At 41.8% G+C, this 144,179-nt stretch overlaps 2 protein-coding genes across 6 annotated transcripts; both read right to left on the reverse strand.

The window, feature by feature from the left end:
• Window positions 1–9,700: 9,700 nt before the first annotated feature.
• LOC135546050 (D(2)-like dopamine receptor) lies at window positions 9,701–56,469 on the reverse strand. Its single transcript, XM_064974150.1, has 8 exons — window positions 56,386–56,469; window positions 40,310–40,620; window positions 27,187–27,296; window positions 24,237–24,373; window positions 14,370–14,531; window positions 13,216–13,238; window positions 11,204–11,588; window positions 9,701–10,793 (listed from the first exon to the last, which is right to left on the reverse strand). Exons 2-8 carry the CDS (start codon window positions 40,586–40,588, stop codon window positions 10,597–10,599), a joined length of 1,293 nt encoding a protein of 430 aa, XP_064830222.1. The 5' UTR covers window positions 40,589–40,620; window positions 56,386–56,469; the 3' UTR covers window positions 9,701–10,596.
• Window positions 56,470–104,203: 47,734 nt separating this feature from the next.
• Window positions 104,204–124,620, reverse strand: LOC135546051 (sodium channel regulatory subunit beta-3-like). 5 transcript variants are annotated; one of them, XM_064974155.1, is made up of 7 exons: window positions 124,313–124,620; window positions 123,817–123,911; window positions 117,627–117,790; window positions 117,158–117,383; window positions 107,157–107,295; window positions 105,231–105,314; window positions 104,204–104,616 (listed from the first exon to the last, which is right to left on the reverse strand). In XM_064974155.1, exons 2-6 carry the CDS (start codon window positions 123,869–123,871, stop codon window positions 105,251–105,253), a joined length of 648 nt encoding a protein of 215 aa, XP_064830227.1. In that variant the 5' UTR covers window positions 123,872–123,911; window positions 124,313–124,620; the 3' UTR covers window positions 104,204–104,616; window positions 105,231–105,250. The 5 variants fall into 5 exon arrangements, with proteins under 5 accessions (XP_064830227.1, XP_064830225.1, XP_064830223.1 ...); XM_064974153.1 differs by lacking the exons at window positions 123,817–123,911; window positions 124,313–124,620 and adding an exon at window positions 118,403–118,930 and having other exon boundaries at window positions 105,249–105,314; XM_064974151.1 differs by lacking the exons at window positions 123,817–123,911; window positions 124,313–124,620 and adding an exon at window positions 118,403–118,930.
• Between the last annotated feature and the right edge of the window lie 19,559 nt (window positions 124,621–144,179).

Consider the following 144,179-nt stretch of genomic DNA (forward strand, 5'->3'; position numbering starts at 1 on the left):
CCAAGCACCCTGCGCACCAGGGACACATGCTCGGCGCGTGTAGCAGAGTATATCAGAATATCATCGATATACACCACTACACCCTGCCCGTGCAGGTCCCTGAAGATCTCATCTAAAAATGATTGGAAAACTGATGGAGCATTCATCAACCCATATGGCATGACCAGGTACTCATAATGACCTGAGGTAGTGCTAAATGCCGTCTTCCACTCATCACCCTTCTTAATACGCACCAGATTGTACGCACTCCTGAGATCCAATTTTGTGAAAAAACGTGCCCCGTGCATTAACTCAATAACCGTATTGATCAGAGGTAGCAGGTAACTATATTTCACTGTGATTTTATTAAGACCTCGATAATCAATGCACGGGCGTAAACCGCCATCCTTTTTTTTCACAAAAAAGAAACTCGAAAAGACGGGTGAAATGGATGGCTGAATGAACCCCTGATGCAGGGATTCAGAGACATATGTCTCCATAGCCTCCGTCTCCGCTTGCGACAGGGGATACACGTGACTCTTGGGATATGCAGCGTCTACCAGGAGATCTATTGCATAATCCCCCCGTCGATGGGGTGGTAATTGAGTCACCTTCTTTTTACAGAAGGCGAGAGCCAAATCGGCATATTCGGGGGGAATGCGCGCGGTGGAGACCTGGTCTGGACTTTCCACCGTAGTAGCACCAACGGAAACCCCTAAACACCTACCTGAGCATTCTCGCGACCACCCCGTGAGAGCCCTCTGTGGCCAAGAAACAGTGGGGTTATGACAAACTAACCAGGGTAGGCCTAGCACCACAGAATACGCTGGAGAATCAATAAGGAAAAGACTAATCTTCTCCTTGTGACCCTCCTGCGTTATCATACACAAAGGTGCGGTTACCTCCCTGATAAACCCTGACCCTAATGGTCGACTATCTAAGGCATGAATAGGGAAAGGCATATCCACAGGAACAATAGGGATCCCTAAACTATGAGCTAGACTTTTATTAATGAAATTCCCTGCCGCACCTGAATCTACTAGTGCCTTATACTGGGAATGCAGTGAAAAATCAGGAAAAGAGACAGAGACAAACATTAGTGCAGCAGAGGGCTCTGGATGAGAATGGTGCCTACTCACCTGGGGTGATGCCAGAATGCCCTGCCTGCCCTCTCTATTCCCAGAGGAACCATCCCGGCACCGATCAGCAGTGTGCCCTCTGCGACCATAAATGGTGCTCGAGCAGGAACCCCCTCCGGTCTCCCTGCACACCATCCCTCCCAATTCCATAGGTTCGGGAGAGAGGGTGCGGGGGGATGGAACAACCAGACCCGATCTAGACGTCCACGAGTAGCCAGCATGTTGTTCAGCTTGATGGACATGTCCACCAGCTGGTCGAAGGTGAGGGTGGTGTCTCTACAGGCCAGCTCCCGACGGACGTCCTCGCGTAGACTACAACGGTAATGGTCGATCAGGGCCCTGTCGCTCCATCCAGCGCCAGCAGCCAAGGTCCTAAACTCCAAAGCAAAATCCTGGGCACTCCTCGTCTCCTGCCTCAGATGATAGAAAAGCTCACCTGCTGCTTTGCCTTCAGGTGGGTGATCGAATACTATCCGGAATTGGCGGGTGAACTCCTCAAAATGGTCCAACGCCGCATCCTCCCTACTACACACAGCGCTGGCCCATTCCAGGGTTTTCCCGGTGAGGCATGAGACGAGGGCGTAACTCTTCTCATGGTCAGATGGTACTGGGGAGGCCGTGGCTAGATATAAGTTCAGCTTAAGGAGGAAACCCTGGCAGCCGGCAGTATCTCCGTTGTATCCCGTGGGTAGGGATAAATGGATCTTCGATTCCGGAGAGGAAAAAACGTTCACGAGAGATTCCGGGTGTGGTGGTGGTGGCGCTGGAGAAACTTCCTGTCAAGCTCCCTCGCTTGTTCCTGAACGTGTTCCTCCAGCTCCATGGGCATAGTGTCCTCTCCTGCTGACTTCATATATTTGGTCAGAGATTCTGTCATGCATAGGTGTAATAGGTGGCAGGGAAGTCAGGCACAGGAGAGTCAAATAGAGTGTAAAATGGAGTCTTTTAATAAAGTTCACGGAGTATGCTCCATAACACTAAATGTACATAAACAAACATGGGTACGAGGACCCGACGCGCACCTATACACCATCACACTACACTGACAATAAAACAATCTCTGACAAAGACATGAGGGGAAACAGAGGGTTAAATACACAACAGGTAATGATTGGGATTGAAAACAGGTGTGTGGGAAGGCAAGACATAACCAATGGAAAATGAAAAAAGGATCAATGATGGCTAGAAGACCGGTGACGTCGAACGCCGAGCACCGCCCGAACAAGGAGAGGCAACGACTTCGGCAGAAGTCGTGACATAGCTACAATACATGACGGTATGAATACCATGAATACCATGGTTAATACTGTGGTTAAAGATGCACAATAGAAAGTAAGAATGAAGGTAACAATAAAACCACAGAGCACACGACAATACAACATTAATCTTAGTTAAGTTGTAATTTAGGCCCCTAAACATGCCTACATACTTACATTAACCCAAAAAGACCTTCCATTCTACTTCTCCAACAATAGCTTGTCATTCCCAGAAGCCATTCAGCAAGTTACAAAAGAGTCTATTGCAGGAGGAATTGAAAAAACGTTATGATAAGATCCAACGAACTTGCCGGATTGCTTTGCCCAGCTATGTTCCCGTAGGCCTGTAGGCCTATAAAATGAATCAATACATCAATAACTAGATAGCGATAGGCCTAGAAGTGCATATTATGGGTTATGGAAGGTTTTGGATGCTGGAGCAGCCTGAACGTTTCAGACATACTCAGACATCCCCATAGATAGCATAGATCATCCTCAATATGGTTTCGATTGAAGTGGAATATGGGATAGTGGTTTTCAGGCCTTTCAAGGAACGAAACGTGACTTCAAAATATTTCCTCCTGTGAAAGTGAAACCATACATTCTGTCTCAGAAACACATTTGTGATTGTGACTGAGCAAGACATGTTAATGAACTGCATGTTAATTAATTAACTACATTCATCGGTTGTAATCAGGCCAAAAGACAATTCCCATTGCAGTGAATAATTGAGTCTGAAGTGGGTTAACGTTTCAAGTATTTATCAGATACTTGGATAGTATCCACTATTTTATTTATCTCACAATCACTGATGATGTAGAATTGTATTAAGATTCCTCAAACATGATCATATCTCTAGGGAAAGGATTGGAATATGAGCAAAAATTTGGGATGGAAATGACACACATCGCAGCTGGTACCACTTAAATATATATATTCCCAGGGGATGGCAGACTGTGGCAGAGCTTTTATCCCTAGCCTCAGTAAACAACAGTGGCTGCACCTCGTACACAGCCCAGCCCAGGTACTTGACAGTATTGATTTATATTTCTGAAAAATGAATGCATAAAGGAAATCAACCAGCTTGCTCTAGTTGGGGTCCGGCTAGAAGTCTTATTAACACATTAGAAAAACAAACACAACATCTGCCAGTGGCTCAGCTGTGGCAGTCTTATTCTCCCCATCACCCTGACTCCGGAGGAGGGAGGAGGCGGCTTTCGGCGTGTCTCAAGCATGTGATTATGGCCGCGACGCCGTGGGAGCTCTCCAATCTTCCACCACACTCCCAACACAATTAACAACAGGCTCCTCTTGCAATCTCCAGCCTCAAATGCGATAGATTGTACCAAGATTTAGATTGATACTGTGCCTGGGAGGGATAAATTATTACAAACGACTCCGTCCTGACTCCACAGCCATTAGTGAAATGGAAAAAGTGCCAGGTGAAAATAATTGCATTGATTAAAGAAAATGTTCCCTTTTAAGTAAGGGTCGAGCTTCGAAGGCTTAGGGACAAGTTGCCAATATTGTCTATCAGCCACAAAATCTGTTCTCCATGCTTATCTACAAAGGACTTACATATGCATACTTTTAGGACAATAGTATGCTTATTTAATAACCTCTTAGAGTCGATTGACGCACCGGTGCACCGTCAGTTTAAGCTAGAGATACGTTTTTTTTGTCGTTGGATGAGTCTCAATCCACCTCACCCACCAGTGTCGCACTTACGCATCTGTGGTGAAAGTAGCAGAGCTAGAGTGGTGTTCGACAGACCATGAGACATCCCGAAAAATCGGTCTATAGCATCCAAACGGTTTGCTCTATCACCCACACGTTGATGTGCCAACTACTGTTTGTAGCGTAAAAAACGTTTGGCTACAAAGTAATGTGACCCCACTGTGGAAAGGGGAGATTCTCACAAACACAATGTTGATTACACCTCTCCCAGGATTTCTGTATCCAGCAAAATTATTTCTGGATGAATTTCTACAGTATTCCTACTGATGGCATTTCAACCACCTTGGTCCAACCCTCAGACTCTGAAAGCTCTCAAAGAGCCAAAATGTGCAGGGCTAAATCATTACAGTTCTGTTGCATCAACAACTTTATAAAATCACCACTTGTTTTCTTTTTGTCTCCACCATGCAATTTGTGGTAAAATATTGACTTTCAAATAAATATTCAATGTGGTTCATGCCATGTGAACGCATACAGCAGCAGATGGAAGGGTTTTGGAAAAAGAAAAAGAAAGTCTCTGAACTTCTGTATTTATATAGTGCCTTTATTTTCTGTCATTAATACCATTTTTAAAAATGAATATAAAAAATAAGGAAATATTACATTTACATAAGTATTCAGTAACAACACATCTGCCACGCTGATCCTCAACACAAGGGCCCTTCAGGGGTGCTTGCTCAGTCCCCTCCTGTACCCCCTGCTCACCCATGACTGCATGGCCAGGCACGACTCCAACACCATCATTAAGTTTGCAGACGACACAACAGTGGTAGGCCTGATCACTGAGGAGGAGGTCAGACGCCAGGCCGTGTGGTGCCAGGAAAACAATCAATCAATCAATAATTAATAAATGTATTTATTTATTTTCTTACATCAGTTGATGTCACAAAGTGCTGTACAGAAACCCAGCCTAAAACTCCAAACAGCAAGCAATGCAGTTGTAGAAGCATGGTGGCTAGGAAAAACTCCCTAGAAAAGGGCAGAACCTGGGAAGAAACCTAGAGAGGAACCAGGCTATGAGGGGTGGCCAGTCCTCTTCTGGCTGTGCCAGGTGGAGATTATAACAGAGGTCAAATAATGATAATCACAGTTGTTGTCGAGGGTGCAACAGGTCAGCACCTCAGGAGTAAATGTCAGGACAGTTGTGAACAGGGCAAGACAAAGCCTATTCCGCCTCAGGAGACTGAAAAGATTTGGCATGGATCCTCAGATACTCAAAAAGTTCTACAGCTGCACCATAGCAACTGCTCGGCATCCAACCGCAGGGCACTACAGAGGGTAGTGCGTACGTCCCAGTACATCACTGGGGATAAGCTTCCTGCCTTCCAGGACCTCTATACCAGCCCCTGTCAGAGGAAGGCCCTAAAAATGATCAATGACTCCAGCCATCCTAGGCATAGACCGTTCTCTCTGCTGTCGCACGGCAAGCAGTACTGGAACGCCAAGTCTAGGTTCAAAAGGCTTCTTAACAGCTTCTACCCCCAAGTCATAAGACTCCTGAACAGCTAATCAAATGGCTACCCAGAGTATTTGCATTGGCCCCCCCTGTTACTTTCTGGTTATTATCTATACATAGTCACTTTACCTCTACCTACATGTACATATTACCTCAATTACCTCGACTAACCCGTGCCCCACATTGACTCTGTACCGATAGCCAACATATATAGCCTTGATACTGTTTACTGCTGCTGTTGAATTATTTGTATTTTTTTTACTTAACACTCATTTCTCAAAAAATGGCATTGTTGGTTAAATGCTTGTAAGTAAGCATTTCACTGGAAGGTCTACACCTGTTGTATTTGGCGCATGTGACAAATAACATTTTTATTTTTTATGGGGAGTTTCTCCCATTCTTCTCAGCAGATCCTCTCAAGCTCTGTCAGGCTGCTCAGCTATTTTGAGGTCTCTCCAAAGAAGTTCGATCAGGTTTAAGTCCGGGTTCTGGCTCCGCCACTCAAAGACATTTGCAGACTTGTCTCGAAGCCACTCCTGCGTTGTCTTTGCTGTGTGCTTAGTCTTGTTGTCCTGTTGGAAAGTTAACCTTTGGCCGAGTCTGAGGTCCTGAGCGCTCTGGAGCAGGTTTTCATCAAAGATCTCTCTGTACTTTGCACCGTTCATCTTTCCCTCGATCCTGCCTAGTCTCCCATTCCCTGCCGCCGAAAAACATCCCCACTGTTAACGTTTTCCTCCGTCGAAGGAGAGGAGGACCAAAATGCAGCGTGGTTGAAATTCATGTTTGTTTTTAATAAGAAAACTATACATGAAACACTGACACAGGAGACAATCACCCACAAAACCCAACACCAAACAGGCTACCTAAATATGGTTCCCAATCAGAGACAATGACTAACACCTGCCTCTGATTGAGAACCATATCAGGCCAAACACAGAAACAGACAAACTAGACACACAACATAGAATGCCCACTCAGATCACACCCTGACAAAACAAAACATAGAAACATACAAAGCAAACTATGGTCAGGGTGTGACACCCACAGCATGATGCTGCCACCACTATGATTCACCATAGGGATGGTTCCAAGTTTCCTCCAGACATGACGCTTGGCATTCAAGCCAAATAGTTCAATCTTGGTTTCAACAGAACAGAGAATCCTGAACTCCAAGCAGGGTGTCATGTGCCTTTTACTGAGGACGAGGAGGCTTCAGTCTGGCCACTCTACCATAAAGGCCTGATTGGTGGAGTGCTGCAGAGATGGTTGTCCTTCTGGAAGGTTCTCGCATCTCCACAGAGGATCTCTGGAGCTCTTTCAGAGTGACTGTCAGAGTGACCATCGGGTTCTTGGTCACCTCTCTGACCAAGGCTCTTCTCCCCCGATTGCTCAGTTTGGCCGGGCGGCCAGCTCTTGGAAGAGTCTTGGTGGTTACAAACTTCTTCCATTTAAGAATGATGGAGGTCACTGTGTTCATGGGAACCTTCAAAGCTGCCAACATTTTTTGGTACACTTCCCTAGATCTGTGCCTCGACACAATCCTGTCTCAGAGCTCTACGGACAATTCCTTTGACCTCATGCCTTGGTTTTTGCTCTGACATGCACTGTCAAATGTGGGACCTTATATAGGCAGGTGTGTGCCTTTCCAAATCATGTCCAATCAATTGAATTTACAACAGGAGGACTCCAATTAAAAATCATCTCAAGGATGATCAATGGAAACAGGATGCACCTGAGCTCAATTTCAAAGGGTCTGAATACTTGTGTAAATAAGGTATTTCTGTTTTTAATTTTTAGTACATTTGCAAACTTTTCTAAAAACCTGTTTTCGCTTTGTCATTATGCGGTATTGTGTGTAGATTGATGAGGAACATTTTTATTTAATCCATTTTAGAACAAGGCTGTAACGTAACAAAGGGAAGGGATCTGAATACTTTCCGAATGCACTGCATCTCTATATTTACTGTAATATTTCCGTTAACCCTGCCGTTGCAAAGTCATGTCTAGTCCATCATTAGCGATGAATAGGTCTAAACTGGATCTAACTGCATAGATGTAGATATGTGCTCTTCAGTTAATGAGACGAGACAGAGGTGAAATCAGTTGCAGTTCAAAACATCCTGTTAGATTTTCATAACGCAGTACCCAGGATGCTCCATCTCTGAGAGGCAATCATCCATCCAGCATTCTCCCTGCAGCACAGCAATCACTAGTCAGAGCAGCACGACTTCACAGCTCACGCTCGAGGTAAATGGCAATGGCTGATCTAGCAATCACATGGAAAGCTCTGACACAAAGTCCATTAAGAGCCTTTCAGGTTGCCTGATCACAGCTCGGGTGTGGAAACTTTTCAATAATGCAGTGTCTGGCAAGCCTTCTTCACTCAGTTCATTAAAGGGCCCCGGTGTTGGAACACACACCACAACTACTACTTTATTTGAACATGCCAATCACTGGGGCTCAGGCATGCCTTAGGGTGATAGCAGACGAGGAAAAGGGCAAAAGTCGTTTCAGAGATCAGAGGAAGAGGGATATACACTGGAAGGAGGCAGGCACTTGCGAGGCCAAGGGAGGCCTATCCCTGTCCTCCCCTGATGGTTTGTATTAGGGCTGTGCAGAGATTATACAGTGTTTCCAGTTGTCCCTCGAGGTAAGTGCTTGTCAAAAGTTGCCGTTGATATGAATTAAATTTGAGGAGAATCAATGTCACAGAGCATTCAATGTTGCGTAAATCTTAGACAACACAGTGGAGGCCTGACTGTGTCATCATCACGGATGGAGGGGAGGACATTCAGATTGACAGTGACAGGGGATAGTACATGTATGGTTGGTATTGGGGTCATTGAAGGTGAAATAGCATCTGAATAACAGGATTTTGAAGACTCAGGGTGCTGTTTGAATTGGGGTAATGGGGACCTCCTTAAAATGTGACACAGGGCCAGGGGCTGGATGCTGGTTGTAGGAAACGTCTAGTATTTACAACAAAAAAATTAAGGGACAGCCTGTTACAGCGTAAGGATGATGAAAGAGAAAGGTAAATATTCAATCGGCTCTGGCACAGATGAACCATGGCTAAAGTGTAAATCAAAGTACCCAGAATAACACAGTAGCCTGTGATGAGACGTATAGTGTGACGACAGAATGTGTCTGAATGCCAAACAAATTCAGACAAGGTATACAAAGGCACATTACTTGGTCAGAATAAAACAACGACAAGGTGGTGGGTTTAAGTCCCACAGGGATGAGACAGACATTCTAAAAGTGTATGCACTCATTGTACTGCAAGTCAATTTGGATTTTAAGGAAACGTCTGGTAAGTGTCATCACTATCCTACCAGTACAACAATGGGGTTCTGTGTGTGACCACTGGTACAGCTCTATTCTTTACTATTGTTGGTGGTACCAGGCCAGACAGCCAGGGTATACTTTCAGTGCAGTGAGGAGCCATCTTATGTTGTAGTGATGAGGGACTTGATATGTCAAGACAGGTAGCTCGTGGGGCAGAAAATCTTCAAGATTACACATTAATTATGGGATGAGGCAACCCTTTTACACTGAAGACATAACTATTTATGCGCTGTCATCAGAAACTGTGGCTTTGATCTTATGTAGAGAGACTAACCACAGTCTCTGATAATGGTTACCATGGGACTAATGACATTATAACATCCTACGAGATGGGGCCTGTAGATCAAGCTGTGTCATGGCACATAAACCATAGACTAGGCCTAGGGGGCTTTGACACTAAAGACTTGCTCTTGATTTGTCTTTTTGAAATGGATAGATATATTGTATTTGATTTTTCACTATAATGGAAATAAAGTAATATTCAAACATGTTTTGTGTGTCCCACTATGGTTTCCTGCACAGAGAACATTAGAATCATCTGCAGAAAACATTGATATGGAATAGCGAGTCCCTATTTTTAGTTGGAACTACATAATTGCCATATTATTTTTTGCAGTGTATTTTCAGGAAAATAATGAATGCCCTCTCGACCAATTATAATAGAGTATTCAGCCTAGTAGTGGCATAACGATTTTGCATTGTACTATTATATCAGTTATTTATACAGGATTACATTATATAAACAGTATATAGAGTACCAAAGAACAACACATTTACATAGCACATCACGTCTCATTACTTCATTTATTGGCCATAGTTTTTTTTTTTGTCAAACTTACATTTCATGAGAATCCATATAAAGGAGCATTGCAACATGCATCAAATTTTCATTGCAGGCATTTAATCACATAGAACAGGTTTATAAAAAGCATTTACAGCAAATGTAAATAATAATTGCTTAAAAACCTTATTCATGGTCCTTCCGAGCCAGATAGGAACAATTGTCACGTGGTGGCTGTAAGTTGTTTTGGTATAATATTAATAATAATAATCATATTATTAATAATAATAATAATTAAATGTATCACAAATATGTGCCTCTCTTGCCAAGTGGACCAGTGAGAAAACCATGAGTCAAAATGTTTCATCTCTATGTAACACACATTTTATTCTGTGGGTGGTTTAAAGCTGCAGAGCTCATAGATGACCAGTTTAATATGATCAGGTTTAATACTGAGATGAACACTGATTTTTTGATATCTAGTTGTTCTTTGAAGGATTCAGCCATGATCAAAATACATCATATACACAGATTAAATAGGAGGTTTGCTTTAGTGTTTTTAAGCACATCTTCTTGTGTTTTCTTTACATTTCCTGGAGTGGACAGTTCTTAAGTGACAAGCACGATGGTTAAGACCAACATGACATTTCCAAGAGACAGTTCATTGATAAAATACATTATTCCTCGATATACATTCATGTGGGAGATCATAAGTCCACAAAATAATCAAACAAAAGTCCCCAGGTCTTCATGTGTGGCATTTACTCAGTCTCTCCATTTCTCAAAAGATCATCACTGAGACTTATGGTCACGTGCAGAGTCCTCATGTGGATGAGGTATATTTTAGTAGGCTATAAGTTTGCTTTTCTTCATTTCAGCTCCCTGCTGAAAATGCCAACCTTAGCAATGCAGGATCTTGATGAAAGCTTTTCTGAACTCTATATTGAAAGTGGTGTATATGATGGGGTTCACGGCACTGTTCACATACCCCAGCCACGTGAAAGCATTATACATCTCCGCAGGAACCTTGCATGTGGTGCAGTGGGTGTTCAATATATGAGTGATGAAAAAAGGTAGCCAGCATATGATAAATACACCTAAAGAGAGAGAGAGAGAAGACAAAATGTGAAGAGATTGGAGAAACCAGCTATTACCGTGGTACTGGATTGATGTTGACATTGAATCATGTCCTGAAGTTAAACTTGATTAAAAAAAGTCCTTCTGATGTATGAAAATGTAAATCTGTCTCCTTTTGTTGCAACATCGTCTGCCTCGCTGCCTGTAAGCTCTTTTCAAGTTAAGGATTACTAAGGGACTATAATATACCTATACAGGCCATCAGAAAGCTACAGCTAGTAAAATAAATATATCAGCTACATTTTATTGAGTTCTCTTACTGCTTATGACGTGTGAAAGTAAAATAGACTTTACCCCAATGTTTATATCCCTCCTCTCTCCTGAAAAGTTCAACAGTACCTTCAAAGTGGTATTCATGTTAACAACTTACCAAGGACTATGGCTAACATTTGAGTGGCTTTCTTTTCCTTCTGTTGGGAGATCTTCCTCTTACTCATGAGAGTGGGTTGCTGCTTGATAGACGTCTGGGTTTTGCCGTTAGGTAAGGCCTCGGTCTGAAACACTTTAGCCACTTTGGGCACTTCCGCCAGTATGTCCTTCGAGTCACTGTTCTTCTCCACTTTGAGAGAGCCCTCAGGCGGGGAGGGGGACACGGAGGTGGGGCTGGTGTTACCCTTGGTTGGCGGGAGGAGCTGGTGGCTGACAGGTGTGGCGGTAGCAGTGTCCACATGCCTCTGTCTCTGAGGGTTGCAATTGGTCCTCTCGTCCAACTCCATGTCGTCCCCTTCGTGGGCCACCTCTTTGATGAAGATCTGCTGACAGAGATCAACAACAATGTAGTAGTAGTAGTAGTAGTAATACTATTAATAGAGCAGAAACTTCTTTATCTTGCATATGGGGAGAAATGGGAACGATAGAGGAGACTGCATTAACTGCCTTTGAAAGTAAATACATTTCCTTCTGAGAGTTACTCTGTAAAAAATAGCATAACAAATACTTGACGCACCACTTTTTTCTTGTTGACAGGAAAGCTCCCATTAGGTTTCACAATCACAGTGCACAGACTCACATCTCCTGGGTGACTGCACTTCTCCTGAAACAACAACAGGGGAAAGAAGCCGGCACACAGTCACTGCACAGGCACCAAATGGTCTCCGAGTCGCTCTTTGAGAGGGCACAATTCTAAAGAACAATTAACCAAACAAACTGTAATTCTATTGAGCGTACACCGTTATTTGATTCCCATTCAAATTATTACATCCATAACACTCAATAGGGCAGAAATAAAAAGTTGGAGTTAAACTGACAATATTGTTTCAGAAATGGTTTATTGACTCTCAGTATAAAAGTGATGAGGACTATATTTCTTGCAATTGCCCAGTACCTTGTGAATTTATTTTCTCTTCGCTCGCACTTCCCCACACCAAGACAAAAGCATGCATGTACATGAGTAATGTACAGGGGTGAGAGAAACACGTCTTCTTTTCCTGTATTGATCCGCTTTAATGTCACTAAAATCAATACCCAGAAAAGGTCACTTAAAAGGCACATCATAATTACTGTTGCATTTCAGGTCTCCTCCTAATCTAGTAGACCAATGTAACATGGCCAAGTGGGATTTGTCGCGTGAAATGACCAATTACAGCACAATATGTTGCTAACAATCTCATTGCACAAAAGATAACCACCTTAAAAACACCTTAGGATAATTGAGTGTGCCCTTTTCATCCCAGCTAGAAAGCTATCTCGTGTGTATTTCTTGCCCCCTCCAACAAGATCATTATCTACAGTTGAAGTCGGAGGTTTACATACACCTTAGCCAAATACATTTAAACTCAGTTTTTCACAATTCCTGACATCTAATCCTAGTACAAATTCCCTGTTTTAGCTCAGTTAGGATCACCACTTTATTTTAATAATGTGAAAGGTCAAAATAAAAATAGATAGAATGATTTATTTCAGCTTTTATTTCTATTATCACATTCCCAGTGGATCAGAAGTTTACGTATGCTCTATTAGTACTTAGCATTGCCTTTAAAATTGTTTAACTTGGGTCAAACGTTTTGGGTAGCCTTCCACAAGCTTCCCACAATAAGTTGGGTGAATTATGGCCCATTCCTCCTGAGAGAGCAGGTGTAACTGAACCAGGTTTGTAGGCCTCCTTGCTCACACATGCTTTATCAGTTCTGCCCACAATTTTTCTATGGGATAGAGGTCAGGACTTTGTGATGGCCACTCCAATACCTTAACTTTGTTGTCCTTAAGCCATTTTGCCACAACGTTGGGTCATTGTCCATTTGGAAGACCCATTTGCGACCAAGCTTTAACTTCCCGACTGATGTCTTGAGATGCTGCTTCAATATATCCACATAATTTTCCCCCTTCATGATGCCATCTATGTTGTGAAGTGCACCAGTCCCTCCTGCAGCAAAGCACCCCCACAACATGATGCTGCCACCCCCGTGCTTCACGGATCGGATGGTGTTCTTTGGCTCCCCCTTTTCCTCCAAACATTATGATGGTCATTATGGCCAAACAGTTCTATTTTTGTTTCATTAGACCAGGGGACATTTCTCCAAAAAGTACGATCTTTGACCCCATCTGCAGTTGCAAACCGTAGTCTAGCTTTTTTATGCTTGTTTTGTAGCAGTGGCTTTTTCCTTGGTGAGCAGGACTCATTTTACTGTGGATATCGATACTTTTGTACCTGTTTCATCCAGCATCTTCACAAGGTCCTTTGCTGTTGTTCCGGTATTGATTTGCACTTTTCGCACCAAAGTACGTTAATCTCTAGGAGATAGTCTCCTTCCTGAGCAGTATGACGGCTGTGTGGTCCCATGGTGTTTATACTTGCGTACTATTGTTTGTACAGATTAGCGTGGTACCTTCAGGCATTTGGAAATTGTTCCCAAGGATGAACAAGATTTGTGGAAGTCCACAATTTCATTCTGAGGTCTTGGCTGATTTCTTTTGCTTTTCCCATGATGTTAAGCAAAGAGGCACTGAGATTGAAGGTAGGCCTTGAAATACACCCACAGGTACACCTCCAATTGACTCAAATGATGTCAATTAGCCTATCAGAAGCTTCTAAAGCCAGGATATAATTTTCTGGAATTTTCCAAAATGTTTAAGGGCACAGTCAACTTAGTGTATGTAAACTTCTGACCCACCTGAATTGTTATACAGTGAATTATAAGTGAAATAATCTGTCCATAAACAATTATCGGAAAAATTACTTGTGTTATGCACAAAGTAGATGACCTAACCGACTTGCCAAAACTATAGTTTGTTAACAAGAAATTTGTGGAGTGGTTGAAAAACGAGTTTTAATGACTCCAACCTAAGTGTATGTAAACTTCCGACTTCAACTGTATGTGTTTGGCCTCTCATGTCTGGGAAGAGCAAACACTTTATGGACAATATTTTGCTTCCTCCTGTTAGATTACATTCTCCAAAAACACATGATGTGTTGTTGACAAAGTATTTCATTGAATTGGCTCTCCTAAGTATGTCGAGCTCTTCATTTTTGAAAAACATGATTTGCAGCCTAGTCACCTTTAATGTGACGCCTGTGTCGTGGTCGCCTGTCCCTTGACACAAGCGCTTTGTGTTCACCCGTTTTCGCCGCTTGCGAAGCACCACATAAATTTGCACGTAGACCAGCAGAGTGATGATGAAGGGAATGTAGAAGGACACAATGGAGGAGTACACCACAAAGGCCGGGTTGGCGATGATGCACAGGGACTCGTCGCGAGTCGCTGCGGAGGAAAACAAAATGACAGAAAACAACAGTACTAGTCAAACGTACAGTGGCAAGAAAAAGTATGTGAACTTTGAAATTACCTGGATTTCTGCATAAATTGGTCATCAAAATGGATCTGATCTTCATCTAAGTCACAACAATAGACAGACATAGTGTGCTTAAACTAATGACACACAAATTATTGTATTTTTCTTGTCTACACTGAATACATATTTTAAACATTCACAGTGTAGGTTGGAAAATGTATGTGAACCCCGAGGCTAATGACTTCTCCAAAAGCTAATTGGAGCCAGGAGTCAGCTAACCTGGAGTCCAATCAATGAGACGAGATTGGATATGTTGGAGATGCCTTGCCATATATAAAAAATAAATAGAATTTAAAAAATAAAAAAGTATTATTTACCTCAAATCTGAAATTCACAATAGAAGCTAGCCAGTGTACTGTCTAACGTTAGTATTTAGCTAACCACAGTTTGTGGTCATCAGCTATCCTTTAGGTCGAAAAGCTATTGCCCGTTTTGTACAACGCGACTCAGACCAGAACATGCCGGACCTATTTTTCTCTCCATATCCCCGGATTTTAACCGCAAGCTCTGGACATTTACACCTGTATCTCGCAGCTAGCTAGCTGCTATCCGTGTGACTATTGGCTTACGTCGATCCCGGAGCAAACATCAATTATTCCGGAGCTAGCCAGCTGAAGAGTTCAAATCAGCCACTCCTGGGCTACAATCACCTATCCGGATCCATTTTACTGCTGATGCGGAGCCCCACCAGGCCTTCACGATTGGACTACCGACATTATCTGCCCGAGGGAGTTATCCAACTGGCCCCTCCGTCACAACGTTACATGAACACCCATCTGCAGCCCGCTAATCGTTAGCTGTCTTATCGGCTGCTATCTGAATAGGTCTATCGGACAATTTTTTCTTGGGTCACTATAACTATTTTGGCCATTTGGATTGATCCCCTCTACCACACGGAACCCCCCTAATCAACTGACAGAAACGCACGAGGTGGCTAAAAACAGACCTTCATCCTATGCTAGCTTGCTACCGATGGACCGGCTAGCTGTCTGAATCGCCGTTACCCCAACCAACCTTACTACTCACTGGACCCTTATGATCACTCGACAAAGCATGCCTCTCCTTAATGTCAATATGCCTTGTCCATTGCTGTTCTGGTTAGTGTTTATTGGCTTATTTCACTATAGAGCATCTAGGCCTGCTCATTATACCTTATCCAACCTTTCAGTTCCACCACCCACACATGCGATGATATCACCTGGTTTCAAGGATGCTTCTAGAGATAATATCTCTCTCATTATCACTCAATACCTAGGTTTACCTGCACTGTATTCACATCCTACCATAACTTGGGCTGTACATTACACCTTGAATCTATTTTATCACCCCTAGGAACCTCCTTTTACTCGGTTCCGGACGTTCTAGATGACCAATTCTCATAGTTTTTAGCCGTACCCTTATCCTACTCCTCCTCTGTTCCTCTGGTGATGTAGAGGTGAATCCAGGCCCTGCAGTGCCTAGCTCCACTCCGATTCCCCATGCACTCTCTTTTGATGACTTCTGTAACCGTAATAGCCTTGGTTTCATGCATGTTAACATTAGAAGCCTCCTCCCTAAGTTTGTATTATTCACTGCTTTAGCACACTCTGCCAACCCGGATGGTCGAGCTGTGTCTGAATCCTGGCTTAGGAAGACCACCAAAAACTCTGAAATCTCCATTACTAACTACAACATTTTCAGACAAGATAGAACGGCCAAAGGGGGCGGTGTTGCAATCTACTGCAAAGATAGCCTGCAGAGTTCTGTCCTACTATCCAGGTCTGTACCCAAACAATTTGTACTTCCACTCTTAAAAATCCACCTCTCTAAAAACAAGTCTCTCACCGTTGCCGCCTGCTATAGACCCCCCTCTGCCGCCAGCTGTGCTCTGGACACCATATGTGAAATGATTGCCCCCCATTTATCTTCAGAGCTCGTGCTGCTAGGCGACCTAAAATGGAACATGCTTAACACCCCAGCCATCCTACAATCTAAACTAGATGCCCTAATCTCACACAAATTATCAATGAACCTACCAGGGACAACCCCAAAGCCATAAACACGGGCACCCTCATAGATATCATCCTAACCAACTTGCCCTCTAAATACACCTCTGCTGTTTTCAATCAAGCGATCACTGCCTCATTGCCTGCATCCGTAATGGGTCATCGGTCAAATGACCTCCACTCATCACTGTCAAACGCTCCCTGAAACACTTCAGCGAGCAGGCCTTTCTAATCGACCTGGCCGGGGTATCCTGGAAGATAATGATCTCATCCCGTCAGGAGAGGATGCCTGGTTATTTAAAAAAAAAATGCCTTCCCCACCATCTTAAATAAGCATGCCCCATTCAAGAAACTTTGAACCAGGAACAGATATAGCCCTTGGTTCTCTCCAGACCTGACTGCCCTTAACCAACACAAAAACCGCCTATGGCGTTCTGCATTAGCATCGAACAGATCCCGTGATATGCAACTTTTCAGTGAAGCTAGAAACCAATGTACACAGGCAGATAGAAAAGCAAAGGCTAGCTTTTTCAAGCCGAAATTTGCTTCCTGCAACACAAACTCAAAGAAGTTCTGGGACACTGTAAAGTCCATGGAGAATAAGAACACCTCCTCTCAGCTGCCCACTGCACTGAGGATAGGAAACACTGTCACCACCGATAAATCCACTATAATGGAGAATTTCAACAATAATTTTTCTACGGCTGGCCATGCTTTTCACCTGGCTACCCCTACCCCGGTCAACAGAACTGCACCCCCCCACCGCAACTCGCCCAAGCCTTCCCCATTTCTCCTCCTCCCAAATTCAGTCAGCTGATGTTCTGAAAGAGCTGCAAAATCTGAACCCCTACAAATCAGCCAGGCTAGACAATCTGGACCCTTTCTTTCTAAAAAATGATCTGCCAAAATTGTTGCAACCCCTATTACTAGCCTGTTCAACCTCTCTTTCGTGTCGTCTGAGATTCCCAAAGATTGGAAAGCAGCTGCGGTCATCCCCCTCTTCAAAGGGGGGGACAATCTTGACCCAAACTGCTACAAACCTATTTCTATCCTACTCTGCCTTTCTAAGGTCTTCGAAAGCCAAGTCAACAAACAGATTACCGACCATTTCGAATCCCACCATACCTTCTCCGCTATGCAACCTGGTTTCAGAGCTGGTCATGGGTGCACCTCAGCCATGCTCAAGGTCCTAAACGATAGCTTAACCGCCATCGATAAGAAACAATACTGTGCAGCCGTATTCATTGACCTGGCCAAGGCTTTTAACTCTGTCAATCACCACATCCTCATTGGCAGACTCGATAGCCTTGGTTTCTCAAATGATTGCCTCGCCTGGTTCACCAACTACTCTGATAGAGTTCAGTGTGTCAAATCGGAGGGCCTGTTGTCCGGGCCTCTGACAGTCTCTATGGGGGTGCCACAGGGTTAATTCTTGGACCGACTCTCTTCTCTGTATACATCATTGATGTCGCTCTTGCTGCTGGTGAGTCTCTGATCCACCTCTACGCAGACGACACCATTCTGTATACTTCTGGCCCTTCTTTGGACACTGTGTTAACAACCCTCCAGACAAGCTTCAATGCCATACAACTCTCCTTCCGTGGCCTCCAATTTCTCTTAAATACAAGTAAAACTAAATGCATGCTCTTCAACCGATCGCTGCCCGCACCTGCCCGCCCGTCCAACATCACTACTCTGGACGGTTTTGACTTAGAATATGTGGACTAGGTGTCTGGTTAGACTGTAAACTCTCCTTCCAGACTCACATCAAACATCTCCAATCCAAAGATAAATATAGAATTGGCTTCCTGTTTCGCAACAAAGCCTCCTTCACTCATGCTGCCAAACATACCCTTGTAAAACTGACCATCCTACCGATCCTCGACTTCGGCGATGTCATTTACAAAATAGCCTACAATACCCTATTCAATAAATTGGATGTAGTAGTCTATAACAGTGCCATCCGTTTTGTCACCAAAGCCCCATATACTACCCACCACTGCGACCTGTACGCTCTTGTTGGCTGGCCCTCGCTTCATACTCGTTGCCAAACCCACTGGCTCCAGGTCATCTACAAGACCCTGCTAGGTAAATTCCCCCCTTATCTCAGCTCGCTGGTCATCATAGCAGCACCCACGTGTAGCACGCGGTCCAGCAGGTATATCTCTCTGGTCACCCCCAAAACCAATTCTTCCTTTGGCCGCCAATCCTTCCAGTTCTCTGCTGCCAATGACTGGAACGAACTACAAAAATCTCTGAAACTGGAAACACTTAACTCCCTCACTAGCTTTAAGCACCAGATGTCAGAGCAGCTCACAGATTACTGCACCTGTACATAGCCCATCTATAATTTAGCCCAAAAACCTACCTCCCCCCTACTGTATTTATTTATTTATTTTGCTCCATTGCACCCCATTATTTCTATCTCTACTTTGCACATTCTTCCACTGCAAATCTACCATTCCAGTGTTTTACTTGCTATATTGTATTAACTTCGCCACCATGGCCTTTTTTTGCCTTTACCTCCCTTATCTCACCTCATTTGCTCACATTGTATATAGACTTATTTTTCTACTGTATGTTTGTTTTACTCCATGTGTAACCCCGTCCAGAGCAAAGGTTGAGGGAACAGACTCCTAAGCCAAAAGGACACTGACATCGGGAGGACGATCAGTGAGATGCGCCGGAGTAGTGCGTCATCGAGCAGTCTGGACGGTCCACGCAGAGAATCTTCGGAGACCATCCCCACGTAATTACATCATTATATTCTGACCCATAAGAGCGGCAGTTTGAGGCAAGGCTAGGGTTAAAATAGCATAGCTGACAAATTCACCCAAATGTATATTTCTCTCGTGCACTTTCTTTTTTCTCTCTCTCTTTGAAATCCCCATTTTGGGTAACACGCACCATAGTGTGTTGGCCCGTTATACCAAGTTCTAATCAATAGCCTATAATGTGTTTTGTCTATGTGTATCTTTCATCATCATTTTAGCTTTTTAGTAAATAAATATTCAACTAAGATTGGTGTGGTATGAACTCATTGGTGAGACCCGGGTCCGTGCAGATTCACGGGCTATACGACGTTCAGAACGAGATTGGTAGAGGCAACTGGTTAATTAGCGGCCGTGGTAAAATCGATATTCTAATATTCTTTGAGTTCATTTGGGAAATAGAAACTCAATAAAAACTAGTTTTCCTATGGTGTCCCAGGTTAATGAGTTAATAATTGCTTGATTCAGTTAATTAAAACAACTTCAGGAGTTTGTTCCTGTACAGGAACCAAATCAGCGGAAATTCCAGAGCGCCAACTAATTGTACTCGTTAAAACTCAAACTTTCATTAAAAATTCACATGTAGGGTACTCAATTCAAACCACACTCGTTGTGAATATAGCCAACATGTGTCACGACTTCCGCCGAAGTTGGCTCTCCTGCCCATTTGGGCGGTGCTCGGCGGTCGTTGTCACCATCCTATTAGCCACTACCGATCCCTTTTTCGTGTATCTGTTGGTTTTGTCTAATTGGTTTCACCTGTGTGTTGTTTAGTTTATTAGTGTTTGTATTTAATGTAGGTTGTCCCGCCCTTGTTTTGTGCGGGATTGTTTATTTTGTCATTTGTTTTGTCTGTTGGTGTTTGCTGTTTATTATTCTCCGGTTAGTCTTTATCCTGTGTTGGATATATTCACCCTGTCTGTATTTGGGTTGACCGTTGTTTATTTTGTTCACCGGAGAATAAAACTTTATTATCGCTATCTGCTCTCTGCGCCTGATTCCACCCACCTTGATTAGACGTGACAACATGTCAGATTTGTAAAATGCTTTTCGGCAAAAGCATGAGAAGCTATTATCCGATAGCATGCAGCCCCCAGAAACACACAGGGGACGTAAACAAAGAAATTAGCGTAGCCGGCGCTACCCAAAACGCAGAAATAAAATATAAACATTCATTACCTTTGACGAGATTCTTTGTTGGCACTCCTATATGTCCCATAAACATCACAATTGGGTCTTTTGTTTCGATTAAATCGGTCTATATATACCCAAAATGTCCATTTATGAACACTGTGAAATCCATGTAAAAAGGCACCTTTCCCAACGCAACATAATTTTAAAAAATTCATAAAGTTGCCTATAAACTTTGACAAAACACTTCAACCTACTTCTGTAATCCAAGTTTAGGTATTAGTAAATGTTAATAAACGATCAAATTGATCACGGAGCGATCTGTATTCAATAACTAGACGTTTACAAAACGAAGTCCAGTTCCCCACGGACATTTTTTTCAGTTGCGTACCTGAAGACCGGATGTGCTATTGACCAATCTAACCAAGGAAAAAGGGCCCTGGTAATCACAACACTGGCGACATCGTGTGGAATCTGTAGGAATTGCAAACACAGTTCCATCATTTATGACAAGCCTTAGACAATAATAAAAACTGGCGGATCAATTTTTTCTTTGTAGATTTTGTGATGAGGTTTTCTTGCGATTTTGACAACGGAACTTGTTCTGTTATAGTCACAGACACCATTGAACCAGTTCTAGAAACTTCAGAGTGTTTTCTATGCACACATACTAATCATATGCATATACTATATTCCTGGCATGAGTAGCAGGACGTTTAAAAGTTGTGCGATTTTTAACAGAATTTTGAAAAAAGTATCACGATCTCTAACAGGTTTTAATCACGCAATTAGAAACTTTAATCATTCGATGAACAACAGTCGTCACATTAACTAATACAACGTCACGACACTATTCACAAGAAGCATTGCCTGATGTGAACCATGCCTCGAACAAAAGAGAGCTCAGAATACCTAAAATTAAGAATTGTTGATTTGCATAAAGCTGGAAAGTTACAAAGGTATCTCTAAAAGCCTTGATGTTCATCAGTCCATGGTAAGACAAATTCTCTATAAATGGAGAAAGTTCAGTACTGTTGCTACTCTCCCTAGGAGTGACCGTCCTGCAAAGATAACTGCAAGAGCACAGTGTAGAATGCTCAATGAGGTTAAGAAGAATCCTAAAGTGTCAGCTAAAGACTTAAAGAAATCTCTGGAACATGCTATCATCTCCGTTGACGAGTCTACAATATGGAAAACACCAAAGAAGAATGGTGTGGAAGAATGGAAGGACATCACAGTAGAAGCCACTGCTGTTAAAAAAAACAAAAAAAATTAAGTTTGCAAAAGTGCACCTGGATGTTCCACAGCGCTACTGGCAAAATATTCTGTGGACTAAAGTTGAGTTGTTTGGAAAGAACACACAACACTGTGTGTGGAGAAAAAAAGGCACAGCACACCAACATAAAAACCTCATCAAAACTCTAAAGTATGGTGGAGGGAGCATCATGGTTAGGGGCTGCTTTGCTGCCTCAGGGCCTGAACAGCTTGCTATCATCGAAGGGTAAATGAATTCCCAAGTTTATCAAGACATTTTGCAGGAGAATGTTAGGCTATCTGTCCGCCAAATTAATCTCAACCGAAGTTGGGTGATGCATCATGACAACGACCCAAAACACAGATGTAAATCAACAACAGAATGGCTTCAACTGAAGCCCAGTCAGAGTTGGTTGAGGTCATTGCTGCCCAAAGCGGGTCAACCAGTTATTAAATCCAAGGGTTCACATAAGTTTTCCACCCTAAACTGTGAATGTGTACACGGTGTGTTCAATAAAGACATGAAAACGTATAATTGTTTGTGTGTTATTAGTTTAAGCAGAATGTTTGTCTATTGTTGTGACCTGCATGAAGCTCAGATTATTTGTTGGACCAATTTATGCAGAAAGTCAGGTATTTCCAAAGGGTTTACATACTTTTTCTTGCCACTGTATGTAAGGAGCCTTGCACGAGCGAACAGGAACAGCTCAATTGAGCAAGAGTCATTCTCTGTAGCATGAAGCAGGTTGATGTATAAGTACAACCCCTGGACAGGATACTATTCCATTGCAGTCTTATCCCCAATGTACCTCCTTAATTCTGAGTGCCAAGCTGAGACGCATCGGGTACCATATAAACAGGGTTTGGTATGGCTCAGCCGACGAGCGGTCTCCCAACCTTTCAATCTCAGGGTGGGTACTCTAACCACAAGGCAACGGAGTTGGTCAAAACAGTGCAAAATACATCAAATTGACATTTTGGATGAATATACAGTCGTGGGCAAAAGTTTGGAGAATAACACAAATATTAATTTCCACAAAGTTTGCTGCTTCAGGAGCTTTAGATATTTTTGTCAGTTTTGGTTTGTACACCCGCCTCTTGAGGATTGTTCTCAATGGGATCAAGGTCTGGGGAGTTTCCTGGCCATGGACCCAAAATATCGATGTTTTGTTCCCCGAGCAAGGTGCTCCATCATGCTGGAAAAGGTATTGTTCGTCACCAAACTGTTCCTGGATGGTTGGGAGAAGTTGCTCTCGGAGGATGTGTTGGTACCTTTCTTTATTCATGGCTGTGTTCTTAGGCAAAATTGTGACTGAGCCCACTCCCTTGGCTGAGAAGCAACCCCACACATGAATGGTCTCAAGATGCATTACTGTTGGCATGATACAGGACTGATGGTAGCACTCACCTTGTCTTCTCCGGACAAGCTTTTTTCCGGATACCCCAAACAATCGGAAAGGGGATTCATCAGAGAAATTGACTGTACCCCAGTCCTCAGCAGTCCAATCCCTTATCTTTTGCAGAATATCAGTCTGTCCCTGATGTTTTTTTCCTGGAGACAAGTGGCTTCTTTGCTGCCCTTCTTGACACCAGGCCATCCTCCAAAAGTGTTTGCCTCACTGTGCATGCAGATGCACTCACACCTGCCTGCTGACATTCTTGAGCAAGCTCTGTACTGGTGGTGCCCCAGCTGAATCCACTTTAGGAGACGGTCCTGGTGCTCGCTGGGCTTTTTTGGGCGCCCTGAAGCCTTCTTCACAACAATTGAATCGCTTTCCTTGAAGTTCTTGATGATCCAATACATTTTTGATTTAAGTGCAATCTTACCTGCAGCAATATCCTTGCCTTTGAAGCCCTTTTTGTGCAAAGCAATGATGACGGGATGTGTTTCCTTGCAGGTAACCATGGTTGACAGAGGAAGTACAATGATTCCAAGCACCACCATCTTTCTGAAGCTTCCAGTCTGTTATTCAAACTCAATTAGCATGACAGAGTGATTTCCAGCCTTGTCCTAGTCTACACTCGTGTTAACGAGAGAATCACTGACATGATGTCAGCTGGTCCTTTTGTGGCAGGGCTGAAATGCAGTGGAAATGTTTTTTGGGGGATTCAGTTAATTTGCATGGCAAATAGGGACTTTGCATCTAATTGCAATTCATGTAATCACTCTTCATATCATTCTGGAAAATATGCAAATTGGCATCATACAAACTGAGGCAGCAGAAAATGTATATTTGCGTCATTCTCAAAACTTTTGGCCACAACTGTACTCTGTGTTTGAAAGAGGAGCATTCCAACTAACCACCACACTGTTAACCCCCATTCACAGCAGTCATACAGTTTAGTATCACCTATCATTGTCAAATTGAGTCTCCTCCTTAGTGCCATGAAAGCCAAAACACAGTGGAAGCACTGTGCAATAGCACAGATTACAGTGCAGCAGAACAAGGTAGCTCACAGTTCCTGCTATTACCTGTGTTATTTAGGCCGAACAACAGGGGGCATGATATTGCAAAGGACAGAACCCACACCACTGAGATCATAACAGTGACTCGTCTTCTGGAGCTGTAGCGCGTGTTGTACAGCATGGGCATGGCGACTGCTGTGTATCTGTTGTGGAAGGAAGCAGATGGGAGAAAAGACAAGGGAAAAACACTGGCTTTTCTACTGTGCAGACTACACGTGGAGTAACAGACAACATCTTTCTCCATCTTCTCTTAGTAGGGACATCAGAGATGAATGGGTAGAAAAAAGGTGGGTAAACTCTGATATGATGGGAGACGACTAACATACAGTAAACGCAAAAAAACTCTAATTTAGCATAACAGGTAAATGCTATTCAGGAAATAAAACGGTGCTTAATGTGCATTAACCCGTGTGTATTAAATTTGTTTATATGAATTAACCCTCCACTACATCCCTGGTAGGGAACCTTATCAATTAACCTCTAGCCTGCTGTGTGACCTTATTAGTGAGTTAGAGAATTTCTACTTCCTAAGGATGTCAACTAACAGACTTACTTTATTGATATCATTGTAATTTGGTTTGGAACCTTAAGGTACGAAGGCGACTTAAGCACTTAAAGCTATAATCATTAGTTGCTAAATACACTGGACTTAGAAATGAATGATATCAAGCACCAGTCAAAAGTTTGGACACACCTACTCATTTAAGGAATTTTCTTTATTTTGACTATTTTTTACATTGTAGAATAATAGTGAAGATATCAAAACTATGAAATAACATATGGAATCATGTAGTAACCCAAAGTGTTAAACAAATGAACAAATATTTTATATTATTCAAAGTAGCCACCCTTTGCCTTGATGACAGCTTTGCACACTCTTGGGATTCTCTCAACAAGTTTCATAAGGAATCCAACAGTCTTGAAGGAGTTCCCACATATGCTGAGCACTTGTTGGCGGCTTTTCCTTCACTCTGCGGTCCAACTCATCCCAAACCATCTCAATTGGGATGAGGTCGGGTGATTTTGGAGGCCAGGTCATTTAATGCAGCACTCCATCACTCTCCTTATTGGTGAAATAGCCCTTCCACAGCTTGGAGGTGTGTTTTGGGTCATTGTCCTGTTGAAAAAAAAATGATAGTCCCACTAAGCGCAAACCAGAAGGGATGCCATATCGCTGCAGAATGCTGTGGTAGCCATGCTGGTTAAGTCTGCCTTAAATTCTAAATACATCACAGATAGTGTCACCAGCAAAGCACTCCCACACCATCACACCTCCTCCTCCATGCTTCACGGTGGGAACCACACATGTGAAGATCATCCGTTCACCTACTCTGCGTCTCACAAAGACAGCTGTTGGAACCAAAAATCTCAAATTTGGACTCATCAGACCAAAGGACAGATTTCCACCAGTCTAATGTCCATTGCTCGTGTTTCTTGGCCCAAGCAAGTCTCTTCTTCTTATTGGTGTCCTTTAGTAGTGGTTTCATTGCAGCAAGGCCTGATTCATGCAGTCTCCTCTGAACAGTTGATGTTGAGATGCGTCTGTTACTTGAACTCTGTGAAGCATTTATTTGGCTGTAATGAAGCATTTATTATAACTCTAATGAACGTATCCTCTGCAGCAGAGGTAACTCGGTCTTCCTTTCCTGTTGCTGTCCTCATAAGAGCCAGTTTCATCCTGATGGTTTTTGCGACTGCACTTGAAGAAACTTTAGAAGTTCTTGAAATATTCTGGATTGACTGACCTTCATGTCTTAAAGTAATGATGGACTGTAATTTTTCTTTACTTATTTGAGCTGTTCTTTACATAATATGGACTTGGTCTTTTACCAAATAGGGCTATCTTCTGTATATCACCCCTACCTTGTCACAACACAACTGATTGGCTCAAACGTATTAAGAAGATAAGAAATTCCACAAATGAACTTAACAAGGCACACCTGTTAGTTGAAATGCATTCCAGATGACTACCTCATGAAGCTGGTTGAGAGAATGCCAAGAGTATGCAAAACTGTCATCAAGGCAAAGGGTGGCTACTTTGAAGAATCTCACAAATATATTTTCATTTGTTTAACACTTTTTTGGTTACTACATGATTCCATGTGTTGTATTTCACAGTTCTGATATCTTCGATATTATTCTACAATGTAGAAAATATAAATAGTAAAGAAAAACCTTGGAATAAGTAGGTCTGTCCAAACCTTTGACTGGTACAGTCCATAATAACCATTGATTCTTGAAAAATATAATAATAATAATATTGTGAGCTTAGTTCCATTGTTGTACCCCATCAGAACCCAAAATTAGCTTGTTTTACTGCAATGTTTGTAAACAATGTAACTATAAACACCATATATAGCTTCAAATCACGGTAAAACTCTACATTTGATATCATGGAACGACAGTCCTTTCATCCATAGCTCTGTCTATGAATATGAGAGTGGTAGTTGTTTCAATTAAGGACTCTAGCTTTATGGGTACTCTTTATTCAATATTACAGATCATATGACACAGGACTAATTGTTAATCACAGGACTATATAGGACTATTCTATATAGGACTATTCTCTTACTCTAAAATAAGTATCTGCAGTATAAACAACTCCAAGATTTTCTGCACACATACTGAATGTGCAGACATTTTGTATTCAAATACAAATTACTTCAATAAATATTTAAATCACCTCTGAGTTATGTATTCACATAACCAAGGTGGTGTTCTGAACATGCATTTGAGTGACATGAAAATCAGTGAAGTGGAAAATCATTCAAAATGAAAAGTGGCATACTGCATAGTCCATAAATAATGGCATTGGTATTCAATAGAAAGTACCAGCTGGGTTATGCAAGTAGGCCTTTTAGGCCCAGACTCCAATGAATTTGCTTAAAGATTTTCACTGCAAATCCACAACGGCACCTGCCTCCAGCCACGATTCAACAATTTCAAGAACACTTACCGATCAATGCTGATAGCACAGAGATTGAGGATGCTTGCAGTGCACATCATGACATCTAGGGTGACAAAGATGTCACAGTGGATTTTACTAAACCTCCACTCTCCCACCACCTGAAAGAAAGATGTTCCAACATTTAGAGACAACAGAAATATTTGTTTTATCCCCCTTAAGCTCCGGCTCAAACACTGACTGTTTTTCAGTTGCAGTTCAGTCAGATACTAAAAAGCACACCTTACATGTTCCTGAATAAATGTGCTTATCTTTTCAGCTGTTCTCATGAATCTTCCAATGCCTGCTCCATTCACCATCAAACAATTCTAAAAACCTGTTTTTGCTGTGTCATTACTGGGTATTGTGTGTAGATTGATGAGGGGAAAAACAATTTCCATTTTAGAATAAGGCTGTAACGTAACAAAACGTGGAAAAAGTCAAGGGGTCTGAATACCTTCCGAAATCAATGTATATACAGTATATACACATAGTGTATTCTGATATTTTCATGACAGACTGACCTGGTGAATACAGGTGAAAATGATGATCTGCTATTGATGTCCCTTGTTAAATCCACTTCAAATCAGTGTAGATGAGGGAAGGAGACAGGTTAAAGAAGGATTTCTAAGCCTCGAGACAATTGAGACATGGATTGTGTACATGTGCCATTCAGATGGTGAATGGTTAAGATACAAGATTTAAGTGCCTTTGAACAGGGTATGGTAGTAGGTGCCAGGCACACTGGTTTGAGTATGTCAAGAACTGCAACGTTACTGGGTTGACGACGCTTAACAGTTTCCTGTGTGTATCAAGAATGGCCCACCACCCAATGGACATTCAGCCAACGGCAGGCCAGTTGTCGAAAATTTGTCATTGATTAACAAGGACAAAGGAGGCAGACACAAATTGTGCAGAGCAGCAGAGGGGCTGTTAGTCAACTAACAGTCAAGAACAACATTGGTGCCCAAAGACCCATAAAAGAAAGCACAACTCATTGTACATTGACACAAATGGGTTATGGCAGCGGATGACCTGACAGAGTTCCACTTCTTTCAGCAAAAAACAAGACTCTGCGGTTGCAGTGGGCTCAGGAACGAAAACATTGGAGAATTGGAAAAACATTGCCTGGTCTGATGAATCTCGGTTCCTGCCGTTTCACGCAGATGGGAGGACCCTAACCCTAACCCTAGAAAAACCAAAAGGAGTACATGTATCCATCACGAAGGGTGTCAACATTGCAGGCTTACGGTGGTGGTGTGAGGTGTGTTTTTAATGGCACACGTTGGGCCCCTTCATAAAGGTGGGGCAATGTTTGAATGCTACAGGATATTTGAACAACATTGCCATCAGGTGCATCCCAGCATGGCAGCAAGGATTGTCCAGAAATGGCTCCACAAACATTACAGTGAATTGAGCTTATTGCAGTGGCCTGCCCAGTCACCAGATCTCAATTCAATTGCATCTGTGGAATGAGATGGAACAAGCTATTCACTACTAGCCAATTTGACACAACTGTGGGATGCATTAGAGTCAATGTGGTCCAGCATCCCTGTGGAACGCTTGACACCTTGTAGAGCCCATGCCCCGACAAATGGAGTCTGTTCTGGAGGGAAAAGGGAGGAATTGCAACTCAATATGAGGAAGGTGTTCCTAATGTTTGGTATAGTCAGTGTATATTAACTCAGTGCCAAGTTTATTAGGTACAGCCAACTAGTACTGGGTCAGATCCTCTTTTGCCTCCAGAAGTTATCACTTTTCTATTTATTCCTTATGTTATTTTTATTTATATATTTTTTCTACTATTTCTCTTTTTTCATTATTATTGTTGGGAAGGGCCCATAAGTAAGCATTTCACTGTTTACGTAGCACATGACAAATACAATTTGATTTGAACAGCCTTAATTCTTCAGAGCATGGGTTGATTCTATTTTCAAACATTTCTCAATTGGTATCAAAGGGACCTAACGTTTGCCAGGAAAACATTCCCCACACCATTACACAACCAGCATGTACCATTGGCATCAGGCAGTATGGGGCCATGGACTCATGCTGCTCACGCCAAATCCTGACTCTACAATCAGCATGACGCACAGGAACTGGGATTTGTCAGACCAGGCAATGTTTTTCCACTCCTCAATTGTCCAGTATTGGTGATCTCGTGCCCACTGGAGCCGCTGATAGGAGTGGAACCCGGTGTTGTTGTCTGCTGTGATAGCCCACAAGGACCGACGAGTTGTGCATTCCGAGATGCTGTTCTGCACACCACAGTTGTATTGAGCCGTTATTTGCCTGTCTGTGGCCAGCCTGTTGGCCTGCACGATTCTTGCCATTCTCCTTCAACTTCAACGAGCTGTTTTCGGCCCATAGGACTGCCGCTGACTGGATGTTTTCTGTTTGTTGCACCATTGTTGATAAACCCTAGACATTGTTGTGGGTGAAAAGCCAAGGAGTCTGGTCGTTTCTGAGATACTGGAACTGGCGCAGCAGGCACAGACGATCAATACAGTACCACGCTCAATGTCTCTTAGGTCACTCAATTTGCCCATTCTAAAGTTCAATCGAACAGTAACAGAATGCCTTGATGCGTGTCCGCCTGCTTTTTATAGCAAGCAAATCGTTTTGTTTTTTTTTGCAAACGGGGTGGTGTACCTAATAAACTGGCCACTGAGTGAATGTATGTACACACACAACTGGTAAAAAGTTTTAGAACACGTTTTAGAACTGAACTCATTCAAGGGTTTTTCTTTATTTTTACTATTGTCTACATTGTAGTAAAGACATCAAAACATATGGAGTCATGTAGTTAAATCAAAATATATTTATATTTGAGATTATTCAAATAGCCACCCTTTGTCTTGATGACAGCTTTGTAGACTCTTGGAATTCTCTCAACCAGCTTCACCTGGAAGGCTTTTCCAACAGTCTTGAAGGAGTTCCCACATATGCTGAGAACTTGTTGGGTGCTTTCCCTTCACACTTTTTTGGTCACTACATGATTCCCTATGTGTTATTTCATAGTTTGATGTCTTCACTATCATTCTACAACAGAGAAAATGTGAAAAATAAAGAAAAACCCTTGAATAAGTAGGTGTCCTAAAACTTTGACTGGTAGAGTGTGTGATATATATATATATATATATATTGTAGCAGGCTCAATAATGCACCAGTACCACAACTAGAACGCAAATGGGGAGTTTATTAGGGATTTTTGTACACTGGGGAAAAGGGTGGGATTTAAATTATTTCACAGTCCACAAACCGGTCTCGTTGTCCGTTCCGTTCTCCAGGGGTAATCCTAAAACTCGGGTCCTCAGCCAATCCTGTTTGGTACACAAGGGGGGTAATCAGACAGTCCAGGTCACAACGGGTTAACACACAGATATTGTTCTCTCTTCTCCCACTCTTCATCACGCACACTTTGCTATCCATTCTCTGCCCCTTTGTGCCGGCTGCTTCCTATTTTATCCCCAAGCACTCCCTGGCTTAATGATCCACAGTCTCTCCTCATTGGGGCAGGAAGTCCATATAAGACGTATATTGGGCGTGGAGCCAGCGGGCTGCAAGATATCTCCCTTCAATGACCACTCCCCTCACCTCTCCCTGCTGTCTTCCCCACACACACCCCAGCTCCGACCGGGAGGGAGGGGCGGTCCAGCTCCCTAGAGCATCCCTTCTGGAGAGGGCATCGGCATTTCCATGGGCTGCACCTGATCTGTGGATGACAGGAAAAGCAAAGGGCTGTAAGGATAGGAACCAGCGGATGACCTGGGCGTTACTGTCCTTATTCGGTGACATACAAACCAGTGGTGCATGGTCCGTTATGAGGGTGAAGTGCCGTCACAATAAGTAATACTTCAGCGTATCCAGCGCCCACTTGATCACTAGATATTCTTTTGCCACAGTGGAATATCTTTGTTCCCGCAGCAACAGCTTCCAGCTAATGTACATGACTGGGTGTTCCTCACCTTCTTGTAGCTGTGACAGGACTGCACCCACCCCTGTTTCGGACACATCGGGCTGTACCACCAGTGGTTTGGAGAAGTCGAGGGTCACCAGCACGGGTCCAGAACAGAATGCTCCCTTTAGGTCCTGGAAGACTTTCTCCATCTCCTCGGTCCACGTCACTTGAGCGGGCAGATGGCTCCTGGACAGATCTGTAAGGGGGCTGGCTAGGGAGGCAAAGTGGGGAATACATCTCCGGTAATAACTTGTCAACCCCACAAACGTGCGTAGCTGCTTCTTGGTGAGGGGGCGAGGCCAGTCCCGAATCGCCTCCGCTTTCCTTACCTGGGGTTTGACACGTCCCCTCGGGATCGTGTACCCAGGATATTTAGCCTCCCGTAGGCCGAGCATACAATTCTTTGGGTTTGCTGTTAGCCCCACATCCCGTAAGGCCTGCAGTACCACGCTCACCTATTTTAGATGTGTCTCCCACTCGCTCCCATGGATCACACTATTGTCGATGTATGCCACCGCGTACCGATGGGGGCGGAGAACCCGGTCCATCATCCTCTGGAAGGTGGCCAGGGCCCCGTGCAGCCCAAAGGACAGCTTCTTGTAATGGAACAGCACGCCAGGGGTGGCAAAAACAGCTTTCTCCCGTGTCTCGGGAGTTGAGGGCACCTGCCAATAACCCTTCGTCAGGTTGAGCGTGCTGATAAATCAGGCGGTCCCTAGCCATTCCATTAATTCATCAACTCAAGGCATGGTGTAGGTCTGACCCGATCTGACCCTATAGTTAACTTCACCCACCTTCTCAATGACTTCGTATGGGAACAACACTTTGTCTTCTGGCTGGAAGTCCCTTCGTTGTGCCCCTCTGTTGTACACCCGCGCTTGGGCCTCCTGTATGTGTTCCCATACCAGGGGCCACAGGGTTGCCATGCGGTCTATCAAGTCTTCCACGTGCTCCACCAAAAGCGTGCCTTGAGCCTGTCTAAGGTCTTCGACACCCATAGGTGAGCCCCAAGAAGGTGGGAGTGCGCCAACTGTAGAACAGATGGTACAAAGGGACGGGGCACCAACAACAACTCCATATATTCGTCATTCTTCTTCACGACCTGACATAGCAACTTTTTCTTTATAGAAAAATGGGGCATCGCCTCGTTGCGGCAGGAAGTCCATATAAGGCTCGGGGGTATGTGTGTGTGTGTGTGTGTGTGTGTGTGTGTGTGTGTGTGTGTGTGTGTGTGTGTATGTATATATATATATATATATATATATATATACATACACACACACGGCAGTGTATTAAATACTTGTTCTCCCCACTGTATGTATGTATATATATAAACCCCGAGCCTTATATGGACTTCCTGCCCCAAAGAGGCGATGACCCATTTTTCTATAAAGAAAAAGTTGCTATATCAGGTCTTATATGTTTATATACACGCACACACACACACACACACACACACACACACACACACACACACACACACACACACACACACACACACACACACACACACACACACATATATAAAACAAACAAACAAACAAACAAACAAACAAACTTGACAAAAAAAAGAAGCGTCCACTCACTGTAAACAGCATTTATTTTCAGCAAATTTAACATGTAAATATTTGTAGGAACATAACAAGGTTCAACAACCGACATAAACTGAACAAGTTCCACAGACATGGGACTAACAGAAATTGAATAATGTGTCCCTGAACAAAGGGGGGGGGGGTCAAAATCAAAAGTAAGTCAGTATCTGGTGTGGCCACCAGCTGCATTAAGTACTGCAGTGCATCTCCTCCTCGTGGACTCCACCAGATTTGACAGTCCTTGCTGTGAGATGTTACCAAACTCTTCCACCAAGGCGCCTGCAAGTTCCCGGACATTTCTGAGGGGAATGGCCCTAGCCCTCACCCTCCGATCCAACAGGTCCCAGGCGTGCTCAATGGGATTGAGATCTGGGCTCTTCGCTGGCCATGGCAGAACACTGACATTCCTGTCTTGCAGGAAATCACGCATGAACGAGCAGTATGGCTGGTGGCATTGTCATGCTGGAGGGTCATGTCAGGATGAGCCTGCAGGAAGGGTACCAGATGAGGGAGGAGGATGTCTTCCCTGTAATGCACAGCGTTGAGATTGCCTGCAATGACGACAAGGTCAGTTTGATGATGCTGTGACACACCACCCCAGACCATGATGGACCCTCCATCTCCAAATTGATCCCACTCCAGAGTACAGGCCTCGGTGTAACGCTCATTCCTTTGATGATATATGCATATCTGACCATCACCCCTGGTGAGACACAACTGTGACCCGTCAGTGAAGAGCACTTTTTGCCAGTCCTGTCTGGTCCAGCGACGGTGGGTTTGTGCCCACAAGCAACGTTGTTGCCGGTGATGTCTGGTGAGGACTTGCCTTACAACAGGCCGACAAGCCTTCAATCCAGCCTATTGCGGACAGTGTGAGCACTAATGGAGGGATTGTGTGTTCCTGGTGTAACTCTGACAGTTTGTTGCCATCCTGGTCCTGTCCCGCAGGTGTGATGTTCGAATGTACCGATCCTGTGCAGGTGTTACACGTGGTCTGCCACTGTGAGGATGATCAGCTGTCCGACCGTCTCACTGTAGCTCTGTCTTGGGTTTCTCACAGTACGGACATTGCAATTTATTGCCCTGGCCACATCTGCAGTCCTCATGCCTCCTTGCAGCATGCCTAAGGCACATTCACGCAGATGAGCAGGGACCCTGGGCATCTTTCTTTTGGAGTCAGTAGAAAGGCCTCTTTAGTGTCCTACGTTTTCATACTGTGACCTTAATTGCCTGCCGTCTGTAAGCTGTTAGTGTCTTAACGGCCGTTCCACAAGTGCATGTTCATTAATTGTTTATGGTTCACTGAACAAACATGGGAAACAGTGTTTAACCCCTTGACAATGAAGATCTGTGAAGTTATTTGGCTTTTTATGAATTATCTTCGAAAGACAGTGCCCTGAAAAAGGGAAGTTAATTTTTTGCTGAATTTATACATACATAACATTACACACACACACATTCAAAAGTTTGAGGTCACAGACATTTTTTGTCAAATAAATAACGTCAAATTGATCAGAAATACAGTGTAGACATTGTTAATGTTGTAAATGACTATTGTAGCTGGAAACAGCAGATTTTTTAAATGGAATATCTACATAGGCATAGAGGCCCATTATCAGCAAACATCACTCCTGTGCTCCAATGGCACGTTGTGTTAGATAATCCAAGTTTATTATTTTAAAAGGCTAATTGATCATTAGAAAACCCTTTTGCAATTATGTTAGCACAGCTGAAAACTTGAATATCTGGAGCATCAGCATTTGTGGGTTCGATTACAGGTTCAAAATAGCCAGAAACAAAGTACTTCCTTCTGAAACTCGTCAGTCTATTCTTGTTCTGAGAAATGAAGGTTGTTCCATGCGAGAAATTACCAAGAAACTGAAGATCTCGTACAACACTGTGCACTACTCACTTCACATAACAGTGCCAACTGGCTCTAACCAGAATAGAAAGCGGAGTGGGAGTCTCAGGTGCACAAAAGAGCAAGAGGAAAAGTACATTAGTGTGTCTAGTTTGAGAAACAGAAGCCTCAACTGACAGCTTCATTAAATAGCACCTGCAAAATACCAGTCTCAACGTCAACAGTGAAGAGGCGATTCCGGGATGCTGGCCTTCTAGGCAGAGTTCCAAAGAAAAAGACATATCTTAGACTGGCCAATAAAAATAAAATATTAAGATGGGCAAAAGAACACAGACACTGGACAGAGGAACAATGCCAGCATCCCAGAGTCGCCTCTTCACTGTTGATGTTGAGACTGGTGTTTGAATGTAAGCTTACGGACAATGTCAAACGTGATATAGCGAAGCACCCGAGTGAGTTGGGTGCGCAATTACGCAGGTACTTTCCCTAAACGGATGACATGCCCTGCCTCCAGTCCACTTACCGATATCTGAACAAGAGAGCCTCTTACAAATTGCAACAAGCAGTTCTGTGAAAATTTAATTTAAATTAGAAGCCACTACCAGATTTCTGGATTGGGCTGCGCTCAGAGTATCCTGCCTTGGCAAATCTCGCTGTTAAGACACTGATGCCCTTTGCAACCACATACCTACAGTGGGGCAAAAAAGTATTTAGTCAGCCACCAATTGTGCAAGTTCTCCCACTTAAAAAGATAAGAGGCCTGTAATTTCCATCATAGGTACACTTCAACTATGACAGACAAAATGAGGGGAAAAAATCCAGAAAATCACATTGTAGGATTTTTAATGAATTTATTTGCAAATTATGGTGGAAAATAAGTATTTGGTCAATAACAAAAGTTTATCTCAATACTTCGTTATATACCCTTTGTTGGCAATGTGCATCCTTTCAAGCACACCCTTCTCATTAACCTGTGGTGAGTTATTGACAATTTCCGATGAACAAATAAGGTTTTATATGTAAAATGGTTAATAAAAGAGCAAAAATGTTGATTATTTGTACATTATTATTTGTGCCCTTCCCACCAGCCGGGTTGTGAAAAAAACTCTTTATGTTTAATAAATGTATCGTATAGTGCGTGTGTGGCAGGCTTACATTGATGGCAAAAAACAACCCTTGCACTAGAGGGGGTAGGCAGCTGGAGGTTGAATGTTTGAAGAGGTACGGGACAATAACAAATATGGGAACCACTGTTCTAGACGATTCGGTGCTTTGAACTTTGTGGCAACAGTTTGGGGAAGGCCCATTCCTGTTTCAGCATGATAATGCTCCAGTGCACAAAGCGAGGTCCATACAGAAATGGTTGGTGTGAAAGAACTTGACTGGCCTGCACAGAGCCCTGACATCAACCACATCGAAAACCTTTAGAATGAATTGGAACGCCAAGTTCCAGGCCTAATCACAAAACCTCACTAATGCTTGTGGCTGAATGGAAGCAAGTCCCCACCGCAATGTTCCAACATCTAGTGGAAAGCCTTCCCCTAAAAGTGGAGGCTGTTATAGCAGCAAAGGCAGGGACCAACTCCATATTATTGCACATGATTTTGGAATGAGATGTCAGACGAGCAGGTGTCCACATACTTTTGGTCATGACAGAGAGAGAGAGATTTTAATAACGAGTAGCCGATGCTTCTACTTCATTCCCAAGAGCCTGATGAACCCATTCGTATTCACAAACCACCTCCACTCTCTACATGAACAGGGCTGCCATGGTCTAGCTACTAGCTAATATCCCCGCATGACTGACAGTGCGCTTCGAAGCCTGCCCATCGTGGCAGATCCTAAGCCTTTCCCCTGCACCACTACTGAGAGTGGTGCTTTGCTTCTCACTCAATCATATTGGAGTCGTCAAGCTCAGAGATATCTGCATCTCACCTTTTTCTTTTTTTAAACAGCCAGAACTGCGAAGCCGCTCTCACGGAGACCTGTCTGATTAATCTCTGTCCTGAGGCAGTGTGTTATTAATTATGCCAAACTCAGGCTTGAAGAGGGTTATGTCTTTGCTCCTGGTTGTCAGTCTGCAGCCCTGCCAGTGATTAAAGAATGATCTGACAAACATAATGAGAGACTCTTTATACCAGGCTCCACAAATCAGCCTCCTAACACACCTCCCAAACTGGTGGAAATGGAGATCATTATGAACACCCATAGACATCATGGTAAGGGCTTATTGGAAACATATATCTACCTTCACCATGAGATAAGTGATGCTGGAAAATGTTGGATCGATTTGGTCGGTGACTGCCCTGACATCGTAAAAATAAAACGTAGCGAGAAATCCAATTGCTATGTTAACGTCAACTGCGGCCCGATACATATTTTCTGATTTAGTCCTGACGTTTTGTTTCTCTCATTTTGCGCGGGGATTGTACATTAGATCTCGCACTTTCTCAGAAATGTCAACATTTCGTTTGCCATCTGCACAGACACTTTGTTTAACATACTGTGAGACTGGCTGGGAGGAGAGAAGCTAAGCATCTTTCCCAGCTGCTCATCAAAGCCAATAAACATCTGAAGACCTAAGGTCATCTAGCATATGTCAAGAAGAGGCTCTTAATATACCACATTTGGCGTGGTCGAACTAAGGCGTAACATATTCATAATTAATGCAAATGTAGCATTTAGCGAGAAAGGGCAACAGTGCTCCTGCAGCAGACTGTGACCAACACATTACCACAGCTTGTTGTTAGACTAGGAAGATAAATGAACCTGAACAAGATCTCAGCAAGATGAAAACAAATAGACAATGGTCACGCAGCAAATTACAATGTTCTCCCGGGAGAGGGACGATAATCCAAAACACGGCATTGTAATAAAAGATCAACGTGTTTATTTTCGTTGTGTCGAAGCATAATCCTACATGACATCTCTGTTCTCTGCTAGAAATCGAACGTTTCATGAGTGTGAATCATCCCAAAAAATCCACCAGTTTCACTTAAGGGCAGTGCTTATTCTCATGCTAACACTAAGCCCTTGTTATGTTGCCAAGCTGCAGCCTACTGCATAAAACGCACAGATTTTAATTTGTGCCATTTCCATAGCATTGTAAAGGCTGGTTATGCTACTATTAGTCGGTAAGACAAATAAAGGGATTAGTGCACAACAAACCATCAAATCTCCTTAACTTCTTGTTAAACCTGTACTAATCCACACGACCTTAAACTTGGTATCCTTTGGAATACAATTGAGAGGCCCGTTTGAAGGGAGCTGAGGGTCACTGTGGAAAGGTTGTGTAACGAGTTAGACTACTGTATGTGGCATTTCTCAACTTTTAGTCAGATGTAGTCTAGCGGTTTAGAGCGTTGGACCAGTAACCAAAAGGTTGCTGGTTTGAATCCCCGAGCCAACTACGTGAAAAATATGTCAATGTGCCCTTGAGCAAGGCACTTAACACCGATTGTTCCTGTAAATTGCTCTGGATAAGAGCATCTGCAAAATGACAAGATTTTTAAATGTAAGTAGACCAGAGGAGAATTATTGCCGTTTTCTTGGATGCTAGAGCAAGAGATCAAGTCACAGTTTTTCTCCCGAGCACACGACAGACTATAATTTTAGAGTGTAACTTAATAGCCCTGGTAAATCAGGAGGCAGGCTCATTGATACACACATAGGAGGATTATTTCGCTGTAGTCTTGGATAGCCTCTCACGTCACTTGCCAAAGACCACGGTAAAAAAATAACATCCTAACACAGCGAGGTAAAACAAGGAGTTTTTCCTCCGAAACCTGTACTACTTCCTGCTCTCAATTGATTTACTGGAATGAGGTTATTGTATTGCTGCCCAAGGCTACCGTTCTGCTGTTTTACGTCGCAAATGTCACTGGGCATTGATTCAACCTTACGTGGTTTACACAGCACACACCTAGATCACACAAGACAGTTTTAAAAGTCACATCACAAGATAATACATAATAATTCACCAATGTTGTCTAACCTAGCTATAGCTGGGAAATGAGTACATACACTACCATTTAAAAGTGTGGGGTCACTTAGAAATGTCCTCGTTTTTGAAAGAAAAGCACATTTTCTGTCCATTAAAATAACTTCAAATTGATCAGAAACACAGCGTAAACATTGTTAATGTTGTAAATTAATATTGTAGCTGGAAACAGTAGATTTTTTAAAATGGAATATCTACATAGGCCAATTATCAGCAGCCATCACTCCTGTGTTCCAATGGCAGGTTGTGTTAGCCTTTTAAAATGATAAAATTGGATTAGCTAATTGATCATTAGAAAACCCTTTTGCAATTATATTAGCACAGCTGAAAACTGTTGTCCTGATTAAAGAAGCAATAAAACTGGGCTTCTTTAGACTCGGTGAGTATCTGGAGCATCAGCATTTGTGGGATCGATTACAGGCTCAAAATGGACAGAAACAAAGACCTTTCTTCTGAAAATCATCAGTCTATTATTTTTTTGAGAAATGAAGGCTATACCATGCAAGAAATTGACAAGAAACTGAAGATCTAGTACAACGCTGTGTAATACTCCCTTCACAGAACAGCGCAAACGGGCTCTAACCAGAATAGATAGAGGAGTTTGAGGCCCCGGTGCACAACAGAGCAAGAGGACAAGTACACATTTATAAATTATCTTTGAAAGACAGGGTCCTGAAAAAGTTTCTTTTTTTTGATGAGTTTAGATAGCTTTGTAGGTACAGTGCCATTTATTTTCATGATGTGAATTTATTAATTTCCTCACTTTGCTCAAACTTAAATTGTCTGACCTCCTGTATACAGTAGACATTTGATCAACATTACATCCTATTTGCTACAGTGATAACTTTTTATTGAGTGACTGATTAAACTGTCAGTTATAATATGCAATGCTATTTTCCACAATTTAATGCTGATGCCATCTTAATTATTATCTTAAATTCCATAATTACATTGTATGGAACCATAATTACTTACATATTTTCTTGTTGACAGGGAAACATTTTTGATGGATTTAAACTTTAATATTTTATTGCGTGGTAAATTGGCATCATAAAATGCAATAACATTTATGTACTTTTTTTAAATGGCAGAGCTATTATTTCTCATGCACTTTTAAGCCACGCAGAACATTTTATTTGTAATATCTCAATTGTATTTATTACTCATTTAGTTAAAGATGTTAATTTTAAACAGTTATGTGGAGAAGATACACAATGAAAACAGACACACATTGCATTCACATTGTTCCAGCAATGGTAGTTGTTGCCTTTATCCTTTCTGTTTGTGTAATGCTCACAGACCGACATCTTGGGAAAGCTGTTGCATTACCAGACCTTTAATAAAGGAGCACTGTGAATATATTCTTTTCAGATCAATAATGTGGCCCTAAAGGTTTGTTTTCATTTTGGAGGACTGAGGAGGGTCAATGCAAGGGCAAAATCCAAGAGGAAGGGTAAAAGGAACCCTGATTGGCATAAGCGTAATCAAACAACCTCTTGTTTATGTGCATTTGTTTTGCTTCAGCTATGTATGCAATTTGCTGTGCAACCTCATCTGAAAGAATACTACACTGCACCTTTAAGCCTTTAGCCAATGACAAATGTGAATGAGTGTACAGGAAGCCTACCTCCAGCAACCACAGGGTAAAAAACGAAACTGTATCTTTAGCTTCAAGCCTTTCTGCCAATGAAAAAGCATGCGTGGGTGTGTATTTAACCTACCTCCAGATAGACCACCCAGGGCATAACCAAGGTGGCCACCAGCAGGTCAGCCACGGCCAGGCTGACGATCAGGTAATTGGTGGTGGACTGGAGGGCCTTCTCCCTGGACACGGCCATGCACACCAACACATTGCCAAAGACGATGACGAGGATGAGCAGCGTCAGGAGCATGGCATAGTAATTGTACGGGTGCTTCTGCCCACTCTCCGTGTCATTGAAGCTCCCATTCCCATTGTCCCTGAAACTCTCATTGTAGGCATACTGTGTGAGGACATCCATTAGCTGTGAGTGACGAAGGCCGAGAACGGGCCCTGAAATGGACACAAAGAAAAAGAGAGATAATTTGCATATTTAGCTTTAATTACAAGAGCTGTGTGTGTGTGTGTAAAATACATAAATTGGGGATTGCGCATTTACTTGATTGTCTTCATCTCTCTCTACGTGTGTGCATTTTTTTGTGTGTACGTGTGCGTGCATTCGTGTCTGTGTGAATGCACGCATCTGTGTGTACGACGGTGTGCGCCGTACATGAGGAACTTTTTCGACTCAGCAGCCGAGAGGTTGGCTCTGGGATTCTATCCCCCTCTCTCTCGCTCCCCCTTCCTCACGTGCTCCTGCCTACCTGAAAGCATTGCACCGGGGACCCAGGCCTGTGCCTTTACCCTGCAGATGCCCTGTGCTGTCTGATCTCATTTATTTGCCCGCTCCAATTCTTTATTTATGAGAGATTGTTCTCACTGCTGTCCTGAAAGCTTGTGTTTGAACTGGTTGTCCTTGCAGTGCTCACTGGGGCAGTAACAGCATCCAGCCGTATCCCTGCAGCGCATCATGTGCGCTTATTCCAAGATGAGAGATAGCTAGCCGTTGCTACTATCTCCCAAACGCATACACAGAGCTCAGGGTGTGCTAGGAGGTTGAAGTCAGGGGGCTAATCCTGAAGGTCGTACAGATAAAACTAGTGGATTGTGTCAAGGTATAACCAGACATTCAGACCCTATGGTCCACTAGGAGCTAAAATGAATAAGCCAAGCCAGATATGACCATTGATTGACAATCCATGGATTTACAGATTTTTGTTGTCGTTTTGAAAACCATAGAGATGCAATATCATACGTTCTATTGAATTCTATTGCTGATAACCTTTATAAGAAACACAGTGTGTTTCTAGTAGTGTCTCCTCTCCGGCATCGTTTGACATCAAATGACTCCATATCCAATCATAAGCTGACCGCATAACCTTGACCTACATCATTCATGAGCAGGTGACCTGCCATGAAGTGCTGACCTGGATGAACACTCAATGACCCCTGTCTAACCACAAGCATCCATACACCCTGCATAGCCTGCTATATGTCTTACTCCCATAGCAGCACAGATGACTGGGGCCTAGATAGAAGATGATGATTGGTATATACAGTGCCTTGCGAAAGTATTTGGCCCCCTTGAACTTTGCAACCTTTTGCCACAATTCAGGCTTCAAACATAAAGATATAAAACTGTATTTTTTTGTAAAGAATCAACAACAAGTGGGACACAATCATGAAGTGGAACGACATTTATTGGATATTTCAAACTTTTTTAACAAATCAAAAACTGAAAAATTGGGCGTGCAAAATTATTCAGCCCCTTTACTTTCAGTGCAGCAAACTCTCTCCAGAAGTTCAGTGAGGATCTCTGAATGATCCAATGTTGACCTAAATGACTAATGATGATAAATACAATCCACCTGTGTGTAATCAAGTCTCCGTATAAATGCACCTGCACTGTGATAGTCTCAGAGGTCCGTTAAAAGCGCAGAGAGCATCATGAAGAACAAGGAACACACCAGGCAGGTCCGAGATACTGTTGTGAAGAAGTTTAAAGCCGGATTTGGATACAAAAAGATTTCCCAAGCTTTAAACATCCCAAGGAGCACTGTGCAAGCGATAATATTGAAATGGAAGGAGTATCAGACCACTGCAAATCTACCAAGACCTGGCCGTCCCTCTAAACTTTCAGCTCATACAAGGAGAAGACTGATCAGAGATGCAGCCAAGAGGCCCATGATCACTCTGAATGAACTGCAGAGATCTACAGCTGAGGTGGGAGACTCTGTCCATAGGACAACAATCAGTCGTATATTGCACAAATCTGGCCTTTATGGAAGAGTGGCAAGAAGAAAGCCATTTCTTAAAGATATCCATAAAAAGTGTTGTTTAAAGTTTGCCACAAGCCACCTGGGAGACACACCAAACATGTGGAAGAAGGTGCTCTGGTCGGATGAAACCAAAATTGAACTTTTTGGCAACAATGCAAAACGTTATGTTTGGCGTAAAAGCAACACAGCTCATCACCCTGAACACACCATACCCACTGTCAAACATGGTGGTGGCAGCATCATGGTTTGGGCCTGCTTTTCTTCAGCAGGGACAGGGAAGATGGTTAAAATTGATGGGAAGATGGATGGAGCCAAATACAGGACCATTCTGGAAGAAAACCTGATGGAGTCTGCAAAAGACCTGAGACTGGGACGGAGATTTGTCTTCCAACAAGACAATGATCCAAAACATAAAGCAAAATCTACAATGGAATGCTTCAAAAATAAACATATCCAGGTGTTAGAATGGCCAAGTCAAAGTCCAGACCTGAATCCAATTGAGAATCTGTGGAAAGAACTGAAAACTGCTGTTCACAAATGCTCTCCATCCAACCTCACTGAGCTCGAGCTGTTTTGCAAGGAGGAATGGGAGAAAAAAAATCTCGATGTGCAAAACTGATAGAGACATACCCCAAGCGACTTACAGCTGTAATCGCAGCAAAAGGTGGCGCTACAAAGTATTAACTTAAGGGGGCTGAATAATTTTGCACGCCCAATTTTTCAGTTTTTGATTTGTTAAAAAAGTTTGAAATATCCAATAAATGCCGTTCCACTTCACGATTGTGTCCCACTTGTTGTTGATTCTTCACAAACAAATAGTTTTATATCTTTATGTTTGAAGCCTGAAATGTGGAAAAAGGTCGCAAAATTCAAGGGGGCCGAATACTTTCGCAAGGCACTGTACCAGCTGTTCGGGGAAAATGCCAGATGGGCTGATCTTTAGCCCAGTGGGCTTGCAAAATGTTTATTTTATTGCTGAATTATCATTATTTGGCCAATAATGGGGCCTTGAGGAAAAAAATTGGACAGTGTGGGGGCCTCAAGTCATAAAATGGTCCGGTGTGTTAAATGCTTGGGCTGATTTCTGGTCACATTCTGCCCTTGTCCGAGATAGTCATTATACTGCATACCCATTTTACCTCTGTCTGGCTACCTAGTGACATGCTTTCGGTAGGTAGTCATCATTTAGCCATTTACTAAGCAGAGTCATTGTACCTCTACTGTGCAGAGAAGAAAAAAGCCCTCCCTGGCCTGCATACAGTAGCAATTACAGTCTCTTCCCTTTATCTTATCTTCTTTGTGCAATTATTTCCTTCAAAATGGTTACATCACTAAGAATAATTACCACCCTTGCCCTCTAAAATGTGCATCTATTCCGGTTTGGAACCTTTCCCAGATAAAAAAACAAGAGAAAATTGGAAAAAGTGAGAATTGATTGCATTAATAAAATAGTAGAAGCTGTTCCAGATACAAAATGAATTCACTGTATCATCTTAGAAAATATTGGGTCCTCGATTTGAACAAAGACTGGGGAGTGTTTCCAGAGTAATAATGATCTAACATTTCTCAGGCTCCAACTCAAAGTACAACCTGCAACGAGGCTCTTTCAAGGTCCAAAAGAATATGGCTCACAAATTGTTTTTCGAATCCAAGAGGTGTTGGGTTTAGTGAATCAAATAACAGCTGGTCAGAAATGGCTGAGTAACTCTTTAAGCCTCCGAGGGGATGTTTGAACATGAGCAGCACTCCATCACTCTATAAATGTTTACGGAGGAGATTTGCAGGTCACATATTTTACAACTCGGGAAATTGTTAGTTTACACTTTGATGTATGCTGCAAACATTGACGAAGAAAAATGCTCAGATGTTTACGATTTACACTTCTTACGATTGATACTAAATGTGTTCGGTGAAGGCTTATTAATTCCAATACACAGAGCTAAGATTTAAATTGTGGCCATATCGTGATAGGACAACATAGGAATAAAAGGCGTTCACTTTTGATAGTATCCGACTAATGAAATATTTATGAATGTCCTGATGGATTCAAGAAGACACACAAAGTTCACACCAGCTGAACTGACTCATAGATTCCATAAACTGCAATGTAAGCATTGGAAACCAATAGCAACACTTAACTTTAGACATGCTATCAGAATATAACAGAAGCCAGGTACTAATTCTGCTGATTTTAGCTAGTAGCTACTCAAATAATGTAGTCTGGGAAGCTGTGGAGCATCTGCCTTCTGGAGGCATCAGAGAAGGGGGACGTTAAGCGAGCCTCTAATGACCTCATTAGGTTGTGGGGAAGCTCTTTCCTAACACCTAGCCACGCCTCTGCTGAGATTCTCTGCCTACTTTCCTACTCAGCTGTCTGCATAGGAGGCCAGGTGAAGCTCATGCTTGTAGGTAAAGCCCTACCTGAAGCAGCTAGCAACAGAGAATGACAGAAAACAATCCATTGAATTCTGCCTTGAACTTGTTTGAGATGTTTGCCATGGGTTTGCGAATAACATAGGTCGTTTTTTGTTACTAAAGAATTCAATTTTTGTATGTAGTCACGCTGCTACAATAAAATGTCCCTTTTTGCTTTTCTGAGATGGTTTTCCCTTTGATCAGTTGTGTCACTTTGCCATGTGTTTTTTTCTATTGTCTATGCAAGTTCAATAAATACCCAACATTCTATGGTAAATTCATTGCATCTTGTGACTTTGACATCAAAACTCACTCAACGGTCTTGCAATATTTGATGAAAAGCACACTACCAATTGTGCTTGATGCAACAGTGTTCTCCAGTCCCACCAAAGACAAAAAAAACAGAACACAGCAAGTGTTTATTGCGCGGTCTGTACTGAAGCAGCAACATCATTTCAGCCATTTAGTTTCTTACTTGTTTCTAATTGAAAAGTTCTGTTATCGAAATCCCTAATTTGTGTAGGAAAAACATTCCCTATTCTCTCAACCGTTGCTCTCTTTATGTGAAACATGTAAACATCCATGCATGTAACCAATATGGCCTGACCTATAGCCTATCATAATCACATCAATAAAACACGTGACAGAAAAAATGGATGCAGAGGACATGAAAAATAAACTCTAAAACGGGAAAATGTTGACTAGTTGCTCAGGAGGGAAAGGGGAAATCCGATCTGTGGAAGACATTTGACTTAGTTGTGGAAATTATTGGAGATCAAGAGAAAGGAGGGTTTAGGAGCAAGAGTTGAGTGAGTATTATGTGTGCCGAACAGTTGCTTTTAGGTTACAATATTATTACTTTTTCTGACCATTTGGAACAGTGTAATCACCAAATAAGTGTACCAGAGAGTGTTCTAACAGGGGGAAAAATGATATATAAAAGCCTGTATTACATCACACAATCATGAATTGCTGTTTATTTCCTGTTCAGGCTAATTATACAAAGCTCCCCTTGTTATTGAATTGTAAAACTAAAACGCTTGATTGCATTTCAAAGCATGAATGTCTCGTATGTTGTGTGATGACATGAATAAATGAATGAATGATACAGTAGCCTATATATTGAAATATAGGCCTAAGTTACGGCATTAAGACTAAACAGGACACGCACTTAGGCCTACAGCTCGATGGTGGTTATACAAAGCTACTACACAAGCTTACGAATGATTAGGACATTATTATTATTATAATAATGATGATCATAATAATAACAACAATAAGGAGATCAAGAAAAAGGAGGGTATAGGGGCGAGAGCTGCGTGCATATTATGTGTGACAAACAGGTGCTGTTAGATTACAATATAGTTTTTCTGCGTGTTTGGAACAGTGTAAACACTAAAATCAATAAGTACTAACAGTTTATATATTTTTTTTAAATGTAAAGCCTTCATTGCAGTATAGCAAAGATTTTTTTTTTAAACTGACGAATTGGTGAAATTTCTTGATCCAACATTTTGCAATTGCATAAGGCTTGGTGCTCACGGAATTAGTAGGCTATTAAACAAACAAACACTCAAAGAGGCAACAGAAGCAAGATCTGTCTTATTTATGTAGATATATACAGTGGGGCAAAAAAGTATTTGAGAGAGGCCTGTAATTTCCATCATAGGTACACTTCAAATATGACAGACAAAATGAGAAAAAAAATCCAGAAAATCACATTGTAGCATTTTTAATGAATTTATTTGCAAATTATGGTGGAAAATAAGTATTTGGTCACCTACAAACAAGATGTCTGGCTCTCACAGACCTGAAACTTCTTCTTTAATAAGAGGCTCCTCTGTCCTCCACTCGTTACCTGTATTAATGGCACCTGTTTGAACTTGTTATCAGTATAAAAGACACCTGTCCACAACCTCAAACAGTCACACTCCAAACTCCACTATGGCCAAGACCAAAGAGCTGTCAAAGAACACCAGAAACAAAATTGTAGACCTGCACCAGGCTGGGAAGACTGAATCTACAATAGGTAAGCAGCTTGGTTTGAAGAAATCAACTGTGGGAGCAATTATTAGGAAATGGAAGACATACAAGACCACTGATAACCTCCCTCGATCTGGGGCTCCACGCTAGATCTCACCCATGTGGGGTCAAAATGATCACAAGAACGGTGAGCAAAAATCCCAGAACCACACGGGGGGACCTAGTGAATGACCTGCAGAGAGGTGGGACCAAAGTAACAAAGCCTACCATCAGTAACACACTACGCCGCCAGGGACTCAAATCCTGCAGTGCCAGATGTGTCCCCCTGCTTAAGCGAGTACATGTCCAGGCCCATCTGAAGTTTGCTAGAGAGCATTTGGATGATCCAGAAGAAGATTGGGAGAATGTCATATGGTCAGATGAAACCAAAATATAACTTTTTTGGTAAAAACTCAACACGTCGTGTTTGGAGGACAAAGAATGCTGAGTTGCATCCAAAGAACACCATACCTACTGTGAAGCATGGGGGTGGGAATATCATGCTTTGGGGCTGTTTTTCTGCAAAGGGACCAGGACGACTGATCCGTGTAAAGGAAAGAATAAATGGGGTCATGTATCGTGAGATTTTGAGTGAAAACCTCCTTCCATCAGCAAGGGCATTGAAGATGAAACGTGGCTGAGTCTTTCAGCATGACAATGATCCCAAACACACTGCCCGGGCAACGAAGGAGTGGCTTCGTAAGAAACATTTCAAGGTCCTGGAGTGGCCTAGCGAGTCTCCAGATTTTAACCCCATAGAAAATCTTTGGAGGGAGTTGAAAGTCTGTGTTACCCAGCAACAGCCCCAAAACATCACTGCTCTAGAGGAGATCTGCATGGAGGAATGGGCCAAAATACCAGCAAGTGTGTGAAAACCTTGTCAAACCTTTTCTGTAAGTCTTCACCTCTGTTATATAACCTTTGTTGGCAAAGACAAAGTATTGAGAAACTTTTGTTATTGACCAAATACTTATTTTCCACCATAATTTGCAAATAAATTCATTAAAAATCCTACAAAGTGATTTTCTGGATTTTTTTTCTCATTTTGTCAGTCATAGTTGAAGTGTACCTATGATGAACATTACAGGTCTCTCTCATCTTTTTAAGTGGGAGAACTTGCACAATTGGTGGCTGACTAAATACTTTTTTGCCCCACTATAGACCTCCTCAATTTGGAGACAGGCTAAAGCAAGGGCCGTTTCCTTGTCTCTGCTGCTGCTGCTTCCGCCACATTGTTTTCATCCCAATATGTTGGTTAACTTTGCTGTTATGCACATAGCAACATAGGGAAATAAGCTAATTCTACTGCACACTGAAGATGGTCGCTGTTTCAGAACCGCGGACAATATCCAACGTGGGAGAAACCGCATTTGTCCTTAAATAACATTAGATTTATTGCACCATTATTTTTTACATAATATAAGCATACAGTTTCAGTATCACGTCTTAGAGTGATGGACTGTCCCATCCCCGTTGCCTCCACAATGGATTAGTCCACTGAGACAGGCGCGAGTCAGACGCGTGTCTTGTGCACCATGAAAAAATTGTGACTGCTCGACTAAAAATAAAAAAATCTCGGTTGACCAACAGCCTATCGACCAAACAATTTACCAGTCTACTAAATGGAGTCAGCCCTACCCTTTATATAGTATGCTTACTTACTTATTGTGTTTTTCATATTTCTTATTATTGCACATGTGTTTTTTTCTAGTATTACATTGATATTGATTATTGCATTGTTGGGTTTTGAGTGTGCAAGAAAGACATTTCACTGTACTTGTACATGTGACATAACTTGAAAATCTGTGTGTAAGACAGTTCAATCAGAGAGATCAAGGACTAAATTATGAAAAGGGGAGCCTATGGAGAGTATGAATCCCACACAGGAACAATTACAGAGATATTATTCATTTAACAACACTAAACCCTTTAATGAATGCCTGTGATGTTGAGGTTATGGTTGGACCATTACTTGTATGTATCAAAGCCCACAGTAATGGTCACACAGTAAGGTTTTGTACCAGTTGGGGGAACATTTCTAAACTGCAGTTAAAAACTATTTAAACTATACACACTCTAACCCACACTGTGTAGTCGAACATTTAGATCTTATTGAAACGTTTCTAGACTAACATCACAAAAGAGAGGTTCTGCACTTCAAAGCTGGGTAAATGTTGTTCCCTACACACCTCGGGGTCTGTCAATGTCACCAACCATCTGTTTGCACCGAGGCTTAATCTAAAGCTAGTCATTCTGACTACATGTCTAAGGGGACCAGCCCACATCTAGTGCCACATTCACAGTTAATGGTCCTTTGACTGAACAGCTGTACACAAGCCTAAGATCACCATGCGCAATGCCAAGCGCCGGCTGGAGTGGTGTAAAGCTTGCCGCCAATAGGCTCTGGAGCATTGGAAATGCATTCTCAGGGGGGAGAAATCATGCTTCACCTATTGGCAGTTGGACACGCAAAAACTGGTTTGACGGATGCAAGGAGAACACTACCTGGCCCAATGCATAGTGCCAATTGTAAAGTTTGGAGGAGGAGGAATAATGGTATGGGGCTATTTTTCATGGTTTGGGCTAGGCCCCTTAGTTACAGTGAAATCTAAATACTACAGCATACAATGACATTGTAGATGATTCTGTGCTTCCAACTTTGTGGTAACAGTTTTGTTAAGGCCCTTTCCTGTTTCAGCATGACAATGCCCCTGTACACAAAGCGAGATCCATACAGAAATGGTTTGTCGAGATCAGTGTGGAAGAACTTGACTGGCCTGCAAAGAGCCCTGGCCTCAACCCCATCGAACACCTTTAAGATTAATTGGAACACTGACTACGAACCAGGGATAATCACCCAACATCAGTGCCCGACCTCACTAATGCTGGTGGCTGAATGGAAGTCCCCACAGCAATGTGGAAGGCTATTATAGCAGCAAAGGGGGGACCAACTCCATATTAATGCCCATTATTTTGGAATGAGATGTTTGACTAGCAGGTGTCCACGTACTTCTTTGTTATGAGTGAGAGAGAGAGAGATTTTTTACATATAGCCTATGCTTCTACTTCATTCCCAAGAGCCTGATTAACCCATTCTTATTTCACAAACCACCTTCACGCTCCACATGAACAGGGCTCCCATGGTGTACCTACTGGCTAACATCCCGGAATGACTGACAGCCCGCCCATCATGGCAGATCCTAAGCCATAACAACACTGAACCCTTTAATGAATGCCTGCGATGTTGAGGTTATGGGCCAAGGTCTAAATGGACACATGCTATTTCCAGATGTAAATCTTTCATCTTTAATAAGAACATATTTGATTGGACCATTACTTGTATGTATCAAAGCCCAGAGTAACGGTCACACAGTAAGGTTTTGTACCAGTTGGGGGAACATTTCTAAACTGCAGTTAAAAAGCTATTTAAACTATACACACTCTAACCCACACTGTGTAGTCTAACATTTAGATCTTATTGAAACATTTCCAGACTAACATCACAAAAGAGAGGTACTGCACTTCAAACCTGTTGTTCCCTACACACCTCAGAGTCTGTCAATGTCACCAACCATCTGTTTGTAACAAGGCTTAATCTAAAGCTAGTCATTCTGACTAAATGTCTAAGGGGACCAGCCCAGATCTAGTGCCACATTCACAGTTAATGGTCCTTTGACTGAACATGTTGCCACATTGAGATGTTGTTGAGAGATTTCATGTCACTCAAGCACTTTTCTTCTCTCTCTTTTTTGCGCAATAGTCAGTTATTTGGACAATCTTTGTCTCGAACTTGTAGGGAGCTTAACATGCATCTTTTTGAATTTTTTTTACCTGTGCAGTGGTGTGTATTCATAGCTGTCAAAGAGAAGCCAGGCTTCCCCAAAACATTTAGAAATCGTTTCTGTGTTTCATGAATTTCCTTCAATTTGCAAGAAGCGGAATGTATCTCACCGGAGAAAGCGTCCGAGCAAACAAAACAGTACCCCTCTGTCTCAGTATGTGTAGCCCATCCATCTGATGCTGTCTGGTCAAAAAGGGTATGATATTGTTGCCATTCATAGCATTGAATGCACAGCAAGCCAGCGAGCATTTGGCCTCCTTAGATAAAACATTCATAAAATAATTTTTCTGAGTGAGCTCATCTTTCGGCGTTACTCTGGACCCTGATTTCTCTTTTGACGAACATATCAAGACTGTTTCAAGGCCAGATTTTTTTTTATCTACGTAACATTGCAAAAATCAGATACTTTCTCCAAAAATGATACAGCAAAATGAATCCATGCTCGTCACTTCTAAGTTAGACTACTGCGATGCTCTACTTTCCGGGTATACCCAGAAAAAGCACTAAATAAACTTCAGTTTGTGCTAAAAACACGGCTGCTAGAATCTTGACTATAACCAAAAAAATGTGCTCATATTACTCCAGTGCTAGCCTCTCTTCACTGGCTTCCTGTTAATGCTAGGTCTGATTTCAACGTTGTACTGCTAATCTATAAAGCATTACATGGTCTTGCTCCTACCTATCTTTCCGATTTGGTCCTGCCGTACATACCTACATGTATGCTACGGTCACAAGACGCAGGTCTCCTTACTGTCCCGAGTAATTCCTAAGCAAACAGCTGGAGGCAGGGCTTTCTCCTTTAGAGCTCAATTTTTATGGAATGGTCTGCCTATCCATAGGAGAGAGACTCAGGCTTGACCTTTAAGCCTTTATTGAAGACTCATGTCTTCAGTAGGTCCTATTATTGAGTGTAGTCTGGCCCAGGAGTGTGAAGGTGAACGGAAAGGCACTGGAGCAACGAACCGCCCTTGCTGTCTGCCTGGCCGGTTCCCCTCGATCCACTGGGATTCTCTGCCTCAAACCCTATTACAGGGGCTGAGTCACTGGCGTACTGGTGCTCTTCCATGCCATCCCTAGGAGGGGTGCGCCACTTGAGTGGGTTGAGTCACTGACGTTATCTTCCTGTCTGGTTTGCCCCCCCCCCCCTGGGTTTGTGCCGTGGGGGAGATCTTTGTGGGCTATACTAGGCCTCGTCTCAGGGTAGTAAGTTGGTGGTTGAAGATATCCCTCTAGTGGTGTGGGGGCTGTGCTTTGGCAGAGCGGGTGGGGTTATATTCTGCCTGGTTGGCCCTATTCGGGGGTATCGTCGGACGGGGACACAGTGTCTCCCGACCCCTCCTGTCTCAGCCTCCAGTATTTATGCTGCAAATGTTTGTGTCAGGGGGGCTAGGGTCAGTCTGTTATAGGGTCAGTCTGTTATATCTGAGTATTTCTCCTGTCTTATCCAGTGTCCTGTGTGAATGTAAGTATATTTTCTCTCTCTCTCAGCCCTAGTACCATGCCTCAGAACTACCTGGCCTGATGACTCCTTGCTGTCCCCAGTCCACCTGGTCGTGCTGCTGCTCCTTTTTCAACTGATCTGCCTGCGGCTATGGAACCCTGACCTGTTCACCGGACGTGCTACCTTGTCCAAGACCCGCTTTTCTCAACTCTCTAGAGACAGCAGGAGCAGTAGAGATACTCTGAATGATTGGCTATGAAAAGCCAACTGACAGTTACTCCTGAGGTGCTGACCAGTTGCACCCCCTACAACCACTTTGATTTATTATTTGACCCTGCTCATCATCTATGAACATTTGAACATCTTGGCCATGTTCGGTTATAATCTCCACCCGGCACAGCCAGAAGAGGACTGGCCACCCCTCATAGCCTGGTTCATCTCTAGGTTTCTTCCTAGGTTCCAGCCTTTCCTAGTTTTTCATAGCCACCGTGCTTCTACACCTGCACAATTTGTAACATCAGCTGATTTAAAAAGCGCTTTCTATCTAAATGTTTAAGTTGAAATTATGCTGCAATTAGTGTATTCTTTGTGATTTGCGTCAACTCTGTGGTTTTAAATCAATAGTTGTTTATTAGTCCAAAAATGTCAGAAACATGACCATACTGTAGGTAATGTAACTGTTTGTTGCATGCAATATATTTTCTGGACTTGAATTTATTCTGCCACTGTGTCTTCTTACTGTCTCGGCCTTAGGCCTAGATATAGATATATATATATAACAGTGCCAAGGCATACGAACTAACAGGCGAACGACGCAAATATCACAACACATAGGTTGTAAAACAGATTTTTTTCCTGGCTTGGCTTCACTGGTGATTTTACCCACACACACTGCTCCTGTACCTGTGATACTTTATCATGCCATGCAGAAGTAACCATAGAGGACACCCATATGAATGTGTGTGTGTATTGTTGTGTGCACGTGTTCGTATGTCTGTGGAGAGAGCTTTGACAATTTAGCCTGACTGTGACTAAAAGGAGTTAAACGTCTCCCAGGGGAGCATTGTCTCTTTATAATCCTGCAGTGGATGAGAGAGAGATAGAGGGGGAGAAAGGATCTCTGCTTCTAAGAACCCAAAATAACCAAGACTGCTTAGTTATGATAAGGCAAGGATTTCACCGTGGACCATTTGTTTAGATAAGGTTTGTCAGGAAACATTTAAAATCAAGTATGATGTATGACGTTTTGATCAGCTTAGGATAACAGTTCAAAGGGACTAAGGGCCAACTAAAGGTTTATACGGTCCCTCCCTTCTGACCTTCTCCTCCAATGAGTTTTGAGGAGAAATGAGAGAGGACGTGAGGAGTATGCAATTGAAATCTTCCCTATGTTATTATGTAAAAATGTACTCCTCTGTGTTTCAATAAGAAGAGCTGTTATCCAGACAGTATACAGTAGACAGTATTTTGGATGCAACAAATACTAGGGATACTGTACATCAGACCTAGGTTCAAGTAGTATTCATTTTCTATAAAATAATTGAGCTGTGCTTGATTGAGCTTGCATGGCACATTGCAACCAATGGAATAAGTCTTAAAAGTGTATACCCACCCAACTGGCAGACAATCAAACACTCAGTATTTTAATTTGGAAGAACACAAATGCTATTTGAACCCAGGTTTGTCTGAACATATGACACATGCCATAAAAACCATTTAAAATGCATACCATTCTCATTCCTGGTCAGACACTTTACACCCCCTTCATTGTGTTGGCCCCTATAGCCCCTTAATGCCCAGACAGATGCACTGTGTCAGTGTATGACTGTAACCTGCACCATCATAAGCAGACCATACATTTTATTCGTTTTTGGACTGAATTGCCTCCTCCATCTCCAGTCCTTTCTGTGAGCATTGCTTGCAAGAGACGTCCGGCAGTTGACACACTCAGGAAAAGGTACACGAAGTGGGAATATCAGTTCAGTTGTTTACCAATACAATTAAATGATTGACATGTGAAAAACCCAATGTCACATAACGTCTACCCACACCAGAAAATTATGTCTTAATGTGTTATTATTTTAAGGTTGTGGTTATTGAAACTGAAGGTATGGAAACATGAGCCATGATGTATTGGCAGACTACAGTACGAGTGTGGTGGTGTCTCAACTATTCAAATGGAGGTCTTCATAAATCATGGGAGACAGCTAGCTATCGGCAAGGGGGAAATCTGCTGAAGCCTACAGTCTACCTCCAAACAAACCAAACATGACTCAAGCATGTAAACAAAGCGAGATTGTTCGAATCCTTCTCGTTTAGAAAATAGGGTAGGCAACGTGCACCCTCCTAGGTTTTGCCCTAGTACATCACAGTGGATTCAAATAACCAACTCATAGTCAAGCATTGATGACTTGAATCAGCGGTTTAGGGCAAAAACCAAAATGTGCACCCAGGAGGGGGGGGGGCTGAGTTTGGGAAACCCCAGATCTGTAGGGTACTTGCAGCAGCTTGGATTGCCATCAGCAGCACAAGAGTGAGATACAGTACAGGGTAACCAGAGAGCTGAGAGGATCGTATTGAGATGGTATGGAGCTATAGGCTTCCGACCTGCCAGTAAGCAAGACAATGGACAGCACAAACATAAATATTCATAAAAGTAGCATAACATAGCTTGATCAGACCCAAAATCACTGCAATTCAGTTGTAATAACAGTTGCTATTTTCTGTGGCTTAAATAATTATTGCACACAGTGTGTCCATTTATTCCTGTCTCTCCGCAGTTTGCATTTAAAGATGTTTCTCTGCAGTTGGAGAGTATTGAGTCATTTTAATTTGTCACCATTCAGGCTAATTAGGTATTTCTCAGTAATTGTGTAATTGTTTTAAATATGTTCCAAAAGCCTGCTGGCATTTTATGCTAAAACAGTGTTTTGTCCCTCACAAGTAAATTATTATATGAGCAATGATGAAAATAGCAATTATCATCATCTTTTGTCATGAGTACGACTGTCGGCTGTGGATTCCCACCTTGTTATTTTTATCATTGCTCATATAATAATTTACTTGTGAGGGACAAAACACTGTTTTAGCTAAATTAGATATTTATTTTTAAAAACTGATTAAAAAAATACACTTTATGGAACAGCAGAGATTGTGAAGAGACACACACACACACACACACAGGCACAGACATGCACACACATACACACGATAAAATACACACATGCAGATGGATTTTGTGTTGTAGATATGTGGTGGTAGTAGAGTAGTGGCCTGAGGGCATACACTTAATGCGTTGTGAAATCTGTTGTTGTTGTATAATTGCATTAATTTTAGATGGACCCCATAAAGAGTAATAAATACAAGTGGAGTAGAGTCAAAACAAAACCCCTCACATGTACAACCCTCATTGATTTAGGTGTAGCCTACTGTATGTAACAGTAGTTTATATTCTAAGGCAACACATTTAAGACATATTAAAGATGGTGTTGCTGCTCTCGGGAGGCTGTTGATAGGAACAAGAAGCTGCATGAGATAAACAGGCAGTTCCCTCACAGGATCACAAAAACACACCGTCACTGGGGCACAGCAGACCATAAACATTCAATAAGTCTTTAAATGACTTACTAGTGGTGAGTGTGTACATGATCACACGTTTGCTTTGCTCTATCATCAAGGCCTTTGAAGAAAACCAATATGCAACCTTTTCATGTTCCATCACTGACATATTACACAGAAATCATCCTTAAATCCACAAAAATTCACTTTGATGCCGAGAGCATGCTTGCAAACAAACTTAAGCAAGCAGATAAATACATATTTATGCATGCACACAGACACCCACGCAAAAACACACATAACGCACGCAGGCACTCACGCACTCAAATGTCATAGCCTAGAGCACATCGTTTAGTTGATCATGAAATTATCACTGCCCTACAGCATATGCTCCAATTCAATAAAATTACTCAATACCTCATCGATTTCTCAAATTCAGCCGTGCGCAAATTGTTACCAATTGAAAACTTAAAAGGAAGAAGCATTAATTACATGAAAAAAAACTTATGATCTTGAAATATCACTTTAAGCAACTGGATCTAGTCTACACTTTCCTTTATAGTGCAGGTATCGGGTAGCCTATCTTAATAAATGTGGACAATTTCACCTCTAGAGCGTTAGACCTGTGTTAATTAAGATGTCAGAGCAAGATATGCTCTTACCTTCACGCCATAAGTTTGATTGAATCACTGCTCTAACAGGGATCCGTCTTTTACATCCAACGATATCCAAATTCACCGCGTTTGAAGTCCTCTGTTTGGCTTGAACAGTTTGCTCAAAGTTCTCAAATTGTTCATCGAGTCTGGTTGTTCAGAAGCAAATGATAAGTTGCTCCACCAAAGGCACTGCCATATGGTCTGACGAACGCTCTTCACAAAAACATTTTTTTACAATATCCTACTCAAGTTCATATTATTTTGGTTTGTTGAAAACCTTAGGTAAGATTCAGACTAGCATCATTACCGCGCGGTTGATAGAGTGTGTGTGAGAGCAGCGGAATATCAGTCTCCCCCCTGCACAGTTTACGCACTATGCACGAGGTAACCTTCAACGCTGACGGTGGAACAGTCGCTCCAACTATAACGAGCAGAACAGACTGTAAAATTAAGGCGGGGCTAGTTCCTTTTTTGGGGGGGAAAGCATAAGCGCATTTTTCTCTTTAGAAGACACAGTTATCTTGAGTTTATGTAGTCTGCCGGACATATCTGTATTATTTTAATACGAATGACAGTGGAATTGTTGGCCCGCCTACTGGTGGGGAAAATTCGATATAGAATATTTTAAGGAGATGCCTCTTTAAATATATGTTAAGGAGTCCCAAAAGGCATTATGTTAGACAATGATGGAGATGCCTGCAAGTTGTTCATCGTTATTCTTAAGTTAAGCAATTGAAGATGTTCATGTAAAGGTGTGAATCAAGTCTGTTCACACCTGAATTGAGAGACAATGACAAACATTTATAGGTAGTGGGTGTCTTGGATCACAAGGTCAACATTCATATTTCATGTGAAAATAAAAGTGCTCGTTTACCAAACTATGCCAGGCATTTATACATTTACATTCCTAAAAGGGAGCAGGTGAGTGTTTCCACAAAGTTGAAAAGTTCAGTGCATTCCTAAAACCCCTGTAGAGAACCATGCTCCAGTCACATACTGTACTTACACACACACACACACACACACACACACACACACACACACACACACACACACACACACACACACACACACACACACACACACACACACACACACACACACACACACACACACACACACACACACACACACACACACACACACACACACACTAGTAAGGCAACTGGAAGTATTCTCTAAAGAATAGGATCAAAACTTTTCCTAAAGATTTCAATTGATTTCTAATATGCCACTCTTACAGTAAAATACGTTTTACCAACCCATAGGATTACAGAGATGCTAACATGTAGATGATATGGATGTGCTGTATTTTGAATACCTATGTATATTTCCCTACATACATTCAACTACAGTCTCTCTATCCAGATACCCCCAAGCATCTATTTTTGTAGCCTTTACTGTGCAGTAGGAAGTAACTAAATCCACTAAAAATGTCTAAAATTTCCAATACGTCATCATGATACCTAAATGCTATTTATCAAGTTTATTCTGCTGATCTGTGTTTGTATATGTATTTATATGTATATTGTAATAATTGTTGGTTCACTAATGTTTTTATTACCACTATGTACTGCCCTTCCACAGGTGTGGGCAATTGTAATTATCACCTATTCACCTGCTTATAAAAAAAACAATGGCTTCCGCACATCTCTGATGAAGGCATAACTGCCGAAACGCGTTAGCCTGCCCGGACAAACAATAGAAAGGTGAATTGAAGTGATGTCTTTTTGTCCATTTTTTTAAAGAAACGTTTTGGAGTGCCGCAGTTTCCAATGTTTCTTGAACTTGGGATTTTATGTGAAGTTAACACATACAGTGTAGCCTTTGCTTACAAATACAATGACTGACATATAATATTATAACATGTAGACTTGAGTGAGGTGTGGCTGCAAACGTTCTACTTTTAAACTCGGACAAAACAGAGATGCTTGTTCTAGGTCCCAAGAAACAAAGAGATCTTCTGTTGAATCTGATAATTAATCCTAATGGTTGTACAGCCGTCTCAAATAAAACTGTGAAGGACCTCTGCATTACTCTGGAGCCTGATCTCTTTTGAAGAACATATCAAGACCATTTCAAGGACAGCTTTTTTCCATCTACGTAACATTGCAAAAATCAGAAACGTTCTGTCCAAAAATGATGCAGAAAAATTAATCCATGCTTTTGTCACTTCTAGGTTAGACTACTGCAATGCTCTACTTTCCGACTACCCGGATAAAGCACTTCAGTTAATAAACTTCAGTTAGTGCTAAATACGGCTGCTAGAATCCTGACTAGAACCAAAACATTTGATCATATTACTCCAGTGCTAGCCTCCCTACACTGACTTCCTTTCCTAGCCACTGTGCTTCTACACCTGCATTGCTTGCTGTTTGGGGTTTTAGGCTGGGTTTCTGTACAGCACTTTGAGATATCAGCTGATGTACGAAGGGCTATATAAATAAATTTGATTTGATTTGATTTTGATTTGAGTCTTCACTTCATTAAACAGTATAGTAAGTTTGACGAATTTGCAATGTTTTACTCCCAGTGGCAGAAATGTGCTCCTCCACAGTTGCAACAACTGTGCTTTGCAGACATCACATCAGATACTATACTGATGACAGTAAATCAAAAGGCCCAAATACTTACAGCCACTGAACTGAAATCGAACTGGCAAACAAACCAAGGAGGCAGTTGAGATCATTTGTGCCATTTTTTTATGTAGATGACATAATGGGACCATTATGTATGTAGCACTGTAAACCCCCTATAGAACAATGACATCTTAAAATGGTCACGACAGAAGAAGCACATGATCAAACAGATTGTGTCAAATCAATCACAATCACCCAATAGAATATAAAGTAGAAAAGAGAGGAAGAAACCTTTGCCTCTATACGACATCCATCCATCTCCCATGGGGTGTAAAGGACAGAGAGAACAGAGGTGGGCTGCGCCCCTAATTGCACCCTGTTTGTTATGTAATGTTCTACTTTTGACCAGGACCCATAGGGCTCTGGTCAGAACTTAAGTAGTGTACAATATAGAGAATAGGGTGCCATTTGGGATGCACACATGATCAGAAACACCTCATGGGTTTGAATGTCCTTGTCATGACAAGAACAGTGTTCCTATCAATCTGCCTGTCTTCTCCAGCCACATCCCTGGCCATGGGCACTAACAGCTCACACCCGCCATAGTGCCATGGGGCTACCATTAAAGCTAGGCACTGCCACCAACAACCTCTATTAACTTGGGCTGATGAGATGACAACTGTAGATTGCAAAAAAATAAATCACGGTAACTTCTAATTTCAAGCATCAGCTCCTTATTTATATAATTTTTGTTTATATATATATATATTTAGGAATGTTGTATGCTTATTATATAGAGCGATACAAGAGCTGAAAGGTAGGAGAAACAGTGCTGAGAGAGTAGTGGGTTGGATTTTAGGCCATGCTGGAAGCTGTACTTTGTACATGTGTTCCAGAGGCAGAGGCTTAGACCACTACACCACTCCAAGCCTCTACTTGGGTATATTCTTTAGTACGAACCAGCAAAATTCTGCCTGATATAGAATGTAGGGATCATCATTATTTATCATTCTATCTTTCTATTGAACAGTTCAATCTGCCAGTCCGACTGACATGCATCTCCTTATTTAATAACGGACACAGCTACAAAGTCTAACTCGAGGCAATTGTGATGCACTGATTCTCATTATATCCCTTGGCTCAAAGCCTGCCTGTCTAGTCACAAGGGACCGTAGGGACTGTAGTGTGTCTTATGTACAGAAGGCAGGTGCTACGATGTGACTTAAAAATAATGCTGCCAGGTATGCGTAAATGGCTGTAAGGGAGTCAGGTGCAGGAGAGCAGACATTGGGTAGCGAACAGAGCCGTTTATTTAGGCGAACCAGAAGCACATGTCAAAATAAACACTAAATAACAATTTGGGTTAACATAACCCAGCGCAACAGATTAACGTGCGCATAACATGAAACAGAATAAGCAATACCACACAAAGACATGGGGGAAACAGAGGTTTAAATACACAACACATAATGAGGGAAATGAGAACCAGATGTGTGGAAAAACAAGACAAGACAAATGGAAAATGAAAAATGGATCGGCGGTGGCTAGAAGACCGTCGACGTCGACCACCGAGCACTGCCCGAACAAGGAGAGGCATCAACTTCGGCAGAAGTCGTGACAAATACATCTTCAAATACATCATCTCTACATCTTTAGTCCAGTACTCTATCTATCTGCTGCAAATAGCTACACTGTCAAGACAATGTTATTGGCCTGGTCATATTTTATCGATGTAGACTTTGCTTGAACTCTCTCATAAAGCAAGTATAATAGATTAATCAGTGATAAATAAACATGTCACAACTGGTAGATACCACAATATTTAATCATATATTGTTTGGCATGTATTCATGTATTGTTTGGCATATGTTTTTTTGCAAGCAGCCATTTGTGTTGTGCTACACATAGGTGGAGAAAAAGAGAGACAGAGAGAGATATAGAAAAATACAGAGAGATACAGTGAGAGAGAGAGAGAGAGAGAGAGAGAGAGAGAGAGAGAGAGAGAGAGAGGGAGGGAACAGACTACAGAGAAAGAGAAAGAGAGAAAGAAAGAGAGTGAGAGAAAGAGAGGGAGAGAGGTGGAGAGAAACAGACTACAGAGAAAGAGAAAGAGAGAGAGAAATAGAAAGAGCGAGAGAGATCTGGGCCCCGAAGACAACAAGGGAAATGTTTGAGTGGCTGCTTCCTCTTGGGACAAGAACATGATCAATAATAACACGAGCTGCTATGTACTGTAAGTGTGGGGTAACCAACCACTGTGGTTTACAGCCACATGAAGTCCCCTTCTGCATAGTCATTAGATGCGTCGTTGTAGGCTGATACACTGCCTCTATCTGTCTTCATATAGAGAAGTTTAGTCCACATTAATAAAGAGGCAGAGATAAGGACTTTCTTAATAAGGCAGAAGAAGGCATTAAAACTGGTGCTGGCTAAGGGAAGTCAGATTAGAAAATACTCCATTTAGTTAGAGGGGAAATGAACCACGTAAAGGAAAGAGGCGTACTACAAACATGTTAGCCCTCGAGCCCTTTGCAATTTCAAAGTACTTGCTCACTCCGACAAAACAATTTATTTGTCTGCCATATATCAAAAGAGAAACAGGCAGCAGGTGAAAGCAATTGCCAAGCGCCGTAATTTAACTATGGTTGTTCTATTTAGTCGGTCTGTCACCTCTGCAGATTTTGTTTATGACACCATTGTCTGCGCCATTGCTCTATGTTAAAAGTCATATGGAAGTATGGGTGGTTTTGAAGGGGAGGGCTAAATGAAATATAAAGCTGCAAACTGTAAAAGGAGGGGAAAAACACTAAATAATTGATAGAGCATATCTTAAAATCGTATATTTTCAGCTGTATCTCTCAATGTGTGGTGAAAGAACGCAGAAATACAGTCCATTAATAGGGAAGGAGTTGTGATATATTGATGTCAACATACAGGACAGATCGAGGAAGTAATGGTTACTAAACATAATGCTAAAAGTCTTTGCTATTGAATTGGCTAATGGTGAACAGCAGGTTAAGCCTTCAAGGTCCTATAATTCCTAGCATAATTTGAGCGGTTTGTGGGTGGGTGATCGAAAGGAGGCTATAATACTCTTCTGTAAATTATTGTTCTGTAATAGAGGTGAAGCCTGAAACTGATGGAGACATTTTTATTCAACTGTAGGTGCACAAGTGTAACAGCTTCATTTGAATTTAAACCTATTTAGGGAGACACAGGCCATGTTATCTTTGAAGACTTCTAGTTATGCTTCCTTTGGTACAGCCGAGTTGAGCTACATGCAGCTTTGATTCAATCATAGTGAAAGTTCTCCTGTTTTCTGCTGTCTTACCCTTTTCTCACAAGGCCTTTAGAGATCCTTGAAAATCCTTTAACCTCACTAGGGTAAGGGGCAGCATTTGGAATTTTGGATGAAAAGCGTGCCCAAAGTAAACTGCCTGCTACTCAGGTCCAGAAGCTAGGATATGCACATAATTGGTAGATGTGGATAGAAACACTCCAAAGTTTCCAAACCTGTTAAAATAATGTCTTTTAGTATAACAGAACTGAAATGGCAGGCGAAAACCTGAGGAAAATCCATTCATGAAGTGCTTTTATTTTGAAATGCCTGTTTTTCCATTGAAAGCCTATCCACCATACAAAGACGTATGACCCAGTTCACGATCTCTGTGGCTTCTTCTACATGTGGCCAGTCTTTAGGCATTGTTTCAGGCTTTACTCTGAAAAATGAGGGAGAAACATCACTTTCAACGAGTGGACAGTGGAAATTTCCAGACATGAGCCCAGCGTGTGACCGGGAGCGTGCCTTTCTTGTTTCTCCTTTTCAATTGACAAAGCTTTTGTCTGGTTGAAATATGATCGATTATTTATGACAAAAACAACCTGCGGATTGATTATAAATGCTGTTTGACTTTTATGGTACTTTTTTGATTTTTCGTCTGTCTGTTGTATTACTGAACAAAACTCACCAACAAAACTGAGGTTTTTGAATATAAAGAGGGACTTTATCGAACAAAACAAACGTTTATTGTGTAACATAAACCATATGAACCATATGAAGATCATCAAAGGTAAGTGATACATTTTAACGCTATTTCTGACTTTTGTTACTCCTCTTCTTGTCTGCTAATTGTTTGTAATGATTTGTCTGCTGGGTGCTGTTCTCAGATAATCGCATGGTTTGCTTTCGCCATAAAGGCTTTTTGAAGTCTGACACAGCGGTTGGATTAACAAGAAGTTTATCTTTAAGCTGGTGTATAACATTTGTATCTTTTATGTATGTTTATTATGAGAATTTCTGTTTTGTTGAGTTTCACGCTCTGCAATTTCACCGGATGCGGTTTGAGACCGTGTTTTACTGAACAAAATGCGCTAACAAAATGGAGGTTTTTGGATATAAAGAGGGACTTGATTGAACAAAACGAACATTTATTGGGTAACTGGGAGTTTTGTGACTGTAATCATATGAAGATCATCAAAGGTAAGTGATTACTTTTATCGCTATTTTTGTTACTCGTCTACTTGGTTGGTTACTGTTTGTAATGATTTGTCTGCTGGGCTCTGTTCTCAGATAATCGCATGGTTTGCTTTCGCCGTAAAGTATTTTTGAAATCTGACACTGTGTTTGGATTAACAAGAAGTTAATCTTTAAACCAATGTATAACACTTGTATGTTTCATGAATTTTTATGAGTATTTCTGTTTTTGAATTTGGAGCTCTGCAATTTCACTGGATGTTGGCCAGGTGGCACGGTAGCGTCCCAAACCCCCTAGAGAGGTTAACTGCTACATTCACATGAAACACATCAACAGGATGGAATGTCTAGGGTTAACTTTGCTATTCTTCATGTGTACATCTACCAGCACTAGTTTCCCCAGGTACTGAGTGTCATGCAGACACGCATTGCTCTTTAACCTAGAATCTCTGTAAGCTGGCAACATTCAAGTTTTCTTTGTTCAAGACCATTGCACTGTGTTCCAGAGTATGGCAACTGCACTCAGTTAAAAATGTCAAGTGAAGGCTAGTTTAGTATTCCAGAGAGACATACAAAAGGCTGCAACACATCATTTTTTAAAGCTTTAACGTGCTTGCTCCGACTAGGCCACTAACTCACAAGGGCATCTCACTCATGACTACAAAGGTCGAAGGTTAGTGTTTATGTAAATTGTGGCTTGTGTAACATCATCACTAACCTACTTTTCAGTTTTAATAAGTTTCAACATTTTGAAAATGCAAGAATTGTGCTAATCTAAAATATATTTCTCTTTAATATTTACATTTAGCAGACACACTTATCCAGAGTGACAGTGACACTCCATTTCCATGCTGATGTCAAAGTTGGAGTCATTTTTTAAAGTCTCAGGCAGATCTAATTTTTCCTCTCATATTCTCTTTGGCAAATTAAACATTCCATGTGTCTACAGCATCTTCTTATATAATGCCCAGAAAGAGTAAAAGAAGGCAGAATGGACTTGGGTGATATAACTTTATGTGTGCTCAGCATTTTCAGACCATTATGCTCATTATTGTTTTAAATTTCCTTGGGTTATGAATAGTCTCACCATTTCACCTCAAAAATGATGTCTCACACAAGTTAGAAAATGTAGGCCATTTTGGTAAAATAGGACCACCTTTTTATGATTTCTGAACAAAAGACTCATGCTTTTTTTTTGTTAAAATATTATTTGGGTAGATCAGCTTTAATATTGCAAATAGATTGTAGCTTCCATCAATGTAATTGTCTGCATATTTTCCAATCCCCCATATATTTTGGAGGTAAATATGCAGTTGAAGTAGGAAGTTTACATACACTTAGGTTGGAGTCATTAAAACTCGTTTTTCAACCACTTAAAACATTTCTTGTTAACAAACTATAGTTTTGGCAAGTCGGTTAGGACACAAGTCATTTTTCCAACAATTGTTAACAAACAGATTATTCATTTATAATTCACTGTATAACAATGGAGGCCAGAGGGTCAGAAGTTTAAATACTGTAACGGTTTTCTTTATGTGAAGGAGAGTCGGACCAAAATGCAGCGTGGCTATTGAGATTCATGTTTAATGAAACAAAGGAAACACGAATCAATACAAAAAACGTAACGTGAAAACCGAAACAGCCTAAACTGGTGCAAACTAACACAAGACAGGAACAGGAACAATCACCCACCAAACCCAACACCAAACAGGCTACCTAAATATGGTTCCCAATCAGAGACAATGACTAACACCTGCCTCTGATTGAGAACCATATCAGGCCAAGCATAGAACTAGACAAACTAGACATGTAACATAGAATGCCCACTCATATCACACCCTGATCAAACAAAACATAGAAACATACAAAGCAAACTATGGTCAGGGTGTGACAAATACACTATGTTGATTGTGCCTTTAAACAGCTTGGAAAATTCCAGAAAATAATGTCATGGCTTTAGAAGCTTCTGATAGGCTAATTGACATCATCTGAGTCAATTAGAGGTGTACTTGTGGATGTATTTCAAGGCCTACCTTCAAACTCAGTGCCTCTTTACTTGACATCATGGGAAAATCAAAAGAAATCAGCAAAGACCTCAGATGGTAGACCTCCACAAGTCTGGATCATCCTTGGGAGCAATTTCCAAATGGCTGAAAGTACCACACTCATCTGTACGAACAATAGTACGCAAGTATAAACACCATGGGACCACGCAGCCGTCATACCGCTCAGGAAGGAGAGGCGTTCTGTCTCCTAGAGCTGAACGTACTTTGGTGCGAAAAGTGCAAAACAATCCCAGAGCAACAGCAAAGGACCTTGTGAAGATGCTGGAGGAAACAGGTACAAAAGTACCTATATCCACACTAAAACGAGTCCTATATTGACATAACCTGAAAGGCTGATCAGCAAGGAAGAAGCCACTGCTTCAAAACTGCCATTAAAAAGTCAGAATACGGTTTGCAACTGCACACGGGGACAAAGATTGTACTTTTTGGAGAAATGTCCTCTGGTCTGATGAAACAAAAATAGAACTGTTTAGCCATAATGACCAACGTTATGTTTGGAGGAAAAAGGGGGAGGCTTGCAAGCCGAAGAACACCATCCCAATTGTGAAGCACGGGGTGGCGGCATCATGTTGTGGGGGTGCTTTGCTGCAGGAGGGACTGGTGCACTTTACAAAATAGATGGCATCATGAGGAGGGAAAATCATGTGGATATATTGAAGCAACATCTCAAGACATCAGTCAGGAAGTTAGAGCCTGGTCGCAAATGGGTCTTCCAAATGGACAATTACCCCAAGCATACTTCCAAAGCATACTTCCCAAGCATACTTCCAACTTTGGAAGTATGCTTGGGGTCATTGTCTATTTGGAAGACCCATTTTCTACCAGGTTCTAACTTCACAAAGCCCTGACCTCAAACGTGTAGAAAATCTGTGGGAATTACTGAAAAAGCGTGTGCGAGCAAGGAGGCCTACAAACATGATTCACTTACACCAGCTCTGTCAGGAGGAATGGGCCAAAATTCACCCAACTTATTGTGGGAAGCTTGTGGAAGGGTACCCAAAACGTTTGACCCAAGTTAAACAATTTAAAGGCAATGCTACCAGATACTAATTGAGTCTATGTAAACCTCTGACTCACTGGGAATGTGATGAAAGAAATAAAGCTGAAATAAATCATTCTCTACAATTATTCTGACATTTCACATTCTAAAAATAAAGTGGTGATCCTAACTGACCTAAGACAGGACATTTTACTAGGATTAAATGTCAGGAATTGTTTAAATGTATTTGGCTAAGGTGTATGTAAACTTCAGACTTCAACTGTATATAACATTCTATTGGTTGCATATTATTTGAATGGAAACATTTTAAGTTTTGAATCTGGCATCGTGTTGCGTGTCAATTCATGTGCCATGGAATCAGTACATCGAAAATCTCTTCCCAACTATTTAGCAATCAATATGGCACAGCTGGTCATTTTTGTTCCTTAAATGAAACTGGTATGTATTTTTTTTAATCACAATTTTATTTAACCAATTTTGATCTTTCATGCTGGACTGACAGACAAGTTCCGTACTTTTCCCGCCTTCCACATGCCTCTTAAATTTTTGTGGTAATGCTGCAATTACTTTGTTGTAATTTTGGGTAGAGCAGACATTTCCATATTTGTATTAGCTGCATCAGTCCCATTTATTATATCATTTACAAAGATTATACATTTTTTAAACATTTTATTTTATTTTATTTATTTTTGAGAATGAGAATCAATGAGAATATTTGAGATTAACCACAATATTTGTTGTATTATTTGTTCTGTATTTTCTGCTGTATTAAACTGAAATCGCAACCAACTTTCTATGGCTTGTTTAAAAAATAATTATATTTTGGAGATTATTTTGTTTTCTAATCACCAAAAGTGAGAGTTTGTAATCTGAATAAAGGGGAAAGGGCCATTCTTGAACATGGGGTGAGACATTCTTACTAATTTGCTGGAGAACCAGTTCGGATTTAAGTGTAACTTTTGTATGACTGATGCCTTTAATGAGAGGTCTAATGCTTTTGTATTTAATCATTTCTGCCCTCCGAATTCATGTTCATTATATAAATAGGCCCTTTTACTTTTGTCTGGCTTGCCATTCCAAATAAAATAGAATATTCTTTGCTCATATGATTTTCAAAAACTGCTCACTAGGTGTAGGCAAACCCATAAGCAAATAGGTAAACTGTGATATGACTAAAGAGTTAATCAGCTGTTTTCCTTTCCATGGTAGCAAGATCTTATCTATTTTTTCTAACTTTCTATTAACATGTATTGGATTGAGATCATATCTGTTTCACCTGTCCTTGTAATTGTCTCCACCCCCTCCAAGTGTTGCTTGCTTTCCCCAGTGTATTTATCCCTGGACCATAGTCCAAACCTGAATTACTGGAGAGAAATTACTATAAAACACCAATAGAACTAAATACAAATATTATTCAAGTAATAGTTTTAAACAATTTTTATACAGTGAATCAAATCCAATTTATTTTGAACGAGTCTTTTAATTAATGCATTTAAAGTACTCAAAAAAAAATTACACAATACATTTTTTGAAATTCTTTAGTAAAATTTTTCAAAGTGAACAACAATGTTTGATACTGTATAAAACACAGTGAACATTAAAATCAGACAGTAGTTTTTTGTACTTTTTAATCATTGTGTGTTCTGTCTCTCTGTGCCAGTTCATCGTGTATGTTTCAAGTCTACCAGCGGTTTTTCCCTTACTGCTGCCTTTGCTATACTCCTTTTTCTAGTCCTCCCAGTTTTGTTCCTTGCCTGTTCTGGACTCTGTACATGCCTGCCTGACCATTCTGCCTCCCTTGGCCTCCCTTGAGCCTGTCTGCCATTCTGTAACTCCTGGACTCTGAACTGGTTTTGACCTTTTGCCTGTCCACGACCATTCTCTTCCCTACTCTTTTTTGGATTATTAAACATCTTAAATTCCAACCATCTGCCTCCTTTGTCTGCATCTAGGTCTCGCCTTGTGTCATGATCATTTCTTTCTTTCGGGATATGTATACCAAGTATGTCCACATCCCGGTCAGACCATTTTATTGGTGAACTACGCGATAACATAAAAGTTGTATTTTTTTGTGATCCAGTACGTAATATACACTTATCATAATTTGGTTTTAACCCAGAGAGGTTAGAAAAAGTATCTAGATCCTCTATGAGGCTGTGGAGGGATTCTGATTGTGGATTTAAAAGAGCATGAATCATCAGCGTGCAATGACACCTTTGTTTTTAAACCTGGGATTTCTAATCTCTTAATATTATTGTTGGATCTGATTTTAACAGCTAACCTTTCAAAGGCAAAAATAAATAGATATGTCGATAGTGGACAACCTTGTTTAACTCATCTTGACAGTTTAAAACCATAACTTTAACCCCTTTTAAAAGAGATTCTCAAAACTTTTTTCAGCTTCTACCCCAAAGCCGTAATACTTCTGAACATCTAATCGGTTGGCTACCCACACTATTTGCATTGCCCACCCCCACCTTTTACGCTGCTGCTTCTCTCTGTTATTATCTATACATAGTCCCTTTAATAACTCTACCTACATGTACATATTACTTTGACTAACCGGTGCCCCCGCACATTGACTCTGTACCGGTACCCCCTGTATATAGCCTCGCTATTGTTATCTTACTGCAGCTCTGTAATTATTTCTCTGACTTTCTTTAGGTATTTTCTTAAAACTGGATTGCTGGTTAAGAGCTTGTAAGTAAGCATTTCATTGTAAGGTTGTATTCGGCGCATGTGACAAATACGATTTGATTTGTGGGCACTATGGTGTTGAGCACTGAGCTGTAGTCAATGAACAACATTATCACATAGGTGTTCCTTTTGTCCAGGTGTGAAAGGGCAGTGTGGAGTGTGATTGAGATTGGGTCATCTGTGGAGATGTTGGGGCAGTATGCAAATTGGAGTGGGTCAAGGGTATCTGGGATGATGGTGATGATGTGAGCCATGCCCAGCCTTTCAATTTACAAGCCTTGCCACACCTGATGAGCGTCAGAGCCGGTGTCGGAGGATTCAATCTTTGTCATGTATTTGCCTGTTTGATGGTCATAGCAGGATTTCTTATAAGCGTCTGGATTAGAGTCCCTCTCCTTGGAAGCAGTAGCTCTAGCCTCGGTGAGGATGTTGCCGGTAATCTATGGCATCTGGTTGGGATATGTACGTACGGTCAACGTGGGGATGACGTCGTCGATGCACTTATTGATGAAGCCGGTGACTGAGGTGATATACTCCTCAATGCCATTGGATTACTTCCAGAAGATATTCCAGTCTGTGCTATCAAAACAGTCCTATAGCGTAGCATCCACGTCATCTGACCACTTCCGTATTAATTTTGGATGTAAGCAGGAATCAGGAGGATAGAATTATGGTCAGATTTGCCAAATGGAGGGCGAGGGAGAGCTCTGTATGCATTTCTGTGTGTGGAGTAAAGGTGGTATAGAGTTCTTTCCCCCTCTGTTTGCACATGTGACAAGCTGGTAAAAATTAGGTAAAACTGATTTAAGTTTGCCTGCATTAAAGTCCCTGGCCATTAGATCACCGCTTCTGGATGAGCATTTTCTTGTTTGCTTATGGCCTTATACAGCTCATTGAGTGCGGTCTTAGTGCCAGCGTCGGTTTGTGGTGTTAAATAGACAGCTACGAAAAATATGTAAATATAAAATATATAGAAAACTCTCTTGGTAGATAGTGTGGTCTACAGCTTATCATGAGGTACTCTACCTCAGGCGAGCAATACCTTGAGACTACCTTAATATTAGATCGCACACCAGCTCATCCATTTTATTCTCCAGTGATTGCACGTTGGTTAATAGAACGGATGGTATAGGCGGTTACCCAATTGCTGACGAATTCTCACAAGGTACCCTGATCTCCCCTGTATTTCCTTCTTTCCTTCATGCGAATGACGGGATTCGGTCCTTGTATGGGAGCAAGTTTATATCCTTTGCGTCCCACTCATTAAAGAAATAATCTTGGTCGAGTTCGAGACCTGTTTTGATATCCAAAAGCTCTTTACGGTCATAAGAGACGGTAGCATAAACATTATGTACAAAATAAGTAAGAAATAATGTGAAAAAAACATGCAAAATAGCCCAATTGGTTAGGAGCCCATAAAACGGGAGCCATCCCCTCTGGCGCCATTCTTCATAGCCCCTTGCTTTAACTACTGTCATAGAATTTGCTAAATATTTTTATATAGAAACCGATAACACACAGGTGTTAAATGAAGGTGACATACGAAGATGAGGACCAAGAGCAAGAGAGGGAGTGCAGTGATGTAGTGTCCACTTCTAAAGAATCATTGTGGAATCTGAAAAGACACTTAAGTGGCATTGTTTAAAGTGGCATTGTTTAAAGTGGCTAGTGATACATTACATCAAGATGCAGTAGATGGTATAGAGTACAGTGTATACATATGAGATGAGTAATGTGGGGTATGTAAACATTATATGAAGTGGCATTGTTTAAAGTGGCTAGTGATACATTTATTACATCAATCTTTCCATTATTAAAGTGACTGGAGTTGAGTCAGTATGTTGGCAGCAGCTACTCAATGTTAGTGATGACTGTTTAACAGTCTGATGGCATTGAGATAGAAGCTGTTTTTCAGTGTCTCCGTCCCTGCTTTGATGCCCCTGTACTGACCTCACCTTCTGGATGATAGCGGGGTGAACAGGCAGTGGCTCGGGTGGTTGTTGTCCTTGATGGTTGTTGTACTTAAAGTGCGCAATGAAATGTTGCGCAGTTAATGTCCCTACCCGCCTATCGTGTCCTACTCACAAATGCTTCACAATGTATTTATTTGTAGGCTATAGCCTTGAAATAATGTAAATAATATAGCCTAAATAAGGTTCCCTTTCTGAATGTTTATATGCTGTTCAATATGTCATGTAGTCTATTTGAAATTATGTTCACCTTTTCATGTTTATTCAAATACTTTTCATTCAAATCCATATGGTTTGGTTTCAATACTTAAAAACCAACTGGTAGGTCAATGTGAGAAAAAATACTGATGGGTGTTGGTTAAATTGTGATTTTAGTCAATGGAGCTAATTTGGACCTGGAGTTTTTTTTCTTCCTGTGAGCGTGGATTGGTTTCTAGTGGTGGTAGGAAAAGACATGAAGCGGCACAGCTCCATGAGCAATGAGTGGGATTTCCAACCACTCAACTCTGCTCACTTACTCTGTTCTCAATCCACTGCATCTGCATACAGTATGTCTCACTTCCGCATCTGTGGTGACATGTGACAGAGCTAGAGCGATGTTTGTTAGACAATGGGACATCCCAAAAATCATTCTTCTCACAAAATCGTCCGTAGCATCTGTATGGCCTACAAACTATTATGAGCCCTCTACGGATCGATGAGACTCTCACGAACATGATGGATTTCTCCGTTTTGCTTTAGACCCCCACGAGCGTCTTGGGACTCGTCTGAATTCGGTACAGCCAATCTGCCAACTTCTTTCTGTAGCGTCCAAACAGTTTGAGCTACATACTAAAATGACCCATCTGGAAAGGTGATACGCTCACAATGATGTACATGTCAGTTTTTTTGCTATAGGACATCCACAGGCCTCACAAGACTCGCCTGAAGGTACCCCAGTGCCAGTTGAAAAAATGAATGGAAGTATATATGGTGCCAATAAGGGGTTAAAAAAATGTACAAATTAAGAATAATCCTGAATATCTCTCAATATAGGACAGACCCCCCTACACCCGGTTTAGACAGGGCTTAGACTCTTATGGGTTATAGTCTCTTCCCACTCTTGAGGCATTTATGCCTATTGAGTTGTGTTACAGCATTGTATGTGTGGGCCAAAAAGCCCAAACCAACACATAAGCTCCCATTTCACGGTTTCAATCCACTTTGTAAGCCCACGCTACAGTAATCAACTCCCCACTGTTTCTCAAAAGACTCCACTGTACAGTACACAGTAAGAGATGGAATTTCTAGGAGAAAGCCATATTTACAGTTTTAGTGACAGTTCTGCTGCCAGAATTCTAACTACTGTGGCCCCTGGGCGTTCCAGTTGGGACACATAGTTGGTACCACACTGACAAACACAAAAAAACATATATATCAGGGTTGAGGTCCCCATTAAACAAACAACTCCAATAAAGCATTCACAGCAGTGACAACTTAACGGTAACTTTTGAGATGATTGTTCTTTCTATGATGAAAGAACCTGGCGTTGAGATTGAAAATAGTGACAACCCTGTCTGCCTGAGTCTTGGTACTTGGACAGTTTCAGACAGCAGTGTGGATTTGCCAGCTTGTGCATATGCAAGTTGCTGATATGAACTGGCACTGTTCTGACACAAAAACATGAATCGCGATTTTCTCTCTCAAGTTGGCATAAGACTTCATGCTGTACTCTCTTCGGTTATCCCCATTTGATAACTCTTTTGAGTTCCATGTAGAACCTTCTGTGGAAAGGGTTCTACATGGAACCCAAAAGGGTTCTACCTGGAATCAAAAAGGGTTCTCCTAAGGGAACAACCGAATAGCCCTTTCAGGTTTTAGGTAGCACCATGTTTTCTAAAGGTTTAGCCTCATGTCAGCACCGGAAGATGTGCATACTTGGAGTGCGGAGAGTGCAGGGAATAAGGAGAGGACCTGACTGAGCACCTCTAAATAAATGAAGGGGATGAGGTTGGTATGTACCCTGAGAATTAGCAGGGCCAGGATTCTTTATTCTCAACAAGCCAACTCTTGGCCTAATTGGGAGCTAGTGAGGACCAGTACAGTGAGCGGAGGATGTGTTCATTAAGCTGGCTAGGAGTTGGAATTTACTTCACAGAGGGGAAAAGTGTGATTTATTCACGACTCCTGCTGACACTCCAGTCAGCGGAGAGCGATGGGGTACAGTCCTGTAATAATTCATTGGTGTCAGAGATCCAAAGAGGGTACAGAGGGTATCCGTTCTCTGTAGGTTTGTGAGGGTTAAACTTAAAGATGGATATTAGTACCCAACGGATTGGTTCCCTGAGATCCAGACAAAGCGCGGCATTCAGAGAATCTAGTAATGGCCAGGTGAAGGGATTGGGTGAAAAGCTTATAATCTGGCACGGTGTGGAGATGATGATTGGCTACTACTGTCTTGCCAACATGTGCTTTTCCTGGTTACATTTTAGTTGCTTTATTACTGATAGTGTTTTTATCTGTTCTGTATCATATCTCTTCAGTTTTCCTTAGAAAACAGGACATTGCATGAAACACTTTAAGACTTATTCAAGAAATAACTTACTGTAATTGTAGCCTTAAAATGCTCTTATTTGACTTCTATCTCTTGGTTCCGGGAGAAAGTGGAGTGCTACTTTAATGAGCAAGTTATCATGACTATCATAACAGATGAGCGGGGCCACAGACCCTGACAGACCTGCACCCCATATGAGGATAAGTTTGCATGCATTGCGCTAACTAGTTACATATGAACTCTGCCTACCTCTAAATATTTCATTGGGAAGTGAAAGTCATAGTTTCTCTCAGGATGGTGATGCATAATGCTTTGCTACTGCAAGTACTGAACTCTGGGACTGTGACAAAAACAGACTTTTCCACAGAAGGAGTAGCCGGACAACATTTGATGTCCTAAACGAGCCACGGAACCAAGCTCATGTGAAGAATGGACCCTGTGACACATTCATCATTGCATGAATCAGAACTACTGTAGGCAATAAGGCTCTGAGAATTCAGAAGTGCCTTTCAGGGGCAATGGACGCTGTCTAACAGGGCGTGAATATCACCGATAATAGACTGCACTCCATATTCCATGACTGCAAATAACCAGGTTATTGTGATAGGTATTTTCTGAGAAATTAGATTGTTTGTTGTTGTTGTCTCCATTCCTTGCAATGGGATCTGGATCCCATCAGAAATTTCAATGTGCAAGGGGAACAAAAACACACTGGTGAAAACAGCAGAGTGGAAAGCAGCCACTGGGAAGATCTCAATTGTATACCCCTCGTGTCCTCTCTCTTTGTCTCCTTCTGAAAACCCATTAGTTGAGAAAGCCAGAGGTCCCTCCCTTCTGACCTTCTCCTCCAATGGGTTTTGAGAAGGAGGCGAGGACAGAGGACATGAGGAGTATGCAATTGAGACTCTCCTAATGTAATGGATTCCTTAGCTGACATATGAGGACAGAGGACATGAGGAGTATGCAATTGAGACTCTCCCAATGTAACGGATTCCTTTGCTGACATAGCAGGAGCTAGCCTCGACATTAAACGTAGAAAACACAGTGACTCCAAAAATATTCATGTCTAAACAGCCTGATCCCACAGAGACCCTTTCACATACATACACCACATACACTATCTCTGTCCCTGGGAGTGAAAAGATACTGAAACATCCACCTTTCAAGTCAAGGGGCATGCATAGATTTTTCCTGGCAGAATAGCAGCAGCACTCTCCTGTATTGACTCTCAGTTTCTCACGCTTAGAGCACAACTTTCCGTTTTATTTCTCTTGTATTCTATTCCTCAATGACTCATGGATGGTGTTTTTTCAGACTTCAGACCAAAAATATATTTTTGAGGTCGTTCGCTTGACCCCAAAACGCAGGGAGTGAGTTGTGATGAACATTTGCATAATAAGTCTGGTTCAGGCACGGGCTCTCCTTGCCCAAGGCCTGGCGGTTGGTATCTTCACACAATTTTTCCTTGTAACTCCACAGATCTCTAGAATACATGCTGGCAGGCAGCTAATGCAGTGCACAGTGCTTGTGTAACCTGTCACCTTATGGTTTAGATCAAAGCATGGCATGACGAACCACCACTTTCTCCTTGACTCAGTACTGTTCCTATGTCACTCTTTGTGTTGAGTATTGTGTCCAATGTCTCTTCACACAACGGTAGCTCAGTGTCAGGAGTCATTGAAATCAGAGTGAGGGATGTCACTGGCACTGAGAGCAGAGGGGAACTTTCGCTATCACCTCCCATTAGGGCAAAGTTGGCAGGTTCTTGCCAAGCTGTCATCTTCAAGAGCCAATAGATGAAAAGCCAGAAAGCCACTGTAGGATCTAGGGTGACCCTACTGTACTGTAGCTCTGAGGGCTATCTCAGACCCTATACCTCTCTCAAGCCTTAAAGGGCCCAGCCTTTTCTCAGGCTGGCCTACCACACAGCTGCCTACAGAGCTGGGGGGGGGGGGCAAACTCAGTCGGAGGGCGTGGGGAGAGACCATGAATAATGTGAATCGACACCACTGACAAAAGATCTGAAGTACCCTGCTACCACCCCTCACCATGGGCCAGGAGGGAAAAAACACTATCTAACATCATTCATTTATTCATAGCGTTTACTCACCATTAATCAAATAGTGGGGCTCTTTGGGATTTCAAATCAACCAAGTAAACAAGAATGAAGTCAGTGGTTGGAAATTGGAAATGAATTAGCTTTGCTTACATGAAACTCTGTATATTAGAGTGCATGTGCAGCGAGGCAGGATCAATACATACCGTATATTCTGTGCTCTTTTGAACTTCTCAGTGATGTGTTCTTTAAAGTGAAATCTTTAAATTAAAGGGGAATTTCACCTTGGCTCTGCCACGGCATATAGTCATTACTATATTAACAACATTACATTTGTATCATAAACATCACAATTTTCAAGCCACAAACTACAACTAGCACATTTTAATTTCACTGGTAGAATCGGGAAGTTTTGACTTTCTGTGTATTAATCTGCTCATAGTGAACCACAAATACTGATACCACCTGATAGGTAGATGGGGGGCCCACAAACTTGAATAATGGCATTGTTAACTTCGAACGACCAACGCACAGTAATCTCAGAATTTCTCTAAAGCCAATTTTGGGGGTGTTCTGTGCCGGCCTGTGCTAATTACAAAGAAGTGAGAAAATTAGTAGACTTTTGCCAACACCTCTCTGTATTTTGATACTTTGTGCAAGGCAATTGATCAGCATTAAAAACTTTGCAGATGGGTCCTCCCGAGCGACACAGTGGTCTAACACACTGCATCGCAGTGCAAACTGCGTTGCTACAGATGCTGTTTCGATACCCATGCTGGAGACGACCGGGAGACCCATGAAGCGACAGTGGGCTTTTGGCTTCTTTCCTCTAAAAACAGAAATAAATCATTCTAAATAATAAACTGGCTAAATTTACGAGTTAGTAAGAGTGTCTCATCCCATGTGGCCTTTTTCTAGCATACTTTATGTCATTTGAAAATGAAATCATGTACAAAATATTGTTATTTTTTAAACAAGCCATACATAGAAAGTTGTTTGCAATTTCAGTTTAATCCACCAGAAAAGACCGAACAAATAATACAACAAATATTGTGGTTAAACTCAAATATACTAATTGATCAAAAAATCTTTATTGGCTGTACTAGATTTTCCGTTCCTCCTGAAAGCCCTAATCTGCTCACTTAAATTAATAGAGATCCTGGTCATGATGCTACAGTATGTTGTTACAGCATAATCAAAGTGAGGACAATCGGTGATCTGCTGTATACTCATGGCCTATTGTAAACTGAAAGTCACACCTTTTCAGTTCTCCTCAACCTGCCCCAAACGCCACCCGGAAAAAAAGCATGGTTGCCAAGGTTAGTTTTACTAGATTCTTAAGGCCAGGCACCACAGGCAAAAATTGAGATTTTGCTTCCATCTGTCAATTTTCATATTTTGGCATATTTTGCAACTATACTTTCATACTTTCATACTTTCCATACTTTCATAAAATGTACAAATATATTGGCAATAATGTATATAAATACTTAATTTGCATCATTTTATCCCAAATCTGTCAACTACACCTACCATAAATGTCATTCTTGATAGCATGTTTCATGTAGAACTTCAACCTCTATTTTTAAAACTTTCCATGTTGAATCATATATCATTCAAAAGCTTGTTTTCCAGAGCATATCCTTAGCTTGTCCATACATGGCTATATCCTTTGTAGACGGATTGTATCATGCTGAAAGATTAGTAATTTCCTGACATCTGATTGGTTACTGGCATTTAAAGGCCCTTTCCGGAAACCTGATTGGTTAAAATGCCTCACGTGCCGAGCATCACTTCCTTCATTGAAAACATCTCCCACGAAAAATCAACGTAAAGAGAGACAAAATTAGAAAATCTCGAAGAATATACCTACAGTATGTGAATGAAAATAGACGATCTCAGTTAGCCAATGAGAGATAAGCAGTTAAAGGAAGAACATATTTGCCTGATCCGCCGATCGAAGCAGTGGCAGTACAGGTAGAGGAGGAAAAGGTCGTTGAGACGCAAATTAGTTAAGATGAAGATGACAACTTCTGTAGCAGCGATCAACCAGACATCAGCCAGCCAACAATGGCTTTTATTCCACATGTCTCAAATAAACCAGACATGATTCGATTTGCCCTGAGTGTCTGAACTGAAAATCACCATTCTGTCATGATAGAATGTGCAGACTGTGAAGGTGATCGTGATGCATTTAGGAGGAGTGTTTACACTTCCTCCAGTCTGCAGGAGTGCTCCAAAGAGATGTGGCATTTGATATAATTGTGAGGATGGTTCTTCTTGCCCACAATCTTGGACTTGGTTATGCAGCTCTAAAGAAAATAAGCAAAGTCCTAGGGATTCCTTTGTTGCGTCTCAGCTCATATCAGAGACATAACAGGAGAATGAAAGGTAAATTAAAAGGGAGAGTAGCCCATTATTGTCAGGTGACTTGCTGTGTATAAATAACATGTATTTCCTTGCTCCAGCAAATGTATTCAAAGTTAACAAAACAGAGTGATAGGAAAACCTAACTATACAATGAGACTGCCACATAGGCTTACAGTGTCCTAGGGCTGTAGCCTAATGTGATTAGTGAGAAATTAGCTTTACATAAAGTAAATACAAGCTGGTATGCTAATATTTACATAGGGTTACATGCTGATATTTAGTCCTGCAGTTATGTCTAATGTCGACAGACATAATAAGTACCCCCCCCACCCCCCACCCATACACACACACTTTAATTGCAGATATTCAGAGAGGGCTACAGTCAATGGAGAGTGCTGCAAAGATAATTAGAAGAGTATACACAGATATAGACCCAGGCATAGCAGAGTTGCTGAAGGAGGATGAGGATGCCATCATAGACATTAATGTATCTTTGCATGGCACTTGGCACTACGGGATAGGTATGTGCATTGGTGCTGGTACCAGCGAGCCATAGAAAATGGTAAATATCCACCCTGTCACAAAAACCTAAAAAAAAATTATAGAGAGGTTGCACAGAAAATGGTACCTGTATATCATAGGATGTCAAATAATAACGTCCTCAAAAGCATGAAACCCAGAATACAAATTAATGTCTGAACTCTGTAATATGGTTGCGATGACCCAAAACTGTCTTTGTGGGCAAAAGCCGCATTGCAGCCAGTATGGCAGTAGCCACGTTCAATGAGGGAGCCACTTCTATATCAAATGTGATGAACAAATTGTGGCTTGACAGCACTTTGGTGACACTGGAGCAATCAGAGAGGAGTTGTGAGAGCTGATGCTGCTTCAATGGAGTGTGCCAAGCGTAGGTACTGTACAGTCAAGAAAGTAGAGCATCACCAGCAACAACTCAAAGAGGGCCTTACATGTGGGTCAGGCAGAGCTGATTAAGGTTCTGCACATTTCAACAGCCATACAAAATCCTTGTATGTTACAAATTGTGCAAAGTGATATGAGAATTTACCCAAAACTGCATATTTGCCCAACACTTCCAGTATTCAAAGCATATGCTCTCTTGCTTGAAACAAATGTATTAAATGTGCTAATGTATTTGTAAATTGTTTATTTTATGTTTATTTGTCAGTTTAGAAGGGATATATGAGTAAGAGTTTAATTAATGTGACATAAACGGTCATATTTATGGAAAGTACATTTTAATTGCATTAGCCTATCTTTATCGGCCATTCCCATGGACGTACATTCCCATTATTCCACACACAGGTTCTTAAGTCTTATAGTCAGACTTTTACAGATGCTTTTTTTTATTTTTATATCTTGTGTCGTTTTGATTTTAAGTGTTGTTTTATGTGTAAATATATGCAAAATATGCATCTGTCATATATGTGAGTAGTGTTTTTTAAATAATTCCATGAAATGACAATATTTTGATGACCTGATCTGCAAAAGCCTGACCATTGAATGTCTTATCACATTAAAACAACAACAACAACAAAAATATTCTGCCTTGAAGCAATGTGTTGAAAAACAGATTCTCGTAATATGCAAATTATGGTCGGTTTGCCTCATTTGCATATTTAATTATTTAAATAAATTAAACATGTAATACAATAATAGATTTTATTTATGTATACTTCCAACTGTTAAAGTTTCAGTCTAATCAGAGTAAAGAAAAAAATCCCTATTAGCCTGTGGTGCCTGGCCTTAAAATGTGTAGGCAGCATTTGTGCGTTAGAGTCACTTTTCATTCTTAATTGATCTACTGTTTCTATCATAGGCCACTGTAATCGATGGGGGCTCAGGGCGGTACCATTCTGCTCATTTGATGAAGGTGCACATGGATCACATTCAAACTTTGAAGACCGAGATCAAGTCATTGAAGGCAGACCAGCAGAAAGAGAAACATTATCTGAGGGCAGAGATACAGGCGATAGCTGATGCATTGGTCTAGAGCCAGGCAGTATTGGCGGAGAGTCACTTGTCATTGGCAGAGAGTCTGGTGGCATTGGCGGAGAGTCAAGCGGAGAATGACGCGTTTAAGAGGACGAGGAACGAGATGGAGTCACAATCCATGCCAGGCAAACATGTGAGCTCTGGAACTACACCTCCGACAGGAAGAGTCAACATACGTGGCGGATTCGTCAGGTCGTCGGTTCACCCTGACATTTACATTCCTCTTCTGACAACAGTACTTGACCAACTGCTCACCAGGCACAGCAAGGGCCGTCCGGACCGTTATGCTGTTCTGCTATTCCAAGGATGTGTAACCGAAGAGAGATACCACGATTGGGCACAGAATACCAACTGGGATGGATATACTGAGGCAAATGTGGCTTACCAGTGAACCTCTGGGTGTTCATCATTAATACTGTGTCTCAGAATTTTCTGTCCATGACTAATGCAAGCTGAAAAAGCATTAAAGACAGAGTATTAATGATGAGAAAGTCAGGACATGGCGTGCTCTCCCTTATGCAAGGAATTGGGCACTTTACCATGTTTACTACAGTATATGCTGTAGGCTATGTTTACTTGTCAGACTGCACAGTAGCCTAATAAACAAATGCAGGTGGCTTCTATCTTCAAAATTCTTTAAATGCTTTATTATCCAAATGTTTAAAGTGAGTGTTGGCGACCTCATGCAACTGCAAAATGTTGATAAAGCAAATACTGTAGAGTACTGTATTTCTTAATCGGCAACTTTATTGCTTTCGTTAATAAAATATTGATGAAAATACTCTTTCAAAATGCAGATGTGTATTTCGTTATGGATACATAACGAATTACTATGGCAATAAATATCACTGAATTACAGAAATATTGGAACAAAGTATGCTAATGAAGGTAAACAAATTCATCAAATGTACTTCTTAGTTAGGTTGGCTGTATTACAACCGGCCGTGATTGGGAGTTCCATAGGGCGGTGCACAATTGGTCCAGTGTCATCCGGGTTAGGGCAGGTTTTGGCCGTCCGAGATATCCTTGTCCAAAAAATAGGGATGGTGGGCTTATGGTTTCCCTCCCTCTAAAAACAGATGTTACGGCTTTCTAGGTGGGAAGGAGAGTCGGACCAAAATGCGTCATGTAGATTGCGATCCATGTTTAATAAACAAATGTAAAACACGAATCAATTACAAACACTACAAAACAAAGAATGTAACGAAAACCGAAACAGCTTATACTGGTGTAAATAAACACAGAACAAGGACATCAGGACACTAAGGACAATCACCAACGAAACACTCAAAGAATATGGCTGCCTAAATATGGTTCCCAATCAGAGACAACGATAAACACCTGCCTCTGATTGAGAACCACTTCAGACAGCCATAGACTTAACTAGAACACCCCACTAAGCTACAATCCCGATACAAACACACCACATACAAAAACCCATGCCACACCCTGGCCTGACCAAATAAATGAAGACAAACACAAAATACTTCGACCAGGGCGTGACAGAACCCCCCCCCCCCCCCCAAGGTGCGGACTCCCGGAAGCACACCAAAAACTATAGAGGAGGGTCCTGGTGGGCGTCTGTCCATGGTGGCGGCTCCGGCGCGGGACGTGGACCCCACTCTATCAAAGTCTTAGTCTCTCCTCCTCGCGTCCTTGGATAGTCCACCCTCGCCGCCGACCATGGCCTAGTAGTCCTCATCCAGAACCCCACTGGACTGAGGGGCAGCTCGGTACTGAGGGGCAGCTCGGTACTGAGGGGCAGCTCGGGACTGAGGGACAGCTCGGGACTGAGGCAGCTCGGGACTGAGGGATAGCTCGGGACTGAGGGGTAGCTCGGGACTGAGGGGTAGCTCGGCACTGAGAGGAAGCTCAGCACTGAGAGGAAGCTCAGCACTGAGAAGAAGCTCAGCACTGAGAGGAAGCTCAGGCAGGTAGTTGGATCTGGCAGATCCTGGCTGGCTGGCTGGCGGTTCTGGCAGATCCTGGCTAACTGGCGGATCTGGAAGAGTCTTGCTGACTGGCAGATCTGGAAGAGTCTGGCTGACTGGCAGATCTGAAAGAGTCTGGCTGACTGGCAGATCTGGAAGAGTCTGGCTGACTGGCAGATCTGGAAGAGTCTGGCTGACTGGCGGATCCTGGCTGACTGGCGGATCTGGAAGAGTCTGGCTGACTAGCAGATCTGGAAGAGTCTGGCTGACTGGCAGATCTGGAAGAGTCTGGCTGACTGGCAGATCTGGAAGAGTCTGGCTGACTGGCAGACCTGGAAGAGTCTGGCTGACTGGCGGATCCTGGCAGACTGACGGATCTGGCTGCTCAATGCTGACTGGCGGCTCTGGCTGCTCCATACTGACTGACGGCTCTGGCTGCTCCATGCAGACTGGCAGCTCTGGCGGCTTCTTGCAGATTGGCAGCTCCTTGCAGACTGACAGCTCTAGCTGCTCCATGCATACTGGCAGCTCTGGCTGCTCCATGCAGACCGGCAGCTCTGGCTGTTCCATGCAGACTGACAGCTCCTTGCAGACTGACAGCTCTAGCTGCTCCATGCATACTGGCAGCTCTGGCTGCTCCATGCAGACCGACAGCTCTGACTGCTCCATGCAGACTGGCAGTTCTGGCTGCTTCATGCTGGCTGGCATCTCTGGCTGCGCTGAACAGGCAGGAGACTCAGGCAGCGCTGTAGAGGCGGAAGGCTCTGGCAGCGCTGGACAGGCGGGAGACTCCGGCAGCGCTGTAGAGGAGAAAGGCTCTGGCAGCGCTAGACAGGCGGGAGACTCCGGCAGCGCAGGAGAGGAGGAAGGCTCTGGCTGCGCTGGACAGGCGGGAGACTCCGGCAGCGCTGTAGAGGAGGAAGGCTCTGGCAGCGCTGGGGAGGCGAGGCCCACTGTAGGCCTGATGCGTGGTGCTAGCACTGGTGGTATTGGGCCGAGGACACGCACAGGAAGCCTGGTGCGGGGAGCTGCCACCGGAAGACTGGTGGGTGTAGGTGGCACAGGATGGGCTAGACCGTGAAGGCGTACTAGAGATCTTGAGAGCAAGGCTGGCACAGGACGTGCAAGGCTAGGGAGGTGCACAGGAGGCCTGGTGCGTGAGGCTGGCACAATCTTCACCAGCCGACTAACGCGCACCTCAGGACGAGTATGAAGCGCTGACCCAGGTGCCATCAAATCCCCGACATGCTCCGTCGGGCGAATTCCATGCTTAAAGCACCAACACAGCAACTCCCTCATTTCTCTCTCCTCCAATTTCCCCATTAACTCCTTCACAGTCTCTGCTTCGCTCACCTCCAAAACCGGCTCTGGTTCTGGTCTCCTCCTTGGCTCCTCACGATAAACAGGGGAGTTGGCTCAGGTCTGACTCCTGACTCTGCCACACTCTCCCTGAGACCCCCCTAAGACATTTTTGGGGCTGACTCTAGCGCTTCCATCCGCATCGCCCTGCTGCCTCTTCATACCGGCGCCTCTCCGCTTTCTTCGCCTCCAGTTCTTCCTTGGGGCGGCGATATTCTACAGGCTTTGCCCAGGGTCCTTCTCTAAGTAATGCAGCCTCTCCCACTGCTGCTGCTGCTTCTGTTGCTTCTCCTGCTGTTGCTGCTGCTGCTGCCTCTGTTGATTCTCCTGATTCCAGCGCCTCTCCGCTTTCCCCGCCTCCAGTTCTTCCTTGGAGCGGCGATATTCTCCAGGCTTTGCCCAGGGTCCTTCTCCGTTTAGGATTTCCTCCCAAGTCCAGAAATCCTTATTTCGTATCTCCTGCTGCCACTGTTGCTTCTCCTGCTGCTCCTGCCTGTTGACACGCCGTTTGGTCCTGTTGTGGTGGGTGATTCTGTTACGGCTTTCTAGGTGGGAAGGAGAGTCGGACCAAAATGCGGCGTGTAGATTGCGATCCATGTTTAATAAACAAACGTAAAACACGGATCAATTAAAAACACTACAAAACAAAGAACTTAACGAAAACCGAAACAGCCTATACTGGTGTAAATAAACACAGAACAAGGACATCAGGACACTAAGGACAATCACCCACGAAACACTCAAAGAATATGGCTGCCTAAATATGGTTCCCAATCAGAGACAACGATAAACACCTGCCTCTGATTGAGAACCACTTCAGACAGCCATAGACTTAACTAGAACACCCCACTAAGCTACAGTCCCAATACAAACACACCACATACAAAAACCCATGCCACACCCTGGCCTGACCAAATAAATGAAGACAAACACAAAATACTTCGACCAGGGTGTGACAACAGAAATAATTATTTTGGCCTTTATAAATATTATTTTGACCTTTATTCAGATTACAAACGCTCGCTTTAGGTTATTTCAAAACAAAATAATCTCCAAAATATAATTATTTTTAAACAAAGAGATTATTATTATTATTAATTAATTTAGAATTATATAAAAGCCCCTTAGATATATATTCTCACAGATCAGATTTGCCCTAACGAAAAATTCCCCTTAGATATTCATTTAAAATCCCCAATCCTCTAAATCTAATTATTGACAGAGAGTCACATTATTGAAAAAAATATTTTTAGATATACTGTAGGCCTACCTTAGGCGACACGAGTCTCACTAGTGTTGAGGATTGTGCTGTTAAAAGTGGTGTAGGTCTTATTTATTTAAAAAGCATATTGAAGTTAGAAGCAATAGGATTTGAAGCAATAGCCTACTCGCATGTGGTCAACTATTTCAGCGCCACTCTGAGACAAGCATGGGGACTGGTCTTGATAGATCAATGATATTTTATTTTCCCTGAATCTCCATTTGGGTATTGTTTAGACTAAAATTAGGGTGTGGAAATGTTAGGATTATTTTGCTCTTACTGTCGTAATGTAGCCTACTCCCGCCCGGTCACGTTATATAGCGCCATTATGGGCTATTAGCAGGACAATAGATACTTTGTGCAATGCAATTGATCAGCATTAAAAACTTTGTAGATGGGGCCTCCCGAATGGTGCAGCAGTCTAAGACAATGCAGTGCAAACTGCTTTGCTAAATATACTGGTTCAATACCTGTCCTGGCCACGACCAGGAGACGCATGAGGCCGGGCGACCCAGTGGGAAATCAATCATTCCAAATAACAAATTGGCTTTATTTACAAATTAGTAAGAATAACTCACCCCGTGGTCAAGAATGGCCTTTTTCTCACTCACTTTAGGTTATTTGAAAATGAAATCATCTCCAAAATATTGTTATTTTTTAAACAAAGCAATTATTATTATGATTAATTCATTTAGAATTATATAAAAGCCCCTTAGATATACAATTAGGGTGTGGAAATGTTATGCTCTTCGTACTGTAGTCTCCTCCCGACCGTCACACTGTACAGCGCCATATTTTCCAAACGGAAACCCTGAGGGTTTCATTTTTCTTGGAATAGAAACACTGAATTTCTTAAAATCAATCCCATATAGTATGTTCTTACCAAAAAAGGTTTTAAATTCTCCAGTACAGCCAATATTGAAGGCTATCAAATGCTTCTCAAAGATGCCCTCTGGTGGTCAAACTATCACTAACGAGCATTAATGGTAACAACGGCTGACAATTAAACAATGTGCCATAGAGGTCTGTGTGCTCCAGTATTACGCAACTTTTACAGGAAGAACCACTGTCGCTCATCTGGTAGGCTCGCATGACTGGGCACCTCGCGTCTGGGTTTCCCTTTGTAGTCAGTAATAGTTGTCAAGCCCTGTCACATCCGACAAGCATCAGAGCCGGTGTAGTATGATTCAATCTTAACCCTGTATTGACGCTTTGCTTGTTTGATGATTCATCTGAGGGCATAGCTGGATTTCTTATAAGCGTATGGATTAGTGTCCTGCTCCTTGAAATGGGCAGCTGTAGCCTTTAGCTCGATGCAGATGTTGCCTGTAATCCATGGCTTCTGGTTGGGATATGTACATACGGTCACTGTGGGGACGATGTTGTCGATGCACTTATTGATGAGGCCAATGACTGAAGTGGTATACTCCTCAATGCCATTGGATGAATCCCGGAACATATTCCAGTCTGTGCTAGCTATACAGTCCTGTAGCATAGCATTTGCATCATCTGACGACTTCCGTATTGAGCAAATCACTGGGACTTTCTGCTTTGAATCAGGAGGATAGAATTATGGTGAGTTTTGCCAAATGGATGACGGGGGAGAGCTTTGTATGCGTCTCTGTGTGTGGAGTAAAGGTGGTATAGAGTTTATTTCCCTCTGGTTGCACATGTGACATGCTGGTAGAAATGAGGTAAAAGAGATTAAAGTTTGCCTGCATTAAAGTCCCCTGCCGCTAGGAGCATCCCTTCTGGATGAGCATTTTTTTGTTTGCTTATGGCCTTATAGAGTTGGTTGAGTGCGGTCTTAGTGCCAGCATCGGTCTGTGGTGGTAAATAGACAGCTACAAATAATATAGACGAGAACTCTCTTGGTAGATAATGTGGTCTACAGCTTATCATAAGGTACTCTACTTCAGGCGAGCAATACCTCGAAACTTCTTTAATATTAGATATTGCTGTTATTGACAAATAGACACACACCCCCACCCTTTGTCATACCAGACATAGCTTTTCTGTTCTGCCGGTGCATGGTAAATCCCGCCAGCTTTATATTGTCTGTGTCGCCGTTCAGCCACGACTTGGTGAAACATAAAATATTACAGTTTTTAATGTCCCACTGGTAGGATAATCTTGATCGTAGGTCATCCATTTTATTTTCTAATGATTGCACGTTGGCCAATAGAACGGATGGCAGTGGGAGTTTACTCGCATGCCTACGAATTTTATGAAGGCAGCCCGTCCTCCGCCCCCCTTTTTCTCCATCTTTTCTCCATGCAAATGATGGGGATTTAGGCCTGTTCCTGGGAAAGCAGTATATCCTTCCCTTCGAACTCATTAAACAAAAATTATTCTTCCAGTCAAGGTGAGTAATCGCTGTTCTGATGGCCAGAAGTTATTTTCAGTCAGAAAAGACGGTAGCAGCAACATTATGTACAAAATTAGTTTAAAAAAAAAGTTACAAACAACGCAAAAAAAACCTAACAAAACAGCGCAGTTGGTTAGGTGCACGTAAAGCGTCAGCCATCCCCTCCGGTACCATTATACATTATTAAAGTGTAGAGAACAGTAGTTACAAGATAAAGTGATTTATCCAAAGATTTTTACCCACATCTTGTCTATTTCAAGTCTTTTCTCATTGATCGAGACAGGTGGGTGTCCACCCTAAAGTGCTGCATGTCATGATGAGAGACCTGTCTCAATCAATGAGTGAGAAGACTTGAAATAGACATGATGGCGGCACACATATTGTTGTTAAGGAGCAAAAAATGATAACGGTGCATTTTCTAAATTCAAACTGACACTGCAACTGGACTCGGACATTTTATGAAATTCCTGTTTCTCCAAATCGAGGACGAAGACAGCATCGCTAAGGTTTGTCGGAAGTTCTTTGTGCAACAACAAACAGTACCTATCCTGTAACTCCCGGTAATGGATACCAAACATCTTTGGTTCGATCACATTATATGGTGTAATAATCGGTAGCTAAGAGAACTGATGATCAGCAGTTGAGAGGTGATCATGATGAAATTTCCATTCTAAAGAAACATACAGTAAGTTCAGGGAATACTTGTAAAGCTGTGGGAGGAGTGTCATGATCAAACTGCCATTCATGTCCTCATGAGTTTGTTGCTTGAAATCCAGCACAATGTTTAATTCCTTTGAAAGCAATACAGTTCAAGGGATACACTTCTGCTGCAATGACACGCGCAGGCAAAGGATATATTTCTATATCTAGAATCCACTCCAAGAAGAAGCATAGTCACCACACGGTATTATCTGTAAGACAAAATACAAAAATATATACTTTATTTTACAGTTTGAGCAACCATTGAACCATGCCAGCATAGCATCAACATTAGGGTAGACTAGTTGAACATGCATACAGGCACAGAGATTACATTTACAACAATGTCTAGCCTAATAGAAAGAAATATGGCACAACCCTCAACCTTTCCATTTTAGATTTCCAACATTTAATTGTATTATTGTTTCTATGCTAGTAATCTTAGCTTGCTGGACATGCAATACTCATTATTTACATCTGTTTGGAATCCTATCTTGCGTCGTGTTTATAATTTTGTTAGATTGAAATTAATCCAAGGTCATACTCATAACCAATGTCAAATCTCATCAATTATTTTACATAGCTAGTTATTACAATTATTTACAGTTGCTGATGTTACACATACTTTTTCACAAGTTACAAATGCGAGGCATGGAGCATACAAGTTAGCAGGCGCCAGGCTAACTAGCTGGCCAACTCCAGTCATGAGCTAACATTTGCTGGTAAACCTAGCTTTTGGTGGCTGGTTGTAATGTTGCAGCTTGCTGTTTAGTAGCTAGCCATATTTATGACTAAAAAGAGAAGAGGTTTTACAATTGAGATACAAAAGAGCTCTGATTGTAAAATCTCTTCTATTTTTAATCATAGATATGGCTACTGGTACTGTCTGGGTTGACGCCCCCCCTTTGGTTGTGCCGTGGCGGAGATCTTTGTGGGCTATACTCGGCCTTGTCTCAGGATGGTAAGTTGGTGGTTGAAGCTATCCCTCTAGTGATGTGGGGGCTGTGCTTTGGAAAAGTGAGTGGGGTTATATCCTTCCTGTTTGGCTCTGTCCGGGGGTGTCATCGGATGGGGCCACAGTGTCTCCTGACCCCTCCTGTCTCAGCCTCCAGTATTTATGCTGCAGTAGTTTATGTGTCGGGGGGCTGGGGTCAGTTTGTTATATCTGGAGTACTTCTCCTGTCCAATTCGGTGTCCTGTGTGAATCTAAGTGTGCGTTCTCTAATTCTCTCCTTCTCTCTCTCGGAGGACCTGAGCCCTAGGACCATGCCCCAGGACTACCTGACATGATGACTCCTTGCTGTCCCCAGTCCACCTGGCCGTGCTGCTGCTCCAGTTTCAACTGTTCTGCCTTATTATTATTCGACCATGCTGGTCATTTATGAACATTTGAACATCTTGGCCATGTTCTGTTATAATCTCTACCCGGCACAGCCAGAAGAGGACTGGCCACCCCACATAGCCTGGTTCCTCTCTAGGTTTCTTCCTAGGTTTTGGCTTTTCTAGGGAGTTTTTCCTAGCCACCGTGCTTCTACACCTGCATTGCTTGCTGTTTGGGGTTTTAGGTTGGGTTTCTGTACAGCACTTTGAGATATCAGCTGATGTACGAAGGGCTATATAAATAAATTTGATTTGATTTGATTTGATTTGAAACATGTATGGTTGAATGACACCATTTAGCTAATAGATGCTCTCTCGTGTAGATGAGAAGAATCACGAGTCAGTTCTTTCAGCTTTGCCCCAAGGATTATTGTTAGAGTCCGCCTCTTTTTTTGAAAAGCGGGGGCCAGAGCACGATGCACTGCCCAACACATATTGTAGTCTTTCAGAGACTGGAAAAACAGTGTCTGCTTGTAAATTTAGCAATGCATCTGCCAATAGAAACATCGCTGAAAGACGTCCAATAGCTTTTATATTTTTTTAAATATTTTTTTATAATTGCCAATATCAATTATCGAACAAGGACAACCATATCTACACCCACAAAAACATATAGTGTGATTAGTACAGCATAGAGGCTTCGCAAAATGCCACAAAGCAGAACTACATTACTTTTAGGTCTCGCCTCCCCATCGATACACCGGAAGCCATCGTAGGGTGTATCATTCAGCACGCAAAGCCCTAACCTGCCTTCCTCCTGGGCAATTATGTGTGAAACACATCTAACTGTTCTAGAAATGGCTCCGATATGATGAAAACAAGTCCAGATTCCCCCAGGGTGAAATTCCCTTTTTATGTACAATGCCCTGCAGCATTGCCCGTGGCATTGTATCTGACTGCAACAGGAAGCTTCGTATACACTGAGTGTACAAAACATTAAGGACACCTGCTCTTTCAATGGCATAGACTGACCAGGTGAATCCAGATGAAAGTTATGATCCCTTGATGTCACTTGTTAAATTCACTTCAATCCGTGTAGATGAAGGGGAAGGAGACAGGTTAAAGAAGGCTTTTTAAGTCTTGAGAGAATTGAGACATGGATTGTGTAAGTGTGCCATGCAGAGGGTGAATGGGCAAGACAAAATGTTTAAGTGCCTTTGAACGGGATATGATAGTAGGTGCCAGGCACACTGGTTTGAGTGTGTCAGGAACTGCAATGCTGCTGGGTTTTTCAAGCTCAACAGTTTCCCATGCGTATCAATAATGGTCCACAATCCAATGGACATCCAGCCATCTTGACACAACTGTGGGAAACATTGGAGTCAACTTGGGCCAACATCTCTGTGGAACGATTTTGACACCTTATAGAGTCCATGCCCCGACAAATTAAGGTTGTTCTGAGGGCAAAAGAGGGGGTGCAACTCAATATTAGGAAGGTGTCCTTAATGTTTTGTACACTCAGTGTATGTTCTCCCTATCAAATAGAATTTATTGACAGGTGTCTATTATAGTGTAATCCTACTTTATTTAAAGGTGCTAAGGAACAGAATTGACATAAGTCATTATTACTTAGCTGATATGATGGACTGTCACTGATTTCCCAATTCATCACTGTCTCTTTCAAAGTGCTGTTACTACAGGACAGTTTGTTTCAAGGGCAGAGTCTCTGATGTAGAGTTTTGTAGATTGACCGACCAACCTATACACTAAGATGTAGGCAGCATAGATGTCAAGATGTTAGATTTTATTCAAATCAAATGTTATTGGTTGCATTCACATTTTTAGCAGATGTTAGTACGGGTGTAGCGAAATGCTTGTACTTGGAGCAGTCTCTGGGGTGCATGGAATTGCCTTGGGGGGTACGAACAATGGGTCCAATTAAGGAAAGTCGTATTTCTGGTCGAAATGCTGGTAAATTACTGCCAATCTAATATCCCAACGTTTCTTTGTGGCTGTATATAATAGTGCAAAGGATGTTCTGAGCAAATAATGTGAGAAATAACACACGAGAAAAAAAATATTGCAAAGTTGCTAAAGAGCCACGAACAGGGTGACCATGTCTATCGGCGCCATCTTGTCCAACAGGCTTTCTATCCACTATCCTAAGAGTTAGCCTGGATTCAAACATCAGTACGCTTTTCATAAAGAGGAAACGCTATCGAAGAGATTATTTTAAGGCTATTGGATGAGAGCAGCCTGGCTCTCAGATTCACATATCAACTATCCTATTCTCTTTATTTTTTAACCTTATTCTTCCTCAAACATTTGTATAGACTCTGAGAGGCAGGCTAATGACGCATCTATAAGGAGCTACCTGCAACTTGAAGCATGAATTTCTGTTAAATATTGATTCCTTCTTTCATATTAATAATTGTTACATTCTAGTTCATAATGTTGCAGACCACATGGAATATGTTATCAGAGACAAACCGACCATGCTATACAGGGTAAAGAAATCAACACCATTTTGTTGCACCATACTGCACTTACTGCACTAACGTCCTGTCCAGAGGGTGTACTTGTACATCATGCTGCCTCACGCAGGAAATAGGCTGCTGGCTTATGGGCCATTCTGTCATTGACAAGGCTATTTACTTACTATACTGCACTTGTCAATTGCTCTCCATCTCTTCAACGTCAGTCTTAGGACGGCAACCCTACAAACACTTGAAAAAAAGGGGTGTGTTCGTTTTACCTCACCTGGTGCAACACAGTTTGCACTTTAGGACCAGTTAAGGAGGGCTCATTAATAATACATTGAGGTGAGTGAAGGTGATTCAGGAAGTATCACACAGGTGAAATAGCATGAACTGTAAGCATACCTCACATATTCAAACCATATGGCCATACATGTATGTATGCATTCAAATTTGTCCTACAAAATACTGAAGTCAGAACAGGCTTGGATATCAACCCAAAGTATAATGTGAAGAAGAGATATCTATTGTGAAAGTATTTACAGCTGTATGAATACAAAGCAGAAAAATGCAAAGAGGCTCTTGGGTAATTTACACCCAGAGCAGGACCTTTGATATCCATGTGAGTGAGATAAGCAGCATTCTCTTAGACACAACTTAAATTCACTGTTAACCACAAAGCATTCTCTACTCCACAATTGCTATCAAGGGCATTTGGGAATATTTAATGGAAAACCGACTCCCATATATTTACATATTCCATTATTTTGATTTAGTTCAAATTCTTACTTAATTCTTATCTTTATTTGCAGTACTCGCGTTAAGTGGAGTTTGGCTGTGTACCTTTAGGTCATGACAGGATGGTGCCGAGAAGTATACATTCGGTATTCATCTCAAGTAAGACATATCCTTCTTTGAACATGTTAGTTTATCCTTGGGCTTTCTCTGCAGAAGTGAAAGGACAGTATAATTCATTATGTGACTGGAAAGAGTAATGTGTTTAGTGCCTGCCAAGCGGAGATAGAAAATAACAAATGCTCTATGACTCTTGACTTCTACCCTCAGTACAAAATTAATTCCACACAAGGAAACACTTTGTCTTTCATCAAGCCAGTATTCAGGAACAATTTGCGACGAAATTAGTTTTTTCCTCCCATCATTTCAGAACGGTAAAGGTCTATAGAATCACATTATCTGTCTCCATGGACTGGACACACAAACACACACACGCACACATAGGCACGCACGCAGGCACAGACACACAAACACACACAGACATAATCAGTTGGTTTCTGATAAGCTTTCATTTGTTTGGTGGAATAAAAAACTGTGACTATTTAATTCAATGACTAAATAACAGACATTTGGGCTTTGTTTCCAAAGCCAAGATATTTTAAGATTAAACTTAAATTATTTAATGTCAATAGAGGCCATAATCCAATTAGTCTATCCATCTATCATTTAGGCAGGCTATCGAAATAAACAATATCAAAGCAAGAAGAATCTCAGACGAACAAACTTCTGCACTCTTGGGTTGGCTGCTTTGCTCCATGTTGAACTTAAACCTAACCTTCTAATTCAATAGCATAGGCAGGTTGTTCTTATAGTGGTAGATGCAACTTCTTTGCACGAAAATGTTCTCTTAGCTTCTCCTGTCACTTGCCCTAAGCCAAGACAGATAAGGTCATCTTTTTCCTCCGGTATTGCTTCTGGAATCTGAAAGCAATAGAGGCCAAGTAAATTATCCAATGTGTTCATTAGCAGGCTTTTTCAAATGATCATTTAAAACAAAGGAAAATGTTTGCATTTTAGAACAAAATTGAAGAAAAAAACAGCTATGAAAATATTTTAATAATGCAAACATGTCGAAGAATTGGCCGTGCAACGCTAGACATTGTGAAGGCTGTAGTTATTTAGCTTTATGCATTTCTCAAACTAATTGGTCCCTCAAGGGTTGAAGAAATGTGTTTCAACACTGTTTAAGCAATCACCTAACAATGTGCATTTAACAAACAAGGACTTGGTTGAGGTCAAGTAGAATACAAAAATTGTGTGGTCATTATCTTATTGTAATTATTATTAACATTATTCTCATCACGTTGAACACACATATGGTACTTGGGTTTTAATTAATTAAACTTTGACCTTCAGTGATGAGAACTGGGGATAGGCCTACGGGCAGCGTGTCTTTAACGTTGAAGTATGACTTGTTATTTCTCGTCATGGGCCCTAATTCAATTCAGGATTTAGGAATTATTGAAGTTGTATTCAAGAGGAGTCAGAGATAGGCAACTTTTAAAAATGTGGTTACCCAAAGGTAAAATCATATGTCATTGATTGCATCTAGCCTCACCTTGGGTAACTGTCCTCATGCCTGCTTTTTACAAAAGTGAAAGAATGAATTTGTACTCAAAGAAAGTTTCCACACTTTGTATTAATATGTTGTATGTTATATGTTAATATAGCTTATACTACCGTTCAAAAGTTTGGGGTCACTTAAAAATGTCCTTGTTTTTGAAAGAAAAGCTCATTTTTTGTTCATTAAAATTACATCCAATTTATCAGAAATACAGTGTAGACATTGTTAATGTTGTAAAGGACTATAGTAGCTGGAAATGGCAGATTTTTATTGGATATCTACATGGGCATACAGAGGCCCATTATCAGCAACCATCACTCCTGTGTTCCAATGGCACGTTGTGTCAGCTAATTGAAAAAGGCTAATTGATCATTAGAAAACCCCTTTGCAATTATGTTAGTTCAGCTGAAAACTGTTGTTCTGATTAAAGAAGCAATAAAACTGGTCTTCTTTAGACTAGTTGAGTATCTGGAGCATCAGCATTTGTGGGTTCGATTACAGGCTCAAAATGTCCAGAAACAAAGACCTTCCTTCTGAAACTTGTCAGTCTATTATTTTTCTGAGAAATTAAGGCTATTCCATGCAAGAAATTGCCAAGAAACTGAAGATCTCGTACAACGCTGTATACTACTCCCTTCACAGAACAGCGCAAACTGGCTCTAACCAGAATCGAAAGAGGAGTGGGAGGCCCTGGTGCACAACTGAGCAAGAGGAAAAGTACATTGGAGGGTCTAGTTTGAGAAACAGACGCCTAACAAGTCCTCACATGACAGCTTCATTAAATAGTCCTCCCAAAACACCAGTCTCAACGTCAACAGTGAAGAGGCAACTCTGGGATGCTGGCCTTCTAGGCAGAGTTGCAAAGAAAAAGCCATATCTCAGACTGGCCAATAAAACGAAAATATTAAGATGGGCAAAAGAACACAGACACTGGACAGAGGAACTCTGCCTGGAAGGCCAGCATCCTAGAGTCGCCTCTTCACTGTTGACTTTGAGACTGGTGTTTTCACGCAGTCTCATCTGAGCAGTTGATGTTGAGATGTGTCTGTTACTTGAACTCTTAGGCTGGTAACTCTAATGAACTTATCCTCTGCAGCAGAGGTAACTCTGGGTCTTCCTTTCCTGTGGCGGTCCTCATGAGAGCCAGTTTAAACATAGCGCTTGACGGTTTTTGCGACTGCACTTGAAGAAACTTTCAAAGTTCTTGAAATTTTATGCATTGACTTGCCTTCATGTCTTAAATTAATGATGGTCTGTCATTTCTTTTTGCTTATTTGAGCTGTTCTTGACATAATTTGGACTTGGTCTTGTACCAAATAGGGCTATCTTCTGTATACCACAACTACCTTGTCACAACACAACTGATTGGCTCAAATTCATTAAGAAGGAAAGCTATTCCACAAATGAACTTTTAACAAGGCACACCTGTTATTTAAAATTCTTTCCAGGTTACTACCTCATGAAGCTGGTTGAGAGAATGCCAAGAGTGCACAAAGCTGTCATCAAGGAAAAGAGTGAAATCTAAAAGAGTTAAATCTATAATATATTTAGTTTTTGAACACTTTTTGATTACTACATGATTCCATGTGTGTTATTTAATAGTTTTGATGTCTTCACCACTATTCTACAATGTAGAAAATAGTAAAAAAATAAAGAAAAACCCTTGAATGAGTAGGTGTATCCAAAGTTTTGACTGGTACTGTATCGGCAGGGTAGCCTAGTGGTTACAGCATTGGGCTAGTAACCAAAAGGTTGCAAGTTCAAATCACTGAGTTGACAAGGTACAAATCTGTCATTCTACCCCTGAATAAGGCAGTTAGTTAGTTCCTAGGCTGTCTTTGAAAATAAGCATTTTTTTCTTAACTGACTTGCCTAGGTTAAATATAAATAAATCATCAGAAGGCCCAACAGGAAAGCACCAGCAGATTGTGCACATTTACAGTTAGTGTAATTTAAGAATGTGGAATCCATCCCAGGTCTCAGGTGGGGCTAAACATATCCCAGTAATTTAGCACGTTGCTAACAGCCAGGTGTTCATTTCACTAACAATGGAGCTACGACGTCAATCAGAGCCGACGCCAGCTTGGGTCTCTAATCACGCATGATAAAGCAGTCCCAGCCATTGGTTCACTGTGCATCTTGACTTGTTAATGCTCTTTTTATTTAAGGCATCCCTTTGTGCAAATAATCAAAGATGTCTTGTGTTTGAAGTGCAGGTGAATGAAATGGTGGTGAGGGAGAGGGGGCTAGTAGAAAGTAAATATGGGTGGACAGCCTTTTGGTTAATTCATATCTCCAATTTTTTTATGGGGAGAGATGATAGAGAGTCGACATAGTATGGTGGCCCTAAGGGGCAAACCAGATTTTGAAATGATAGACAGAGATCCCTCTTTTGATTATATCTTGTTGGAATGAATCAGTGAAAATATCAGAACAGACCAAATAAAATGTTTCAACTTTCATTTCATGCTCAATCTTGTTCTTTGAACAGGAATATCTATATCTCCTGTCTTTGTAGGAAACAGAAATAACCCAAGGACATGTGTCTGTGGTATTTCACAAAGGATAAGGGAACACAAAGGATAAGGGAACACCTACAGTATTTCTGTGTTTTTCACCATATAACAGAATTATGTGTAGGTGTAGAGAAAAACCTGCCACAATATTGTGTATTTACAATACTTATAGGGAAGTACAATAGTGTCAATATGTCTATTTGAGAAACATGATGCAATGCAACCTCGGAACCATGATAGGACCATGACAAATGGCAAATTCCTTCCAAATGGGTTGTGGGCTTGTGGCTGAATGATCATTCATTCAGCCTTACAAAATAAAATGTTATGGCCTCAGCATGTTTGTAAGAATGTTGGAAGCTGTGTAAGTGACAAACAGCCAGGTGGTGAAAAACTAAGGTTATTACTTTTGCTCATTTTCAGTGCTCTCCAACCAAGTTGCATGAATTGAGGAACAAGCTGAAGTGAAGAGAAAATTCAGCAACTCTTGGAGAACAACGGAAGTTGCTAAAACAGCTACTTTGATCTCAATATCAAATCATTTCTGGGTAACAATTAAGTACCTTACTGCTATTTTTTCAATTAAAATGGTAAAAAATATTTAAAAATAATGCTTCTTAGCAAGGAGCAATTCTCAAGATATAATTTTGCTAGGACTGAGTGGTCTGAGTGGGGAGAAAAAACAGAAAACTAGCTGTCTATTAAATAATTTGCCATTATGATGTCACCAGGCAGGCCAAATCTCCATCCCACCAAAACAGGCTGAAATTTTGAACGTTTTTTTAACCAGCTCTTACACCAAAAGGGCATTATCATAATGTTCACAATTTCACAGTATTATTCCAAACTCATATATATATATATATATATATATATCTCAACTTGACTGCACTGGGCCTTTAAAAGTAAAACATTGATTTCAGCCCTCAGTCTTCATTTGGTGTTTTGCTCATTTTCACTCACTTTAGCTTATACAGTACTTGTAGAGTGTAGTATACAGTGGCTTTGACGCATATGAACTTATAATAAGTACAGGATATTCCAAAGGTGTCCCAGACTTAATTAACTTACTTCATACCTGTCAAAACCATGGACCCCCTCACACTCAGAACTGTTTAAGATGCCCTTGTGACTTATTAGCCAATACATGGCAATTATAAGTTTGATCAAATTACGGCAATAACAAGTTTGATCAAATTAACTCACCTCTGAAAATGCAGTAATTTGCATTCTTTCAAATCAGATTGACGTTGTTTGGATTTGAGAAGAGCTTCTGTGGGTGCTCTGTTGACTACTTAAGCATAATTTAGTGTTGTGCTGCAGACAGACAGTGCTTACTTAAACATGCTGGCATTTTTGCCTGTGGGTTTCTCAAATCAATTCAAATTGTATTTGTCACAGACACATGTTAAGCAGATGTTATTGCGGGTGTAGCAAAATGCTTGTAAGAGCTAGAAGCAGAGCTGCCCTATCTGTTGGCGCCATCTTGCATAGCCAGACACTTTGAAGATGTCCAGGCCAGGGGAGATGTGACGAGGAAGAACATCAACACTTCTGTTGTCTATTTTATGGAGTCCTGGCAGTCTGGGAGAGTCAAGGAAATTCATGAAAACAGTTTCAAGTATCAAAATGGAGTTGAAAACATTCCTAGTTGAAAGCCCACATCTGCTGAGATAATTTGAGGGAGGAAAGGGATTTCTTAGTTTCTGAAGAAACATGTAAAAGAGAGACTTAAAAATGAATGTCACCAATACATGAGAGGCTGCAAATTCTCTCTAGGCAAAAATGTCCTTCTGCTTTCATATTTTTACAAAAGTTCCCTCCCAACTTCAGGCAGTTAATTCACTTTGGATTATATGTTTTTTGTTACAGTTGCATACATTATTGATCTTCAATTAACATTTCAGGATTCAGTTGTGCAATGGTAAAATTTAAATGGATCACTGCTTGTGGATCTCTTACACTCAGATGTATTTCTCACTAGGCTTAAAATTCCCTTCGTATATAGTATATTTCCAAAAGGTTGATTTTTATCAAACCTTTAAGAAGAGTATCATTGTTTAGCCAGTATCACACTTTGGCTTAGATAGGGGTACATTCACACACACAGGGTGGGGTGTATACTCCAAACAATAACATAAAATCAGCAAACACAATGAGATCATAGGGTAGAGTAAGAGTAAGGCAGAGTAAGGCTTAAACCAATTGTTTTCTCAACCTGCCACCCATACAAAATCACAATTCCTTCAGTAAACAAGTACACTGCCCTCCTATGGCCCTAGAACCATATTGCACTGTCTCATCCAATAACTAACATCAACTCAGACAGAACTAATATTCTAGGCCTAAATGGAGACCATAGGGGCAAAATATATTATTTTGTCTTCCCAGTTTTTGTCAATGATGTATCAGGAAAATAAATTCTCCAAAAGGGGATTTTTCAGAGCCCTGGAGATACTTGTTGAATAGAGATAAATAAAGGCATTTTTGGGGAGAGGGATTGAGGGATTGTCACTGCAGTCTCTGAGCTGAGTCAGGTGTGAGGAGTCAAGTTTGGCTCATTAAGGGACTTAAAATCTTAACGCAGCGTGAAATAGTCTGCTTTATATTCTCGTAACAATTTGACCAAATAAACAGTTTTATTCAAGTAGGCTACTTTACAACAGTGATAAGACGAACTATAACAATAGCTCTACTTACCATTGTCAATTACTTCATTGTCCGTAAAGTGATTCAATGACAATAGTATTTTATAATAAGTTACGAAACCTAATATAACGCAGTTAGGGTGGGCCTTAAGCCTATGGCATTATAATATACTATTGTCATTGAATCACTATGTAACTTGGTGTTTTATATGAAATAAAGTTCTGAAAGTTCTGAAACCTAATATAACATAACGCAGTTAGGGTGGGCCTTAAGCCTTTTTTTTTGTATAACACTAGAGGGAGACAAAGACCATTGATGTTATAATTGACATGTAATCTTGTTCTTCTGTAACTAAATTGAGAGTAAAATGATAGTAAATTGAGAGTAAAAGTGATAGGAAGACGCATTGGCAGAGGACACAATGACACATTTGTTATGTTATCGCTAAGTTCTGTTGTTGCTATTATCAAATCAAGTCAAATTGTATTGGCCGCTTACACATATTTGGCTAATGTTATTGTGGGTATAGCAAAATTCTTATGTTCCTAGCTCCAACAGTGCAATAATACCTAACAATACAAAACAATACATGCAAATTCCAAAACATTGAAATAAAGGAATAAAGAAATATAGAAATATTAGAACGAGCCATGTCAGAGTTTGGAATTTAAATATATGATGGTGTGTAGACAGTATATGAATAGAAAAGGTGTGTATAGCAGTAGTTATATAGTACATATGGCAGCAGTCTAAAGTTCAGGGCAGGGTACTGGGCGGATGCCGGCTAGTAGTGACTATTTATTTAACAGTCTGATGGTCTGGAGATAGAAGCTGTTTTTCAGTCTCTTTGTCCCAGCTTTGATGCACCAGTACTGCACTTACTGTACTAATGTCCTTTGCAGAGGGTGTACTTGTACATCAAGCTGTCTCACGCTACAGAAACAGGAGATAGGCTGCCGGCCTATGGGGCATTCTGGCATTGACAAGGCTATTTAAAATAGATAAAATTTACAATATATTTTGTTGTTGTTGTAACGGTAGTAACAATAGCAATGCTATATACAAGGAGTACTGGAGTCGAGTCAGTATGCAGGGGTATGAGGTAGCTGAGGTAACTGAGGTAATATGTATATGTAGTTAAGGGTAAAAGTGACTAGGCAATCAGGATAGATAATTAGTAGGGGTCAATGTAAATAGTATGGGGAGCCATTTGATTAACTGTTCAGCAGTCTTATGGCTTCGGCGTAGAAGCTGTTCAGGAGTCTTTTGGTCCCAGACTTGGTGCTCCGGGAACCGCTTGCCATGCAGTAGCAGAGAGAACAGTCTATGACTTGGGTGGCTGGAGTCATACACATTACCCTCTGTGCCGCATTGCGGTCAGAGCAGTTGCAATACCAAACAGGGATGCAGTCAGTCAAGATCAAATCTAATTTTATTTGTCACATGTTGGCAAATGCAACAGGTCAAGGGCAGGCAGAGGTCAGTAATGCAGATCAGAGTCAAAAGGTACATAACGGCAGGCAGTCTCAGGGTCAGGGCAGGCAGAGGTCAATAATCCAGGGTGGTGTGACAAGGTACAGAATGGCAAGCAGGCTCAGGGCAGGCAGAATGGTCGAAATCGGGAAAACTAGAAAACAGGAACTATAGAAAAATACAGGAGCAAGGGGAAAAACACTGGTAGGCTGGACGGACAAAACAAACTAGCAACAGACAAACAGAGAACACAGGTATAAATACACTGGGGATAATGGTCAAAGATGGGCAACACATGGAGGGAAGTGGAGACAAGCACAAAGACAGGTGAAACAGATCAGGGTGTGACAGTCGTTGTTGTGTAAAATGTTAATGAATTGTTGTGAGGGATTGGCAATATTCCAGCTCCAATAGAACATCTAGCATTGTTGAATACATTTCTGTGATAAATGAATTTATTTCAGAGCAGTAACAGCCTGCTATAATTATAAAGTATAGAATGTGGGTCACAATAGTGGGTTGTACCCTTTGGGAGATAGAAAATTATACCGTACTCCAATGATACGCTTGTTACACAGAAGAGGAGGGAAAATCATTACTGGCTGAATAAGGTGCAGCATACAGATAATGAAATGTTGAACGTTCATATCAATGATGTAGGTCTATGCTTTAGGGTGCATTACTAGCTAGGGTTGTGATAACCCTTGTGCCCTGTACTGTGTAGTCATTATCTTCATGTCTGGTTAGTGCATGACCCGCACAACTCTGTCATCATGGCATGGTTAAATTGAAGACAACCAATCTGCTCTCTGCTCGGGGCTTGCCTGGGTTGCTATAACGACAGATGCTATATCTGTCACCGGTGGCCCCAGAACAAGAACATGGTGGTGGTGAGATTGCTCTCCGAGGACTGCCTCCCTATCCTAAGGTGCTTAAAACCAGCTGTGCACTGTGGGAGGAGGATGGGTGGTACAGATGGATGGCTAAACCCACATAGATATGGCCTAATTCATTCACACCCTACCTCCTCAATCTCAATAGTTTCGTGCCACCACCCCCAGTCTGTCACCACCCCTAGTCCCCAGTCAAGACATGTCATCAAACCTTGTGGGTGGACTAGTCACATTGTATCTATAGCAAATGGGATGATGCTCCTTTTCCCTGTGGTATTCGCTAATCAGGAAATAACTAAATAGTTCTATTTTATCTGTTATGTTTTTGAGGTATCTAAAAAAACTTTACAATACCTTCCTCTGTTATTAGTCACACAATCAGTGAGGAGATTGACAGACAGATTTGCACAAACACTTAGAGTGTTTTAGCATTTCATTGAAACGCGACCTGCTTGTCTCATCTCTGTGCCAACTCTGTAATCAAAACATTTTCAAGATGAATGCTGAAGGACTTTACAAATTAGATAAGTTTGGCGAAGGGTTCGGATACATTTGGAATGCATTGTCCTTTAATAGCTCAATATGGAGATACAGTGTATAAGAGATACAGTGACATACAGAGCATTCGGAAAGTATTCAGACCCCTTCACTTTTTCCACATTTTGTTACTTCACAGCCTTATTCTAAAATTCATTCAATTATTTTCCCCCTCATCAATCTACACACAGTGCAGCATAATGACAAAGCGAAAACAGGTATTTAGTAATTATTGCAAATTTATAAATGAAAAATCAGAAATATATACATTTGCTATGAGACTTGAAATTGAGCTCAGGTGCATCCTGTTTCCATTGATCCTCCTTGAGATGTTTCTACAACTTGTTTGAAGTCCACCTGTGGTCAATTCAATTGACTGGAAATGATTTGGAAAGGCACACACCTGACTATATAAGTTCCTACAGTTGACCAAGCCAGGTCGAAGGAATTGCCCGTAGATCTCCGAGACAGGATTTTGTCGAGGCACAGATCTGGGAAAGGGTACCAAAACATTTCTGGAGCATTGAAGGTCCCCAAGAACACAGTGGCCTCCATCATTCTTAATAAATGGAAGAAGTTTGGAACCACCAAGACTCTTCCTAGAGCTGGCAACCCGGCCAAACTGAGCAATCAGGGGAGAAGGGCCTTGGTCAGGGTTGTGACCAAGAACCTGATGATCACTCTGAAAGAGGGATAACCATCTCTACAGCACTCCACCAATCAGGTATTTATGGTAGAGTGGCCAGACTGAAGCCACTCCTCAGTAAAAGGTATATGACAGCCCGCTTGGAGTTGGCCAAAACGCACCTAAAGGACTCTCAGACCATGTGAAACAAGATTTTCTGGTCTGATGAAACCAAGACTAAACTCTTTGGCCTAAAGGCCAAGCGTCACATCTGGAGGAAACCAGGCACCGCTTATCACCTGGCCAATACCATCCCTAGAGTGAAGCATGGTGGTGGAGGCATCATGCTTTGGTGATGTTTTGAGGTAAAGATGAATGGAGCAAAGTACAGAGAGATCCTTGATGAAAACTTGCTCCAGACCTCAGACTGGGGGAAGGTTCACCTTCCAACAGGACAATGACCCTAAGCAAACAGTCTAGACATGCAGGTGTGGCTTCGGGACAAGTCTTTGAATGTCCTTGAGTGGCCCAGCCAGAGCTTGGACTTGAACCCGATCTGGAGAGACCTGAAAATAGCTGTTCAGCTTCGCTCCACATCCAACCTGACAGAGCTTGAGAGGATCGGCAGAGAAGAATGGGAGAAACTCCCTAAATACAGGTGTGTCAAACTTGTAGCATTATACCCAAGAAGACTCAAGGATGTAATCGCTGCCAAAGGTGCTTCAACAAAGTACTGCGTAAAGGCTTTGAAGACTTATGGAAGTGATGTTTCAGTATTTTATTTGTAATACATTTTCAAAAATGGGGGAAAAAAACAATTTCATCAATTTTAGACTAAGGCTGTAAAGTAACAAAATGTGGGAAAAGTGAAGGATTCTGAATACTTTCCGAATGCACTGTATATAGTATGATTGTACACAATTCATACACTATAGAAGTAGGCACATATGAGTCTCAATAGCAATTCTACTGTATATTAAAAATGAACAATCTCACCAGCCAGTATATTATTTAGCATGGTTTAGAATGATCAAGTATTTGGCTATTGGTGCGTACAGTAGTTGTGTTATGCAGCATCATTGTTTTGAATGTCTTAAGATGCCATTGAATAAACTTGATCTCACAAAACACTGAGTAAAAAAAGCCATATTGTTGATGTGAGTAAAAGATATAGGCATCTCTGGTACCAATTACTGTGACTTTGTACTGTGACCATTTTTTTCTTCTTCTTCTTCTTCTCTTGTAAAATAGACTAGTCACTCTCTAAGATCAAAATGCACAACATCTTCTCAAGCCAGGTTCTCTCGATGGAAGAGAATTGAACTTAAAGAGGAGCCTCTGACCTAGAAGGCCAAATGGAGCCTTGGAGTCACACCAAGAACCAGCAAGAGGACTCCGTGTTCATATCATATCATAAACCACAGTCATACTGTGCATGAAACATTTCATTTTACCAAACAACTTGAGTGAAGTAAACTTGAAAAGCTATGCAATCCAATTTCTGTAAAAAGATAACGACGAGACTCCGGTCGTATAAGAGCAAAACCTTGACCCATAATCTCGTCGTTTTCTATCAGTAGAGTAAAAATGAACTGAAAATAATGTACCAGAAGCTTTTATGTGCACCCAATGATGTGCAGTGTACCGTTTGAACAACATTTCACACATTTAAAAGTATAAGTCATTTGCTTTGAAGCCATTGGTTGATCATCTGCAACAGTAGGTTTAATTTTGTTTCTGTGGGTGACATTCAAATATCATAAAATCATAAATCATCAAATCACTGCTGTCTGGCACATAGTGGTTCAGAGTGAAATAAGAAGGGAGAGTATACTTGAGCATTCAAGTGTTTGGCTAGCTCACACCACAAGACCAAGACAAAGTGGACTCCACTTGGCAGGTTTCCTGGTTGCTGAGAGGCATTGCGACATCTTCACTGAATGTTCCCTTCAAAGAGTTCAGTTTGTATCGTCAGGTGACTATGAACTGCTTCATACACCATTGGTCAGTACCTGAAATAGAGGATATACTAAGTTGCTTGATGTGTTGAAATATTCGGATTAGGTACAACAGTAACAGATATTCTAATACAGATTCAGAAATGTAAAACAGTAACTTGCGAGAAACTTTCTTCCACTTAAAAAAACCCAGAAAGTACCACTGTGCCTCACACAGCCCCTTAGCAATACTAAGAATACACGTCTCCGTCCACTGTTCTGAGAACACAGCAGGGGGCATGTTCAAAGTGTTCACAGGCCTCATTTCTTTCGCTGTTGTAATCGGGCCACTCTCCCTTAGAAAACGACACTTACATCAAGTACCAAAGAATCTCACGTGGAGAGTGGATTTCTTATATAACTATTGTATTCACCTCTCATTATTTTCACTATTAGGTCGACTTTTAACATTAGTACTAGTACTATGAGTGAGAAAGAGCTGATGGTAAATGGGGATAAAGCACAGAGATGAGTGGCTGAGGAAGGGAAAGTTCTTACTATGGTGTGAGTGAGCAATGTCTTACGGAAGAAAGAGGGGGATGCGGTTGCAGCAGAAAGAGACTCGTGAGTTGAAGTGGAGTGATTTTCTGATCGAGATCAGATTGAGAGGCACATTCAAAATACCGTACTGGTGTTGAGACAATCACTTTTATTCTGTAACTGGAACACCCAGGTTCTCTTTATTTTCTGAGGGAATGGCTAGGTAGTTTGTCCTGTAGATGGGTACAAAAGAGAGGCAAATCTAAGATCCTGTGGTGCATCCATGGAGCACCATACTGTGAAGATTTCATTGGGCCTTTCTTATTGAACTCTGTCAACGGAAAACAATTGAGACAATTGCAAAACAATTTAGAGAATTGGGGTAACTTACCATTGGGAATGTTACAGTTTATTCATGACAACAGCAATACTGAACATACTGAACATAAGCCTGGACACTGACTAAGAAACATGCCATCGATTTCTTTCAACTTTGCTAATAGGATTCCCACAACCCATGAGTTAGCCAATTCCTTGCCATTATTCTACAAGAAAAAAGTATTCAAGTAAGAGGAGCAGGTCAAATGAACGTGGGGAAATGGTAGGAAATCAGTAAATCACACTTGCAACTGGTGGGGGATCATCCTGTCTCCTAGCCAACAGTCCATGATTGATGTGATTTAGGATCAGTAATGCATGCTACAGATCCTTTTAAATGGATGCATTATCCTGTACTGTTGAACCGCCAGTCACATACAGTATATTATGGCAGGCTGCCATCAGTGCGCCTCTAATGTTTATCTGCACAAACAGCTCAATGCCCATCTACGCCCCAAATGGCACCCTATTCCCTATACAGTGCATTCTTTTTTTTAACCAGCGCCCTAAGTCCTGTCGGCACTAGACCGGACGGAGGTCACGCCTTGCAACACACCACTGGTGGTTAAACTTACTGTGGTATTCTTGGGCATAGGGTCATTAGGCATTGGCTCTAGACTGAGTGCAAAGTGTTGTCTATATAAAAAGCATTTTCGGAACAACTGACACAAGCCATGTAAATGTAGCAGTGTACACTCTCTTCATTTGTTCAGAAGTGAATTATTTTAACCCATTTCCTCAATAGATGCCATCAGACATTCTCTCAATTTCCCAAGTAAGTTCTGTGTACATCTATCCTGCACTACTGGTACTTCCAGTGTAAGGTACAGGAATAGTGTCATTGGAATCAAACATTCACGGTATATTACCCAATATCTTTATTGTAAGGTTGAAATTTGATGGCCCACAATCCACTGTACCGACTTCCATCTACCGCCCAGCACCATCACCAATCATTGGGAGCTGACAGCACCAAAATATATTGAAGCCTTGGCCACAGAACAAGTCAATTTCAGATCCGGCTGCAAATCCACAGAGCACTAAATTGGTTGTTTGAAAATGGCAGAACAGGAGTCAGCAGAGCGCTCCAAACTATCCAGGGACCTCAGCAGAAAAGCTGACCGACTACTATTGACCGACAGCATGAGCCCTCAGACAATTACACCTCCATTACACTCTTTCACAGAACGCACAACCTATACGTTGGATACTGCATGGCCTAACAGTAAATGTAAACTATTCACTACCCCCAATTTATTGAAGGAGTCGTAAAATCAGCAAGGGGAATTTTACGCCACATTGTCAGTAATGCTTACTGTTGGTAAAGCCTAAACTCTGCATATAGTATGAGACACTTAGCATCATATCCATGCTGTATGTGCTGAAGCCAACTCTAGTTGTCTATCATTGTCCTACAGCCTACATCTAGATACGTGGTGCAAAGCAACGATAGAAACTAGAGTTGGCCATGGTACATTCAGTATGGAGACGAGGCCATGATATAAGGCTACGAGACACAAGGCTACAAGATACGAGACTACGAGTTACAACGCTACGAGATACAAGACACGACCACGAGATATGAGCGTATGAGATCTAATGCTAAGAGATACAAGCCTACAAGATTCAAAGCTACGAGATGCAAGACAAGCCTATGAGATAAAAAGCCATGAGACACATGGCTAAGAGCTACTCACGCGGTGTCCTGGGCCTGCTCCTCTGACTTGGAGATCTTCCTGTAGCAGTATACCATCTCCACCAGGAGCCAGCAGGTAAGGAAGACCAGCAGGACATACATCATGATCTCTGAGTACAGGGCAGTGGTGTCCTCACTGGCTGCCAGACAGACACACACAACCCATAGAGATGGATATAGGGCACACTTGCTACAAAGTCGGTTTCAGCATTGGCAGCGCCATCAAAGGCTTTCACCATTTTAAAGTAGGCAACTGGGTGGGACTACCTATGGGTCAAGGAAGGATAATATAATTTCATCCAAGTCAGCAGAAGGGATCAGCAAATACTTCTGAGCAAAGATTCAAGCTCAACAGGTGGCAGTTAAATTATTAACTTTAGCTTAATGCCTGTTCAGGCTATACACACTCGAACACAGTAGGTGTAGGTATACACCTTTTTAGTTTGATTACAAACCGCCAATAAACTCATAGAATTAGAAGAAGAAGACATTGACTACTTTGAAATTGATATAGCCCTCAATGGTTCTGCCCATGCTGTCACAGAAGTGATGAATGGCAAAGATAGGTGCGCCCTATTCCCATCTCTATGACACAACCCACACCACATCTGTTTGGATGGACCACTGCAAGACAACAGAATTAGACAATGTATTTAAACTGCATTTATTTGATAGGGACTTACTGTAAATCGTGCACAGACTGTTCTACAATTATGTGATTTCTGAATAAAGCAAAGAGCTGTATAGGTAACTATGTGTTAGTTAGATAACTATGTAGGCCTATTTGTTTGTATGGGATGGTGAACAAATTCTCAATATGTTTTGAGACCCAGCATATCAGCCATAATAAATAACTGTCCTGTCGCCACTAGCAATGAAATGGCAATTCTAATTCAAATGGCTTCAGTATGTAGCAATCTATTTCTGATTTATCCATTCACTCATAATAAAAAAATAATATAAACAGTCCCATATGTGGGCATTACAGCTAGTTCTGTTAGCCAGGTGAAGTCAATCTCATTCATTATAGGAGGCAGACTTCTTCAGGGATCGGTGTCACTTCCACGATACGGTTGAGCAAATGTTGGCTAATGCGATTAGTTTGAGGTTGTAAGTAACAAGAACATTTCCCAGGACATAAACATATCTGATATTGGCAGAAAGCTTACAGTCACATTAATCTAACTGTACTGTACAATTTACAGTAGCTATTACAGTGAAATAATACCATGCTCAAATCAAATCAAATTTTATTTGTCGCATACACATGGTTAGCAGATGTTAATGCGAGTGTAGCGAAATGCTTGTGCTTCTAGTTCCGACAATGCAGTAATAACCAACAAGTAATCTAACTAACAATTCCAAAACTACTGTCTTATACTCAAGTGTAAGGGGATAAAGAATATGTACATAAAGATATATGAATGAGTGATGGTACAGAGCAGCATAGGCAAGATACAGTAGATGGTATTGAGTACAGTATATACATATGAGATGAGTATGTAAACAAAGTGGCATAGTTAAAGTGGCTAGTGATACATGTATTACATAAGGTTGCAGTAGATGATATAGAGTACTGTATATACGTATACATATGAGATGAAAAATGTAGGGTATGTAAACATTATATTAGGTAGCATTGTTTAAAGTGGCTAGTGATATATTTTACATCATTTCCCATCAATTCCCATTATTAAAGTGGCTGGAGTTGAGTCAATGTGTTGGCAGCAGCCACTCAATGTTAGTGGTTGCTGTTTAACAGTCTGATGGCCTTGAGATAGAAGCTGTTTTTCAGTCTCTCGGTCCCAGCATTGATGCACCTGTACTGACCTCGCCTTCTGGATAATAGCGGGGTGAACAGGCAGTGGCTCGAGTGGTTGTTGTCATTGATGATCTTTATGGCCTTCCTGTAACATCGGGTGGTGTAGGTGTCCTGGAGGGCAGGTAGTTTGCCCCCGGTGATGCGTTGTGCAGACCTCACTACCCTCTGGAGAGCCTTACGGTTGTGGGTGGAGCAGTTGCCGTACCAGGCGGTGATACAGCCCGCCAGGATGCTCTCGATTGTGCATCTGTAGAAGTTTGTGAGTGCTTTTGGTGACAAGCCGAATTTCTTCAGCCTCCTGAGGTTGAAGAGGCACTGCTGCGCCTTCTTCACGATGCTGTCTGTGTGAGTGGACCAATTCAGTTTGTCTGTGATGTGTATGCCGAGGAACTTAAAACTTTCTACCCTCTCCACTACTGTTCCATCGATGTGGATAGGGTGGTGTTCCCTCTGCTGTTTCCTGAAGTCCACAATCATCTCCTTAGTTTTGTTGACGTTGAGTGTGAGGCTATTTTCCTGACACCACACTCCGAGGGCCCTCACCTCCTCCCTGTAGGCCGTCTCATCGTTGTTGGTAATCAAGCCTACCACTGTTGTGTCGTCCGCAAACTTGATGATTGAGTTGGAGGTGTGCGTGGCCACGCAGTCGTGGGTGAACAGGGAGTACAGGAGAGGGCTCAGAACGCACCCTTGTGGGGTCCCAGTGTTGAGGATCAGCGGGGTGGAGATGTTGTTGCCTACCCTCACCACCTGGGGGCGGCCCGTCAGGAAGTCCAGTACCCAGTTGTACAGGGCGGGGCTGAGACCCAGGGTCTCGAGCTTGATGACGAGCTTGGAGGGTACTATGGTGTTAAATGCCGAGCTGTAGTCGATGAACAGCATTCTCACATAGGTATTCCTCTTGTCCAGATGGGTTAGGGCAGTGTGCAGTGTGGTTGAGATTGCGTCGTCTGTGGACCTATTTGGGCGGTAAGCAAATTGGATTGGGTCTAGGGTGTTAGGTAGGGTGGAGGTGATATGGTCCTTGACTAGTCTCTCAAAGCACTTCATGATGACGGAAGTGAGTGCTACGGGGCGGTAGTCGTTTAGCTCAGTTACCTTAGCTTTCTTGGGAACAGGAACGTTGGTGGCCCTCTTGAAGCATGTGGGAACAGCAGACTGGTATAGGGATTGATTGAATATGTCCGTAAACACACCAGCCAGCTGGTCTGCGCATGCTCTGAGGGCGCGGCTGGGGATGCCGTCTGGGCCTGCAGCCTTGCGAGGGTTAACACGTTTAAATGTTTTACTCACCTCGGCTGCAGTGAAGGAGAGACCGCATTTTTCCGTTGCAGGCAGTGTCAGTGGCACTGTATTGTCCTCAAAGCGGGCAAAAAAGTTATTTAGTCTGCCTGGGAGCAAGACATCCTGGTCCGTGACTGGGCTGGATTTCTTCCTGTAGTCCGTGATTGACTGTAGACCCTGCCACATGCGTCTTGTGTCTGAGCCGTTGATTTGGGATTCTACTTTGTCTCTGTACTGACGCTTAGCTTGTTTGATAGCCTTACGGAGGGAATAGCTGCATTGATTGTATTCAGTCATGTTACCAGACACCTTGCCCTGATTGAAAGCAGTGGTTCGCGCTTTCAGTTTCACGTGAATGCTGCCATCAATCCACGGTTTCTGGTTTGGGAATGTTTTAATCGTTGCTATGGGAACGACATCTTCAACGCATGTTCTAATGATTGTTTGAGGAGAGTGCATAATTTTGAACATGAAAAGTTATTAATAAACAAATTACGCATATTTGGGCTGTCTTGATACAAAAGTTTGAACAGAAATGCAATGGTTCATTGGATCAGTCTAAAACTTTGCACAAACAGTGCAGCCATCTAGAGGCCAAAATATAAAATTACAACTGGGCTGGAATAATACATGATGGCCTTTCTCTTGCATTTCAAAGATGGTACAAAAAAATACAAAAGAACAGTTGATTTTTTCTTTGTATTACCTTTTACATTTCCACAAATGTTAAAGTGTTTCCTTTCAAATGGTACCAAGAATATGCATATCCTTGCTTCAGGGCCTGAGCTACGGGCAGTTAGATTTGGGTATGTCATTTTCGGCAAAAATTGAAAAAAAGGGGCTGATCCTTAAGAGGTATGCTTTGTATGTAGATACACGTTTTGTAAAAAATGTTGGTACATATTGAGAAGATACATTTGATGGGATAATGGTCCAATGATAAAGATGGTAAGATCCAATTATTGCTAGTAAAATCACATTTGTAAAGTATACAGAATAGTGTTTCACATAACCTTATTGGGAATAACCAAAAAGTCCTCTCATGATGCTTTAGTGTTTTCCTCCATGCATAGTACATTCTCTACCACTATAGTCCAGGCAATTTATTGCCAGCTGACAGTTAGTGTAGCTCTATGCAAAACACTTTAGATGTTGTAGCACATATTGATAGGTTAAATTCCCTCAGTTAAGCAATTGTCATACTGCAAACCCAACAGTATTATTCAACAATCATGCCATTTCTTCTTCTATTTTTCTTACATAGTATTCAGACCCATTTACTTATTCCATATTTTGTTACGTTACAGCCTTATTCTAAAATTGATTAAATTCAAAAATGATTCTACACACAATATCCCATAATTACAAAGAAAAAACTGTTAACATTTTTTTTAAATTGCAATTGCATTAAAAAATAACTGAAATACCTTATATATTGAAGTATTCAGACCCTTTGCTATGAGGCCAAACTGAGCAATCGGGGGAGAAGGGCATTGGTCAGGGTTTCTGACCAAGAACCCGATGGTCACTCCGACAGAGCTTTAGAGTTTCTCTGTGGAGATGGAAGAACCTAACCAGCAGGACAACCATCTCTGCAGCACTCCACCAATCAGGTCTTTATGGTAGAGTGGCCAGACTGAACCCACTTCTCAGTAAAAGGCACACGACAGCCCGCTTGGAGTTTCCCAAAAGGCTCCTAAAGACTGTTAGACCATGAGAAAGAAGATTCTCTGGTCTGATGAAACTTTGGCCTCTTTGTGTTCCAAGATGGCATAGCAGTCGGACGTGTGTTTTGTCTTGTCCCGTCCTGTGTAAATATAGTTTTTTTCCTTGTTTATTCGTATATATTTCTTATATATTTTAATCTCACTTTCCATCTACGGACTGAATATACTCTCCTGCAACCCACCTCACCCGGATCTGCTATTTTTATACTTTAGAACCGGAACCCCCATCAGAGGTTGGCCAGTTAACTAGCTTCTAGCTAGTAGTCAATTAGCCACTGCTAGCGTTCTTCACTGTTAACTCGGATACAAGCAAGCTTTAGCTCGGTCAATACCTGCCAGTCTGTACAGCGCGATATCAACTCAGAGCATATCGGACTGCTTTTTCTCTACCACAAGCTCTGAACCTTTACACCGGATCATCGCAGCTAGCTAGCTGCAATCCGAGTGGCTATTCCTGGCTAACGTCTCTGTCCCGAAGCAAGCACCAGTTAGCCTTGAGCTAGCCTCGAGCTAGGCCCATCTTCCGGCTAGCCGAAGAGGTCCACCAGCCAATTCTTGGGCTACAATACATATTTTGCCAATTGGCCTGGACCCTTTACTGCCAACACGGAGCACCGCCGATCCATCATGACTGGCCTGCCGACGTAATCGTCCGAGGTGGTTTCAACAGGCCCCTCCATTACAACGTTGCTGGAGGCCCATCTGCTAGCCCCGGCCCGCTAGCTGTCTGAATCACTGTGTCCCCAGTTCATCTAGCGTAGTAGCGACTACTGAATCGGCTCCCTGACTCATCTATGGATACTCCTTGGACCCTATGATCACTCGGCTACACATGCCTCTCCCTAATGGCAATATGCCTTGTCTATTGCTGTTTTGGTTAGTGATTGTCTTATTTCACCATAGAGCCCCCAGCTCTGCCAAATATACCTTAGATAGCCCTTTTTGTTCCACCCCCCCACACATCCGGGGAACTCACCTGGCTTAACTGGTGCCTCTAGAGACAAAACCTCTCTCATCGTCACTCAATGCCTATGTTTACCTCCACTGTACTCACATCCTACCACATGCTTGTCTGTACATTATGCCTTGAATCTATTCTTCCACGCCCAGAAATCTGCTCCTTTTATTCTCTGTTCCGAACGCACTAGACGACCAGTCCTTATAGCCTTTAGCCGTACCCTTATCCTACTCCTCCTCGGTTCCTCTAGGGGTTAACCTAGGCCCTGAAGCGCCCAACACCTCTCCCATTCCCCAGGCGCTCTCATTTGTTGACTTATGTAACCGTAAAAGTATTGGTTTCATGCATGTTAACATTAGAAGCCTCCTCCCTAAGTTTGTGTTATTCACTGCTTTAGCACACGCCGCCAACCCGGATGTCCTAGCCGTGTCTGAATCCTGGCTTAGGAAGGCCACCAAAAATCCAGAAATTTCCATCTCCAACTACAACATTTTCCGACAAGATAGAACTGCCAAAGGGGGCAGAGTTGCAATCTACTGCAGAGATAGACTGCAGAGTTCTATTAAACTATCCAGGTCTGTGCACAAACAATTCGAGCTTAACTTAAAAAAAACACCTTTCCAGAAACAAGTCACTCACCGCTGACGCTTGTTATAGACCCCCCTCAGCCGCCAGCTGTGCCCTGGACACCATATGTGAATAGATTGCCCCCCATCTATCTTCAGAGTTTGTACTGTTAGGTGACCTAAACTGTGATATGCTTAACACCCCGACCATCCTACAATCTAAGATAGATGCCCTCAATCTCACACAAATTATCAAGGAACCTACCAGGTACAACCCTAAATCCGTAACCATGGGCACCCTCAGATATCATCCTAACCAACCTGCCCTCAAAATACACCTCTGCTGTCTTCAACCAGGATCTCAGCGATCATTGCCTCATTGCCTGCGTCCGTAATGGGTCCATGGTCCGTAATGGGACCACCCCAATCACTGTCAAATGCTCCCTAAAACACTTCAGCGAGCAGGCCTTTCTAATCAACCTGGCCCGGGTATCCTGGAAGGATATTGACCTTATCCCATCAGTAGAGGATGTCTGGTTGCTCTTTAAAAGTGCTTTCCTCACCATCTTATATAAGCATGCCCCATTCAAAAACTGTAGAACTAATAACAGATATTGCCCTTGGTTCACTCCAGACTTGACTGCCCTTGACCAGCACAAAAACATCCTGTGGCGTTCTGAATAGCCCCTGCGATATGCAACTTTTCAGGGAAGTCAGGAACCAATATACACAGTCAGTTAGGAAAGCTAAGGCTAGCTCTTTCAAACAGAAACTTGCACCCTGTAGCACTAATTCCAAAACGTTTTGGGACACTTTAAAGTCCATGGAGAAAAAGAGCACCACCTCTTTCAGAACATCAGACAGCTGATGTTCTGAAAGAGCTGCAAAATCTGGATCCCTACAAATCAGCTGGGCTAGACAATCTGGATCATCTCTTTCTAAAATTATCCGTCGAAATTGTTGCGACTCCTATTACTAGCCTGTTCAACCTCTCTTTTGAATCGTCTGAGATCCCCAAAGATTGGAAAGCTGCCGCGTAATCCCTCTCTTCAAAGGGGAGACACTCTAGACCCGAACTGCTTTCGACTCTGTCAATCACCGCATTCTTATCGGCAGTCTCAATAGCCTTGGTTTATCAAATGACTGTCTCTCCTGGTTCACCAGCTACTTCTCAGATAGAGTTCAGTGCGTCAAATCGGGGGGCCTGTTGTCCGGACCTCTGGCAGTCTCTATGGGGGCGCCACAGGGTTCAATTCTCGGGCCTACTCTTTTCTAAGTATATATCAATGATGTCGCACTTGCTGCTGGTGAGTCTCTGATCCACCTCTACACAGACAACACCATTCTGTATACATCTGGTCCTTCTTTGGACACTGTATTAACAAACCTCCAAACGAGCTTCAATGCCATACAACACTCCTTCCATGGCCTCCAACTGCTTTTAAATGCTAGTAAAACTAAATGCATGCTCCTCAACCGATTGCTGCCCGCACCCGCCCGCCCAACTAGCATAACTACTCTGGACAGTTCTGACTTAGAATATGTGGACAACTACAAATACCTAGGTGTCTGGTTAGACTGTAAACTCTCCTTCCAGACTCACATTAAGCATCTCCAATCCAAAATTAAATCTAGAATCGGCTTCCTACTTCGCAACAAAGCCTAATTCATTCATGCTGCCAAACATACCTCGTAAAACTGACTATCCTACCGATCCTTGACTTCGGCGATGTCATTTACAAAATAGCCTCCAACACTTTACTCAGCAAACTGGATGTAGTCTATCCCAGTACCATCCGTTTTGTCACCAAAGCCCCATACTACCCACCACTGTGACCTGTATGCTCTCGTTGGCTGGCCCTCCCTAAATATTTGCCGCCAAACCCACTGGCTCCAGGTCATCTATAAGTCTTTGCTAAGTAAAGCCCAGCATTATCTCAGCACAATGGTCACCATAGAAACACCCATCCGTAGCACTCGCTCCAGCAGGTATATTTCACTGGTCATCCCCAAAGCCAACATTTCCTTTGGCCGCCTTTTCTTCCAGTTCTCTGCTGCCAATGACTGGAACGAATTGTAAAAATCACTGAAGCTGGAAACTCATATCTCCCTCTCTAACTTTAAGCACCAGCGGTCAGAGCAGCTTACCGATCACTGTACCTGTACACAGCCAATCTGTAAATAACACACGCAACTACCTCATCCCCATATTGTTGTTAATCTTCTTGCTGTTTTGCACTGCAGTTTCTCTACTTGCACATCATCATCTGCACATCTATCATTTTCACCTCAACTTCTCCTCTATGGCCAATTTATTGCCTTACCTCCCTACTCTTCTACATGTGCACACACTGTACATAGATTTTTTATATTGTGTTATTGACTGTACATTTGTTTATGTGTAACTCTGTGTTTGTCGCACTGCTTTGCTTTATCTTGACCAGCTCGCAGTTGTAAATGAGAACTTGTTCTCAAATGGCCTACCTGGTTAAATAAAGGTGAAATATATAGATATTTTTTAAATGGCAAGTGTCATGTCTGGAAGAAACCTGACACCAACTCTGTGGTGAAGTACGTTGGTGGCAGCATAGAGGGAAAGATGAACGGAGCAAAATATAGAGAGATCCTAGATGAAAACCTGCTCCAGAGCGCTCAGGACCACAGACTGGGGCGAAGGTTCATCTTCCAACAGAACAACGACCCTAAGCACACAGCCAAGACAACGCAGGAGTGGCTTCGGGACAAGTCGCCGAATGTCCTTGAGTGGACCAGCCAGAGCCCGGACTTGAACCCGATCGACCATCTCTGGAGAGACCTGAAAATAGCTGTGCAGCGACATTCCTTATCCAACCTGACAAAGCTTACGAGGATCAGCAGAGAAGAATGGGAGAAACTCCCAAAATACAGGTGTACCAACCTTGTAGCGTCATACCGAACAAGACTCGAGGCTGCAATCGCTGCCAAAGGTGCTTCAACAAAGTACTAAGTAAAGAGTCTGAATACTTGCATATTATATTTCTGTTTTTTTTTTTAGGTTTTACAAATTAGCAAACATTTCTAAAAACCTGTTTTTGCTTTGTCATTATAGGGTATTGTGAGATTGATGAGGGGGGGGGCGATTTAATACATTTGAGAATAAAGCTGTAACATAACAAAATGTGAGGTGTCTGAATACTTTCCAAAGTCACTGTATGAACCCCCAGCAGTCCACAATAGATAGGCAGATAGAGGTAATGTAAAGTGAATGTGCAAATAATTATATACAAGTATACCTATTAAATAGTATTTATGAGTAAGGTGAACATCCAGCTAGCAACCAGTAAATGGAAACCAAAGTAGATGGTTAGAAAAAAAACATCCCTTACTATGAGGCCTTCAATTGAGCTTTGATAATAAAAACAGAGCAAAAACACACAATTACTCATACAATATAACAATTAAAAAGGTTTCATGAAAATTGTAAATAGGATTAACATACCGAATAGCACCTAAGACAAAATAATACATTGGCAGCAAGAAGAAGGTTTATGGGTAAAGCACATATAAATACGCAAATCACACATTACAAACCACAGATAGTTTTAGCCTCCAGCAGGGAGCTTGAAATGACAGGAAGTACAATTACAGAACAGGAAGTACTCATACCTTCCTCTCTGACCACCAGGTTGATTATCAGGCTGTTGGTAACCGAGGGAGAGTAGCAGTCAAACTCAAACTGTCGGAAGACCACACACTTGTAGGTGCCCGTGTCGTTCATTGTGACGTTGAGGATACTGATGGAGAGTTCCTGCAGGTCTTTACTTCCATTCCACATCAGGCGACCCCTCCAAGGCCCCTCCAGGTCCCTGGGTTTTCCATCAAACAGGTAGATCTGATGGGGCAACGTAGCAAGCACACACACATTAAATGTTGTTAGCTAACTTTGACAGATATTTCCCACATAATTCAAAGTACTTGTGGACCATACAGCCTGACCAGGACAAAGTTATAGGCAATCATTCCTGGTCAGGTCACATGGTCAGGAAATAATGCTGGTCCTGTCAGGTGAAATAGTTGTACTGAAAATGTAGAAGTTTTTGTTTGTGCAAATGGATGTTAGACGGAGGAGACCTACAGGGATGGGTTCTTCGTCAGGTGGGATGTAATACCAGTCCACGCGTGTCTCTGCGTTGACCTCCTCCCTCTTCATACATGAGATGCAGGTCAGTTTCATGGGGTTCCCAACAACAGCCTCTGTTTCTGAGGGCACATCCACACATACTGGCCTGCTCACCTGCACTGGAGATAGTAACACACAGAGCATCACACCAGCACCACACGGTAGCATGTACAGTACACATCACACAGAGATACATACATGTGTGTGTTTGTGCATGTGTTAGAGAGGCAGGTTTGCGTTTTTCATCATGAATGTTGTTCTGGAGGCAGCTCTGCAGTGGTCACTAGTCATACAATCAGATTTTAAACCTAACCTTAGCCACACTACTAAACCTAATGCCTAACCTTAAATTAATACCGAAAAGCAAAATGTTTTTTATTAATTTTTACAATATAGCCAATTTTGACTTTGAAGCTAGCCTAAGGGGAAATCACTCAGGTCTGCCTCCAGGACACTCATGATATTAAACATCAACCTGCGTGTGGGAGCTAGCAGGAATAAAATACAGCAAAAACACAAATGTATTATTCTATTCAACTTCACCCTCTGCCCATCACCCTTTGGTCTGTTGTCAGAGCGTGGTGTTCTATCGGATAAACCTATGACCTAATTTTGCTGCTCTCTTAATGATGTAATGTGAGCCAGGCTTGGATGAGCTTCCTGTTGTGCCAGTCAGACTGGCATAATGCAGTACCATAGACACCACTGTTCCCAAATCACAACTCACTCACCACATAATACACCCTCACACCCCGGACCATCGGAGCAGGTCACGACCGGGAGAGCCATGAGGCGGCACCCAATTGGTTCAGTGTCGACTCGGTTACGGGACGATTTGGCCGCCCGGGACGTCCATGTCCCATCACTCCTGTGGCGGACTGCGTGCACGCATGCTGACATGGTCGCCAGGTGTACAGTGTTTCCTCTGACACATTGGTGCGGCTGGCTTCCGGGTTAAGCGAGCGTTGCGTCAAATAAGCAGTGCGACATGGTGGGGTCGTATTTTGGTGGACGCACAGCTCTCGACTTTTGCTTCTTTGGAGTCCGTACAGGAGTTGCAGATATGTGACAGGACTGTAACTACCAATTGCATACCATGAAATAGGGGAGAAAATACAATAATAATACAAAAATATATATAGAAATATATGTATACAGTTGAAGTCGGAAGTTTACATACACTTAGGTTGGAGTCATTAAAACTCATTTTTCAACCAATCAACAAATTTCTTGTAAACAAACTATAGTTTTGGCAAGTCAGTTAGGACATCTACTGTGTTCATGACACAAGTAACTTTATCAACGATTGTTTACAGACAGATTATTTCACTTATAATTCACTGTATCACAATTCCAGTGGGTAAGAAGTTAAAAATTCCAGAAAATTATGTCATGGCTTTAGAAGCTTCTAATAGGCTAATTGACATAATTTGAGTCAATTGGAGGTGTACCTGTGGATGTATTTTAAGGCCTACCTTCAAACTCAGTGCCTCAGAAAAAAATGGTAGACCTCCAGAAGTCTGGATCGTCCTTGGGAGCAATTTCCAAATGCCTGAAGGTACCATGCTCATCTGTACAAACAATAGTATGCAAGTATAAACATCATGGGACCACGCAGCCGTCATACCACTCAGGAAGGAAACGCGTTCTGTCTCCTAGAGATGAACGTACTTTGGTGCGAAAAGTGCAAATCAATCCCAGAACAACAGCAAAGGACCTTGTGAAGATGCTGGAGGAAACAGGTACAAAAGTATCTATATCCACGGTAAAACGAGTCCTATATCGACATAAACTGAAAAGCAGCTCAGCAAGGAAGAAGCCACTGCTCCAAAACCGCCATAAAAAAGCCTAGCTACGGTTTGCAACTGCACATGGGGACAAAGATTGTACTTTTTGGAGAAATGTCCTCTGGTCTGATGAAACGAAAATAGAACCGTTTGGCCATAATGACCATCGTTATGTTTGGAGGAAAAAAGGGGGAGGCTTGCAAGCCGAAGAACACCATCCCAACCATGAAGCACAGGGGTGGCAGCATCATGTTGTGGGGGTGCTTTGCTGCAGGAGGGCCTGGTGCACTTCACAAAATAGATGGCTTCATGAGGTAGGAAAATTAAGTGGATATAGTGAAGCAACATCTCAAGACATCAATCAGGAAGATAAACCTTGGTTGCAAATAGGTCTTCCAGGACAACAAAGTTAAGGTATTGGAGTGGCCATCACAAAGCCCTGACCTCAATCCTATCAAAAATCTGTGGGCAGAACTGAAAAAGCGTGCGCGAGCAAGAAGGCCTAGAAACATTACTCACTTACACCAGCTCTGTCAGGAAGAATGGGCAAAAATTCACCCAACTTATTGTGGGAAGCTTGTGGAAGGCTACCCAAAATGTTTGACCCAAGTTAAACAATTTTAAAGGCAATGCTACCAAATACTAATTGAGTGTATGTAAACTTCTGACCCACTGGGAATGTGATGACAGAAATAAAAGCTGAAATAAATAATTCTCCCGACTATTATTCTGACATTTCACATTCTTAAAATAAAGTGGTGATCCTAACTATCCTAAAACAGGGAATTTTTACTAGGATTAAATGTCAGGAATTGTGAAAACCTGAGGTTAAATGTATTTGGCTAAGGTGTATGTAAACTTCCGACTTCAACTGTGCATTTCACACTAGACTGGCACATGCAGTGAGCGTAATATCATCAACCCCACATACAAGGCCTGAGTCCCAAACAACACCATATTCCATATTTCGTGCACTACTTTAGACCAGGGCCCAGGTCAAAAGTAGTGCAATTAATGGTCAAAAGTAGTGCACTATATTGGGATCAGGGTGCCGTTTGGGAAGCAACCTGTCGCATCCTGACCTTAGTTCCTTTTTTTATGTCTATATTTTAGGTTGGCAGGGGGTGAGTTGGGGTGGGCATTCTATGTTTCGTTCTCGTTATTCCTCGTTGTTATTTTGTTTAGTGTTCAGTTTTGATTACATTTCCAACATGAACACTTACCACGCTGTGTTTTGGTCTACACCTTCTTCCACCAACGAAAACCGTTACAGAACTACCCACCACAACCGGACCAAGCAGCGTGGTAACCAGGAGCAGAGGGTTCTGGACTCCTGCACATGGGAGGAGATTTTGGATGGTAAGGGACCCTGGGCACAGGCTGGGGAATATCACCGCCCCAGGGAAGAGCTGGAGGCAGCTACAGCCGAGCAGCGGCGATATGAGGATTTAGCACGGCAGCGCAACAGGGACGAGAGGCAGCCCCAAACATTTCTTGGGGTGGCACACGGGGAGTGTGGCTAAGTCAGGTAGGAGCCAACTCCCCGTGCTTACCGTGGCGAGAGGATGACCGGGCAAGCACCGTGTTATGCCGTGAGGCGCAAGGTGTCCCCAGTGCGCAGGCATAGCCCGGTGCGCTACATCGCAGCTCCTCGTATCAGCCGGGCTAGAGTGGGCATCGAGCCAGGAGTATTGAAGCCGGCTCAGCGCATCTGGTCTCCAGTGCGTCTCCTCGGCCCGGGTTATATGGCACCAGCTCTACCCCCGGTGTCCCCGGTTCGCCAGCACAGCCCAGTGCGATCTGTTCCATGCCACCGCACTTTCCCGGGCTACTGGGAGTATCCAGCCGGGACAGGTTGTGCGGGCTCGGTGCTCGAGACCTCCAGTGCGCCTCCACGGTCCGGTCCATCCGGTGCCTCCTCCACGCACCAGGCCTCCTGAGGCAGCCCCACGCACCGGGCTGTCTCTCCGTCTCCTCCCTCCAGGTGCTCCCGCCTGTCCAGCGCTTCCAGAATCTCCCTCCTGTCCAGCGCTTCCAGAGCCTCTCTCCTCTCCGGAGCTGCCAAAGCCGCCCGTCATTCAGGAGCAGCCAGAGCTGCCCTTCACTCTGGCGCTGCCAGAGCCGCCCTTCACTCTGGCGCTACCAGAGTCTCCGGTCTATTCGTGGCCCGCTGAAAGGATCCCCAGTCCGGCAGGTGGAGTGGGGTCAATGTCCCGCGCCAGCGCTGCCACCGCGGACAGATGCCCACCCAGACCCTCCCCTATGGGTTTAGGAGTCCGCACCTTTGGGGGGGGGGGGGCTGTCACATCCTGACCTTAGTTCCTTTTTTTATGTCTCTATTTTAGGTTGATCAGGGCGTGAGTTGGGGTGGGCATTCTATGTTTCATTCTCGTTATTCCTCGTTATTTTGTTTAGTGTTCAGTTTTGATTACATTTCCAACATGAACACTTACCACGCTGCGTTTTGGTCTACTCCTTCTTCCACCAACAAAAACCGTTACACAACCAAACCCAGTCAAACCCAGCCACGCTGCTATGGTGATTGAGGGGTGAAAATGTGTGGTTTTCTGCATGGAGTCTTTGTGTGATTGATTGACAAAACGCACGGTTAGTATTATGCAACCCATTATTATGTAGTATTTGTATTTATTATGTAGTATTTGTATCTATTATGTAGTATTATTATTGTAGTATTTGTCAACATCGATCACATCTCCAGCTCATGAAGGGTCATACAAATCAAATCAAATGCATTTATCACATGCTTCGAATACAACAGTGAAATGCTTACTTACAAGCCCTTAACCAACAATGCTTTTTAAGAAGTTCAGTAAAAAAAAAACTCCAGTAAAATAGATAAGTAAAAAATAGAAAATAACAGTAACAAATAATTAAACAGCAGCAGTAAAATATTGATAGCTAGGCTATATTTATTAAACATTTTTTACCTTTATTTAACTAGGCAAGTCAATTCTTATTTTCAATGACGGCCTCGGAACAGTGGGTTAACTGCCTGTTCAGGGGCAGAACAGCTCGGGGATTTGAACTTGCAACCTTCCAGTTACTTGTCCAACACTCTAACCACTAGGCTACCCTGCCGCACTGGGGGGGTACCAGTACAGAGTCAATGTGTGGGGGCACCAGTTAGTCGAGGTAATTGAAGTAATGTGTGCATGTAGGTAGAGTTAAAGTGACTATGCATTGATAATAAAAAAAAAAGCGGGGTCTAGGTAGCCCTTTGATTAGCTGTTCTGGAGTCTTATGGTTTGGGGGTAGAATCTGTTAAGAAGCCTTTTGGACCTAGACCTGGAGCTCCAGTACTACTTGGTGTGCCGTAGCAGAGAGAACGGCCCATGACTAGGGTGGCTGGAGTCTTTGACAATTTTTAGGGCATTCCTCTGACACCGCCTGGTATAGAGGTCCTGGATGGCATGAAGCTTGGCCCCGGTGATGTACTGGGCTATACTCTCTGTAGTGCTTTGCGTTCAGAGGCCGAGCGATTTCCATACTAGGCAGTGATGCAACCAGTACGGATGCTCTCGACGGTGCAGCTGTATAACCTTTTGAGGATCCATGTCAAATATTTTCAGTCTCCTGAGGGGGAATAGGCTTTGTCGTGCCCTCTTCACAACTGTCTTAATGTGTTTGGACCATGATAGTTTGATAGTTCCATGCAGCCACATGGAAACCAGGAATGTCACAGTAGTGAAAGTGACACAGAAATGTATTGGGAAAGAGGACCAGGTAGAAACCTGCTCTAAATGATATGTGTCAGCAGCCTACTGTTATGCAAATGTATTTCTTATTTCTGAATGGCAGCACTGACGGACCTCATTTGAGGCTTTCACTTACTGTTGAAGATGATCTACTGTATGCTCCCTATTTAAGTACCTCTATTAGTTTGTTCATGTTTTTAAATGTTGGAATAGTTGGTGAAATATTTAGAATATTTGATATAAATGTGTTACCAAATTGTATTTTATTTTACTTTGGAGACTGATTACCCAAATAATGTCCTGTTTGTTGGCTTCTACATGTAATGATAATAGGCTTATACCTTCATTTAACTTTATCCAAAAGCCAAATGAATGTTATTAGAGGTTATCTATGTCACTTGACCGTGTCAAACCATGCCATATTGGCCTTAGTCAGATCTCTCAAAGTGTTCAGTTGAAGCCCCCCCCCCCCCCCCCCAAAAAAAAAAAAGTTATGTAGATGGAACATAAAGGCCTAAGTGTTGGCATTTGTTTGATCGTGATGTGTCGATTAATGTCAAAAACCGTTGCATCACAAATCTAATTTAGGTGTGACTTTCAACCATTAGAGACAAAACACATAATGTATGTGCAAACACTTACCTACTAAAACCAACAGTAATAGAGAATGCAATATAACCCTGGTTCGAGTTCTCATATTCGGTATTCTCTGGGATAGCTGTCTTGGACACGCTCTCCTGTTCACAATCAAAGAAAGAAAAAACACGTTAAACCCCGAATAATCTCACATTTAATCTACAGTATTTTCATCTACAGTATATCTATGGCGTGTTAGTTTAATGCCCTAGTTTGATTAGGCTATTTGAAGAGCGTCATTTCAGGACAATGGACAACGCACCGCTGCCCAGGAGATCGGTCGTCGATAAATATAACACATTCTCTGTAGAGATTTCACAAAGTGTAATAAAAATATTGCTTTAGGCTATATGATGGTAATTTGACAGTGTCTGAAGAGAACATTAATTTAATATGATCATTGACTGGCTTGTTGCCTAAGATTTATCACTTATCTTTTTGTAAACTTATCCCACATTATTCAAGTATATTTGTGGTGAAAAAAAAAAATACTCAAACTCACAGTCATTCACTCGATATTCCTCGCAGCTTCACCATGAATTAAACCCAAAAGAGACCTGTAGATTCCACACTCCGCTGAGGCCACTTTCTATTGCGGGATTTGGGTGAGCGTCTAGAAATCCTCAATCATACAATGACGATGGATTGTAAAAAGTTTTACATGAATAGCGAATAATAAATTGGTTTAATCAAAAAAGGATACTCTTTTGTCAGATTCTTCATAAAATGAGGAACAATCCTAAAATGACGTTCTGTTCAGCTGTTCACTGCCTTTGTTTTTCGCAATAAGCGGTCGTCACTTAGGGCTACGATAACGTTTCCATCGATGCGCATGCGTAAAAGTCACAACCTATTTATTTTCACTCCCTATCTTCTTGTTCCCAGGCACATGGACAATACGAAGTACAGTTCCAGTTAAACGTTTGTACACACTTCCTCATTAAAAGGGTTTTTCTTAATTTTTTACTAAAATAATGTCATAATAGTGAAGACATCAAACCTATGAAATAATACATAAGTAATCATGTTGTAACCAAAAAAGTGTTAAACAGATCAATATATATTTGAGATTCTTTAAAGTAGCCACCCTTCTCATTGATGACAGCTTTGCACATTCTTGGCATTCTCTCAACCAGCTTCATGAGGTAGTTACCTGGAATGCATTTCAATTCACTGTTGTGCCTTGTTAAAAGTACATTTGTGGAATTTCTTACCTTCTTAATGCATTTGAGCCAATCAGTTGTGTTGTGACAAGGTAGGGATGGTATACCGAAGATAGCCCTATTTGGTAAAAGGCCAAGTCCATGTTATGTCAAGAACAGCTCAAATAAGCAAAAAGAAATGACAGTCCATCATTAATTTAAGACATGAAGCTCAATCAATGAGAAAAATGTGAAGAACTTTAAAAGTTCCTTCAAGTGCAGCTGCAAAAACCATCAAGGGCTATGATGAAACTGTCTCTCATGAGGACACCCACAGGAAAGGAAGATCCAGTTACCTCTGCTGCAGAGGATAAGTTCTTTAGAGTTACCAGCCTCAGAAAATGCAGCCCAAATAAATTCTTCAGAGTTCAAGTAACAGACATGTCAACATCAATTGTTCAGCGGACACTGCGTGAATCAGGCATTCATGGCTGAAAAGAAACCACTACTAAAGGACACCAATAATAAGAAGATACAAGCTTGGGCCAAGAAACATGAGCAATAGACATTAGATTGGTGGAAATCCCTCCTTTGGTCTGATGAGTGCAAATGTGTGATGCAGAGTAGGTGAACGGATGATCTCTGCATGTGTGGTTCCCACCGTGAAGCATGGAGGAGATGTATGGGGGTGCTTTGCTGGTGACACTGTCTGTGATTTAGGCACACTTAACCAGCATGGCTACTACATCATTTTTCAGCAATATGTCATCCCATCTGGTTTGTGCTTAGTGGGACAATCATTTGTTTTTCAACAGGTCAATGACCCAAAACACACCCCCAGGCTGTGTAAGGCTGTGTAAGTGATGGGGTGCTGCATCAGATGACCTGGCCTCCACATTCACCAGACATTAACCCAATTGAGATGGTTTGGGATAAGTTGGACCGCAGAGTGAAGGAAAAGCAGACAAGAATATGTGGTAACTCATTCAAAACTGTTGGAAAAGCATTGTAGGTGAAGATGGTTGAAAGAATGCAAAGTGTGTGCAAAGCTGTCATCAAGGCGAAGGGTGGCTACTTTGAAGAATCTAAGATATAAAATATATTTAGATTTGTTTAACACTTTTTTGGTTACTACATGATTCCATGTGTCATTTCATAGTATTGATGTCTTCATTATCATTATTATACAATGTAGAAAATAATAAAAAATAAAGAAAAACCCTTGAATGAGTAGGTGTGTCCAAACCGTTAACTGGTACTGTATATGTACAGCATGTGTGTGTGTGTCACGCCCTGACCTTAGAGAGCCTTTTTATGTCTCTATTTTGGTTTGATCAGGCTGTGATTTGGGTGGGCATTCTATGTTCTGATTTCTATGTTTTGTGTTTCTATGTTTTGGCTGGGTATGGTTCCCAATCAGGGACAGCTGTCTATATTTGTCTCTGATTGGGAATCATACTTAGGCAGCCTTTTTCACTTTTGTTATTGTGGGAAGTTGTCTTTGTTAGTGGCACTGTAGCCCTCATAAGCTTCATGGTTGTTTTTGTTGGCGACATTTTATAAATAAATAAATGTACGCTCACCACGTTGCACTTTGGTCCACTTCTTCAGACGATTGTGACAGTGTGTGTACAATAAAGTTTGTTCAATCAATTAAAACAAAGCATAATAGATTCAGTGTACTGTAATACATTTGTTTTTGTGTGTGTGCATGAGAGTTAGGCTACATGGAGGAGACTACTGTGCAGTTCACAAAAAAGTTATTAAATTCACATAAAATAACAAAGGTTCACTATAGGTCTTATTTCCAACGTTGAATTGAGATGGGAGAGCTGAAGAAGACTTTTTCTTGTTCAACATACGATGATTTTCCATGTTGACTTTATATTGTTTGCATATTCTTGTAATTTGCTAGTATATTTTTATGGATATCCGAAGTAGATGGGTAAATGTTTTGTTATACTATACTGAACAAAAATATAAACACAGCATGCATAATTTCAACGATTTTACAGAGTTACAGATCATATAAAGAAATTAGTCAACTGAAATAACTTCATTAGGCCCTAATCTATAGATTTCACATGACTGGTCAGGGGTGCAGCCATGGGTGGGCATAGTCCCACCCACTAGGGAGCCAGGCCCAGCCAATTAGAGTTTTCCCCCACAAAAGGGCTTTATTACTGAGAGAAATATTACTCAGTTTCATCAGCTGTCCAGGTGGCTGGTCTCAGAAGAAGGTGAATGAAGAAGTCAGTATGGATGTCCTGGGCTGGCATGGTTACACCTGGTCTGCGGGTGTAAGACCAGTTGGACGTACTACTAAATTATCTAAAACGACATGGCAGGTGACTTTTGGTAGAGAAATTAACATTCAAATCTCTGCCAGCAGCTCTGGTGGATATTCCTGCAGTCAGCATGCTATTTGCACGCTCCCTAAAAACTCTGTGGCATTGTGTTGTCTTACAAAACTGCAAAAAAAAATGTTATTTTATTTCACCTTTATCTAACCAGGTAGGCCAGTTGAGAACAAGTTCTCATTTGCAACTGCGACCTGGCCAAGATAAAGCAAAGCAGTGGACACAAACAACAACACAGAGTTACACATGGAATAAACAAACGTACAGTCAATAACACATTAGAACAAGTCTATATACAGTGTGTGTAAATGGTGTGAGGGGGTAAGGCAATAAATAGGCCATAGTAGTGAAGTAATTGTAGTTGAGGAGATATAGATATCTGGTGTATAAAGTATTCAAAAAGTCTGATGTCAGTGAGCCCTTTTACACGATGTCACAAAGTGCTATACAGAAACCAGCCTAAAACACAAAACAGCAAGCAATGCAGATGTAGAAGCATGGTGGCTAGGAAAAACTCCATACAAAGGCAGGAACCTAGGACGAAACCAGGCTCTGAGGGATGACCAGTCCTCTTCTGGCTGTGCTGGGTTGAGATTATAAATGGCCAATATGTTCAAAGGTTCAGAGATGTCCAGCAGGGTAAAATAATAATAATATTATTATGGTTGTAGAGGGTGCAACCGGTCGACACCTTAAAACCAATCTTGATGCAAGGGCATCAGTAAAACTACCAATGTCAGTATCGGGTGCCCTATAAACACATCCAATTCTAACTTTTTTACCACCAAAAAATGTACAGGAGGGAATTTCTATGAAGGGCAATTCAACGTTAATCTTATGAGTTGCAAGTGCGAGGTCCTCTCGTACAAATAATTTAAGACTTATGAACAAAAATGACAAAAGACATCCAATGTACTACCACAATCACACAAATGTTCTATAATGTTGTTGAGCATCTGGAAGGAGAGTGCTTACTCATAGCCACTCATTTAATACAGATCAGTGAAGCACATATATTTGTCTTCACCCCCTCAGGCATCTCCAAAGGATCACACAGCAGTGATAGAGCTCAAAGATCACCCTGGAGTACATCTTTAACTCTTGATTTAATGTATACTCTGACATCGGTGTGTACGGTATGTGTAGGGCATTAAACTAGGGCATGTGTAGGCCATTGAAAAACACATAATTCTGAGCATACCAAGAAAAACCAGCCTACAGAGCTTCTAATGCAACCTTACAATCCCCATGATTCTCGCTCATATTTGGTGCTTATAGCAGGATGATGCAATGACCTTTCATCTACATAAAACTTAATCTGCATTTGACACAAAGCGATGAGTTTTTCGATTATTGTTTTATTCCATTCTGCTTCACTGCTTCTCTCTGCCATTACCTCTGAGAGCAGTCATCCCCCCCCCCCCCCCAGTTCGCCCACACACCAGTGTGAAACAAGCCTGGGTTGCATCTCAAATGTCACCCTATTCCCAATATAGTGTGCTACCTTTGACCAGAGGACACTACGGTCCCTGGTCAAATGTAGTACACTTATAGGGAATAGTGTACCTTTTGAGACGTGGCGCTAAAGTACTTATGAAGGATCGGCATGGTATCAACTATACCCATTATTCTCCATGAGTCACATTGAGTATGAATTATGTTTGCCTTTCTAGACATTTATTTAGGAAAGACTACGCTGTTTAACGAACTGTTAGGCATTGACATATGGAATATGATAAATCAGATTTGTACTGTAATGGATGGTACTGTGTGTGTGAGCATTCCATACATTGCATAAATACAGTTCATTCTGAACCCAGCATCTCAAGTAAAGCTATTGTGATATTTATTCCGAAATCTTCCAACCAGTATTTCTACATTTCTCTATGGCACGTCGACCTCTTAAACTCTCGATTGTTCTTCAATGTTCTTAATCTAGGGAAGAAAACCAAAGGTTTATCCAGTGAAGATATCTTAAAACCCCATTCAACTTCATAAAGCAGATAGTGTATTTGTAGTGCTCAAATGAGAAAATTCAGTGTACTCTAACAATGAGATCACTGTGTTTAATCTAGTGGCCGATGTACAGTATGTGTGCATGGAGGAATAAGAAAGGCTTACCTCAAAGTATACCATAGGTTTATTGATTTCAGCTTTCTACCATGGACAACAAATTTCATTTGGAGTATGTTGCCATTCTATTTATATGGATGTTGTATGTCATACATTTTTTTTCACTGTTTAAATATCAGAGCACATGGCTGATATATCCATGGCATCAGGCAAGTAGGCAGCAATCATAATTTGAATGACTAATCCCACGGCATATTATTTCTAATGAAAACACATAAACAATTAAAATGGGAGTGGAGAATAAGCAGTGTGTTGTTCCCAGCAGGCTGGGTGTCTCAGAAACACTAAATAAGGCAGGCCTGGTGGCTGCCACTGCCACATCCCAGAGATACGGGAACCATGGCAACAGTGATGCACAAGGACCGGATGACGGGAACACGGCAGAGAAAAGGAAAAACCCTTAGACTAACACAGGAGAAGCTCAGCTCTGAGAAGAAACCACACTGGTTTGTTTATCATTCTCCTTTCTAAGAACAAAACAAATGGATTTGTTCCTACCCAATGGGCACACACTGGTTGAATCAACATTGATTCCACAGAATTATGTGAAACCAACGTGGAATAGACGTTGAATGGCTCCGATAGAGAGGGTAGCCGCGCTTCTAGCCACTAGGCAACTTTGCAGTATTTTGTTTTTTTTAATATGTTATTTCTTACATTATTAGGCCAGACATATTTTGTGTTATTACATACAGCCGGGAATAACTTTTGGATATCAGAGCGACGGTAACTCGCCAGTATTACCAGCAGTACATTACCTTTCCTGAATCAGATCCTTTGTCCGTAACCCCCAGGGCAATTGAAATGATTCCGGAGGCTGACCCAGAACATCGTCCAAGGATAAGAGGTACTCAGAGTGGACTTCTAGACTGACTCGGGAGGTACGCACATCACCCACCACTTCTGAGTATATGAGTACATATCACTGACGAACTGAAATGGTCCACCCACACAGACAGCCTGGTGAAGAAGGCACAACAGCACCTCTTCAACCTCAGGAAGCTGAAGAAATTCGGCTTGGCACCTTAAACCCTTACAAACTTTTACAGATGCACAATTGAGAGCATCCTGTCAGGCTGTATCACCGCCTGGTACGGCAACTGCACAGAAAGGCCAAAAAGATCATCAAGGACAACAACCACCCGAGCCTCTGCCTGTTCACCCCGCTATCATCCAGAAGGTGAGGTCAGTACAGGTGCATCAATGCTGGGACCGAGAGACTGAAAAACAGCTTCAATCTCAAGGCCACCAGTTAAATAGCCATCAGTGGCACATTAGAGGCTGCTTCCTATATACATAGACTTGAAATCACTGGCCACTTTAATACATGGAACACTAGCCACTTTAAGTTTACATATTTTGCATTACTCATCTAATTTGTATATACTGTATTCTATTCTATTCTACTGTATCTTAGTCTATGCCGCTCTGACATTGCTTGTCGATATATTTATATATTCTTAATTCCATTCATTTACTTAAATGTGTCTGTATTGTGTGTATATTGATGTGAAATTATTAAATATTACTGCACTGTTTGAGCTTGAAACACATGTATTTTGCTACACTCGCAAACAACTGCAATAACATCTGCATGTGACCAATAACAATTTTTTTGAATTGACATCTGTCCTCAGTGGGTACTGTGTAGTGTGAAAATCAAGTGATCATGTCCTAATAAAGGTACACACAACACTAAGCTTTGAGGGTGGTGGTAATGCACACCAAGCAAATACAAGCAATCACTGGTGGCCTACTTACGGTAAAGTAGACTGATTGGATATTGACACCCAGCTGGTAAGTGGATGCACTGGTCAAGTGACACTTTGGCTCAGTAGAAATATCAGACTGTGAATTGGGATGACCAAAAATTACAACTAGCACAACTATGAGGCTCACCACAAGTGGGTGGAGTTCAATAAGGAGAAAATGTTTTTGTTTTTTTGGAACAGAGTGAAACAGGAAGGTACTGTACTGTCCAATAAGAAACTGTATAAAACAAATGTATATATGTGTATATATATATGTATATAAAAAAAATATTCTTACAAACTTAAATGTTTTCCCTCAAAAACAAACATTAAAAGAATTTAGTAAAACATAAAAAATAAAAAAATAAAAAACAAAACGCTTTGTTCCAACGTTTATAAAACCCTAACTATGTTTACTACTGCATGGTGTCCGGGGCAAGTGAACAGAGTTTTGGGGATTTGGAGGGATTTCAAGATTACAACATGATTACAGCATGTGGACACTAATGGGAAATGTTGGAACTTAACTGCAAAATCTGGCCAGCAACTATAGAAACATTTTAATTATTGAAACTCAGTGGTAAATTAATGAGAAGTAGACTACATGCTTATCCCCAGTGGTGTAGTTCAGATGTTCAATACAAAACATGCATATGGGGTTTACACACTCCTATATGAAGAGGAGGATAGATTTTGAAGGGTTTGATCACTGTTATTGAGCATCTTTTTTGTGGCATCACTGATATTCTCATCAATTTCAATATTTATGTACCACAATTAGAGATTTTAATACTGCAGCAAATATACCTTTTTAATTGCTCGTAACACAGCATTATCCCCCGCCCCCAAATTAAATCAAATAGCAACACTTACAGTGAGTCTGTATCCATAGGATCCTGAAAAATCTTACTTATCAAACGCGTTTCCTCAAAAATATGTGCTGCTCCAAACAAAACTGTAATGACCAAACAAGTTCAAATAACATTTGGGGAAAGTATTTTGTGTTTGTATCATAGACTATGTTTTGCAGCTGTCTGTCCATTTGTTATCGACAGACAGTGATGGGACAGGAATAGTTGTGGGCTCCACTAGCAGCTGGCAAACGGTAACATTATGCCAACCTGGGGACAAAAACATACACAGGGCTTTTACTTTCTATAAATATCACTCTTGTTCTCGTTTAAGCAACCGGAGCAGAAATAATATTGTAATATTGCAAATCTTTACATGAGAAAGATGTATGCAGGTTTACACTCTTTGAAGGAAAGGTGCTACCTAGAACCATAAAGGCTTCTTCGGTTTACCCCTCCACAAAGAACCCTTTGGCAACCCTTTTTCTACGAGCACAGTGCCAGCTGAGAGAGGTATGACAAGTAGTCAGATCTTGGGTGGTATGAGATATGATTTTTAGTGAGACATTGTTTCTAATCTCCATGATAGGCTGACTCAGCCTGACAGACCCTATGGAACTTTCTAAGGGGCATCACCCCATTTTAACCCGAGACTTGGCACCGAGTTGTGGGCACTGATACTGATAGCCATTGACGATTGGCCACATACCTCCTAAATCTGCTCACAGTCTAACCCCCAAGCATAATTCAGATCTTTAATAAATATCAGTCCAATGAAAATGACCAGTTTGATTAAATCAGATGTGATTAACAAAATCACAAGAAGACAACTCATACCAAAACCACATACTTCAGTAGTGCTCCATTTTCACATGCTTCTGACTGGCTCATTCCCATACATCTAGTTCTGTGTAGCCTGTTTTACCCATGCGTGTCATCTGACTGCTTGACCCCTGGCTTTCTACTTCCTGATTGTATGGGCTCTGGTTATCTTCTAGTTTATGGTTCTTTGGTACCCTGCTTTCTAGATGGTCTGGATAATTACTGTGTTCCTCCTGACCATCTGCTCTATGGTTGTCTGGCTCTGGGTTTTCTCTGGTGTGCTCCTTTTCCAGTGTAACACAAACCTGTCTGACAAGAGGTGCTCTGTGAATGGGTTTCAGTGGGGACAGAGACATTGAGAAAGTCCCCCTCTAACTTCCCAGGAGGCTGGTCTGAATTCAGTGAGGTGTCCCTCTTTGCTTGTAAAAGTAAGGCAAAAGTCTGCTTGCTGCACTCATCATTACAGTATATTTAACTTTGAATAAATGGGTAACAGAAACTTCAATGCTTCTTACCTTGTTTGCTTCATATGTGAAAGAGGAGTTAAACAACTGAAGGCTCAAAGCATAGATGGCATAATGGAGGGCTTGCATGAAGCTTTCAGGCTTGGAACCTAATACAGGAAGTTGATTTGACATGATAAACCTACAGTGGGAGAACATCAATCAAGTTGTACAAAAAAAATCTGTTTAAAATGTGACCATGCTTCACAACATTATTTCAAATCAAATCAAATTTTATTTGTCACATACACATGGTTAGCAGATGTTAATGCGAGTGTAGCGAAATGCTTGTGCTTCTAGTTCCGACAATGCAGTAATAACCAACAAGTAATCTAAGTAACAATTCCTAAACTACTGTCTTATACACAGTGTAAGGGGATAAAGAATATGTACATAAGGATATATGAATGAGTGATGGTACAGAGCAGCATAGGCAAGATACAGTAGATGGTATCGAGTACAGTATATACATATGAGATGAGTATGTAAACAAAGTGGCATAGTTAAAGTGGCTAGTGATACATGTATTACATAAGGATGCAGTCGATGATATAGAGTACAGTATATACGTATGCATATGAGATGAATAATGTAGGGTAAGTAACATTATATAAGGTAGCATTGTTTAAAGTGGCTAGTGATATATTTACATCATTTCCCATCAATTCGCATCATTTCCCATTATTTCTTATCTATTTACCTGAAGCAATAAAGGCCATAGACTATAGGAGAGTGGCAATAAACTGTCCAACACTCTCAAGCTTTGCCTCACAGAGATACAGAATCTGATTGGTGGTGTCAAAATAAAAGTGCCCATAGCAGTGTGACACCACGCCCTCGTAGGCTGAGATAGGAACCATTTTGATCAGAAGCAGCGTGACCGGGAGGGAAGATTTGGGTGTTGCACAGCAATTTCACAACATGACAGCCGAACAGGAAGAAGGCAAAGCGCTGTGGGGAGAGGTTGTCCAGGGCAACGGGGATCAGGTGCACTGCTGGGTCCTCTGTGTTCTTGTCAGTACTGGCTGGAATACAAACTATAGTGTCAGAGGACATCATTTGTGTACTGTACAAGTCAGATACCCAGATAAACACTAAGATAGTATTTTTGTGGCCTACTTTTCTGAGTGTCTTACTGAACAATTTCTGTATTATAAGGGCAATGGCATTTTAATTGATTGGTATATCAATATTTATTTACGTTTTTATAGAATGTATGTGAATAAAAGTAATATGCAGCATTTATTGATGTACAGTTTAATTGACCATAGCCCATGATGGGCACTCTAGTCAATATTGTGTTGGACTCGAGTCCGTCTCGAGTATCAGTTGTTATCTCCAACATTTCAATCAACAGTTAAAGAGGATTATCTCATCTCAGAGAAGAGAAACATGGAGCTTTCGAGAGGTTCAAGCTGTCCCTATCCTCTGTCTACACTGGATAGGTTCTAGAGGGACTCCTGTATCTCCTGCAGGGTCCTGGGCAGAGGGGTCATGGTCACAAGTTTGGACAGGGCCTGCTCACTCAGACAGGGGGCAGTGCTCTGTAGGTGTACTAGTACAAAGAAATCAGACGATAACTCAGGAATGAATACACAACACTACAATGTCCTATATGTATGGGAGTAGTTGCATGTCCCAATTCATAGGGCGATGCAAGTTGACGAAGTTTAAAAATACTGCGTTGAAAAGTATTAAAGTCTTTCAGGTTCAATAAACAAAACCACTCTTCCTAAATGTGACCCAACTACGGTGTCCGTGTCTCCTCACTTCTTAACTTAACACTATCTACTGAATTCACATTGGACCGAGGTTACATGTTCTCGCAATATGCCTGACTCTTCTATTCATTCCAATAAGAAGTTGTGCGGAAATATACTCACAGCTGGTGAATGAGTCTACAGGTGTACATAAGGGGAAAAATGTGTACAGTGTCTGTATCCTACCTAGATCATAAGGTGGTGGTCCTGTCGCTTGGCTTGATGCAGGGTTGGTCATGTTGGAAAACTAAAAACGGAAATACTATCATGAACTATTAGTCGATGAGTTAGAAACAACATCCACATCCCACATTCCTTTAGATTCTCAAAGAAAATGTAAATACAACTTTGCCGGTGATTGGCGGTGGTCCTCTGTAGCTCAGTTGGTGGAGCATGGCACCTGCATTGCCAAGATAGTTGGTTAGATTCCCTGGACCAAAAAATGTATGACCTCATAACTACGTCGCTTTGGATAAAAGTGTCTGCTAAATAGCACCCCCCCCCTTTGCCTCCAGAACAGCCAGAATTCTGGCAACATTACAAGGCGACATTGCGCAACTGGTATCAAGGGACCTAACATGTGCCAGGAAATCATTCCCAACATCAATACACCACCGCCGTTGACGCCAGGCATGAACTCCTGCTGCTTACACGAAATCCTGACTCTGCCGTCAGCACGACGCAACAAGAACCGGGATTTGTCAGACCAGGCAATGTTTTTTCCACTCCTTAATTGTCCAGCGTTGGTGATGGCGTGCCCACCGGAGCAGCTTCTTCTTGTTTTTAGCTGATAGAAGTGGATGCCGGCGTGTTCGTCTGCTGCAATAACCCCAACTGTGACAAGAACCGTCGAGTTGTGTGTTCCGAGATGCCTTTCTGCACACCACTGTTGTACTGCGACCACAGGACTGCGCTTAAAGAATGTTTGTTTGTTTGCTGCACCATTCTCTGTCAACCCTAGACACTGTTGTGCATGAAAAGCCCAGGAGACCGGCCATTTCTGAGATACTAGGACTGGCTCACCTGGCACCGATGATCACACCATACTCAAAGTCGCTTAGGTCACTCGTTTTGCTTTATATTGCAAGCCACAGCCACAGAATTATTGACATAATTCAGTCTTACCTTGTGTTGATTGGAAATGTCCATCCCCGTCTGCATCAGTATTGTTGTATGGATCATTCTGCAAGGCATCACGTTTCAACAGCTCTTTCAACAGACTCAACATGTTGGGTTCCATGTTCTCCAGAACATCCTAATAAAACATAAAACCACTAGTTACACTGTTCAAAGTACTGATAGGTCTGATATATGTTTATGTTCTTTACTTTGACGATTTGAGGAGGACTATTTCTAACCTGAGTTAAAATACAACTTGAAATAATTTAATATATTTCATCTGTGTTAAATTGAACATGGCTGTTGCAATGGAACCAATAGAAACGTCCCAAAAGTGCAAAACTTGCTCACTTGGCCTTCCAGGCAGGTAAAGTATTTGAAAGGTTTCAAATAGTAGTTGAACTCAGGTCCCTTACTTTCTCCCGTCCAATTATGCCATATTTTGCGTACCCTCTGGGCATCTGTCTGTTGGCAGATATTTCGGTAGAACTCTTGGGTGTCCTTGCGGTGCCTGGCCAGCTGGGATACCAAATGCAGCTTCTGATCCTTCAGATTGTAGAAAATAATTGTCACGTTGAGTTCCTCCAGCTCAAACTTTCCAGTCATGATTCCTTTGGAAGCATTGGTGGAGAAAGTGGATAATAACATTAACTTGATATGCCAACGCAAGACTACTGATCATGTCATTGGGGCAGGGGTAGCCTGGGGCGGCAGGGTAGCCTAGTGGTTAGAGTGTTGGACTAGCAACCGGAAGGTTGCAAGTTCAAATCCCCGAGCTGACGAGGTACAAATCTGTTGTTCTGCCCCTGAACAGGCAGCTAACCCACTGTTCCTAGGCCGTTATTGAAAATAAGAATTTGTTCTTAACTGACTTGCCTAGTTAAATAAAAGTAAATACATTTTATAGAAATAGCCTCACTTGTGCATTATCATGGCTTAGCTGTGTTGTCATCCTAGAGGTGAATTTGGAAATGGCAGAGCAAAATACTCCTGAACCTATTACCTATTGTATTTCAGTGTCTTTGATATGTGGGATATGTGAGTATAATCAAAAACTATTCATCGAGTGGGGAAAATAATATTGTACATGACTGTATACAGTTGAAGTCAGAAGTTTACATACACTTAGGTTGGAGTCATTAAAACACGTTTTTCAACCACTCCACAAATTTCTTGTTAACAAACTATAGTTTTGGAATTACGGCAAGGACATCTACTTTGTGCATGACACAAGTCATTTTCCCAACAATTGTTTACAGACAGATGATTTCACTTATAATTCACTGTATCACAATTCCAGCAGGTCAGAAGTGTACATACACTAAGTATCACGCCATGACCTTAGAGCTTTTTATGTCTCTATTTTGGTTTGGTCAGGCTGTGATTTGGGTGGGCATTCTATGTTCCTTTTTCTATGTTTTTTGTATTTCTTTGTTTTGGCCGGGTATGGTTCTCAATCAGGGACAGCTGTCTATCGTTGTCTCTGATTGGGAACCATACTTAGGTAGCTTTTTCCCCACAGGGATTTTGTGGGTAGTTAATTTATGTTTAGTGTTTTCACCTTACAGGACTGTTTTGATTATTCTCTTGTTGATTTTCATTATAGTGTTCAGTTTTAATAAAACAAGCATGAACACTTACTACGCTGCGCTTTGGTCCGATGATTCCTCTTCTTCAGACGACAAATACCGTTACACTAAGTTGACTGTGCCTTTAAACAGCTTGGGAAATTCCAGAAAATTATGTCATGGCTTTAGAAGCGTCTGATAAGCTAATTGACATAATTTGAGTCAATTGGAGGTGTACCTGTGGATGTATTTCAAGGCCTACCTTCAAACTCAGTGCCTCTTTGCTTGACATCATGGGAAAATCAAAAGAAATCAGCCAAATTGTAGACCTCCACAAGTCTGGTTCATCCTTGGGAACAATTTACAAACGCCTGAATGTACCACGTTCATCTGTACAAACAATAGTACGCAAGTATAAACACCATGGGACCACGCAGCCGTCATTCCTCTCAGGAAGGGGACGCGTTCTGTCTCCTAGAGATGAACGTACTTTGGTGCAAAAAGTACAAACCAATCCCAGAACAACAGCAAAGGATCTTGTGAAGATATTGGAGGTACAAAAGTATCTATATCCACAGTAAAACGAGTCCCATATCGACATAACCTGAAAGGCTGATAAGCAAGGAAGAAGCCACTGCTCCAAAACCGCCAAAAGAACGCCTGACTACGGTTTGCAACTGCACATGGGGACAAAGATCGTCCTTTTAGGAGAAATGTCCTCTGGTCTGATGAAACAAAAATATAACTGTTTGGACATAATGACCAAGCCGAAGAACACCATCCCAACCGTGTAGCACAGGAGTGGCCGCATCATGTTGTGGGGGTGCTTTGCTGCAGGAGGGACTGGTGCACTTCACAAAATAGATGGCATCATGAGGTAGGACAATTATGTGGATACATTGAAGCAACATCTCAAATCACCAAGTTAAAGCTTGGTCACAAATGTGTCTTCCAAATGGACAATGACTCCAAGCATACTTCCAAAGTTGTGGCAAAATGGCTTAAGGACAACAAATTCAAGGTATTCGAGTGGCCATCACAAAGCCCTGACCTCAATCCCATAGAAAATCTGTGGGAAGAACTGAAAAGCATGTGCGAGCAAGGAGGCCTACAAACATGACTCACTTACACCAGCTCTGTCAGGAGGAATGGGCCAAAATTCACCCAACTTATTGTGAGAAGCTTGTGGAAGGCTATCCGAAACGTTTGACACAAGTTAAACAATTTTAAAGGCAATGCTACCAAATTCTAATTGAGTGTATGTAAACTTCCAACCCACTGGGAATGTGATGAAAGAAATGAAAGCTGAAATACATAATTCTCTACTATTATTCTGACATTTCACATTCTTATAATAAAGCGGTGATCCTATCTGACCTAAAACAGGGATTTTTTACTAGGATTAAATGTCAGGAATTGTGAAAAACTGAGTTTAAATGTAATTGGCTAAGGTGTATGTAAACGTCAGAATTCAACTGTATGTACTGTACCATGCATGGGTGGTTGTGAAATTGCGGTGTAGATGGGGATTAACCCATCATGACTATGAACCTATCTCGCACTCCCCTGCAGCCCAGGCCTTTCAGGCTGAGACAAAAACAAAGGATAGAAGTCAATAATTGTAGATAGTGGCTTTTCAGAATGAGGTTTTCAGAGAGGAGTTTCACTTGCACAGCAAGGTGTCCCTGGTCAGATGGATGGATTTAGAAAAACAACAGCCCTGTTGCATTACGCACCTGAAGACTTCTCAGCCATGCTCACTATCAGAATTGAATGGGTAATACCACAGGACTGCTGATTTCTAAGGGACATGCTGCAGTGGAAATAAAATACACCTCTGAAAATACAATTCAGAGAACCCATTATCTGCCATGATTGAATTCTGACCAGAAAGCTGTTAGTAGAGCCATTCCCTGCTATCTACCAACTCTCAATCATAACTGTGGTAAGATCAGATGTCAGATAAATGGCTGGCACACTTCCTAAAAGCTATTAGCCAAGCTAATAAAAGCTAATAGAATAAACCAGTATTGATCGTTTGGTTGCGTCTGGCTGACCTTTCTCCACTGTAGATGTATTCCACTGGAGCAGTGGTTCCCAAACGTTTTATAGTCCCGTACCCTTTCAAACATTCAGCGTCCAGCTGCGCACCCCCTCTAGCACCAGGGTCAGCACAATCTCAAATATATTTTTATGCCATCATTGTAAGCCTGCCACACACACACTATACGAAACATAAGAATTAGTGTGAGTTTGTGTCACAACCCGGCTGGTGGGAACTGACAAGGTGCTCTTATAGGACCAGGGCACAAATAATAATATAATAATAATAAATAGTTTTGCTCTTTATTTAGCCATCTTACATATAAAACCTTATTTGTTTATAGGAAATTGTGAATATCTCACCACAGAATAATGAGAAGGGTGTGTTTGAATGGATGCACATAACTCTACAATGTTGGATTGTATTGGAGAGAGATGCAGTCTTAAATCATTTTCCACACAGTCTGTGCCTGTATTTAGTTTCCATGCTAGTGAGGGCCGAGAATCCACTCTCACATAGGTACGTGGTTGCAAAGAGCATCAGTGTCTTAGCAGTGAGATTTGCCAAGGCAGGATACTCTGCATGCAGCCCAATCCACAAATCTGGCAGTGGCTTCTGATTCAATTCAATTTTCACAGAACCACTTGTTGCAATTCCGATGGGGCTCTCTTGCTCAGATATCGGTAAGCGGTCTGGAGGCAGGGAATGAAAAGGATAATGAATCCAGTTGTTTGTGTCATCCATTTTGGGAAAAAACCTACTTAATTACGCACCCAACTCACTCAGGTGTTACGCTATATCACATTTGACATTGTCCGTAAGCTTGAGTTCATTTACACACACAAAAAAATCATACAAAGACCTGTGTCCTGTCCACAGGGAAGAGCTCCAACTTCTTAATCATGGCCTCAATTTTGTCCCGCACATTGAATATAGTTGTGGAGAGTCCCTCTAATCCTAGATATAGCAAGCCACAAGATTGTACCCCTTCTGGATCCAGTTAGAACCCCTTTGGTTCCAGGTAGAACCCTTTTTGGATTCCATATAGAACCATCTGTGGTAAGGGTTCTACATTCAACCCAAAATGGTTCTACATGGAACCAAAGAGGTTCTAACTGAAACCAAAAGGGGTTCTTCAAAGGGTTCTCCTATGGGGCAGCCGAAGAACCTCTCAAGGTTCTAGATAGCAACTGTTTTGTTGTGTATATAGTGCACTACTTTCTCCCAGAGCCCATTCACATATTGTACTTCTCTGTCTCAGAGAACATGTGGGCATATACTGTATATGGTAAAAGAAGTCTGCATCTCATTCCCTATATAGTGGACTATTTATTCTATATATTGAATAGGGTGCCATTTTGGAGGCATCCACAATTAGAAAACAGATGCTTCAGATTGGTTCTATTAAGTTCACATTAGCAAACTGAAGACTAAAGGCCATAAGGTACCTTCATACCTGTTGAACTTTCGCGAAACAGAATAGTGAAAAGGATTTGTGTAAATATAGAATACGATCCATACCGGTATTGGGACCAATTCCATGTCAATTCAGAAAGTAAACTGAAATTCAATTTCCTATTCCAATTTTCCCCAATGAGGAAACATGTGGAATTGGAATTTCAATCTACTTCCAGAATTGAAAAAAAAATGGACACCAACTCTGATCCATACTATGTTTCTTCACCACAAGGCTATCCCAAGGATACAACAGCTTTAATAGTCAAGTCATCACACTGCAGCTATCTTTGTATCCATACCATATGTGCTGAAGCTAACTCTGGTTTTCAAACATTACCATGTGCCATACATTTCATGCCTTTCTCTTCACAACTGGCTAAGTGATTATTGTAACTTTTGTTGACAATTTCGATACCTTATGGATACAAAACATGTTTTATAAGGATGATCTGTAATCACCTAAATTATTTTGGTTCCTGGATCCTGTCACAACATTATAAGGCTGCATTGAGACAATGACTTATCAATGACCCAAGCCCAGCTCAGTTTAGCCCTACTATTGTGATGATGAGCAAATGTACATTATACCAGGGGAGTTGGTAGACACAATGTAAGTAACCTAATGTAATGTCCCTCTAACTGCCCCGAATGCCTCTGCTGATCCTACAGCTATTGTATTTATTTTTGATTTTACTAGGCAAGTCAGTTAAGAACAAATTCTTATTTTCAATGACGGCCTAGGAACAGTGGGTTAACTGCCTGTTCAGGGGCAGAATGACATATTTTTACCTTGTCTCGGGGATTTGAACTTGCAACCTTACTAGTCCAACGATCTAACCACTAGGCTACGCTGCCGCCACATGCAGTAATCATGTGCCAATGAACCAGATTTATACTGTTAGCACTTAGGTGGCGTGCCCTAGTAGGGAGTCCACTGTGTGTAGCTCACCCTGCACTAACACAAATAACATGAGCACATATACTTCAGCGAAGCTTCACAGTAAAAAGCAATGAAAACAAGTAACATCCCAGAAGATAAGTGCTCAAAATAGCCCACGTTAACATAGGTAGCTTAAGAAACAAGGTTCATGAAATCAATAAGAACAGATGACATTCATATCTTTGAAACTCACTTAGATAATACCTTTGATGATACAGCTGTAGCAATACAAGTTTATAACATTTACAGAAAATACAGAAATGCCAATGGTGTAGGTGTTGCTGTTTATATTCAGAACCACATTCCTGTAAAGCTTAGAGAGGATCTCATGTTAAATACTGTTGAAGTAATATGGCTACAGGTTCATCTGCCTCACCTAAAGCCCTTTCTTGTGGGAAGCTGCTATAGACAACCAAGTGCTAACAGTCAGTATCAGGATAACATGTGTGACTTAAATATTGACTGGCTTTCATCAGGTTTTCAGTCAACTTACCAGGGTAGTTACAAACAGCACAGGAATGAAATCATCAACATGTATTGATCGCATTTTTACTAATGCTGCAGTAATTACCTTGAAAGCAGTATCCAGATCCATCGGATGTAGTGATCACAGTATAGTAGCCATGTCTAGGAAAACCCGGCTGGGCCTAATATAGTGTAAAAGAGGTCATACAGTAAGTTTTGTAGTAATTCCTATGTTGTTGATGTAAAGAATATTTGTTGGTCCATGGTGTGTAATGATGAGCAAACAGACGCTGCACTTTTCTGAAATTGATTATTCCAGTTACTAAAAAGCATGCACCCATTAAGAAAATGACTGTAAAAACTGTTAAATCCCTGTGGATTGAGGAATTGAAAAATTGTATGGTTGAGAGGGATGAGGCAAAAGGAATGGCAAATAAGCCTTCTTGCATAACCGATTGGCATTTGTTTTGCAAATTGAGAATTCATGTGACAAAACTGAACAAAAATAAGAAGAAACTACACTATGAAACTGTCACGTTCTGACCTTTATTTCCTTTGTTTTTTCATTATTTAGTATGCTCAGGGCGTGAGTTGGGGTGGGCAGTCTATGTTTGTTTTTCTATGATTTGGGTATTTCTATGTTTCGGCCTAGTATGTTTCTGTCACGGCATTCGTTGTGGGAAAGAGGAGCGGACCAAAATGCAGCGTAGTTGTGATTCATTTTATTTAATACGGAAACTATACACGATAAAATTACAAACGTACGAAAACCTGTGTGGGTTTCACTGTGTGTTTGTGGGTGATTGTTCCCGTCTCTGTGTCTGCACCAGATAGGACTGTTTGGGGTTTTCACATTTCTTGTTTTGGTATTCAGTTGTTCATGTGTACATTTACATATTAAAAGGAACCATGGACACTTACCACGCCGCATATTGGTCCTCTGATCCTTTTCGCCTCTCCTCTTCAGAAGAAGAGGAGGAAATCCCTTACAGAATCACCTACCAACCAAGGACCAAGTGGCGTGGTAAAAGACAGCGTCGACAGCAGCAGCAGCAACAACTGCGGCCGGCATCACAGGACTCCTGGACATGGGAGGAGATACTGAACGGAGAGGGACCCTGGGCACAGGCTGGGGAATATCAACGCCCCAAAGCAGAGCTGGAGGCAGTGAAAGCTGAGCGGCGGTGATATGAGGAGGCAGCACGGCAGTGCGACAGGTACGAGAGGCAGCCCCAAAAATAATTTTGGAGGGGTACACGAGGTGTGGAGCTAAGCCAGGTAGCAGACCTGAGCTCACTCCTCGTGCTTATTCTAAGCAGCGCGTTACTGGCCAGGCACCGTGTTATGCCGTTAAGCGCACGGTGTCGCCAGTACGTGTTCATAGCCCGGTGCACTATAGGGCAGCCCCCCGAGAGTGTCATGTGAGTGCGGGCATCGAGCCAGGGCGTATGGT

This window comes from Oncorhynchus masou, chromosome 9, assembly GCF_036934945.1.
Source record: "Oncorhynchus masou masou isolate Uvic2021 chromosome 9, UVic_Omas_1.1, whole genome shotgun sequence".
Lineage (NCBI taxonomy): Eukaryota > Metazoa > Chordata > Actinopteri > Salmoniformes > Salmonidae > Oncorhynchus > Oncorhynchus masou.

Excerpts from the sequence above, each read along its gene's own strand:
- LOC135546050 (XM_064974150.1), bottom strand. The coding sequence starts at position 40,588 with ATGGATGTCCTCACACAGTATGCCTACAATGAGAGTTTCAGGGACAAT. Across the intron at positions 27,297-40,309 it reads CCTGGGTGGTCTATCTGGAG|GTGGTGGGAGAGTGGAGGTT; the intron begins GTAGGTTAAATA and ends TCTTTCTTTCAG. Across the intron at positions 24,374-27,186 it reads TGTGCTATCAGCATTGATCG|ATACACAGCAGTCGCCATGC; the intron begins GTAAGTGTTCTT and ends CTTCCACAACAG.
- LOC135546051 (XM_064974153.1), bottom strand. The coding sequence starts at position 118,571 with ATGTCAGCATGCGTGCACGCAGTCCGCCACAGGAGTGATGGGACATGG. Across the intron at positions 117,791-118,402 it reads GTGTGAGGGTGTATTATGTG|TGCAGGTGAGCAGGCCAGTA; the intron begins GTGAGTGAGTTG and ends TACTATCTCCAG. Across the intron at positions 105,315-107,156 it reads GAGCAGGCCCAGGACACCGC|GACAAACTACCTAGCCATTC; the intron begins GTGAGTAGCTCT and ends ACCCATCTACAG.